At 33.0% G+C, this 121,896-nt stretch overlaps 14 protein-coding genes and 2 long non-coding RNA genes across 28 annotated transcripts in view; 7 read left to right on the top strand and 9 right to left on the bottom strand.

Moving 5' to 3' along the window:
* Positions 1-1,771: 1,771 nt before the first annotated feature.
* LOC118035755 (scopoletin glucosyltransferase) lies at positions 1,772-3,277 on the top strand. Its single transcript, XM_035041380.2, has one exon. It carries the CDS (start codon positions 1,772-1,774, stop codon positions 3,275-3,277), a length of 1,506 nt encoding a protein of 501 aa, XP_034897271.1.
* An 825-nt stretch (positions 3,278-4,102) lies between these two features.
* LOC118035752 (SUMO-conjugating enzyme SCE1) lies at positions 4,103-6,377 on the bottom strand. The gene is made up of 5 exons (XM_035041374.2): positions 6,216-6,377; positions 6,041-6,124; positions 4,843-4,995; positions 4,651-4,764; positions 4,103-4,556 (listed from the first exon to the last, which is right to left on the bottom strand). Exons 1-5 carry the CDS (start codon positions 6,285-6,287, stop codon positions 4,494-4,496), a joined length of 486 nt encoding a protein of 161 aa, XP_034897265.1. The 5' UTR covers positions 6,288-6,377; the 3' UTR covers positions 4,103-4,493.
* Positions 6,378-6,903: 526 nt separating this feature from the next.
* LOC118035753 (uncharacterized) lies at positions 6,904-10,954 on the top strand. 6 transcript variants are annotated; one of them, XR_012169150.1, is made up of 4 exons: positions 6,904-7,146; positions 7,274-7,588; positions 7,743-8,030; positions 10,391-10,954. It is a non-coding gene; the product is annotated as an uncharacterized lncRNA (long non-coding RNA). The 6 variants fall into 6 exon arrangements; XR_012169151.1 differs by adding an exon at positions 8,427-8,531 and having other exon boundaries at positions 6,904-7,588; positions 7,743-8,008; positions 10,526-10,954; XR_012169149.1 differs by having other exon boundaries at positions 6,904-7,588; positions 10,391-10,562; positions 10,727-10,954.
* A 5,826-nt stretch (positions 10,955-16,780) lies between these two features.
* Positions 16,781-28,198, top strand: LOC118035751 (kinesin-like protein KIN-4A). Its single transcript, XM_035041373.2, has 26 exons — positions 16,781-17,340; positions 18,933-19,079; positions 19,180-19,329; positions 19,902-20,155; positions 20,483-20,670; positions 20,747-20,871; positions 21,525-21,561; positions 21,680-21,771; positions 21,881-21,988; positions 22,141-22,254; positions 22,342-22,435; positions 22,625-22,737; positions 23,316-23,414; positions 23,507-23,614; positions 23,715-23,831; positions 23,940-24,020; positions 24,354-24,425; positions 24,809-24,902; positions 25,151-25,182; positions 25,271-25,368; positions 25,455-25,553; positions 25,697-25,918; positions 26,207-26,369; positions 26,953-27,123; positions 27,211-27,522; positions 27,850-28,198. Exons 1-25 carry the CDS (start codon positions 17,164-17,166, stop codon positions 27,421-27,423), a joined length of 3,168 nt encoding a protein of 1,055 aa, XP_034897264.1. The 5' UTR covers positions 16,781-17,163; the 3' UTR covers positions 27,424-27,522; positions 27,850-28,198.
* A 2,566-nt stretch (positions 28,199-30,764) lies between these two features.
* Positions 30,765-33,016, bottom strand: LOC118035750 (uncharacterized). Of its 4 annotated transcripts, none has more exons than XM_073407347.1 (3): positions 32,625-32,766; positions 31,722-32,254; positions 30,765-31,487 (listed from the first exon to the last, which is right to left on the bottom strand). In XM_073407347.1, the coding sequence occupies exon 3, from the start codon at positions 31,479-31,481 to the stop codon at positions 31,122-31,124; it is 360 nt and encodes a 119-aa protein (XP_073263448.1). In that variant the 5' UTR covers positions 31,482-31,487; positions 31,722-32,254; positions 32,625-32,766; the 3' UTR covers positions 30,765-31,121. The 4 variants fall into 4 exon arrangements, with proteins under 4 accessions (XP_073263448.1, XP_034897262.1, XP_034897263.1 ...); XM_035041371.2 differs by having other exon boundaries at positions 31,722-31,987; positions 32,625-32,764; XM_035041372.2 differs by having other exon boundaries at positions 31,722-31,976; positions 32,625-32,764.
* Positions 33,017-39,426: 6,410 nt separating this feature from the next.
* On the bottom strand, positions 39,427-41,347 carry LOC118035749 (probable WRKY transcription factor 7). Of its 2 annotated transcripts, none has more exons than XM_035041366.2 (3): positions 40,355-41,347; positions 40,115-40,243; positions 39,427-39,951 (listed from the first exon to the last, which is right to left on the bottom strand). In XM_035041366.2, the coding sequence occupies exons 1-3, from the start codon at positions 41,137-41,139 to the stop codon at positions 39,789-39,791; spliced, it is 1,077 nt and encodes a 358-aa protein (XP_034897257.1). In that variant the 5' UTR covers positions 41,140-41,347; the 3' UTR covers positions 39,427-39,788. The 2 variants fall into 2 exon arrangements, with proteins under 2 accessions (XP_034897257.1, XP_034897258.1); XM_035041367.2 differs by having other exon boundaries at positions 40,115-40,240.
* A 5,487-nt stretch (positions 41,348-46,834) lies between these two features.
* Positions 46,835-48,663, top strand: LOC118035748 (16 kDa phloem protein 2). The gene is made up of 7 exons (XM_035041365.2): positions 46,835-46,978; positions 47,086-47,190; positions 47,348-47,474; positions 47,582-47,653; positions 47,744-47,789; positions 47,919-48,213; positions 48,424-48,663. Exons 1-7 carry the CDS (start codon positions 46,936-46,938, stop codon positions 48,480-48,482), a joined length of 747 nt encoding a protein of 248 aa, XP_034897256.1. The 5' UTR covers positions 46,835-46,935; the 3' UTR covers positions 48,483-48,663.
* A 6,410-nt stretch (positions 48,664-55,073) lies between these two features.
* On the bottom strand, positions 55,074-57,048 carry LOC118035746 (F-box protein At1g47056). The gene has a single exon (XM_035041364.2). It carries the CDS (start codon positions 56,847-56,849, stop codon positions 55,248-55,250), a length of 1,602 nt encoding a protein of 533 aa, XP_034897255.1. The 5' UTR covers positions 56,850-57,048; the 3' UTR covers positions 55,074-55,247.
* Positions 57,049-61,174: 4,126 nt separating this feature from the next.
* On the top strand, positions 61,175-63,114 carry LOC118035745 (cyclin-D3-3). The gene is made up of 4 exons (XM_035041363.2): positions 61,175-61,875; positions 61,987-62,188; positions 62,291-62,421; positions 62,522-63,114. The coding sequence occupies exons 1-4, from the start codon at positions 61,348-61,350 to the stop codon at positions 62,780-62,782; spliced, it is 1,122 nt and encodes a 373-aa protein (XP_034897254.1). The 5' UTR covers positions 61,175-61,347; the 3' UTR covers positions 62,783-63,114.
* An 8,618-nt stretch (positions 63,115-71,732) lies between these two features.
* On the top strand, positions 71,733-74,413 carry LOC118035744 (probable isoaspartyl peptidase/L-asparaginase 2). The gene is made up of 4 exons (XM_035041362.2): positions 71,733-71,950; positions 73,200-73,433; positions 73,590-73,676; positions 73,756-74,413. The coding sequence occupies exons 1-4, from the start codon at positions 71,789-71,791 to the stop codon at positions 74,257-74,259; spliced, it is 987 nt and encodes a 328-aa protein (XP_034897253.1). The 5' UTR covers positions 71,733-71,788; the 3' UTR covers positions 74,260-74,413.
* Positions 74,414-75,295: 882 nt separating this feature from the next.
* LOC118035742 (uncharacterized) lies at positions 75,296-76,106 on the bottom strand. The gene is made up of 2 exons (XM_035041361.2): positions 75,948-76,106; positions 75,296-75,857 (listed from the first exon to the last, which is right to left on the bottom strand). The coding sequence occupies exons 1-2, from the start codon at positions 75,957-75,959 to the stop codon at positions 75,609-75,611; spliced, it is 261 nt and encodes an 86-aa protein (XP_034897252.1). The 5' UTR covers positions 75,960-76,106; the 3' UTR covers positions 75,296-75,608.
* A 428-nt stretch (positions 76,107-76,534) lies between these two features.
* On the bottom strand, positions 76,535-79,727 carry LOC118035741 (D-3-phosphoglycerate dehydrogenase 3, chloroplastic). Its single transcript, XM_035041359.2, has 5 exons — positions 78,896-79,727; positions 78,045-78,421; positions 77,867-77,977; positions 77,691-77,786; positions 76,535-77,350 (listed from the first exon to the last, which is right to left on the bottom strand). Exons 1-5 carry the CDS (start codon positions 79,434-79,436, stop codon positions 76,679-76,681), a joined length of 1,797 nt encoding a protein of 598 aa, XP_034897250.1. The 5' UTR covers positions 79,437-79,727; the 3' UTR covers positions 76,535-76,678.
* A 12,025-nt stretch (positions 79,728-91,752) lies between these two features.
* LOC118035740 (transcription factor MYB44) lies at positions 91,753-93,091 on the top strand. The gene has a single exon (XM_035041358.2). The coding sequence runs from the start codon at positions 91,891-91,893 to the stop codon at positions 92,806-92,808; it is 918 nt and encodes a 305-aa protein (XP_034897249.1). The 5' UTR covers positions 91,753-91,890; the 3' UTR covers positions 92,809-93,091.
* A 4,564-nt stretch (positions 93,092-97,655) lies between these two features.
* LOC118035739 (uncharacterized) lies at positions 97,656-99,826 on the bottom strand. 3 transcript variants are annotated; one of them, XR_012169032.1, is made up of 4 exons: positions 99,097-99,826; positions 98,854-98,971; positions 98,299-98,766; positions 97,656-98,207 (listed from the first exon to the last, which is right to left on the bottom strand). It is a non-coding gene; the product is annotated as an uncharacterized lncRNA (long non-coding RNA). The 3 variants fall into 3 exon arrangements; XR_004685207.2 differs by having other exon boundaries at positions 97,656-98,599; positions 98,683-98,766; positions 99,097-99,798; XR_004685206.2 differs by having other exon boundaries at positions 97,656-98,766; positions 99,097-99,792.
* A 6,055-nt stretch (positions 99,827-105,881) lies between these two features.
* On the bottom strand, positions 105,882-106,745 carry LOC118035738 (F-box protein GID2). The gene has a single exon (XM_035041356.2). The coding sequence runs from the start codon at positions 106,662-106,664 to the stop codon at positions 106,116-106,118; it is 549 nt and encodes a 182-aa protein (XP_034897247.1). The 5' UTR covers positions 106,665-106,745; the 3' UTR covers positions 105,882-106,115.
* Positions 106,746-119,154: 12,409 nt separating this feature from the next.
* Positions 119,155-121,896, bottom strand: part of LOC118035737 (MFP1 attachment factor 1) — a 3,779-nt gene continuing 1,037 nt past the window's right edge. Inside the window, exons 2-3 of one of the 2 annotated variants that reach the window (XR_004685205.2) lie at positions 120,006-120,168; positions 119,155-119,923 (exon numbers count right to left, since the gene is read on the bottom strand). The gene's annotated coding sequence lies outside the window, so the exon portion shown is untranslated. Of the gene's footprint in view, positions 119,961-120,005; positions 120,169-121,896 lie in introns of both variants that reach the window. The other variant, XM_035041355.2, reaches the window with a different exon arrangement.

Raw genomic sequence — 121,896 nt, 5'->3', positions numbered from 1 at the left:
ACTAGTTAAGATATTTTTATTGTATTTAAACAATTTTCTATGCTATTTTTCAAAGTAGTGAATTTTAAAAGACTTTTTATAAAGCTATCAAGGTTTTTATAATTTTCTTTATAGTTAAGGGTTGCAATATTAAAGTTTGAAAATTCTAGTTTCTTTCTCTATAATTTAGGATTGTGAAACTTTAGAGATTGAGAAATTCTATTTACATTATAGGTTGTATAAATCTTATTCCTTCATTTTTTTTTAATCAAATTAATAGATAGGCTAGTTTTCATTGAAATACACAAGAAAATAGTTGATGAAGAGACATACAAACTAATGGTGCATGATATTTTAAAAAAACCCATGTCATTTGGGTTGTGGCCTAAATATAAACACACCACACAATTTGGGTCGTGGCCCAAAAAGCTATATCCACATATTTTTTTCTCCATCTTTTTTAATGCACCATCCAATACACACACTTGAATATTTTTGGTTATAAGGAGTCAAAATATGACATTGTATACCGTCCATGCACACAAATTGCTTTAAACTTTTATTGATAGACTATTTGCAAATATAAACTTTTATGTAGGGTTGATGTCATATTTTATGCAAATTAAGCATCTCTTTTCTTGACCACTTGTTATTTCTCCCCAACATGTTACTAGCTATCACTAACTTTTCCACCAATGGAGGTATGGACTCTACATCAATGGTGGACATCAATATTTTCACCAATTAATCATTGTGCAAATCTCTATATCTTGAGGTGAGCTAACATGAGCAAGGTTTATAAATATCTTGGGTCAACAAGTAAACCAAAAAGCTTACAAGTTCTCAAACTCGACAATTTCACTCTTCAACAATTCTTGCTTATATTTTCTCGCAAATTCTCTCGTACACCTATTAACTTATGCATTAAAGAGTACTTCATTTAACAAGGGACTTGTTTTTTCAAGTAAACTTTCAATCGTCGATTAAGCCTAACAACTAGTAAGCCTAAACACAAATCCCATATTAAGCTTACACATCTTGGCTTAGGATCACAACTATAGAAAACCTATTGTTTGCATGAGATTTTTACACGACTTTATTATTGGTGTTGTCTATGAGAACCAAACAAAAAGTTATTTTATTCTCATTTCACAGCTTTCACCACTAAATTCTTTTTTATAATTGACGAAACTCCATGACAATAGAGAGTAACTGATGTCCTTGTTATAAGAACTCTAGCTCTCTTAGGTCTCTAATATCTCTTCTATCAGCCATAGATGCTCAATAATGTTGTTGCAACTATGTAACTACTTCTTTGTACCTTTTCTTTTACATAACAATAAGCTTTCATACATGTTCCACGTTAAGTGTGTAAAGACGACTCCAATTCCCTAAAAACATGAGGCAAAATGACATACAAGTGAGCAATGCTCACACTCATACACTCACAATTTGGATCAAACTAAAACTATAAGAACGTAATTTTTTCTTTAGTTTTTCTTGTAATTGTAATATAATTATAACTGTAAGGACCGCAATGCAAGTTCAAAAGAATGAAATATAGTTTAGGCCGAGGACTTCCCTGCTGGTTATACGGAATGTCAAAAAGATTGTCAAAAAATCAGGAACATCAGAATCGGACCTTCCGTGACTATTTCTCGCTCATCCTACAAACAAGCCGAAGCCGGTGACAAACTCACAATCTTTTGAATTCAGCAATTCTCTCAACTACTCAAATCCTTCACTTCCCTTTACCTGTCCGTAGGCAAGGTCTCTCAATTCGTAATCGATCATGGATTCAGAAGAAAAACAAATTCATGTAATGTTCCTTCCCTACCTGGCACCAGGCCACATGATGCCAATGGTGGACATGGCTAGGCTATTAGCCGGAAATGGATTGAAGGTCACCATAATCACCACCACCATGAATGCCGCTCAGTTTCAGAATGCTATTGATCGGGATATCAAATCCGGTCGACAGATTTCGTTGGCAACTCTCCGTTTCCCTAGCATAGAAGCTGGTTTACCTGAAGGCTGCGAAAATTTATCCTCCACAACGACCCCTGAAATGACTTTGAAGCTGTTTCACGGCATAGAATTGCTGCAACCACATATTAAAATGATCTTGCAGAAGCACCGCCCTGACTGCATTGCCTCCGATTATCTCTTCCCATGGACTGTTGATGTTGCCATTGAACTTGGCATACCGAGGCTTGCCTTTAATGGCAGTGGATTCTTCAATCTTTGTGTTGCAAACAGCATTGATTGTCATCGACCTCACAACAATGTCACATCTGAGACAGAACAATTTGTCATCCCAGGCTTGCCAGACAAAGTAACCATTACAAGATCACAACTACCGGATATTGTGAAAGGCGAAAACGAAGTTTTCTCTGCTTTGTTTGATAAACTGAAGGAGTCTGAGAGGAAGAGCTTTGGAGTGTTGATGAATAGCTTTTATGAGTTAGAACCAGCCTATGCTGATCATTTCAGAAAAGTCACGGGAATCAAGGCGTGGCACTTGGGTCCTGTATCTCTGTTCAATAGAAATGCTGCTGATAGACTAGAAAGAGGTGGCGAGACTTCAATACGTAAACATAGCTGCCTGGATTGGCTGGAATCCAAGAAACCAAAGTCCGTTCTCTACATTTGTTTCGGAAGCCTGACCAGATTCAGCAAGACTCAAATATCAGAAATTGCTAGTGCACTTGAAGAGTCGAGGCACTCTTTCATTTGGGCTGTAGGAAAAATCCTGAAATCTGACGACGAAGATAACAACCTGGATCGGCAGCAGGACTGGTGGCTGCCAGAAGAGTATGAAGATAGGTTGAAGAACAGTGGCAAAGGATTGATTATAAAGGGATGGGCCCCGCAGCTGCTAATACTGGAGCACCCAGCAATTGGAGGGTTTTTAACTCACTGCGGCTGGAACTCTATTCTTGAAGGCATTTGTGCCGGTCTGCCCATGGTCACATGGCCAATTTTTGCAGAGCAGTTTTACAATGAGAAGCTCATAACTCAGGTGCTTAAATTAGGAGTGCCAGTTGGCAATGAGACTTGGAAAGTGTGGGCAAATGAGGAATCACCATTGATTAACAGAGACAAAATAGAGAAGGCAGTGAGAACCGTTATGGGTGACACAGATGAGGCAATGGAGATGAGGAAACAAGCAAGTAGACTAGAAGCATTCGCGAAGATGACAATTGAAGAAGGTGGATCTTCTTGTAATGACTTGAAAGCCCTAATTGAGGACATCAGAACGTACAAACACGCAACAGGACGCGGGGAATCAAGGTGAACCACTCAGCCCCTGCAGCAAATAAACAAGGGGATAACCGGTACAATGACTTCCAAGTCATTGTTTGGTCGACTCTTCGCAACGAAAAAGTAAAATGATTCTGATTGCGTAGCACAGTTGTAGAAACCAATGGAATATTGGACACGCTTTAATGTCAAATACAAATAAATTGCAGAATATCGTATGAATATTGGACCACACCTTAATGTCGAAATATGCACAGTAGAATTAAATAGTCCTCTGGTTTAGTCAAACTAAATAAACCAACGTGAAAGCTTCAAGCAATTGTGAATTTCTGATGATAAGCATAAAAGATATTAGACAACATTTTAGAAAGTGTTTAGCATTACATTTTGAAAACATTTTAAAAAACAATTAAATTTTATTTTATTTTTTATTTATTTTAAATTAATATTTTTTTAATATTTTCAAATGATATGTTATTATAAAAATAATTTTTTTAAAATAAAAAATTATTATTTTGATATATTTTTAAAATAAAAAACATTTTAAAAAACAATTATTACCACACTTTCAAACATATTTTTTAATCTATCCAAATGTCACCTCTGGTTAGAACTTGGCAGCTTCGGCATTCTTCTCCCTTTGCCATCCTACAAGACACAAACCACCTCCCACAAACACCATTAAGTCAATTTCCTTCCCTGGTTTCGCATGAACCATTCTTCTCCCTTTGCCATCCTACAAGACACAAACCACCTCCCACAAACACCATTAAGTCAATTTCCTTCCCTGGCTTCGCATGAACCTAATCTATCATCTAAATCAAATTTTATTTAATGATATTGCATGCTTGGAAGTATATTATTCAATATCATACACGCTCTCATATATATAAAAACATAGCATAGCTTACACTTGCTTTAAACAATTCCAGCAACATCAGTCACATTTCCCTAGCAACCCTTTTCCACATATAGTGCTGTTTCGCTGGAGGCATAAATAACAATCTTAATGGGCAATCAAGATAGGTTTGATACTCAACAGTTGTCATGTTTGCTAACTTGCAATGCAGGGAGGAGCATTGTCGCAAAGCATGACGAAAAAACATCCTTAAATACAGAAATGGGAAGCGTAACTATAATTCACAATTAACTAGTACCCATGCTAAATCACTCTGCTACTTAAATCAGGCTTGGACATGTATGATGGGATCTAACTAATAAGTTGCAGGCATGGTGAAGCAACTATTGCATCAGAGCGTAGGTGGGTATAGCTTGGCTTGTTGGCGCACCCTTCTCCGGTACTCAACAGGGTCCTGCAAAGTCAGAGCCCTGTTGCTTAATAAAGAAATTCGATATGGAATGGATCAAATGAAAGCTGATAATAGAGGTATAGAGATAAAAAAAAACCTGGACAAAAAGCTGATAGCCATCAGTTTGTGCAGGATCAGAAGGATTTGGCTGATCAAGCAAATCCTGAATGCCAATTAATATTTGCTTCACAGTAATGGCTGGTCTCCAGCCCTAGAAAAAAGATTGCAGCGTTTAGAAACTCTGTGCTACATAATATGTGACATATGAAAGAGCGAGCCAACTACTTACATAGTCCTCGTTGAGGATAGATAAACACACAGTTCCTGAAGGGTAGACATTAGGGTGGAAGAAACCTTGGGGGAACTTGCACTTTGGAGGTTTGCTTGGGTAGTCCTCACTGAAATGAAGAGTGAGGGGGAAGTAGCCACCCTCCCAATCAGTCTGCATATTAAGGACATTATCATTCAGATGAGATCTTTCAGCAACCACGCCATGCTGACTTTTATGGAAGTGCATATCCAGAACACCTAGAAACTAGAAACAGCTCTTGCTTTCTTTGTAGAAGGGGGTGGAATGATTATGTAATGAGGTCAGCAATGAACATATCAATCTCCAGATGAATCAAACCAACCCCAAACACAACTTAAAAAGGTTAAGATAGAAATCATGACTCAGGTCCTCTCATAAAAAATAAAAAAGCCAATTGATCTGCACAATACAAGAGCTATGACCTAAAAGCATCTCCCACTTCTCAAGTCCCCCCACATTTTCCAATCTTATACAATTTCTCTGAGAATCTTGAAAATAAATTCTAAAGTGGGGCATTGAGTGATGTAATTAATATTCATTTTTCAAACTTAAAAAAAGTAAAAGGTTCAGCAGCCTTAAGCTGCACAGAACTGTCCACGACCAATAGGGACAGTGACATGAATGCCATTTCTACGCTGTAAGTTCAGCCGCTAGGGGCCTTAAAAAGGGAATGAGAAGGAAAACAATAGGACCATCAAGGCATTGCAACTCCTATATGAAGAAACCCATCCCTCGTAAACTAAAAACATAACAAAAATCGAATATTAGATGCTCATATCAAGCCAGAACATGAAAACACTTCATTTAAACCCAAAAGAAATCCTATGGAATGTAGTTTTTGGCGCAGCAACCAAAAAAAAAAAGAGGTTGGCAAAACCTCACATTATTATACCAATTTCCTAAAAAATAAGCCTCCCACCTACCAAATACCTCAGTTGACTTAACACCTTTTATTATTTATCTGTCCCCATTAATATAATCAGAAATCCCAAGTGATTCGAACAATCTCAACTACCCTTGCGATAAACAAGTCTAATTACTATACAAACAAATCAGAATTAAAACTCTGGTGCCATGAATCGAAAATAAATGGTGAATCCCATTAAGATTCACGCCAATTTGATACAAAAAAAAAAAAGCAAGAAAAAGATAAGGAGAGGGAAACAAAATTACAAACCCCGGGTTTGCCAGGTATAATGCACTTCCACATCATCAAATCTAGAGAACCATCTGGAGCATTATCAGGCTTGGCCACAAAACCCTAAACCAAAAAGAAAAAGAAACACAATATAAGACCCAATCGAAGACAGGATAGATGTTAGAGGGGCAAAGATGGAAGAAAGAGAACATACGTGAGGGTGATTCTTACGCCATGCCTTTCTCTCTTCAGCAAGACGACCACGAGCTATGCCTCCTCCTGACATGATCGATCTCTATCTCTGTGCAGAGACTGACTAACTGTTTGATAAATGGCAGTATGTAATTTAGAGTGCTTTTAACGCGACCTGGTTTTTAAATGACCGACCGACAGTTCATTTATAGCTTGCAAAGAAAATGACAGGGGATTTTGTTTCTTTGGTTGACTTTTGGTAGCTGAGTAGGAGGCCGGACGGACTCCTCGTTCATTTTTATTAATATTAGGACTCTAATGGCTGTGGCCCTCTATATTATAAATACGTCCAACCAAACTAAGCCCACATACAATTAAGCTTAGCTTATGTCACTGGGCCTTCCTATTTCCTAATCTCAACAGGCCGACCATCCGTCTCTTTATATTTATTTATATAATTTCGAATCCTTCAGAGCTATGCTATGCTAATCTAATCCTTGATTTGGTTTAGTTACAACACACAGACTAGCAGAAACATGTGCAGAATTGTTTACATCTATAGCATTCAACACCAAATTCAAGAATAATCAAAGATAAACACAGCTTGACCTTTCAAATGTTGGTTTAGGTAACACGGAAGTTTGTTTCTTATTCTATCATTTCTTGCATTGCGAAATGAGAATACTCATTTTAGTGTGTGTGTGTGCTGGGAATTTCATTTTTTATGGATCGACGGGTCTTGGATGATCAGCTGTTGTTGATTGGTGGATCTATCTTCTTTCTTGGGGGTTGACTAGCTCTGTACTATTCTCAAGGCGTGTGAAATTTGCTGGGTGTTTGGTTCTTTCATACATCGGCTTGCTTTGTGATTGGCTAGGTTGTTGCTGTGTTGTTGTTGTGATGGTTTCCAGGCATGGATTTCTTTCATACATGGGTTTGGAATTGACATGCAGGTTGTTGTCATTATCATGATTGTGCATTAAATGCACTCTTCCACTTTGTGTTGGTTTGTCATCAATCATGACTTGGGAGAGCTGCGGTTTTTGGCTTGGACATGACATGTTTTTTTCTCTCATGAAGTTTGGTTGGTGTTTCAAGTTGGTTGGTCTCTCTAGGAACTGTTCATTCCCGATTCTCATGAAACTAGATGCGTTTTTTTCCCTTGCTCATTCTTTAGCACAATTTGTGTTTGTCATTTTAGTCTTATTCTTCAGTATTTTCCTATGCAGCTAGGCTGCACCTTTTTTAAATTCAATTTGTACATGATTTATAGGCACCTCTCTCATTTTGCTTCGAAGTTGGTGTGAGATAGGCTTGGTGTTTTTGAGAGAGGCCTTCCCAACCATTACTCTCAACTCTTCCACTGTCAATTTCTTTCCCAATTGCAGTTCCCTGGTAGGTTTTTGTTGTTTTAACAGTTTGTTTTAATTTCCATCTTTTGTTGTTGCTTTTTTCGCATTGGGTGTGTTTTTAAATTAATGTTTTTGGGTTTTTTTTTTATACTCAGTTGCTCCAAGTTCATCATTTCATTACTGATTTGTTTCTGCAGCTTCTTGCTTTTCAGGAAATATATTTTTCCAGTTGCTGTCTCTCTTCAATCGGTTTTCTGTTTTTTCCTGCTATTTTTCCACATTGTTTTTATCTTTACCTTTGTTTTTGTTTCTTCTCCCTTTTAATGTGCTTTTGGCTCTGTGCTTTTTTTATTTCTGAGTTTTTAGTTGTCTCAGATGGTTCAGCTGGTGACTATTTTTCTAGCAGTGTGTTGCTTAACAGGATTAGTTTGCCTCTGCGTCGGTGCCCTTGGTGACCTATTAGGTTTGCGGATTCTTTATCTTATGTAACTCACTTCACTTTCTTTCACTTGCATCTACTATGTTGCCTTGCTTTGTTTATTTTCCAATATGGATTTTTTTTTTGTTTTCTGCCATTGCGCTAAATTGTTTTGGGTGTATATCGTTCCCTGTGTTGTTTTGTTGCTTCGATTTAAGGATGCGTTGTGTATTTTCTTTCCTCCTTTGTTAAATAGCTTCCTTTTCTGCCTGCGCTGCTTTTCCTTGCAAATTACTTTGCTTTTCCACCCTACATTTTTTTCTGTCATTCTTTTTTGTTTGGCTTCTTATTTATATATTGTTGTCATGGGCTTTGATATTTTTCCTCAAGGTTAATTCTTGGTCGATCTCTCTGGTCGCCTTTTTATGGATATTATCATTGTGTCTTTCTTTCTCTTCCACAGGCCCTTCTTGGTTAGGAGCAAGGTTGTCTTGCTGGTGGTCTCACTCTTTTCAGAAGAGCTTTAACAACTGATTGTGCCTTACTTGGCAAGTTTCTCTTTTTCAAGGTGTTTTAGGAACATCGCCATGTCATCTCTTTGTTTGTTTGGCTTCCCAAATCTTGTTTTTTGGTTTTTTAACAGCCTTTCATACCTTCGTTTCAAGGGTGCTTTTTAAGACCTTACCATTTGTTTCGTGTTGATCTGTTCTTTTTTATGCCATCCTTCTCTTTGCATTGAATTTGGTTTCGAACCTATATTTATTTTTATTTTTGTCATCTCTGTGCATGCTTCTGGTCTGAATTTCTGGTGGCTCCTCACTACTCTATCTATGATTTGTACCATTTGCACTCAACTTGAGTGCTGCAAGGTTTTCTCATTTGGTTTACTGCCTTTTTTGGTAGTTTTCCTTGCATTGATATTGTGTGTTTGCATCCCTTCCTGCTCCCCTTCCCCTACAGTTGATTGGATTACTGTTATGCTCAAGAGATCCTCCTTGATGCATTTGGCTTTTGTCTTGCGTAATAAACCAGCCTTTACACTCTTTTTTAATATAGTTTTTTTTTTTTCTGTCCCTCTGCCTTGCAATTTCCAGCGCTGGGCTGGTTTGGTTTACTTCTTCAATACTATTTGGTTTGGCTTTGCTTCTCTTTTAGAAGCCTTTCCATCATTTTGGTGGCAGCCTCCTTTGACAAATCTTTTTATTCTTTGATTGCCTTTTGTTATACCAGGGATTTAGTCAAGGCTATTAATCTAGTCTATGTGTCCAGTTTTTTTGTTCGAGTTTTGCTTGGTTCTTTTGTTGTGTTGCGTTCTTGGCCAAAAATGGTGAGAGATGAGGATAAAAGAGGGCATGGATCAAAAGAAAATTGGTAGGGTATGTGTGGTCCATTAGATGAATTAAAGCGGCTGTGTAATTAGATTAAAAGGCTATGAGTCTCAACAGGGGTGCAAGGAGAAAAGAAAAACAAGGGGGAGAGGGGGGGGAGAGCAGATGGTTGACACCGGCCCTCTCATTTTCCCTCATTCTCTCACATCGCTTCTGCATAATGTCCCTAGCCTTATTAGACATGGCTGGAAAAGCTATAGCCAGTCCTTTATTCTCTCTTATTTAGTCTCATGTTCAAGAGAGCAAAAAGAAATAAGAGCCGCAGGCTAAAGCAAAAACCTTCTGATAACTCTAAGCTCTTAACGCTGTAAGATTCTCAGTTTTTATCCCTTAGTTTTTTGTGTTGCTTGCATTTACACGCAAACAAGCATTCTAATTTACTGGTTGTGGTCCTGGATTTTATTGTGTTCGGATATTTTTTGCTTTGATGTCGAGGTTGGTCTAACCTGTACAAGGTGACCCCTCCTATGCAGATAATTATTTTTCCTTCCCTGCTTCCCGTCTGGTTTGCTTGATTTTTCTTTTTTTTCTCTAGTCTGTTAGTTGCTTCGTTCCGACTTGAATTGTGTTCCCCCCTTGGCACTTCTTTTGTTCATTTTTTCCTACTGTTTCAAGCATTCAATTAAGTTTCTTCGTGCCTTTTCCCTTTGGTTTACTTCGTTCTGTCTTATGTTTATTTGGTAATGTTTTAGAAGCTTACTTTTTTTTGTTTTTTTGTTGTGCTTATTTCCTCACGTGTGGGTCTGCTGCAAGCAGTCATGCATCTCACCCGCAAACACAGTCCTTTCGCACACCAAAGCTATGATACATTCATCAGCACTTGCTTTGCACAATTGTTTTGTGATGTTCCTGGAATTAGTCATCTCATTTGCTTTGCTTTTTTGATAAAACAATGTTGATTTCAACTACTTTTGCTTGCTTGCGAATTGATTGTACTGTGGCTTTTCCTGTTTTAGCCGCTTCCTTGCTTCTACCCGAAGCCTCAGCATCATCGATACTCAAACCCACCTAAACTTTCCATCTCCTCTGACTTTTGCAGGGGCAAACCCACCACTGCCTTCTTATAGTGTGCATGCTTGCTAGCATTTTTATTTCACCTACAATATTGCTGTGCAACCCATGTTTTTTATAACTCTTTCTTTTTGCTCATGTTGTCCTCATCAACTGCATCCAGGAACCATTGTGCCAGTGGTGGTGGGTGCTAATCGCAGGTGCCCTTTCGGTTTCGTCATCGATTGATGTGACAATTAACACACTTATATTTTTGGATTGGATCTTCTGTTCCTTTTAGCACACTCAAGAATTTGTTTTCCTTTTGCTCCTGAACTCATGCAATGCTTGGTATTAATTGCAATATTTTGTTTTTTTTTTTTAGGTGCAGGAACGTTAAGGACCTTTTACAGTCAGCTATTGAGGTCCGATTATCTTTGTTGGGGTCTCTGTTTTTTTGTTTTTTTTTGCTCGTTTGACCTCCTTCCTTCTCAAAAAAGTCCACGCAGCAATCCCAGCCTTGGCTCCCATTGTGTTTTTCACCTGCACTGCACTCTTTGCCTTCTGTAAAAAATATTTATTAATTAATAGCCACAGTTGCTGCTTTGGTTCATCTTGCTTCCTTCATGAAGGATTAAACCCCTATGCATTTGCTTTGGCGTAATGGTCCTCTTATGCTCATTTTCTGCTCGCTTTTTGCCTAAATTAATTTATTGTTGGCAGCTACATAACTTGCCTAACAACAATTTGCACCCCCAAGTTTTTCCTATCGTTCTTTTCATGTTCACTCGAACTTGATTAAGATAAAATCCATTATAGAGGTTTGAAAACACCCCGCAGCGGAGCGCGGGTCCGTATCTAGTGAGTGGGTGTGTGTCTGTATCAGTTAGGATGTCGATGGTATATCTAAAAAAAAAACCTCCAAGCAAGCATTCATCATTGGATGAAAGAACTGTGTACTAAGAAAACAAAATGACCTCGAATTTTTTTATACATAGAAAATAATTATGTGATTGCCAATGAAAACACGAGAAAAGAAAGAAAAGGCCCATGAGAGCTGGGACACTTCCCATTGGTGGGACTCTCCACATTACAATCATGAACACGTCTGATTTGATGGTGACTGGATGTATATAAATCGAGAGGAGCCAACCCCACTAGAAAACAGGAGATCGACAACACTTGTATATCACCACTTATAGTCCAACTCTAGAAGCAATGACCCCAATGCGCATGATGAACAATAGCAATCTTGCACATGCTGTGTCTCTACAATTCTGAGCTTGTTAGCTTTTGAGTCTATGGATAAAGATAGTCAACAGCTATATGGGTATAGCAGTCTTTACCAAGACGATACACGATGGAAGACAGAATTGAAAGAAGCACACAACCCATAAATATTTGATAATTCGATTGCATATTCCATTTAGATCAGTTGACAAGAAGAGGGCCGCAGTGGTAATTATGCCATATCTATCCTATGCTTGAAGCCTTACAGAGAATATCATGTTGATTGACTACTTGAAAGAACGTGTACTGATCAACAGAACTGCGGGATTGGATTGTAAGATAGTCCACATTGATTTTAATAATGAGCTTAATAATTGTAGTTAATAAAGGGGAGTTGTTACCGAGTCTGACATAAAGATGGTGGAGCTTGGATAAAAAGAAAGAACTAGGAATATAATGCTGTGATGAGATTAAAGGAGCTGAGAGCATGTGATGCAAAGTTCCACATGGGGTAGAATGCAGAAGAAGGAAAAGGAGAGGGGCAGGGGATGGAGGGGTGGGAATAAAGAGATCACAGCCTGCTGCATAAGTAGCTATTCCTCTCTGAAATCCAAGAAGGAAAAGCTACGTACTGCAAAATTGGATAGAATACGACCTCAACTCATCCAATCATTCGGCTCAATTCCCTCATGGCCTGATGAGAATTATGTGTTGGGTTAACACTCTAATTTAAAGAAGGTGTTTTTATGGCCGAAAGTTGATTATCCACTTTAATTATTATATACACATGTTCGTGGACAAGAGAAGGGGAGGAAATTTGCGTTATGGAAGCATGTTGGCTTACATGATTTGTCAGGATAAAAAGATTATCTAAATCTACGAGTGTATATAAGAGGGACCTTGCCACGATTTAATTTATCATGACATTCTTCTACTTGTATAATGCCAGCCATGTAGAGGTGAGGAAAAAAACAAGAGTAAGATTTCGGTCCCTGGCCATTGCTGGCAACATATGAGATATCCTACCTTCAAGTTGGGGAACAAGATTTTGGTGTCTCTATGCAGTACATAGTGAGTGAAGGTTTCTATTGCGATGAAATTGCTGGACTGGATGATTAGCAAGACCGTACCACATATCAGGTCAAGATTGCCTCTCCGTACTGTCAATACGGATCACGCGCCACTACATTGTCTCCAGACATGTCTCGCCGGGGACCAAACAGCCAGTAATCCATGCAGAATACAGAAAACAACAGAATAAGGAGCCGTTTCCATCTACGTTGTAGTCAAAGAGTCATCATTCATTGCTTTAGGGTTCAAACTCTTTCCAGGTCGGCCAGGTTGGCTTAATCGTGGGAGATTAAAAGTAACTTAGTTAGTATTGCTGAACACCAACTGAATTGCCACGACAAGCTTAATCCAGTCAAGTGGGTCCTTTTACTATGTAGTTGTTGTCTGGTCTGCATAGCCAACGGTCGGATGGGGAAAAATCCAATGAACGGAGAGTTAGGTTGGGAAAAGGAACTTAGGGTTAGGATCTTTGCATCAGCTTTTCTTCGTCTCGATTTCACCGTGTTTCTTCCTTGTGAATAAAGCAGCCACGACAAGAACTGCAGAGAGAAATTGATGTCTACACACGAGTTTTCTTAACTTGCAGTCTACCACGCATGGACAGAAATGCATCAAAGCCAAAAGAAAAGAAGAAAAAGGTCTCGTTTAATTATTTTTACGTCCTTATTCCCCTTTTAGATGAGAAATATCTGTCAAGATCTTGATGTTTTTGTTTTTTTTTTTCTTTTCAAGAATTGGTGCTGTTAGTTCTTGCTAGTTACTGCACGAGAAAGGAAAATAAAATGTGATGGTTCAGGCTTGACCCCCATGGAAGGGTTAAGCGCACGCTCTATGATATGGTGAGAAGAACCCATCAATCTCCCCATTAATTCACTGTCTTTCTTCTGGAGATGATCAGTAACGAAAAATAAAAAAGGAAAAGAGTAAAATCAATCCTAAGAAAAAGACTTCAGTCAATAGAAGGCGTAGCTAACCGGAATGGAGGTGACTGTAAGAAAATGCTATTGCTGGGGGTGTTGATTTGACATGGAAAAGAAGAGCTGGTCTGGCATGTTAGAGAGTGCCCACGTAAGAAGGATGGATGATCGTGTAAATTTGCAAAATTCCAAAATTAATCAACTGCCAGAACATCTCTCGAAACATGGGACCAGTAACAAATACTGACCACAGTGTGAAAGGAGTAGGGTCGATTCCTGGTTTACCAAAACAATATTTTATTTAAAAAAAAAAAACAAAAATTATTTTTAATATTAATACATTAAAATAATTCAAAAACATATAAAAAAAATAATTTAAAATAAATTTATTTTTAAAATCTAATAAAATGAAAGCTCAACCGTTCCCCCAAAAGATCCCTAAAATTAAATCTAAAAAGTATAGTGGATAACTAGTTTACTGCTTTGTTTGTTTTTCTAACATGGTCGTGCTTTACAAAAATTATTTTATATATTTTTTAAATTGTTTTGACATGATTATATTAAAAATAAATTTTTAAAAAAATAAAATAAATATATTATTTTGATGTTTTTCAAAGCTATAAATATCTTTAAAAAGTAACTATTACCATAATATCAAATACTATTTATAGGGTTGCAATGCCATGTGATTTAAGTACAAAAAATAAATAAATAAAATTAGACATAACAAATTATTTTGCATTGTTAATAAATTCGGTTTAATAAGTCAATTTTCAACCTCTTAATCCAACCCTTTACCTAACTCGAGTTTAATATTAAGTTGTGTAGGAGTTTTTGATATGACTCAATTAATTTAGCAGGCTTAGAGATAACTTTGGTGATCGGTAAAAAAGCTTGGTAGAAAAAAATCTAGATGATTTTTTTTTAATGTAAAGATATCAACATATTGGATTGATCTGGATTTTGCAACTTCAGCTCACTAAATCCACTATTTAAGTAATGGTTTCACTGAGTTTAAAATTTTGGCTTTTTTAAAATTGATTTTTAATTAATTATACAATAAAAATATATATGCTTGTAAAATTAAATACAAATCAAATTTCAAAATATTTATTTGATGAAGTGATAAGCTACATAAAAAGAACTTTAATAATTTATGAGAACAAATTTAAATTTAAATAGATATTAAATGGTGATTTAAAAAAAAAATGTGGTCAAAATCAATAGATTTAACTGATAAGATATAGCCAAATAAACTTCTATTTTAAAAAAAAGTTCCACAGGAACATAATTTCATTTAAAAAATTAAAATAATATTATTTCATAATCATTAAAACAAATCTGGAAACCAACCATAAGCCCTATAAAGTACACTGGGAGGTTTGGGAGACCAGTAGCTCGCTATGTCTAATACGAGGGTCTCCCTCGCATGTCCCCTCCCATTTACTACTACTGCTATTTACTAGTCTACCACTGCTACTCCTTATTTGTGTTTTTGTGGCAGTGGAGTAGTTTTTATTTGTAGCTATTTTTTTAAAAGTTAATTTGTTTAAAAATATATTAAAATTATTTTTTTTTTTTTTACATTGGTATATCAAAACATTTAAAAAGCATTAAAAAAATTAATATAATATTTTTTCAAATTAAACATATTTTTTAAAATACCAGAATAACAAATAGCAATGAGCTTCTCCACCTCTGCCACAACCACCATCACCGTACACCCACAAACAACAAATGATACCATAAAGTAAGATTTTACAAGTAGTTGGCTAATTAACGTCCATAGCTAACTAGCAAGACAAACCCAGAATTGATCCTTAGAAAATTAATATAGAGTGAAAAAGAAGCACAAAATGGTGCCTTCCTTTCCGGGATGAACAAAAAATCAAAAAATCAATTAAATTAAAAAATTTAAAAAAAATAATTGAAAAAACATAACTATAAAAAAAAACTAATTAAAATTTTGAAAAAATTAACCCAGTTCAATTCGATTTTATAAGTTTAAAACTGAAAAAACAATAACCAAACACAAACTAAAAAAACAAAAAAAAAAACCCAAGTTAAACCAGAAAAAATCAAGACAAACAAAAAAAAACCATGCCAAACAGATTTAAACTGGTTTTTTTCATAAAAAATTAAAACTAAACCAAATCCGATTAGTTTAACTAATTTTGATTTTTTATATAAAAAAAAATTTCAATTTAATTATTTTTTTAATAAAAACCAAACCAACCTCAAACCAAACTTAAAAATCATCACCTTTACTTTCTCCTTATGCAAAACACATCGTCCAGGACCTCGTGTTAAAAACATCTCTCCACGGTGGTAATATGATTCGACATCACGTGGGTTGTGTGCTGTGTTCTCCCTTTTTTTTCTACCATATTTTCGGGGACAATCATGAATCACAAACATCGTTATACGCGCTGTTATTCTTGTTACCAACGTACACTTTGCTAACTTGGCCTCATAAAGAAAATAAATACTCCTTTCTTTATTATTATTTTTTGCTTGTAAAACCTTCAATCCAGGTGTATATATTTAAGGTGTTTAAAAAACTGTAATACAATTGTTTTTTTTCTAAAATATATTAAAATAAATTTTTTATTTTTAATATTAGCATAACAATAATAAAAAAAAATAATTTTTTAAAGAAATTCTGTTCTCGCGCGATCCAAAACTGCTTCTACAATTTGTCAGTGAAAACTGGTTCTGAAATGTGTTTTCCCTTTTTAAGAATTGGTTTGCGAATTCCCCTGAAAAACAAAAAGGGAAAAGGAAAAACTTTGAAGAAATGGAGAGAGAATCCAAGAGGGGTAAAGCAGTAATAGCGAAATGAGAAACGGAGAGGACAAGAACATGAAAGAGAGAAGGTGTGTGAGAGAGAAGTTTGCTATAGAGGGCAAAATAGGAAAGAGTGTCATGACATTTGCCAAAGCAGCCGTAAGGGCTAGTGGGGGCGTGGGAGTTTGTGAAGGCTAAGGAAAATGGCAGTGGTTGGAGTTTGGGAGTTGAGTAGTTTTGTTTTTATATGCGTTTTAAAATTATATTTTATTTTAAAAAATATTAAATTAATAGTTTTTTTTAATTTTTTGTAATAATTTTAATGTATTAATATCGAAAATATATTTTTTATTTTTTATTTATATATTTTTAAATAAAAAGTATTTTTAAAAACATATGTATTATGATATTAAATAAACTATTTCGGCGTGTTTAGTAATGCGGCACCAGCAAAAGAGGACCAGCTGCCATCCCACCGCTTCTAATCTGCCACCGTTTTGCTGCTAATTCCCCAACTACCCCTTCTCTCTCTCTCACTCTCTTTGTAACTAAGCCAAACAAAGCTATCTATTGTACAGAGTACTCTCAAGTCTCAACTCCACCAGCTTCTTCTTTCTATCAACCGCCTACAACTATTTACTGTTGTAGTTATTGTATCACTTTCTTGTCATAAAATTCTCCAATATCTCAGACAATGAGAACTGTTTTTCTTTGATCTTTTCACATACACAATAACCTTTGTAAATTTTCTCCTCTAGCTAAAAAGAATAAAATCTGTGACTTCCTTTTCTTCTTTTTGTTTCTTTCTAATTTCTCAATGGAAGCTCCTTCTTCTCCTTCTTCTTCTCCTTCTCCTTCTCCTTCATCTTCTCCTGCTTCTAACGGAGGAGAGAATTGCTGTGTTAAAGTTTCTCTTCATATAAGACCGCTCATCGCCGATGAGCGAGCTCAAGGCTGTAAAGATTGCGTCACTGTTGTCTCTGGAAAGCCTCAGGTTCGTACAATTCCACTATTACACAATGTGCGGAAGTGTGAGTGAGTAACAAAAACTAAAAAGTAAAAAAGAAGAGGCAATCAAGGCTAGTTTTGGTGAGTCTAATGGGGAGGGTTCCTCTTTCTTAAAAAATTCTTAGAGTTTCGAGATCTGGATCTTAGTGGATGTTTATTGGCAATGGAAGAAGTTTACAGTTTAGGATTATTGTTATGCTTTACTACTTTTCTTCTTCTAAAATTTGGAAATCTGGAAGTATTGCATGTTCGACTTGGAACAGTGTGCTAAGCTACTCTTAGCTATCATAATCTGAGTTGGGATCTGAAGTAAGTCATTTTCTGGCATTTTCATGATTGAGAAATTGTGTTCGGTTGAGTAAAATCTTTTATGATTATCTTAAATTCTGGTACAAAATGTCCCGTTAACATTCCAATTTTGGAATGGCTTGAGCCCTGTTTTGTGTTTGCCTTTTTGGGATATTCTTGTAGAATCTGATATACATACATACATAGAATTGAGTTTTACACGAAATCAGATTGGCTAAAAGGGCTGACATTTCCGAGGCTGAGATTGTGATAAACATTAATTGCAAAGAAATTGTATGTAAAATCGGATTGACTAAACAGACTGAAAGTTGTGAAGTTGAGTTTATGGTGAAAGACAGCAACTACTTTGAATTTTTAACAAAATCGGATTGACACCGTTGAGTTTCGGCATGCATTTCGTCAAAATTTGATTTTTTTTTTCTTGAAATTAATTTTTTTTTAGTGTTTTTGGATGTGGAATTGTCAAAATTAACTTTTAAAAATAAAAAATATTATTTTGTTGATTTTCCGAAATCACTTTGAAAAGCAATTGTTAACACACTCATAAATACCCTTTAAACTGACTGAAAGTTGCGAGGTTAAGTTTATTGTGAAATATATTAACTTCTACGGAATTTATGTTTAGCTTAGTTTTTCTTTGGTTGTTATACAATGGTGATGATAGTGATAAGGTGGCCTGCTTGCTTCGTTAATTCAATCTTTTTTCTTAGTCTTGTTGGTTATTTCTCAATCTGAATAAGGTGTGTCTTCTTTTCAAATCAACTTATAGTATTGTCATGTAATTCTAGTGTAAGACCTGGACAAAGCTTCTCTATCATCAAGGGATCATGAAAAGTTACTGTTCCTTTTCTTTTCAGTTTGGAAATATAAATTGGATTTCCTTAAGGACTGGTCAAAATCTGTCAGCCAGTGTTATACCTGCCATGCAGACTTGTCTCAAGCTCATGTTCAAAGTTGCACTTTCTATTTGCAGTTCAAGTTGACATTTTTATTACCTTCAATGATGAGGAAATATAAAGCCATCAGAATTGCATTCATTTTTTGTGTTGTTTATGATCTGCTATTTAATGGATAATGTAGGTGCCATTTTCCTTTCACTCCTCTTCTCCACGTGACATTGCAGATACATTTGCGTGATATAGTTACAGAACTTTTAAAGTTTCTTTAAGCTCTGCTTTCTGGACACCACAAAATACTAAATATCTTTGGTATCTGATTGTGTTTATTTTTTTTTTCTGATGTTGTATTTTGATCGTGAGGATGTCTCAGGTACAAATAGGCACACATGCATTTACTTTTGATCATGTTTATGGGAGCAGTGGCACTCCTTCGTCTGCTATGTTTGAAGAATGTATTGCCCCATTAGTTGATGGTTTATTCCAAGGATATAATGCGACTGTTCTTGCTTATGGTCAGGTAAAGCTTTATTTTCCATGGAAAATATTCTCAAGTGGAACAAAATTGTTCGTGGAAATGTTGATTTCTTTTCTTGTATTTACTTTTCAATCTGTTGTAGACGGGATCTGGGAAGACATATACAATGGGCACGGGCTTCAAAGATGGTTGCCAAATGGGAATAATTCCTCAAGTCATGAATGTTCTATTCAGCAAGATTGAAACTTTAAAGCATCAAATTGAATTCCAATTACATGTTTCTTTCATTGAGGTTCGTTGAAGCATTTCTTTTCTCCATCTGCCACTCTTAACTCTACGGGTTTGTCATCGATTAGCTCTCTGTTAACTCTCTCTCTCTCCTTCTTCCTCTCTCTCTTTCTCACTCACTCATTCATTGACTATCTTTAAGCTATAGCATTTCACATGAAATATCATGTTCGATTCAAAAATCGATTGCATATCATATTTCTGGCTTGTGGAAAGATAAGTTGCTGAATCCACATCATCTAATAATTTGCTTTTGCAGTTTATGTTGATAGAATGTCCATTAAAAAAACTGCTTGTATATACTTGTAGAAACCTGGTCTAGTTCTAAACATTGTGTTGAATGATTAGACTGCCCCCTCATCTGTTAGTAATTTAACTGAAGATAATGAGATATTAATGCCATATTGTTTATCTAAATCCAGTAACTTTTGATTGGAAGTGCTGTGTGAGTTATATGTATACTCCGCAGTAGTTTTGAAAATATCTTTCTACCACTAGTTTCTAGTATATGTATGCTTCTTAACAAATGTTGGAATTGTGTGGTGGGTATCTAATTGTGAGTTTTTGATGTGAAAGATTCTGAAAGAAGAAGTGCGAGATTTGCTGGATCCCGCCACTTTGAACAAATCAGATACTGCAAATGGGCATGGAGGGAAAGTAAATCTCCCAGGAAAACCACCAATACAAATTCGGGAAACATCAAATGGTGTTATAACACTGGCAGGATCTACAGAAGTGAGTGTGAGTACATTTAAAGAAATGGCCACTTGCCTAGAACAAGGATCTTTGAGCAGGGCAACAGGAAGCACAAATATGAACAATCAATCAAGGTATATTACTGATCTTACTATCAGTATCTCTAAGTATTGATTTCCCTTCATCAAAGTACCATTTGCTTTCTATAATACATTACATCCTCATGGCTTAGCTAACTACAACTTATGGAAAGACTCGTGATGATGATCTTTTCAGATAGAGATGCATAATAGAGTTCAGTATTGTTGTTGAATACCATATGCATGAGCCTATAAAATTTCCAGTTTTTAATTCTGTTTTATCTCCTGGTTTGAAGACTTTGCAAGTAAATTCTTACTTTTGAAGCTGAAGTAGATACCGCTAGCTCTAGTGACACATGATTTTTTTTTTTGTTTATCTAGTCGTTCACATGCCATCTTCACCATCACCCTTGAGCAAATGCGTAAGCTCAATCCAGTTTTCCCTGGTGATAGCAATCCAAATGACAGTATGAATGAAGAGTATCTATGTGCAAAGTTGCATTTAGTAGATCTTGCTGGATCTGAGCGTGCGAAGAGGACTGGTTCAGATGGCATGCGTTTTAAGGAAGGTTGGTGGAATTGCTTGTGACTAAATGTATGTGAATTTTGTTGTAAGGTACATAACTGCTTTATTTTTTTACACAGGAGTTCATATCAATAAGGGCCTTCTTGCACTTGGTAATGTTATCAGTGCACTTGGTGATGATAAAAGGCGAAAAGAAGGTGTTCATGTTCCCTATCGGGACAGTAAATTGACTCGGCTTCTGCAGGTATTACACACTTGAGAGTGAAGAATGGGAACTTTTAACAAGGATTCCTATGTGAAAATAGTCAAGCCAATTCTTTCATATGGTTAATTATCTGCCAGCCACTGAATGCGATGCATATAGCATTTGATTGACTGCTTTGAATGATAAATAATTAACTAATTGAAAAAGACATTTGAAAAATGCACCTAGATCTGTTGAACGTTGGACACCATCAAGCTTGTTTTTCATCTCTGACTCTCAAGACACAATACACTAGCCTTTTTCCTGTAATTTAGTCAATTCAAAATCAATCAGACATATCGACTGGTACTAATTATAAGCCATATAGCATTTGATTGACTGCTTTGAATGATAAATAATTAACTAATTGAAAAAAACATTCGAAATATGCACCTGGATTTGTTGAACGTTGGACACCATCAAGCTTGTTTTTCATCTCTGACTCTCAGACACAATACACTAGCCTTTTTCCTGTAATTTAGTCAATTCGAAATCAATCAGACATGGACTGGTACTAATTATAAGCCATTAGGAAGATGAGCACACCTTTATGGTGTATGGGATGGTTAAGAATGGTCTTCGTGCCTTCTAGTTTGTCCTTTTACTCCGATGCTTCCTATATTTATGTAACTTGGAGTTGTATGTTTTGACAGGACTCCCTTGGTGGTAACAGCAGAACTGTTATGATAGGTACCCACCCAAAACCTAATTCCTCTGTTCTATTTCCCTTCAAATCCTTGTTACTTGTTATCCGTTGTGTTTTTTTTTTTTAATGTTTCCCAAACATCTAAGTGGTTGCCTTTTATAGCCTGCATTAGTCCAGCTGATATCAATGCTGAGGAAACCCTCAACACCTTAAAGTATGCAAATCGTGCCCGCAACATCCAAAACAAGCCTGTTGTAAGCTTTTCAGAATAACTCTTTCCATTTCTTTTCCACGTGTAGTTAAAGATTGAATGCTTTCATGAAGCATCATGAATGAAACTTTTTTGTCTTCATGTGTTGATAGGTTAACAGAGACCCAATGTCCAGTGAGATGCTAAAGATGCGCCAACAACTTGAGTATTTGCAGGCGGAACTTTTTGCCCGAGGAGGATGCTCTTCCGATGAAGTTCAGGTATTAGATTATGCAAACATGTACCTGAGATGTTCTGTCAATCACACTTATGTATTGTTCATGTGCTAAGGAGAGCATTGGTTGGTCCTTTCTTTGTACACAATCTACTCTGCAAGAGTTTTGTGTAAGTTTCCTAATAACCATTCATGTAGGTTCTTAAGGAAAGGATTGCTTGGCTTGAAGCTGCCAATGAGGACCTTTGTCGCGAACTTCATGATTACCGCAGCAGATGCACTGCTGTGGAGCAGCGTGAAACAGACGCTCAAGTAAGTGACAGTACTCCTTTTTGGAATGGAATGATTTTTCTCGCCTTTCATAAATACACAGCATGAATATAGAGCTTCATCTTTCAGGATGGCAGTATCTGTTCTGTGAAAACTGATGGGCTCAAAAGGAGCTTGCATAGTATAGAGTCTCCAGATTATCAAATGGGTGAAACAATTTCTGGTGAGCTCCACTAGATCATCAGTTGCTATCATGGATTTCCTTTATTTTTTCCAGTTGTGGCAATTATTTCACAGCCTTTTCATCTGCCTTTTTTCCACATCCCTTTCTTCTCTTATTTTGGTAAATAAACAGAAGGTTTGTTTCGTTTGTAGCAGTGTTAACGGTATTAATAACTCCAACTTTAAGCAGGTGACTCCAGGGATATTGATGAAGAAGTAGCGAAAGAGTGGGAGCACACACTTTTGCAGAATACAATGGACAAAGAATTGCACGAACTGAACAGACGTTTGGAGGAGAAAGAGGTGGGTCTTTTATGTGTATAATAGTGATAATGCATATAATTTCTGGATCATGCATCTCCCACACAAGATTCTACAATCATACTGCTGGATGAGTTTTTCTGTATATTTTTACAGGACATGACTGAAAATTTACGAACAAATTTTAAGCACTTGTTAAGTTCACTCAATTTATTTAAAAAAAAAAAAACTGAGGGGAATTCTATAAGGTGATTTTGACTGTATCAAGTAGAACCAGAAGTCTCTGAAGCTGGAAAATTGTACTTTATACATTTTCAAATTTATAAATTATGTTTTCTCAAGTACATATTCAAATTGGCAGTTTTTGTTTCTATTAAAATACTCCATTTATAAATATAGTCATCGATATTCATAAATGTAACTGTTCAGTGATCTGTTTCTCATTTTGCCCATTTCTTTCCATTAAAGCACTCCATTCAAAGATAGAGAAATCGTAATTCATAAGCGTATCTTTTAAGTAATCTGCTTCATATTTTGCTTATAATGCATCCGCTAACTGAATCCTTAAATAATCTAAGTAACTTGATCTTGTATATGATGTTTTTCTTTAATCTGAGCAGTCAGAGATGAAGCTTTTTGGAGGGGTTGACACTGCGGCTCTCAAGCAACACTTTGGCAAGAAAATCATGGAATTAGAGGATGAAAAAAGAGCCGTGCAGGTTGAAAATAACTCAACAAATTTCTATAGCTTATTATTTAAGAGTAAGAGAGTGATTTGTCCATTATTTTCCATTTCTTCTTTTGACTTCAGCAAGAGAGGGACCGTCTGCTGGCTGAAATTGAAAATCTTTCTGCTGGTTCTGATGGGCAAAAAATGCAAGATATCCATGCCCAGAAATTAAAAACTCTTGAGGCACAGGTGATAATGTTATATTACAAATTCCATTTAATTTTCTTTCTGAGGAAAGAGACTCATAACAATGTTAAAGTTAAACAATCTTTACCATCAATGCTGCCAGATTCTGGATCTTAAGAAGAAAGAAGAGAACCAAGTTCAGCTTTTAAAGCAAAAACAAAAAAGTGATGAAGCAGCAAAGCGGTTACAAGATGAAATTCAATCTATAAAGGCACAAAAGGTGAATAAGGTTATCTTGCAAGATCTCACATGTTTTTTAGTTTTTACAGTCTATTTCTACTTTACATTGCAAACATTTCTTTTATTTCCTTCTCTTTCGAGAATACAGGTTCAGTTGCAACATAGGATCAAACAAGAGGCAGAGCAATTTCGACAGTGGAAGGCCTCTCGAGAAAAGGAACTGCTGCAGGTATTTCCCTTTTTGTCCTGTTCAAGTATCTGAAAATCTCTATTCCACCTATTCTTCTGTGCTTTCTATTTAGTTATGCCTACTTCTGGGATGTGATGCAAAAAGGAAATAAATTTGGTAAGAATTGGATTTCATTGCAACTCATAAAATCTTCTCATTTGTATATGAGATTGAAGCTTCTTATCAAACTATGATGCCAAGATAAACTTTGTTTGACTATCATAAATATACTTTAATAGATGCAAACTCTCATTTAATGTTTGCTGTTTTATTAATTGATAATACTGTTCATCTCCTTATCCCCCTCTTATGATAATGAGTTTGCTTGTGTAGTTACGGAAGGAAGGTAGAAGAAATGAATATGAAAGGCATAAGCTACAAGCTATAAACCAGCGCCAGAAAATGGTGAGCTCAATCAACATTATTATTTAATTCACCGTGAACTTCAAAGAGCTTAATGTATTATGTGGAGACAAACTTTAATTCTATAAAGCTCCAACCTCCCATCCCCATCTGTTGGTTATGCTTTTTGTAATGGATCATATTGTTCTGTATGACAAATTCTTGACTCTGGATTATATCACTAGTATTTGGTATATTTTCTGCCTTTCCAAAGGCATCGCTGCTTGGATAAATGTTTCAGTTCTTTTGGTTGTCACTAGCACTGCTTGTTGTTGCTGTTGGTATAAGTGAAAGCAACGGCATGCACAATCATTGGTTTCTTGTAACTGTCTCTAAATTAGGTGTAATATAAATAATTTGTATCATAACAATCTTCTTTACTTCAGGTTCTTCAAAGAAAGACAGAAGAGGCTGCAATGGCCACCAAAAGGTTAAAAGAGCTGCTTGAAGCTCGAAAATCTTCTGCACGAGACAACTCAGGTATGCTTGTTAATTTTAAATATATTGTCCTCGAGGCTTGTGATGTTTAACCCCATTGTTTTTGGTAAACAATAGCTTCTACAATATAAGGTATTCAAAATGAACATTTTCTTTTCCGACCATGGCATATGCATCCAGTGGTTAATTCTTAAGCTGGTAGATCTATTTTATTATTGAAAACATGGGGTATTTATGTAGTGTTTGTTTCTTTTGTACATCACATTACTAATGGTATTACCATCATGCAGCTATCTCCAATGGAAATGGAGCAAATGGTCAGGTGATTGTCTTGACTTCCTCTTTGCAAGTTATGTTTGTCTAATTATTCTTATGATGCATTTTCATTCAATTTAAGTTTGCATATCCAGAGCAATGAAAAATCCTTGCAACGTTGGCTTGATCATGAGCTAGAGGTCATGGTAAATGTGCATGAAGTTCGCTTTGAATATGAGAAGCAAAGCCAAGTGTATGAACTTAATTCTATATTTGGTAATTCCATCTGTTTTATAACATACTATTGTAGTTTTGTTTTGATTATACTGCAATCTACAGGCGAGCTGCACTTGCAGAAGAGTTGGCGGTGTTGAAGCAAGTAGATGAGTTTGCTTCAAAAGGATTAAGTCCTCCACGAGGAAAGAATGGATTTGCTAGGTATAAGCTATGTAATTTAATTAGTTTTTACTTCTGCTTTTCCCGTTGCCAGTGATTGATAAATTAGGCAGCATCAAGGATGTTAAAGAGCAATACTTCAAATCAACATCATAATATCTTAACATGTCTTTCCTGCTTTTCAGGGCATCTTCTATGTCACCAAATGCGAGAACGGCCAGAATATCATCACTTGAAAACATGTTGAGCATAACATCTAATTCACTTGTAGCAATGGCTTCACAACTTTCAGAAGCAGAAGAGCGAGAGCGTGCATTTACCAGTCGTGGACGTTGGAATCAGCTTCGTTCAATGGGAGATGCAAAGAATTTGCTCCAGTATATGTTTAATTCTCTGGGAGATGCAAGGTACTTGCTTTGAACCATGGATGTTTAAAGTTAGAGCACGAGTGGCCAATAAAGGAAATTTTTTCACCATAAAAGAAAAAAAAGGAAATAGTATTAAAACTATCAAGTTTCTGTCTATTATATTTTATCGCCAAGCATATAGGATCCACAGCATGCAAACATTCAACTTGTCTAACTTCAACACAAAACATGCTTCATCTAAATTCCCATCATTTGAATCAGTTTAAATGTTCTTTAATTGCAATGATTGGTAAAATATATGCTCACCTAGTTGCGTGTTCTCAACAGGTGTCAACTATGGGAGAAGGAAATGGAAATGAAAGAAATGAAAGAACAATTCAAAGAACTTGTAGGTCTATTGCAACAAAGTGAAGCACAAAGAAAAGAATTTGAGAAGGAGCTAAAATTGAGAGAGCATGCACTTGCAGTTGCTTTGGCTACTGCAGCCACTGTAAGATTATGTCACTTTGTAAAATTATTCTTCTCATGCGTGAAATAACAGTTTTTAGAATTCCTGAAGATAAATCTGAACATGTTAGATCCATGATTCAAGGCAAGACAGAACTGAAGTTAAATTGAAGTGGTCTGGCTCATATGTTTATCATCTTATTATGGTCCAGTAATATTAGAGGTTGTTAATTTTATTGACTTTGTAGGGAAAGTTTGGAGCTTTGAAATCTACCTTTGTTTGATTTTAGATTAGATTGATGAAGATTGCAAGAACACATGAATCTTCTAAGCACTTCTTATAGGCTGGCCCCTTAATACTTTAGCTAAAAAATTCTTAGAACTATGTCTAATTTCTTTTTGAACAAAAATTTGTACAAAGAATAGTAAATATGGATTCAAGGAGAGGGAATCCCAATACAACAGTAGAAGTTTGGGCTGTTGTGAGTGTGTATTCTTCTATATATCTATGAAGCTATTATGACTCGTGAGCGTGCCATGGTTTCTTTAGCCTTGAACTGAAAAAAGTGCATGTTCCATATTATTATCATTCTTAGTTTAGACTATGACTGCCTTCAATTCTACAGGCTGGACAAGAACAGAGGAACTCCCACAATTCACTGAAACACTCGAATGATGACATGAGTGGTCCACTGTCTCCAGTGTCTGTGCCAGCACAGAAACAGCTAAAATATACGCCAGGAATTGCTAATGGTTCAGTCAGAGAGACAGCAGCATTCATTGATCAGACTAGAAAGGTTAGTCTGCTTCTTCTCCTCCTTCCATTTTAGGCATGAATCTGTGTTGTTGCTTGACTAAGAAAATGGGTTTTATTGTTAGTGTAGATGGTTCCGCTTGGGCAGTTATCAATGAGAAAATTAGCAGTTGTAGGACAAGGTGGGAAGTTATGGAGGTGGAAGAGAAGTCATCACCAGTGGCTTTTACAATTCAAATGGAAGTGGCAGAAACCATGGAGACTGTCAGAACTGATCAGGCATAGTGATGAAACAGTTATGAGGGCAAAGCCTCGCCTTCAGGTTCTGCCACGTAAAGTATGATGTTCAGTTGTCACCAGATTATTCCTTCCTGTTACACATCTTTGACCTATAAGCCTGGTCCCAACACACAGCACAGAAAGAACCTATAGATGCATGGAGGTAATTCTTTTGTGCGACGACACCTTTTAACAATCCATTTTATCTACTACTTGAATCTATTATTGCAATTTGCATCATGAAATGAGAGTTGGAATGCTTCTAAACAGGATATTTCAAGACGTCGTTTGGGAAAGTATTCTTGCTCAAAACATCCTTTCACTTGTAGTAGCTAGATTAATGGAAATTTCTTTTTGGAAAACAACAGCTCATTGAAATTACATTATATGCCTTGTTGGTCAATTTAGTTCCTGAGAATATGACAGGATAGCTTTAGGGTAGCAAGGCCAAGTTTTATGGATAGTGATTATGCCCTTTTACTGCATGCAGCGTGCTGGAAGTGGCTGTTGAAGAGATATGCTTATAGCAATGTGGTGGATGAGTTGATTTTGAAAGGCAATCTTCGGAATTTTTTTTTTCTTTTTTTTTCCCCTGTGGTCTCCCCATTCGGAGCATCTTGTAAAGCAGTATTGATGCGGCCGATTGTTGACCAAAATATTTACTACAAGTGCTGACACCTGTGATGGTGGGGTGAGTTGCAAGATGATGGGTAAAAGAACATCTTGCTCCAGGTGTCAGTAATGTTTTGATATTCTGTCAATAACAACTCTTTAAAGGGAAGAAATCTCTCTCCAGAAGTCACAGAAATGTATAATAAAGGTCCTTTTGATTTATTTTAGTAATTGTAAGTTCTTGCTAAATGTGTTCCAATGTTTATTTTGTATAATCTCAATATTCTGTTGAAAGGATTGAAGGCTGTAGCGTTCAGTCACCCGACAGAAAAAATACTGTTTAGTGAATTTCTTGTACATTCACTTTTTGGCAGTGATTGTATCTAAAAGAATTTGAGTGGTTTTGTCCAAAGAGGAGGGATCATACTGCACGCACTTACTCTTGTTGAGATCAGTAGAACGCCTTAATTATCGCTCACTGTTCATCTTGACCGTCATTGATTTTCTTTTCTTTCCTTCGCATTTTTTTTTTCACTTCCCTTTGCTTGGCTATGCACACCCATCTCTTTCGTTTTGAACGAATCTAGAAATCAACTCTGCATGATACTTCCTGCCATCCTTGAACAAGCTAAATTAATTACCTGTTTGGGCTATGTTTGAATAGAGTTCGAGTAAATTTTGATTTTTTTTTTAATTTCAAATTAATGTTTCTATTATTATGTTAAATGTAATAGGTAATTTTTAAATTTTTTTTTTTTTAAGATTTCTAGATAAAAAGTATTTGGAAAAGCAATTTCAACTGCATTGAACTATCTATATAAAATTTTACATGTTTTGGGATATGTTTGGGATTATAATAGCGTGGTGGTTTAAAGTCTTTTTTGTTTAAAATAAAATTTTATTATTTTTTAAAAATTATTTTTGATATTAATATATTAAAAGAATTTAAAAACTAAAATTTAAAAACATGGTTTGTACCGTGTTTTCGGTTTAATGGCTGTATTCTAAGTGCAATGCATGGTTTCTTGGTTTGGTAACCTCTTACTCTGGTCAGGGCTGAAAGAGCCGGCATTTGTAAAAATCACCCCGTTTAGAATTCCGGCCTCTGGAGGTTTCTAAAAATATCAATCCATCTTTATTTTTCATCAAAACATTATTAACAAAACATTAAAAAGGCATGATTGCTTTACTGTAGAGAAAGACATTATTGCACTGTTCACACTCACATGTTCATTATGTTTTTTGTTTTTGTCATCAAACTTTTATTTTGGATGATTTTATTTTATTTGAAGGTCAATTACATATGATTTCTTAGCTAAAAGTAAAATTGAAAAATAAAAAACCTAAGTGAAAAAGATGTCCAAAATGAATGGCATGTCTAGAGTTTTGTGTGGAAAAAAAAAAAACTTTAACTCAATTTTTACAAATAATACAATTTAGGTTATTTTAAATTTTGAAAATTCAATTTTGGTCTAAATTTTTTTTTTTTTTATTTTCTACTCCTTGGTTTGAAAAAGAAGAGAGATTGCATCGTCGAATTTCAACAATCGAGAGTCAGTGATTGCACCAATTCTAGCCATGAAAAATGTAGATATTGGATTCAACGGGTTTTATCTAATGAGAGGATTTTAACTTGACTATCATTTAATCTTAAAATTACATGAGAAAATAGATCTAGTATCAGGGAGTTTTTAGGTTTCGCGTTGATTTTTATTTTTTGAACCAATTTTTGAGTTATTTGAAGGCATAAAAAAATTTATTTAGGTTTTTGGATGGTTTTCTAGGTGTTTTTAGATTAAAAAAAAAAGGTTAAAAACCCACCACCTCGATTTTCAAGAACCATTTAGTCACCAAATTTTGGGCCTAAAAATAAGTTGTTTGCAGGCTTAGACAACAAGTCGTCTAATTATATAGACGACATATCATCCACTTAAACAAACAATCTATCGTCTTATTTGTACTTTTCTAAGAAAAATAAGGGTGGACGACACAAAATTCGCCCTCTATTATTTGAAAAAAAAAAATAAAGGGTTGGTTTGTGAGGAAGACCTCTTTACAAGGGCTTGGCGGGCAAGGTACGACATTTTTTCAACCTGGGAGTGTTGGTTGGCCCACACGCATGACTTGTTTGTTGTTTTTCATGTGTTCTTTATAATTATTAAACCCACCCTAGAATAACAGTTCGAAAACATGCTAGATGGGTTGAACATGAAAAATAATTTATTTTCTTATATATAAAAGATCAAAATGACATTGTTCTTTGTTTTTACTCGAAAACATGCTAGATGGGTTGAACATGAAAAATAATTTATTTTTTTATATATAAAAGATCAAAATGATATTGTTCTTTGTTTTTTAAATTTAATGGGCTTTGAATCAGAATTTGACAGAGTCAAGAATCGAAATGAGCTTTTGAGGGGGTTATATTAGGTCAATTACTTTTTTATTTTTATTTAAACCTTACCTGTCTCAGGTCTTGAGTTGACTAGGTTACAGGTCATCTCGGTGGGTCAATTTGTGTTTTATAGCCATTGTATCTTCAACCCTTAAACTTGAAAAAAGAATATTATTTAATCCTTGTTTTGATATTTTGAAGTATTTTTTTGGCGTAAAAAAAGGTCTCTTCTTTATCAAACTTTAAAAACTTTGGCAAGTTTTTTATTTTAGCACCATGAGCTACCCATGTTTTGTTTTTTTGGAATTTTTTTTTTTTATTGTTGTGTATAAACAAATCACGTGCTAAGCACCATGATTTGATAGTTAAGCACCATGAAGATTACAGGATACACTCTATTGATCGAATCGTCGTCGTCATTTCTTTGATGGTTTAACAACTAAATAGTAAAAGCCTTCTGCAAGAAGTTTTACAATGGTACATTTCTTTTCAGTCTAAACCAAAACCGGACCTCTGTATCTCAAGTCAAGCATTTGATGTTTTGGTTGGAAATGATAACTTCGGGCATATAAGAAGAAATCTCATCGAGTAAAGCAACCATGCAGTTCAGTGCAGTAAATAAGGAAAGCAGTGTGCTAATCATGCATGTCGGGGAGCACTGCATCACAATACAGGAAAGTGGTGTGCTAATCAAGCATGTCAAGCAGCACTGCATCAAGGAACAAAAACTCGTTCCACATTCATGAGCTTCAGAGTCAACCACACCAGAATGCATAGTGCTCGTCTTTGCGATAATTACTTACGAGACCACCACATTGAAGGCAGATGAAACTGCTCCCATCTGAGAAAGCATCCAACACAATTTGCGTCCTGCCAGTTTCTGCAAGTATGGAGTTTACATGAACTTCGGGTACAGCTGAAGGTGATTGGTCACCTCCATTAAGTGGTGTTTGGTCATCTTGTAAAGGCTGGGCCTCAGCAATTGCACATTCAGCAAACAAAGAGGCCAGATGATCAACATTAGTGCTCGCTTGCAATCTGTTCAAATACAGCTCACGAGCACGGTGCAAGGATTGAAATACAGCTTGATCCCCACCTTTGGTTTTCATTGCCATGACCACCTGCCCCAAGCATCCAGTAAGCACAAGTTCTAAAATAAACACCTCATTTAAACGGAAAAGGGATATAGTTTTAATGAGAACTTTTCAACCTTTTTCATGTTTGAACTGTGGTGTGTGAGACCACTGTTTGTGTGCGGATGTGTCTGTGCATGCACACAGGAACCTAAATTTATGGCTAATGTATCGCAATAGATAATGATGAACAAACAAGTCTAACATGAATGTTTGAGATACCTAAGCTTGGGAATCAAATGCGATAGCCTCGGAAGTCGGAATAAGTCTATATGTCCTTCATTAATAGATTCACTTGCAAGTTATCCAAATTGAAAAGGAAAAAAAAAAAAAGAAGCAGCAGCAGCTCGAGCTTCCAACAAACAGATGACAAAACTTGTAAATATGACCGAGCTTGGGACGTAACCATAAACATAGTTGAGTAGTTTTGAAGTTATTCTAACTTCCTTGTCACGCCCCTCATCGTTTCAAAGACTCCTGCAAATAAGCTGTTAAATTACATGGATTTTGTACTTTGATTCTCCAACGTCAAAGAAATCAGCATGCTGGACACCCTTAAAAGGAAAAAAAATCAAGCAGAAACCCTAACGAGTGAAAACTACCATCCTAATAATTGTGACTCCCCTTGCCCGCGATTAGAAATGGGCATTTTTTTTCTCACTAAATCCCACCTTTTCTCCCCATTTATCAACTCACAACTTCCCAGATAGACCTTAATCACATTGCAGGCTAACAGATCCCTTCAACTCCCTCAGCTGTATCATTTGGAAGAAAGACACATTAGAATAGGCATGCACTCCTCCTAATAAATGAATTAATTTCTTGATAATAGTAGAAAAATCATAATGCGGAAAAGTGTGAGCGATGGCGAATTGAATGACCCCTCTACAGACAAGCAGGCATAAAAACTGATTAATTAAATTTCTAAAACCTATAAGATTGGTCAATCTTCTAAACATCTGAATGGTAATAATTTTGTCAACAAAAAAAAATTCAAGATAAAAAGAACGCAAAATCTGATACTGACTTCATTAGAAAAAAGAGAGCGAGAGAGAGAGAGGAAGATGATCCAGACAATTGAAATGGTAAATTGAGAATATTTATTTAATTTAAATAATTCATTACCGCTTGGAGAGCTTGAGAAGGGTTGCCTTGATTGATGAGTTGGCGAGCCAATGTGAGCATCTCTCGTACGTTGTTGTCATTTGGGACTTGATGCTGCTGCGCCGCCGTAACGTCAGACATCTCTCTGTCTGCAGTACGATGTTCCATGGCATCAACCATTTCACCACTTTTCTCCAGATTTTTGCTTTTTTTTTTTTTTTCTGTGTGCCAATCTTCTATCCCACTCTGCTATGCTATTTGTCTTCTTTCTAGCAAAATCAAGAGGCAGAAAATATCATAACGGGCATTTTATTTTTGGTGTTCGATTAATCATCGCTGGACGATTCCACCAAATTCTATCCACCCTCCTCCTCCTCTCTCTCTCTTCTTTTCGTGGATTTGCTCTGCTCGGATTGAGCTTGGGCTCATTTTATAGTTTAAACAATTAGATTGGGCTTGAATCATTTTATAGTTTATTATGTCCACATTCTCTTAACTGCTTTATCTTTTAAACAATTAGAGGCAGAAAAAATGCAAAAAGAAGAGAAGCCAAGCAAAATAGAGCCCAACAGAAATGATTCAAGCCCAATCTAATTGTTTAAACTATAAAATGAGCCCAAGCTCAATCCCAGCAGAGCAAATCCATGAAAAGAAGAGAAGAAGAGAGAGAGAGGAGGAGGGTGGATAGAATTTGGTGGAATCGTCCAGCGATGATTAATCAAACACCAAAAACACTCTATTAATTCATTAGTGTTGTGGTACATAATAAACTAGACAGGTTATCCGTACCATATCACAAGCTATCTTTTAACACGCAAATAAAGTTAGGTTAAAGCAATCATTTAACCTAGATCATTAAGAAATAGCAGCTTAAGCAGATGTATTTAGAAGGAAAAAGCAAGACAAAAGAGTCTATGATGTATGATCTAAGAGCATAGGCAAATGTTAAGTAAAACAGTTACATGTACAAGACCAACAATGCCAAGCCATGCAAAGTTACAAAGTATGATACATAAAACATGTGCAAATGCTGGGAGTGGTGCCAAGTTCAAATAAAGATGCTTGGTTTGGCTGCAAGTAAAACCAAAAAAATGTGTTGATACTGCTAATGTGTTTTCTAGCAGCACTTTAAAAAAAAAAAAAAATTGTGAGCTCAAAATTTAATATATATTTAATAAAATAAATTGAAAATTATATATATTATTAAACATTAAAAAGAATTGTTAATATTCACTAAAGACCAATACCCATGGACCTTTTCTAGAAAAACTCAATGGGACTCCTCCAATGAAATGCAATTTATCAATTTTTTTGTTGTTGGAATATAGTCCATCGATAAATTTTGTTTAGTAAAATGGCGAGAATTTTGTTTCAACATTAATTTCAACCCCTTAAGTCTTAATTAACTTCTTTAGTAACCACAAGAATGTTAAATACCTTCATCAAACTAGTCTTCTCGATTGAGGAGCAACCACATACACACTTGGCTATTGGCCAGCATGATCTACTCTTGTTGGCCAAGTGAAGGAGCCTACACAAACTCCCTCTAACATAACAACCTTGGTAAGAAAATCACAAATTATAGTTGGACATTTGTTTCAATCCCTATGCTTGTTAGAAGGGGATACATTTCTTGCTTGCATCCCAAAAGCCACAAATCTAAAAAACCTAATGATTAGTAAGAAATAGGGAAATCGCACTACTTAGGAAATGAAAAAAGTACCAATGGGAAAATGAGATGTTAGGAACATTCTATGAAAAAATAAAAGTTCAGTAAAAGACTAAGTTAACATCACCACACCTTAGTGTTTTTTCGTTCTTTAGTATCCTCTGACTTCACATCAATTAGCTTAAGTTCTTCTTTGGATAGGACAATATTCACTTATAAACCTGTGGTAATAAACGACTTAGTGATCTCAATGGCTATAGCTTTGAAATTACTTAAATGAGTCTTGTTATTGTCATGGGCGGCGTTGCATCCTTCAAGATTCTTTATCATAAAAGCCTCAACATTTTTGTTTATTGATTGTATATTCCAAACTTTTTTTTTTTTTAGCAATAGCAAAAAACTTTAGTCAATTTAGGGGACTTAGAATCTACATGATTCGTATATTACTCCCCCTTCTGCATCATTAAGAGTCCATCCAAAAAACTAGAATATTTTAAATGGCTGACACAATCTTCACTCGACTTAGATATCCTATGTCTAATGATCCTAGTTGCCTGTCAAAATCAGGATATTTGAAATGATTGACACTATCTTGCCTTAGCTTAGATATCTCATGTCTAAAATATGTTCCTAATTGCTTGTCAAAATCCTTATGTTGTTTATTATTATCTATGTGGAAAAAGAACTAAATCAAGAACAATACAAGGCTATCAATTTCTCCAGAGAATATGTTTGCATAATAAATAAAAACCTAAAAGATTATTTGATTTGCAAAGTGTTCTCTTTTTTTTTTTGTCATTTTTTTATCATTTTGCCTCAATTTATTTTTCTTTTAATATTATCCTTTAACATTGTTTTTAATATTAGATTAGTCATAGCAATTTGTTTTTATATTTACATATGGAAGCTTTGCAGTGTCAGGAGAATATTTTGTTGCTTAGTTAATTCTCGATTAAGATTTAATTTTATAGAATTATAATAATTAGAGCATCATGGATCAAATTTGTAACTAGAACAAATATTGAGTCATTTTTGTTCACTAACATCAAGGATGATTTACACCATCAAGGTAAGTTTTTTTTTTTCCCTCGATTTTTTTTTTCTAATTTGATCCTGTCAAATTGACTTTATTTGAGATTTGACTTGGTAGTTTATTTTATTTACCTTGATACAAGGGTTTTGCTATATTGAAGGTGTTTTTCGATGCTTGGTTTTGCAAAATAAAATAAGATTTGGCTGATTTAAAATAGTTAAGTGTCTTGGGACCAAAATTGAAATTTAAACAAATATAGAGATTGTGATAACAGACAAAACAAATAGGTTGGCGCTTGAAATGCATGCGCCAATTGCATGAAGCTTTTGACGTCTTTGGGTGATGCTTGAGGCTTCATATAGCAGCCAAATGTTGTCTTTTGTAATAGTGTTAGAAGTGTCCCGGCATGATCTTTATGGTTGTCAAGTGTGTGTGTATTGTGGCGTGGTGGTTGGGCTTCGATAGAACTTTTTCTTCTCCCCCTAATTTCTCTCTCTTCTCCTCATGTTTCACATTGGCTTGCTAAAATTTAAATGTATCCTATCATTTGTTTTTTGTATCAAATTAGGTCCTTTTTTATTGTTATTTTTTTTATTTTTATCCTTTTTTATTGTTTTTTTTCCTTCAATTTCATTCATCATCATTTTGTTTTATTTAATTTTTTTATATCAAATTTAGCCCTCATTCTTCATTATTTTATTTTATTTTATTTTTTTTATATCAAATTTAGCCCTCATTCTTTTGATTCTCATTTGGTTTTATTTTAATCCTTTTTCTCAATTTAGTTTTGTCCCTTAACATTTGGTTTTAATTTATTTTTATATCAAATTTGATCCTTATTCTTTTGATTTCTATTTATTTTATTGTGAATCCTTTTCTTATTTAATTTTTTCCAATTTTATCCCTTAGCTAGCATTTGGTTAATTGAGAATTTTTCTTCTTGATTTTTTAGGTTTTGCTTTCTACGGGGTTATTCATAGGCCTATAACCGCAATCACGGCTACTAAAGATTAACCAAGGTTAACTTTAGCCTTTTAAGTTTTTTTTTTTAATTTGACTTATTTTTTTTTATTTTTATCCTTCGGTATTTGATTGGTTATCAATTGGTCTTTGTGCTTTTTTTCACTTTTTTTATAGGGTTATCCCGATCTTTTATCTTAGGTCGTTGACATAGAAGGTTAACCTGAGTTGATTAGGGTCTTTTTTTCATTGCTTTTTTTAATTATTATTTTTTTTATTTTTGCCCTTTAACAATGGGTTGTTTGATAATTGAGTTTCATAGTTTTATTTAATTTTATTTTGACGGGATTACCTGATATTACGACCAGGTTCCAAATTTGACATGATAACCAGGATAGGCTTGGGTCATGTTTTTTACCTTTTAAATTTATTTTTTCTTTCAATTTTATCTTTAACATTTGATTTTCTAGAAATTAAGTTTTGAGTTTTTTCTTTTTATCATGCTCATTTATTTTTTATTTTATTATCAAATAAGATTATGAAGAACCTTTTAAGAATATTTAGAGAGTATCTTTTAATGGTATTAACAAACATTTATTTTTGAGTAGATCATTATAAAAAAAAAATCTATTTATTTATAGTCGTTGTATTTCTTTATTCATGTTATTAAATCAACCGAGTTTATTAAACACCGTTGAATTTATAGCTAGAATATCAATTTTATTTTTAATTTTTTAAAAGTATTTGTCTCCTGAAAATTTTTCTTTTTGTTGAAAAAAATTTAGCTCGGATGGGACATAACCTAACTACCTATCCACTCCGTATGTTATCTTAAGAAGTGAGGTCCAATGTAGTGGCTTTGTTCTCTTTGATTTCGAATATGCACAGTTATTCAATATTTTACCTAACACCCCGATCAAAGAACGATGCAATTCATAAACTAATGCAGTGGTTCTTCTATTTCTTCTTATATTTTTTATGGAGTCAATTCTATCCTTACAGAAATTTCAAGTGTTTAATCTAGCATTCCAATGAGTTTTATGAGACAAAGTGACTAGAAATAGTCATGTGAATAATTTGTTTTAAAAAAATGAATTTTCCAAGGTTAAGGCGTTAATATATCCTTATATATAAGATTTTTTTTTTTTGTAATTTGTCTTTATATTTCTAATTTAGCCGATTTTATTCTTGAGTAGATGTTGTCTTTAATATATTCTTATAGCAAGGTTTTTAGGCCAACCCATTGGAATTAGTTTGTGATATATACTAGAAACTTAACTTGTATCCAAGCGTCAACTTGTGATCACGTGAGTAATTCTGATGAAAATTTGTCCAAATAATAGATTTGAAACAATTAAAAATTAAAAAAATATATCTTCATATATATAAGAAACATGTTGAGTCATTAATCCTATATTATAACAAGGATATTAAAAAAAAAATCAAGTGCAATCCATGTGACTAATTCTAATTATTTTGATTGAAAAACACATTGAAATGAAAGATTAAACAATTAAACTTTATTTAAATATAAAACAAGCTAAGTTATAACATAAGAATAGGTCTTAAAGTCACCTCATTATATAAAAATAAAACAAGACATTATTTTCATAATTAATTGCTTTTCTGTTGATAATATCATACCCCAAACTTTTAATATCACCTTTCCACTTCAAGGAACACATCATTGATTTACGAATATAAGTTAGAAAGATATGCTCAACTTATCAACATTTCATATAAATAAGTTCAAAAAATCACATAAAAATTTATATCCGAAACAAAAAACAATTTTATGTGATTAAATGTGAGAGCCAAGTGAATAATAACATTATATTAGAACGTATTTAGAAATATAGTTGTTGTTGTTTTTTATATTTTTTATTTAAAAAATATATTAAAATAATATTTTTTTATTTTAAAAAATTATTTTTGATATCAACACATTAAAATGATTTAATGAATACTAAAAAAAAAATTAATTTAAAATAAATAAAAATATATATTTTTAAAATAAAAAATTAATGGGATAGGAGGTTTTCAAAACCTTGAAAAACTAAAGATGGTGGAGAACAATAATCAGTACCCCCACCTGGCCACTTTGACTTTGCATTATTTTACGTGGGTCACTTAAATGAATTCTCCAAAAGTCGTCCACGCTACTCTACGGTAGCAATGTTTCGATTAGAACAAAAAAATAATAATAATAATAACATGACAGAAAATGTTCTTGCTGTATAAAAACTATTTTATACTATCACTAAATTTATCCCGAAAAACAACCTGCTAGTAAAAAAAAATATAAGGATAAAAATTTTAAAAAATAAGATTTAAAAGAAAAAAAAACATCTTAACTTAACTATTAAAAAAATAAATTTTTTTTTAACATGAAATTAAAAAAAATAAAAAAGAACTTTACTAAAGCTCCACAAAGCAGGCAAAATCTTTTAACAGATAAACGTAATGTTTTTAAAGAGAAAACAATTAAAGAGAAATAAGTTAAACCAGTTTTTTAATATTTTTGAATTATTTTGATGTCAAAAATAAATTTTAAAAAATAAAAAATAAAAATTATTTTAATATTTAATATATTAATTTAAAAAACAACCTCAATAGTACTCTCAATTAAACCTAAGAATTTTGTTTACAAACATAATAAAAATTGAAGACACATTTGGTCGTATAAATTATAAAAATTTAATTGATTATGCTGCTCTTACCGACACAAGTTGTTAAAAAAAATTGAAAAAAAAAAAAAAAAAAACTAAAGGATCGTGTGCAAATGCAACCTTTTAAAACGTTGCTAATCCTATCCGCAAAAACCCTTGAAATTTCTTTAATGAATTGCAATGACGAGATCAATGCGGGCCTTCGATTGTTTGAAATGATACTCAGTAATTAAAGAGTTACGTAAAACCCATAAACACAACCCTTTAATTTAGTTTTTCTTTTTTAAGATTGCGTAAATCCCTTCGATGCGATCCTTCAAATATCTTATTAGAGTTGCGCTGATCCATCAGCAAATTTTGTTATTGTTACACTTTCTCCCCTCTGCTTGGTTTGCAAATTTCTTTCTTTTTCTTATGATAAGGACCCCTTCTTTTCCCATCGACTAGCCCTCATTTTCACCCATAAAAAAATGCACATAACATGATTCGAGATTGGAACAATATTAGGTGGGAAGCCTTGCAAGATCCACCAAGTAACCACGTATATAAAAATTATTAAAAAAAATCTAGAAACCAGTATGAGACCCTAAAGAAAATTAAAAAAAAAAAAATCAATCACCCACTACTTGCATGATTCAACTCCCACCAAATCCACTCTTTCCACCCTTTTCATCTCTAATTCAACCAGATGCAAGAGACAAAGGAATCCTCTGCATTTCTTTTCTGCTTAGGCGGCTAATAGCCCAACACACCTCTACTAGCCTTGTCCGTTTGACTATCTGAGCCCTGCTGTCTTGCACGGGTGTGGATGATGAACTGGGGAAGAGCCTTTCTCAGCCGATTGATTAGTTGACTTAAGATGATTCAAGGACGAGAGGAGCGGGTGCATCATCGAATGGATGAGAGTGATTGTGTTCCCCTTCATAGGTCACAGTAAGCATCATGGAGTCATCTAGAGCTCTCTCCACATGTTTGCGTGCTGGACATCCTCTCACGCTGCTGCACTTGTAATATCCCCTAACAAATTGAAACAATGGCAATTAAGAGTGAGTTTTTGGTCTAGCCCAGATGTATCGAAAGATAAATCGGAACCTAGAAACAACATTGAAGGACCAACAATACTTGAAATGTATTAAAAATCGAGGAAAATCAATGGAAACCAGGAGAGCAAAAACGATACCTTGGATGAGGAGAGCCTTTTATGGGCTTTTGACCATACTTTCTCCAGGAATAATCATCAGGTGGAATATCAGACATCTTATTGCTAATTGCAGGAACTCTGACCACTCTTTTAGCCCTTGATTTTCTGCTGAATTAATGAAAACACGGTTAGGAAAATGAAATCAACACCATTTCAAACAATCTCACACAAATTTACCGAATGAGAATTGATTTTAAGAGTTTACAGAAAAAGACAAACCTTTTCTTGGAGCAATGGCAGCGACCAGAAGAAGAGCCACACTTGAGAGCAGCATCATCCACGGAGTTGCACTTTCTCTTAAGAGAAGAAGAGGACAAAGGGGGTTTACCAGCAGAAGGTTGGGTAAAATGAAACCCAGAAGACAAAGAACGCTGGAAGCTATCAGTTTCCCCTGTAAGAGAAGACATGAAAGAAGTGGCAGAAGAAATTGATGGCGAATTAGAGAAATTGATTGTAGTAGGAATTTCATTCCGATCTGACAACCCTTTTTTTGTAACCAGAAGAGGGCTCTTTTGCTGCTGATTGTTAGGTAAAGGAGGGAGACGATGGATTGGGGTCGGTTGATAAACTCTAAAAGCAGAGGCTTGCTCTGTTGGCTGCGAATTAATTGCTCGAACAGATGGTCCAGGCTCTTGAACTTGCCTTTTTTCTTGTTGCGATTCTGGTTCTCCTCGTATTTGTTGTCGATTAGGGGGGATATCAGGAGCTCTTCTAAATCGAGCGTGGCCAGTTCTTGTGGTGCGACCCAGTAAAGAGATGACCTTTTTGAAGTTGTTCACCGCCATATCAGTAACTGTCATGATATTATCCGTGCCAAGATTGGAACTTGAAGAGGCTGCAGATAACTCTTGGTAGTGTTGCTGTTCCAGTTGATTTTGTTTGAGCAATTTTATGACTTCCTCGACGCTTTGTATCCCGGAAGCTGCCGCTTCCCTCACGGCATTCTCTTGCATTTTTGTAGCAAAACAATCACCAGAATACCCCATCATAAGCTCCACAGCCATGTCTTTCACAGCATCCGAGACTGTATCTCTCTTTTTCTCTATAGATTGATTGACCGATATATAAAAAAGAGGAGAGGGATAAAGAGATATTATTATCACTCCATTATAGATATAGATACACAAATAGAATGGATTCAGTTCAACGGAAGTTTGAATTAGAAACAAGAATCGAACATTAAAGAAGGAAAGAAAAAGCAAAAGAGAGACGTGAGAGAAGATGATAAGATAAAAGGAAAGAGATTTTCTTTTATTACTTTCAGGTCAAACCTCGCGGCATCGAGGGTCCCTTCTGCTTACCTTGCCGTCAAACTCACTACCTAATGGGTTTCCACCACGTGGAAGGTTTTTTCAGGATATTGACCGCCTCTTTAAACGTGGGTCCCGGTAACGGGATTGAAACTGGTTGGAGGAAATGATGAAAGATAGAGAGATAAGGTCAAAATGTTTTGTTTTTTATGAGCCGTTGGATTGATGACGCGGTAAAATCGGGGAGGGAGGGAGAGTAGGGGGGTTTTGTGTTGGTGACAGTAAGGTAGAGTTGACCTTTAACAGCTTTTAATACAAAAGTCGTAAGTATGTAACAGTGAAGAGTTAGGTGGGACCAAGAAGGTTCCTCTTTAACAGAACACAAGAAGCTGCGTCAAAATCTCTACCTTCAAGTCACATGGGATTCTTTTCTTTTTCTTTCTTTTCTTTTGGCGCTTTTGAAGTATAATACTCCTCCGGTCCGCTCACCATTAGATATGATTAACCTAACAGTACTTGTTCTTCCACCGTTGATCAACATCTTCCAACATTTTTGAACATCAGATCTTCAACTGGAAATCCCGCTTAGGACCCACATAAATTACAATTAAGATTAAATTAAATAAAACAGAATAGTGTTTCATTACGCATCATTCTGTTGACGCAACAAAACGTTATTCATGTGGTGCGCTTTTTTACATTATAATCCTTGTAGTTCTTAAAATTTATATTTCTGTCATCACACTTTATTTTCTTATATTTCAGTCCCTAAAAGTTAAATACTTGCTTTGAAGTGTGGTCAAAATTGTGTTTCAAAGTACTTTTCATTTAGAAATATATAAAATAAAAAAATTTATTTTTAACATCGGCACATAAAAACGATCCAAAAAACACTAAAAAAATTAATTTGAAGCAAAAATATTTTTTTGAAAAATAGCGATATTGCAGTTCAATCGCAACGCCAAATATTTTCTAAGAAAGGAAAAAAAGATATTGAGAAGGAAAAAGAGAGAGAATGTTGAGAAGGAAAAAAATGAGAGAAAGTTTTCTATTTGCCAACACGTCAACATAAAAAATACTAGTCTTTGTATTAATGATTCATATTGAAAAAAAGAGTTCAATATAAGAGGTTTGGGCATTAAATAATGCTAGAAAAAAAATAGAATTTAGAAAATATTTTTTTATTTGATTTGATTTTGAATTTTTAAATTGTTTAGATTGTGTTTTGAAGTTGAAAATTGGATTACAAGAGTATTATGAAGTATTTTTAGTGAAAACAATTGAAGTTTGAATTTTAGAAGTCAAGGAAATTTGGCTTGGCAATTTATTTTAAAAAACCAGGTACAAACTTAGCCTTGCAAATCGAGCCATACACGGGTCATCCTTTGAAGTCCAGGGCAGTCAGGCTTCATTATTTTGTCCCTTCTTTGATTTTCTTTTTATTTAATCATTTTTTTTTCACATTCTAAAATAAAATAATTATTACTGTATTTTAAAGAACATAAAATGACACGATGATATTGTAATTTTTATATAAGATAATAGACTTTCTATGGTAATATTGACAATTGCTTTATGAATAATTATATATAAATCTAACATGCATTTTTTTTTTTTAATTTGTCATGAATGTTCAATCCTCTCAAATTTATTTTTTATTTTATTTTCACATGTGATCGTATAAAAATTATTAAAACATGTTTTTTTATTCAAAATTGCTTTCAAATCATTAAAAGTTTTTATTAAAAAAACAATACTATGAATAAAAGATACATGTTTTTATATATAAAAAAAAAAAGAATAAGGAAAGAGATTTTTAACTAGAGAAAATTTTATAAAGACTCGCAACTATATATTAAAGATGTGTTATCTCCTATTTTACCATTAAAATAATATGGTGTTCATGTATCATGATGGGCTTCTTATATAAATAAAGTAAATTTGATTATGCTAATATAAATTAAAATAAAATTATCAAATTTTTTTTATGATACATCTTCCATATATTCATAAATTAAAACACAAATGCACATGTTAAAGTGGTTAACAAGACTAGTTTATCAAGACTAGTTTATCGAAAACTTAAAGCACTTTCATGTTGATCATGCACCTTTGATGGATATGATAGAGATGTTTTTGAAGGATGTGAATTCTTATTTGTCACATCGTTAGGAGATTAGCCAAAGCATAAGTGATGCACAAAAAGAAGAGAAAATCACTACTTATAAAGATCACATATTTTTATAAAATTGCACATGGCCATCAATCAAATAAAATTCATATATGAGTAGATTTCAAGATTGCAACAACAAAAAACAATGTTGCCATCCCTGAATGACTTGATTTGTGATTAGTAACAAAAGACATATGATAAAATTAAGTCCAAGAAGGAAGAACTTTTAAAGTTAAAAGAATCTAAGGTCCGAAGTATTGCAAGAGGTAGACCAAACTAGGTAGTATTTAGAGTGAACTTTGCTTAAAATGACAATCACAAGATGGACAAAGATTGTGTAGTTACCTTTCATTTATTGTTGTTTAATTCTTTTATTCATTTTATATTCAGAAATGAACATCTGGTTTAAGAAAATATTTTGTTTTCTCTTTTTTATATATTTTTTTAAGATTTTTTTTAGTTATTTCTTTTTGGACCTCGAATTGGACTTGAAAGTATTTTAATACCAAGAATATAGAAGAAAACAAGAATTATTTATATATATCCATTCACGATTTATACTTTTGCGAGCCAAAACTAGTAAAATAAAACATGATTTATTCTTGATTTGATTTGATTTTTTTTTCATGATTGAATTTAGGACGAAACCTAATCTACCTACATACCTTTATAAATGTAGGATCAATCCATGATATCATTCAAAGCGGATTTTTTTTATTTCATTCGTAGTTTATACTCTTGCAAGCCAAGAAAATTACTTTTTTTTAATATCTAATAGTTTATGTTCATGTAATATGGAGCTTGATAGTATTTTAGGAATAGAATTGCTTTAGAAACTTCCTTTTGATAGGTCCAATTCGTAGATTATCTTTGTCAACAATCTTGTATAACTCATTATTTTTCCTATTCTTCAAAAGTTTCTGAAGTTAGAGTTGGTTTATCAATAAATAACTCATATAAGTTTGAGTTTGTAATTTGTAATTTGATGCTTCATCAATGATGATATGGTTTGCAGATACAATCTTTAATTTTGAAGATTAAGTCTCTACCTTTGTTAGAGTCTTTTCACCTTTTTAAAGCTTTTATTTCCTTGATCATAATTTACTTGATCTTCCTGACTTACTCCTCTTCTATGACTCTAATTTTCTTTTCATCACTTTAAAGCCTAATATGGAGAAAACATAAGCCTTTTTGTCTCGAACTCTGTAGTTGGGTGGAAATGGTTTGATCACCCAGTCTTTCAAATGCTGAAACACGTGAATCCTCGCCTAGTCTTTAAAATTATAAAATAATAAGACATTGAAATACATGAATTTTATTTATTGTCTTGATATGGAAGACAGGGTTCTTGGGTATCATCTTCATTGTATTTGAAGACATGGATCATAATAGGGTTTGTTGCAACATTCTACACCTTAATATTTAGAGGTTCACAAGGTCAATATCCTATTCTAAATTTTGATTATTGGACCAATCTTCCTTTATGTATAATCTTTCATGTTTCTTTAGATAGTCTTATACCTATAAAAATGTCATTTGCTTCATACTTCTTTACTTGTATCTTATCTTTTGAATTGGAATTAGGTATGTTTTCTAGCTTCAACTCTTTATATTTTTAGAAGTAGAATATAATATTTATTTAATGTGATTCTTCAATAAAAAAAAATTTTACGACCATAACACATTTGACTTCATCATCACAACTATATTAAAAACGTTGATGGAACCACACCATTCTCATGTAAGCAAGTTCTTCCCAAGAGTAAGTCATAATAAGTCCTTGCCTCAATAATATAACAAAGTGTTGAAGAGTTCATCTCTCCAGTCTCAGTCTTAATATGAATCTTTCCAATAATACGTTGTCTTTTTTGGTTAAAACCTTGGATAATTATCCTATTTTTGGATATTTCATCTAGAGATATGCCAATATTCTTCATCATATTAACCTGCATAATGTTAACTATCTATCCATCATCAATTAAGGTGCGTCTTATTCCTTGATCTCAAACTTGTTTGCTTACATAAAGTTGTTTTTTATATGATTTTACTCCAAGTTGTAAGTCTTCATTTGATAATGAATTTATTGTTAAACGATTAACATTGGTTACATCATTAATCTTTAAGAATAACTTTTCTTTAAACTTTTTAGGGCCAAGAAAAACTTGAGCGAGAGAAGAGCAGCAGGAAATAATTTTTTGAATTGTGTATTTTTTTTATTAGAATTATTTTTTTAATGTTTTTGAATTATTTTGATGTACTGATATCAAAAATAATTTTTTTTAAAAAAAATTATTTTAATATATTTTTAAATAAAAAATATTTTAAAAAATAATTTCTAACATATTTAATCACACCATCTTTAGATCCGAAGTCAACCATGAGTAATATTAAATATCAATAATATTTTTTAGCTTTGAGCCTCTGATACCCGATAAACAGCGAGAGTATTTTTCGTGAGGGGCACGAGGAAAGCCGAAAGTATGGATGAATCGTGGCCCGATATAAATCATTTAAACATATAGAAAGACTACAAGGCCCGTCTTTCCAAAAATCTGTTTTAACCTTCTGAATTAAAAGTCCGGACTGATTTCCAAAAGTCAAAACGTAGAAACAGGCAAATTGCATCATTCAGCTCCAAGTATTGCAATTAGAGCTGACAGATTCTCATTCAGAAAACGTGGAAACAGGCAAATTGCAATACCAGACTGATTTCCAAAAGTCAAAACGTAGAAACAGGCAAATTGCATCACCAAACTAATTTCCAAAAGTCAAAGGATTGATTAAAAGAAAAGGGGAGAAGTTGCTAAATAGAGCTGGGACTACGGAGCCCTTGTCTCTACGGGGAGTGGAGGGTTGTCAGGAAGTGAGTTTTGATTTTTTTTTATTAAATTTTTTTAAAAAATATATTATTTTTTTCTGTATTTTTATGTTATATATCAATAATAAATTTTAAAAATTAAAAAATATATTATTTTAATATTTTTTCAAGCAAAAAAACATTTTTAAAATCTTATTACTAATTGATATTATACTTTTAGTGAGCTTATCATTGTCAACTGTCGAAATAAAGAAACAGCACCACCATTTCTTCCATGTTACTGTGGTTAAATCCACCGATTGCTTGTTAAAAAACCAAATCAGACTAAAATTTGCAAAATTCTGCGAAGACTTTCACAATAATGATTGTTTACAGAAGGGGAATTTATCGCAACTAACGAAGATCCCTTGTTGTGATTGAGCAGTGAAATCGTCGACTAAAAAGTCTACGTCAACTCTTCCCATATCACCAGCCTCTCTTCCTACAGCTATAAACAGCTGCTAATTCTGTATTGATTCAATATCGCTAAATAACCAGCCTCATTCCCGTCTAAGTAGCCATGGCGATCTGTGGAATCCAAGGCTTTCCTCTTGAGGTCACTGGTACGATTACCTGCCTAGCTCAGACTCGTTAAGTGTCAATCGATCATTTTGAGACTGGCAAGTGACCATCGTAATCATCTCTCTGTGCATAATGTCTTTCTTTGCAGTCGTTGCTTGTTACAATTTGGACGACAAGGAATGGATATCAAGACAAGACCCGTATGTTAGTGTCGAGTATGGAAACGCCAAGTACCGAACCAGAACGTGCACAGGTGCCTTTATCTCCTGAATTTAGCTTTCATGTATAAATAATACATGCCAAGCCACTTAGTTTTTAATCTCAAGAATCTTCCTTCATGTTTGCTCTTTCTTGTTTTCCGGCGTGAGTTAATTATTGCATTACTTGTAAGTTTTGATTCTCTGAATCAGATGGAGGCAGGAACCCCGCTTTTCAAGAAAAGTTCATTTTCACACTTGTTGAAGGCCTCCGGGAATTGAGCGTTGTGGTTTGGAACAGCCACACCCTCTCTGCTGATGAGCATATTGGCACCGGAAGGTACGTAATTTGTTGTTAGCCCTCAAGAAGTGGTGAGGAAAAAGAAATTGAAATGTTTAGGATCTTACTGATCACTTCGCTGTATTCCGGGAACCTGCTTAATGTAGAATCCAGCTCCATAAAGCCCTTTCCCAAGGTTTTGATGATGCTTCCTGGCCCATACAGAGCAAAACTGGCAGGTTAAACATGAGCTCACATAACCTTCTGTCGTTAATTCTGACTCTTGTTAGTATTATTCTTGAATTTCTGATGCATTCTCTCCAATGCAGGCATTCTGGGGAAGTTCGGCTAATGTTACACTACTCATATCCCAACGTATTTTCAATCCCAAAAATTACTTTGCTTCTCTTGCAAATTAATAGATCAATATATTCATATGCATGATAGAGAACTAGTTTGCCAACAAATTAACAAAAAATGGTTTCTTTTGTTGGAGCACCACAGCAACATAAAGGGAAAATGACTCCATCAGATTTAGGATCAAAATATGCATCGCCACCACTGAACCAGGTTCTGCCATACCCTTCCATGCCACCAGCACCCGCTGCTCTTTACCCTCCTACAACTACCTACTCCTCCCCTTCTCCGTACATGGGGTACTCTCCTAACGCTGCGAGCTATCCGCCACCCCCTCACATTCCTCCTCCAGCTGGCTACCCTCCGCAACCGTGTTTTCCTGCAGCCTACCCTCCCCAAGAATATCCACCTGCTCCTCAGCCCTCAACGTACTATCCTACAGGTAAATTAACGCTTCCTTGCTGGTTATATATCAGGCTTTCAAATAAGGAAAGAAAACGTTGCTCAGATGATTAATATACTTGTCAGGTTTGAAATTCTCAAAATCTTACACCCGGAGTCCTCACCTTCCTCAATTCCAAAGTTCTTTATATTTATTAATGGTTCTCATGTAGTCTATTAAGTGGTGTTTTTTTTTTTCACTTGATGGCAGGTGCATCCGGGGTTTATCCACCACCACCACCAGGAATATATCCACCGCCGCCGTACTGAGCTTTTTATTGGATTTCTTTTTTGGGTTAAACAGATAATCTGCAGAAGGAAATAAAATTATTTCTCTAGTAAATAAATTTACTCGACTTGGAGCGCAATTTCCACCGTCCCTTTTCTTTTTTGCAAAAATGTGATTGCTTTAATATACATGATCAATAAATTAGTTCTCCTTCAGTGTCTATTTCTTCTTCTTCTTCTTCAACTCTTGCTCTCGATCTGCTGCTTTTATCATACATAACAAGCCATCTTCTTTGAGTTATCTAGTATATATTGCCTCTCTAATGAGATCAATGTCGGTTCGGGTTGGTTGCAACTAAAATTTGTATCAAACCGCCTTCATTTATTGTCAGATTTCACCCTTTTTTATTTATAAGGTTGGTTTGGCTATGATATGATAATATTAGCAATTTTAGGCGTCACGTTAGTCTTGTGATGCGCCAATTATACGTGGAGTTGTAAGAAAATGTTTCAAGGTGTTTGAAAGGGCGGTAATAATTATTTTTTAAAATATTATTTTATTTAAAAATATATTAAAATAATATTTTTTATTTTTTAAAAAAATATATTTTTTAAAAATACAAAAATTAAATAAGAGGATGTGAGTTTTCTTACCTCGATCCAAAATATCTGTTTTCAATTGGCATATTTATTTATCTGTTTTCATATCTATTGGCATATTTGTTTTTAATTAATCTTATTTGTTTTTGTATTTTAAAAATGTTTTAAAAAAAATTAAAATTTTTTATTTTTTATTTTAAATTAATAATTTTTAATATTTTTAGATCATTTTAATATATTAATATTAAAAATAATTTTTTAAAAAATAATAACAAGTCACAGTAGAATAGCTTTTGATGCTGTAAAGATAGCTAGAGATGGCAGCATGTAATTTATGCAACTCTTTTCTGTTTTTTTTTTTAGCTTTACAGGTGGTTTATTTAGCACCATAACCAAAACTTAAATAAAATGAAATAAAAAGGTATTTCGCCCATCAAGGCCCAGGCTTTTAGCCCATAGCCTAGCTATAATGATATTGGACTGTTTGCGCAGCAATGATGATATGTATTTATTTGTGTTGTGTTTTGTAAAGAGGTCAAACAGGCTCTAATTAAGGTAAATGACAAACTACACATGCTAACAACCGCAACCTCTTGACAAAATAATTAAATCATATGAAATTATTTGGTGTGCTAATTTTTTAGATTTTTACATCCGAGTGTTTTATTTATTTATTTATTTAAGGGTGTGATTTTTATTAGATTTCGTCAAATAAATTATAATACAAACATAAAATCAGAACACGACATACTGATATGCATTTTAATGTGCATAAACATTTTATTTTATAATATAATATATAATAAATCAATAACCTATTATTTTTGTTTTTCAATAATCTCTTAACTTAATGTATTTTATTTTATTGGGTTAATTACGTTGAACCTCTTATAGTTTATTCTCTTTCTTTTTTTTTTTGCCCTCATTTTTTTAAAAAGCTACACTTTATATTCTAAATCAACTTAAATTTTTAAATTAGATAAAATAATCAAATTATCCTCATATATGATACATGTAAAGTTAAACCAAAAAACATATTGAAAACTCGGGTGCACACAACAACAATTCACCTCACATCATATGATAAATCCACGAACACAAAGCAAAAACACAACAACCACAACTTTAAACCCAATTGACACTAACAAAAGAAAATTTTCAAAAAAAAAAAAAACAAAAGGCACAAAATTTCCACTGGTGTTGATTTATATTTTTCGGGTACTCCAATTTTCTTCATCAATCTTGCTAATTTTTATTGGATACGGAGAGCGAAATTCCCACTGGTATGGTGAAAATATATTAAGCAGTAATAGATTAATGAAATATCACAAGGATTGACCCCTATGCTAGGAGGCCCTGGTGTTGATTCTTGAAATCCCAAGTTCCTGACTTGAACATTTTTTACTAATCTACATAACCCTCCCTTTCTGAGCTCCAAAAGATCAATTATCATAACCAACAGAACCTACATCCTGTGCTTCAACTCCTACTGCCACCTACTTTTACTTTGGAAAATAAGCCCAAGAATAAGGAAGAAAAAAACAGGAGCAAAATAGTCCCACTAGATTTCAAAATCAGAAAATAGACTCCAATCAATCTCTTTCTTGTATGTAAGAAATATAAAAATCAATCTCTAATTAAAAAATAATTTGTCAGGATTGTTCAAGTCAATGTGCAACAGCCATCTAATTGATTTGGAGTTATAATTTAGATTGGAAAATGTGTGATTTTATGGTGGAGCTGGTGAGAAAGATGAAGACGACTGCTTGGTTGAATTAGGTTGTTGAGGGGGTGTGATACGTTGCTAGAATTTCTTGGTGGATTTGGGATTGAATATGTTGTTGTTTATTAAGGCTTTTTGTGCAATTGAAAGGAAAAGTAATAAAAAAAAAAGATGAAGAAAATAACCTAATGACTTCAATTATTATTATTTTTTTATTCACATGAGGTGTTCAAGTCAGTTTGTCACATCTCGACTAATTTTACGGATCTTAAAGTTAATGATTAAGTAAATCTCTAGTTGTATTAATATTAGCAACCATAAAACTTGAACTTGAAGACCACATGAAAAAGAGCTTCAATTATTTCTTGTGGAGAGAGTTAGTCAGGTGGCTAGGGTTTTTTTAGTTTAATGAAAAAGTTGTAATATTATAAGAGCTTTTTAGTTATTATATTATAAATAATTTAATTTTTTTATTGATTTTTTTTAACTGTAAAGTATTATAAATTTATAAATTTTATAATATAAAATATAATTTCTAAAATAACACGTAAAGCAAAAGAATGAAAAAACTATTGGAGGCCGAGTACAAACCCTATTTTTTTTTATTATTGTTATTGTTTTTATACATATGGACCACAACACAGTAGCATAATACCCATCCTCTGTCAAATAACATTTTACCAAAAGCCAAACCAAGAAAGAGAATAAAGTAAATTTAAGACTATTTAAAATTATGATAGTGGTAATAGTTTAAATTATTTTATTTTATAAAATATTAAAATAAATTTATTTTTATTTTTAAAAATTATTTTTGATATCAACATATAAAAAAAAAAAAAAAAAAAATTAGTTATACTGTGTTTTCAAACATACTTGAAGAGGAAACAGCTCACACGAGCTCTGCTTCGATATAGGATTAAAAATTTAAAACGATGCCTTGAGGGGGGCATTATTAAAATAAAGGAGTAGAGACATATACAATCATGATTAAAATAGACGAAAATACAACTTCATGATTTATGCAATGGTGCACAAGAGTTCTCCTAGCCTACCAGTTATGTTGGCCTCTGGTGATATATATATATATATATATAGCCAGCGGTTGAGCTAGCCCAAACGGCTAGAATGCCATGCTGACACTGATACTAGACGACACCCAACAATCCAACATCCAGTTAGTCTAATCTTACCATGTATTTTTTTCGAGTTTTCAAGAGTCTAACACGTAAACTTTTGATGTATAATTTATATTTTATATACGTACACAACTTTTTATGTGCATATAATGGGCATCTTTTACACTAAGGACACTAATCATGACTAGCATTTTCACTAAACACGACATGACAACCAACGGTCACTATAGCTAGCCAATGACTTTTCTTAAACGAAGAGCACAAATAACATTGACAAACACTTCTTTGTCTTCTAATGGACCTTACAAAGCCAGTTCAGGCAACCTATCTGTTGTCCAAGTTGTAGGCCAGCATTAGACCATACAGGTCACTCTCATGCCATACAAGTTCAAGGCCGCCATACAAAGCAAGAGCTACTTTTAGTACAAGCTCTTTACACAGGATGGTTTTTCAGGAACAACTCAGGCTAGAGACAAAAGTTCAAGCCCGTCATTTCACCAGCTCAGCCAAGATGCAACCATAAAAAATCAATATTCTATGGTTTTTCCACACCTTCATCATGCTTCTTCTGCCCATAAATTCAAAAAGGAGGAATTTTATGCCTGCACTAGGAAAAAAGGATGGAAATTAAACTCTGATTATGGTTCTAGTTCTACAACACGAGGAAAAAAAAAAAAAAAAAGGAAATTAGGCTAGTGAACACGGTTTTAAATTGTGGATTCAATCAAACAGGATATCCCAGGAGCTAACCATTACAGTTTTGTGGCATATAAAATATCTTGCACTCGTACATAACAATTATTTTTTAATTGGATAATATAATGTTACGTTAGCAACGACCGCCACATAACCACCTCCATACCAGTATTTGTCTCTATCCGTGCTTTTAAAAAGTTTTTATTTTTTTATAATTTTATTTTTTAAAAAAAATTATATTATTTTAATAAAAAAAATTAAAAAAAAGCTTAAAAAAACTTGCCATTTCGACCTCGAGATCTACCAAGTGCAAGCTTTTCCATCGCTTCATGAGTATTTGCGCTAGGTTTTTAAAACCATGATTGTGAATAACATAATATCGATATGTTTGAATTTGGAATTATAATAGTAATGAGAGTTTAAAATATTTTTTATTTAAAAATATATTAAAATAAAAAAAATTAAATTATTATTTTTAATATCAACACATCAAAATAATTTAAAACTATAAAAAAATAAAATTATTTTAAATAAAAAACAAAACAAATTAAAATTTTAAAAATTATAGTTTTCTCCGTGATTTCAATCACTTCCTACCGTTCTTTCCTAAGGGCGGCAGGCTTTCTCAAATGTTTATCCAATGAAATCAAATTTCTTTTCATCCCCGAAAGAGTTTCTTCCAGATCAAGTAAAAAACATCAATAGTTGGAGGCAAAGAGGAATCAAGTCTCTCTGAAGACTCGATTCTTTAAAAGTGCCCGCGCGTGAGCCTAATAAAGTAAGCGCCTTCAAACTGCCATTGCCCGTTTACATTTAACACCAACAGCTCCCAAACTGGTACCATCCGAGAGAACACGTTTGCTTCTGATGTGTAGGTCTCGCCTTGAAAGATATGGTTGGTTTTCTGCACGGGAGAAAACACAATTTTTTTAAAAAAAATAATAACAACAATGAATGGCATGGCATGGCATGTCTTTGCAGACCGTTTCCAGTAAGATAAATGAAGTCAGCTGTCACTCCCAATCAATACAGGAAGCTATACCTTGACTTCCATGTAAGAACTAACCAGTTCCCTGAAAGATATTCCATCCTGTGGCGTGCAATGACCACTGTCTGCAAGTCTACGGATGCATAACTTTGTTTCTCTTGCTGATTGCTTTAATCACCCCCACAAACAAGAAAGTGAGTCTTTCGATTCCTATGCCTCGCAAAAATAACAAATCAATCTGAGAATACAAAACACATTCCTTCATTTTAATGGATTAATTTACCGCACCTCTAAACAATAATAGAATAATCTATGCGGCACTTAGATTTACAATTACTCACCAAACCATGGAAGAAATGGTTTCAAATGCAAAACATCTCGGTGAAAAAAACAATAAGAACTGAAGCACACTGTACCTATTGGTTGAGTGAAATGCCATCGTGCAGCCAAAGAAGCCTAGCACTTCTACATTGCTGAAATAGCTGTCACAGCAGAGAAATAGCAAATCGAGCAATTGTAGTGTTTTGCCGATTGAGCGAACAAATATGATGAGGTCAGCACAGAGCTTGCTTGCACCATATGCTCGAAGTGTAAAGATCCTCGCACTACACTGCATGCAAGAAGCTGAAGGGTCAAGGCCTATTTGGGTTATAGATCCCAGCAAATGCATTGTTAGTCTAGTGTTACTGTGTTAGTGTGGGGGTTGTGTGTGCATTTGTTATACTACACTAGTAACACCTGTAACTAATCCTACCAAGTAACTAATTAGTCGACACTGCCTTCGAGAAACTAAAGGATCAAAGACTATCTGGGAAATAAATTCCAACAAATATACAGTGTTAGGGTGTCAATCTGTGTGTTTTAGAGAGAAGTTTCATAAAACAAAAGTAAATTACCAATTATGACAGACTCACTTCCTGAGAGATTTCATAAAACAAAGGTAAATTACCAATTACTACAGATTCTCTTCCTGATCTCCCATTCAATGAGCAAGGCACGCGAGAATCTGATGGTAGACAAAACAGTATTTTGGAGATTTATAGACTGCATAATGATTGATCCAGCATCAAGACAATCTGGCGTAACTCACGGCAATCAGCTTTTCATTGAGTCATTGCCATATATATTAAATAAATGATAGAAATCTGTCACTTCAAGAATCAGACTTGGACTTGCATGATGCAGCTTATGCAGCAATTGTAAATGTATAACTAGGTGAACAGAGACTAGTAGACAACAAAATAGTAAGTGTATAACTAGGCACAACCTAGATCGTATTAACAAACCAAACAGTTAATTTTCAACAAACAATAGTAAAATGCAAAGATGTATTTCCCAAGACTAAAACCTTAAGAATCTTCTCGTGTACCATCTTCTCAGAGAAGATACAAGTTGTATAAAGAGGAACAATCACAAATGTAAACTAGAAGCGTGTTATACAGCTCACAGCATAAAAAACACAAAGGCGAAGCGAGCAGCAATCCAAGAAATAAGAAAACGACAACTTTTTTTATAGAATGTTCAATAGGAAAGGCAATAAACAGCACACAAAATCAAATTAATTACATGAAAGGCAGAATCAGGTAATACAATCCAAACTAATCCAAACTGACCAAGGACAATAAAAGTTTTTCAATAGTTCAAATTTCAGGTTCACCGTCTCATTATCCTCGAGAACTGCTATTACCACTCAACCATCCTCTAAATGTGCAAGCCGCGAAACTTTTCCCATTCCAAAGCCCTAGTCTTGACTTGAAAGAAGTTGATCGTCCAGTACTTCTCGGTGCAATGCTAGGCAGCGGCATTTGATTAGGGACTGAATGAAACTCGCCTCCATTTTCCTGCACCCCACCATCACTAGCACTGGCATCCTGATGCTCAGGTTCCCCACTATCCAAATTGACCGCCAAAGATCCCCTCTTCATTCTCAACAAATCAGCACACTCATAAGTAACTGCTCTGCACTTCTTCACCTTCACTTTAACCAAATTCGGGCACCCATTTGCAAGCGCTTCCAATCCATGATCCGATACAGGACAACTCTTAATACAGAGCTTTTTCAATGCCACACATTTGGCTGCAATACAAGAAATCTCCACGTCACCAACAGTATCACTCCCACACAATGCTAGCCGCTCTAGATTCTGACAATTTGAAGCTAACAATTCTAAACTAATCTGTGTAGGATTCACCCCGATCAGCACCAACTCTTGCAAATTAAGACAATACTTGGCAACTGCCATTAACCCATCATCACCGATCCGATGTGCCTTCCAACCATCAATATGAAGCTTTCTTAGTAACCTACATCGCTCCGCAATGGAAACAAGTCCAATATCAGTACACTCCGGGGTTTTAACTAGATGCAAAATCTCTAAATTCAAACAATTAGAGATGGCTACAAGGCCAGTATCGCTAACTTGGAGCCTCTCTAAATGGACCTCAACCATACCAGTAACCCGATCCGCAATAACTTGAAGAAGCTTATCCCAATCGCCAGAGCATCTAAAAAGCTTCAAAGTTTTCAAATTCTTTGACCCGATTATAAGCGGGCCAAAACACTGTCCATTGTAAAGTTCCTTTAAGCAAATCGTTTTAAGTGAAGCCGCAGCTAAACCCGGTCCAATCGGCTCAGCCGTCGCGCCATCCGTAATTCCTCGAAGCCGTTTTACCGATAAATCCTCCAACGACGCGCAATTATCTAGGATCGCGTTCATTCCTTTTGCTCCGAAAGTGCAAGATCCACACGATAACTTCTTCAATGCTTTACAATTTTTAGCGAAAGCTGCCATGCCTGCGTCTGTGAGTTCTCTACATGCGCGGAGCTTGAGGCGCGTGAGGTTACGGCAACGAATAGATATTGCAACTAGCGCTTCGTCACCGATGCTAACGGATCTACGGTCACATTTGAGAGCGAGCTTAGTTACAGCGTCGAAGCGAGAGAAGAGAGATGTTACAAAAGGAAGGAGATCTGATTGGGCGTTGAGAGAGAGTCGGTGACGGCTCTGTCCTTCGATTCTTAACCATCGCCGACAAACTAAAGAGCACCGTTTCCGGTCGCCGGAACTAAGTGACTGGAAAACACAAGCTAAGCATTCATCAGGAAGATCTGAGATGTAGTCAGGTGCTTCCACGAGCACGTATTCGGTTTGTTCTTCTACTTGCATCGGAATGATGGGGACAGTGAATTTGGATTTTGAGCGCTGGCTGCTGAGATTTGAGTCTCGACGGCTTGTGATTAAAGCCGTCGAAGTTGTCTGGCCCATTCACGGTGACTGATTGATTGAACTGTGTAGATTTGCAGCTTCAGCTTAGGAGAGAGGAGCACACTTCTCTCTCGTGGTGTTTGATTGGCCTTTTTCTTTTTTTCGCCTATTTTCAAAGACGGAACTGAAAATGGATTTCATTCGGTTTTATGGAATAGTCTCCTCTTTTGTTGAGTTTACGTGTAGTGGATGAGTTCTCATTTGTTTACCCTGCACTCTTCTTCCTGACCTGGTAAGATTTGCATCTTTCCATCGTGTGATTTTGATCTCTGCAGATGACGTTAGAAAGGGCTCCGTGATGTGCAAGGGAGGTTTATGATGGGAAATAAGGTCGCCCGCTTGGAATCTTTTGCAATCATTATTTTTTGTATAAACAATATTTATCTGTCCATTTCTTCCACGAAATCTGATGGCAACCACCGTCCTTGTTAACGTTTATTTATTTATTTATTTAAAGTAATAATTGATTTCACCAAAGCTAATGATTTTTCATCCTTCAATTTCTCTCTCTTTTTTTTTTTTTTAGTGCTGCGGCTTGTTTTGGGAAATATTTAAAATTTGAATCTTCAAACATTTTATTGGTTTTTCGAAATGATATTTAAATTCCAAAATCAAAAAAACAAAAACAAGAAGAAGATTATATTTTAGTTGAAACTTGGGAAATTATTTATTTTGGATTTCAGAAACCAGTATTTTGCTGTATACGGCGGGACAATGAAATGATGAGAGAGAAATCAGCAGCGGTGCATGAAAGCACCTGCAGAAGCAATTTCTGTTGCCTTTCTCGAAAGTAGGTTGAATTTATTCCCATCTAATTAAATAAATTATAAATGATTTATTTCAATAAATATAAAAAAAGTATTAACAATAAATAAAAATTAAGCTAGAAAAAAATAAGAGATTTATAATATATTTCATCTGTAATGTAGTCATCTAAGTTATATTTTCATAACTTTATTTCTTTTGATAAATTTTTTATTTAATTAAAAGATTATATGTGCCTATAAAGTATAAAAAAAGTTGATAACAATGACTAAAAACTATAAAAAAATTGTTAACAATAACTAAAAAAATAAAAAATAAATGTAAATTAAAGATATTTGATCTTGCAATAAAGACCATCAACCAATTGTGTCTAATAACTTTATTTTTTATAATAAATTCTCTATTTAATCAGACAAAAATATAATTAGTGCTATATTGGAGAAAAATTTTGTTGGAACACCAAAAAAAAAATGCTTAGATATCGCTAACATGTTTCTTTTAAAAAAAAAATTAACCATGAATTCAAAATGACGGCATACATGAATATATTATATTTATGGTCAATAGGGTTTATTTTTATTCGATTGAAAAGTTCAATCTTTCATAATTTAAAAAAATACGTGGAAAAGCTAAATTCTCAACCAACTCAATATTGAAAAAATAAATTCGATAAAGATAATTTTAAAAAAACAACATGTGGGGGAAACACACAAAAAAAAACCATGCAAGGGAACCACTGTAGTAATCCATAGTTTTTTTTTTTTTTTTGAAAAAAAGATACAAAGCTCAGTTCTCAACCAGCTCAATATATAAAAAAAAAACCGACAAAGGCTATTTAAAAAAAAAAAAAGAAGTCAATTTTGGGTAAAAGAAATGAAAAAAAAACATGTAAAAAAAAAAAAAAAAGCGAAAAAAAACAACACGTGGGGAAAGCTATAGTGTTTTAAAAAAAAAAATAAAAAAACTAAATTTTCAACTAGCTCAATAGTAAAAAAATAAAATCAACAAAAATAATTCTGAAAAAAAAAAGAAATATGTAAAAAATGACAATTTTGAAAAAAAAAAATGAAAAAAAAAAAAACATGTGGAGAAAGCTAAAGCTAGATTATCAGCTAGCTCAATATTGAAAAAATAAATTTGATAAAGATAATTTAAAAAAAAACAAGTGAGGAAATACTATAGCAATCCATATTGTTTTTTTTTTTTCAAAAAAAAACTACAAAGTTAAATTTTCAACTAACTTAATATAAAATAAAATAAAATCTACAAAGGCCATTTTGAAAAAAAAAAAAAAAATAAAAAAAAAAAAAAAAAAAAAAGAAAACAATGCATGAGAATATTATAGTAATCCACAATGTTTTAAAGAAAAAAAAACTACATAGTTAAATTTTCAACCAGCTTAGTATTAAAAAAAAAAAAAAAAAAAAAAAAAAAAAAAAAAAAAAAAAAAAAAAAAAAAAAAAAACTACAGCGACGGCTACAGTGAAAGCATCACGCGTTTTAGAGTTCTTTAATTTTTTTAAATGGTGTTTTATATATATTTTTTAATTTTTGAATTATTTTAATATAATAATATAAAAATAATTATTATATTAGTGATGGAGATCCCACAAACAGCAAGCAGGGCCCAATAAATTTTCAAACCTTGGGCCCAGGAAAAAAGCGCTGTACAGGTGTCACGTATCGAGTAATTGTGTTGCATGGCCCATATCATTAACAAAAACCTAAAAGGCTACGCTGAAATACTGTAGTACGTTAGGAGATATACTGTTCGTTCGAATAATGTTTTTCTTTTTAGTTTCTAGAATTTTTTAATAATTGGTCTCTGAATATTTTTCTTCTTCTTATTCGGTCTTTCAAAACTGCTATGATTTATGACTGGTCTTGCTAATTCTGTTTTTTCTTGCCAGCATATGAGAATTTCAAAGTATCAAGTAAATATTATGTTGTTAGTTTAATACTTGTTTTAGTAAAATAAAATTTTATTTTATTAATTTTAAGTATTTAAAATTTTAAAAAAATATCAGTCTTTTATATTTTTTTTATTAATATCAAAGATTGATTTATAAAGTCAAAAAAGATTCATGTCTTTTATTAATTTTAGTTCTTTAACTTTTTTTTTTTAAAAAAAACAATGCTCCCTTTATATTAGATTTATTTGAGATTTGATTTTATTGTTTATTTTGGTCGCTTTGATTTCAAGAATCTCACAACATTGAAGGAAATTTTTTGTGCTTGGTTTTGAAAAATAAAATAAATTTTGACTTTTTTAGAATAATTAAGTGTTTAGAGACCAAAGCAAATATAGAAACTAGGTTAAATGGGTAGGGAAAATTGGTTGACACGTGTCCCTCTATGGCAAAACATCAGCTTTTGCAATGGTGTTGTAATCACTGCATCATGCTTTCCCTAAACTTATTTTTTTCTTCTCTCATTTCCCTCTCCTACTATCAGGACGCATGTTGACATGCTAAAATTAAAAGTTGTTCTATGATTTTATTTTTATATTAGGTTTGATTTTTATTTTTTTAAATATATTTTTTGTTTTGGATTATTTTTAATTTTTTTTATTAATTTCATCCATTAATATTTTAATTTAAGTCAAATTTAGTTTTTATTTTCTTATTGTTATTTTTTTTTATTTTTTTTTTTTGAATTTCATCCACCAACATTTAATTGATTGTGAAATTGATTTTGTGATTTTTTTGGATTTTTCTTCTATGAGATTAGTTTTTATCTCATAATCCGAGTCACAAGTTTTAAAGATTAGCTCGAGGTGACTATGATTTTTTTTTATGTTTTTTTTTTATTTCATCATTTAATATTAAATTAATCGAGAATCATGCTTCATGCTTGTTTTTACTTTTCTGTTTTGTGTGGTTATCTCAATCTTATGTTTTGAATTTTAGGCTTGGTGGTCTAACTTGAGTTTTTTTTTGTTGTTTTTTTAATGAATTTTTTTTATATTTTGTCTTTCAACATTGAGTTAATTTAAAAATTAACTTTGTAGTTTTATTCAATTTGTTTTCTATAAAATCAGCATGGTCTCATTACTAGGTTGCAGATTTAGCAAGGTGTTTTTGGTGGACTCAAGTTATTTTTTTATATTTTTTTAATTTTTTTTTAATTTCATTTCTTAACATTTAATTCGTTGAAAAATAATTTTTTTTTTTTGCTATTTACATGGTTGTTACAATATTATTTAATTTTTGATTTGGATCATAAAGGCCTTTTAAAAATATTGAAAGGATATATATATTTTTTATTTATTATTGTCAAGTGTTTAATTTTTAATTCAATCATTGTCAATTTTTTCTTGTTAAGTTTGATTTATTTACTGTTATTGCTTGTTTAAATTATATTATTAAGTTATCTGAATTTATTTAACCCAACAGTTTTGAATTTCTTTTCCCTTTTAAAAAACACAAGTATTGTGCAATTTTTTTTATATTATAAAAATTTAACCCGATTTACAGCTGAACATCCAATCAAGATCAAGTGCAGGAATAGACAATAGATAATAAGATAAAGACCCACCGACCCGCTCGAAACCCACAAATAAAACACAACCTTCGGATCACTGGCTAGTCCCCTCCCTTTTTGCTCTTTCCTTCCTTCACCTCGAAAGAGGGAGAGAGAGATGGCTCCAGCTAGCTGTTCTGCTCTCTCTGCAAAATTCATCTCTCTCTCTTCTTATCTACAATGAATCAAGATCTATACCCCTTCTTCCTGGATGAAGATGGCATCGAGGTATAATCCAGAAATAAGTGAGCAACAACAATATCAGCAAAACCCTACATTTCTTTATGATGGTCTTTATTGTTCCGAAGAGAATTGGGAGAAAGAAGTTAGAGAAGACTATTTTCAAGATGAAGTGAAAGGAGAGAGTTTTTATAGTATTGATAACAATAAACGAAACACTTTTCCAGTCTTCGTACAGCAGGACTTAAGCTGGGAAGAGGAGGAACTTTCCTCTTTGTTTGCCAAGGAGGAGCAAAATCAGCTGTACAAAATTTTAGAAATCAACCCATCTTTAGCCACGGCTCGCTGTGAGGTTGTAGAGTGGATTCTAAAGGTCAATGTACACTACTCGTTCTCTGCTGTAACTGCAATCTTGGCCGTGAACTATCTTGATAGGTTTTTACTCAGTGTCCACCTTGAGAAGGATAAGCCATGGATGGCCCAACTTGCAGCCGTGGCTTGTCTCTCACTTGCTGCCAAAGTGGAGGAGACCCAAGTGCCCCTTTTATTGGATTTTCAGGTAGATATGTGTATTTGGCTTGGTATAAACTTATTGCCTCATTTGATAAATGCTTGTGATTAATATGTTTGCTTGATTTTCTCATAAATGTGTGATGTTTGGCTTGTTTAGGTGGAGGAAAGTAAATATGTGTTTGAGGCCAAAACTATCCAGAGAATGGAGATTCTGGTTCTTTCTACTCTTAAATGGAAGATGAATCCAATAACCCCGATATCATTTATTGACTACATCACTAGAAGGCTCGGCCTAAAAGACTATCTTTGTTTGGAATTTCTAAAGAGGTGTGAGCGCATATTACTCTCTGTCGTGCCAGGCAAGTTGTCAAAATCTTTCCTTTACCTCATCCATGGTATGGCCTCTCATTTAATTTCTCTCGTTTTTTTTTACTTACGTTATGTTTCTTGAATATATGCAGATTCTAGGTCTATGCTTTATGTCCCTTCAGTAATGGCTACTGCCGCAATGCTATATATTATTGATGGTGTAGAACCCAGTCTTGCAGCAGAATACCAAAGCCAGCTTTTGGGCATTCTTGGAATCGATAAAGTTAGTAGGTTTACTCTCGCTTCATTGACTTCCATTCTTTTGAATCAGAAAATGCCATTGTATATGCACTTTTGTACTGAATCTCGATTATGTCAAACAGGACAAGGTAGAGGATTGTAGCAAGCTCGTAATGGAATTGGCTCCCGGAGACCATTTTAAGTTTTCAAGCAAACGCAAGTATAGTTCAATTCCAGGCAGTCCAAACGGGGTGATTGACGTGTCTTTTAGCTCAGACAGCTCGAATTATTCATGGTCTGTGGTGTCATCGGTGTCTTCATCACCAGAACCTCTGTCCAAGAAGACCAGGGCACTGCAGAGTCTAAATGATGCAACCACAGATTTTCTCAGCCTTCCTCGCTAGTGCCTTAAGATTCCTCCTTTTCCCTAATGGACTATCTTTTGTTCCATTAATTACTGTTACGCTTTTTCTATGTTTAAGTTAACTTGCCTGCCACCTCTGCTTTTCTAGCCCAGGTCGATGCATAGAGCGGTGAAATATGAATTGATTCTTGGGATTTGGAAGCAGAGATAGTTGGCATTTTATCCGGAAATGAACAACAGGAAAAAAAAAAAAAAAAAAACAGAGATGACGAGGAAGAGTTCTTGTAGTAATATGACCTCTTTCCCCCCAGTTTATTAGGTCCTTTAATTTTCTCATATTCTATAAATAAAATATCTCCTAGAGTGACCTTATTCATTAATTGGTCACTTATTATAAGTAAATCAAAATGTTGCAGGGTAATCCACTCTACAAAATGCACTATGTATCTTCTCCATCGCACTGTAAAGTGACTGTTCATAATATTTTATTTTAATTTCATCTTTATCTAAATGTCTATTCTACAAATATTTTGATCTATATTTATCTTTAATTTTTATTTATTAATAAATATAATTTTTAATTTATTTGATTATATGTGTATATACATATTAAGTTTTTTAATTTTCACTTGAAATTTTTATATATAAAAAAGTAAGTAAAAAAAACTAGAATATTTATTTTCTTAAGAAAAAATTTCAATCGACGGCTAGACACGGTTAAAAAGCTAGTTTCATTTCTGCATAGAGAAATAAATACGTAGATCAACAACAGTAAATTTCAGTACTGTCTACACCTTGTTGGATGAAAAAGAGAAGAATCATGGAGGGAAGATGAACAACACCAAATCCAGGAGGGGGGAATGGAAAATTGAAAACATACATTACAATGGATTTTGTTGCATGTGAAGATAGGAACATGTTGTCGGCCACTGGAATATCAGGGATTTCATTTTTTGTGATTTATTTGTAATATTTTGGGGTTTGACCTCGTCGGAAGAGCTCAGTTTTCCAACGACTAGTGTTGGGTATGTTACCCACTAAATAAATCAGACAGACAGAGGAGGCTAGTCTTGCAGCTGTAACAACACCGTCCGTTCAGCTTTTTCTTATTATAAGCACTTTCTCCTATGCGTAGACCTCTATACTTGCTCTTAAACAACTCTTTCTTTTTACGTAGAGGTTAAAAGCTTTCATTTTCATTCCTAATCTATTTATAAAAAATATTGAATATATATACGAGTGCTCAATTTCATGTCAGTAATACCCAGCGATCACCAGGAGTTACCTTGTTCACATGCTTGACATTCGCTTTTCCTGGGCTTATTCTTGCTTGTCAGTTTTTTTTAAAAAAAATTATTGATGAAATAACAATGGCGAAAAAAAATGGGTGAAATAACATAGTTTTTTTATATATATATATATATATATGTTATAATTGAAAAACATGACATTTATAGTTTGTTATTATTAAGAGGAATGAGATCTTTTTTTATTTTGAAGTTATCTGCTTTTTCAGGAGAGAGATGAAAAAAAAACATTGCTACACATAAATTTTGATTTTTACACCATTAATATCATATAAAAGACTTGACAAAATAATTTTAATGACAAAAAAAATATCAATAATGACTTACAAGCTATCTTTGGATGACAAGTGTGGCACTATCATGGTTACCATTAGTGACTTTCCTTAATGTTTTTAAAATCGTCTCATTAAAATATTTTTAATGGTATCAGTGATGTTGTAATCGGAGTTTCAATGTATTTTTAAGATCTATTTTTTAATTTTTTTCTCTTTCCTCTCTCCTAATGTGCAGCTCATTTCATAATTTTTTTAGCAGTCATTATTCTGAATAACGATAAATTATGAATGTCGTGTTTTCAAATCACGACATGTATAAACTGTACTTCTTACCAATTCTATTTTAATTTGTGTCATTTTGTCACATATTTTTTTAAATGTGCTAATTTCTTTTTTAAAAAAATTCATTTTCCTAAGTGTTTTGACACATGACAACAATATTGATTAAGGGAGTGTTTGGTATTGTGGTAATATTTATGATTATGATTTAAAAAATAAGTTTTAAAAAAGTTATAAATTATAATTTTTTTCTAACCAAGATGTCAAATAGTTTTTGATGAAATATATATAAAATTATGATGTATCGATTAACCAAATACTTTTAAAACTGTATTTAAGGTAAAACACATCTTTAACTAGATCTCATTACTCTACCAAACGAATCCTAAATGCAATTTGTCCAGGGGAGACTAAAGACTTGTGGGTGTATATGCCAATTTGAATTCTGACGCAAAAGCTTTGAGTTTTTTAATGATCCACTTTTGAACATAAAGAAGCCTGAAGAATCCAATCTAACGGGGCAAAGTCAAAGGACGAGCAGAGCTAACTGCCCTTTGATAAGGATATAAATGGACATCAATATTATCTCTTACGAGCTGAAACTTCAAGTACAAATGTATTTTATGTATATGAATTGTACAATGCTAGAAAAGCTCGATCAGTGTTTGGATCCTTGAGGCAATTGAGTCGGCAAGTGTAATGTATTTCACTGTCTTCTACACTTCTTCGAGTCATTTTTCCCAGAATGAAGAACGCCGAGCAGATGTATCAGAACTCCAGGAATAAAGAATTTTGATACAAGCCATCACCTTTCAGTCAAGAAGGCTTGCATGTGCTTTCTACCACTTTAAACTAAAGGGAATAATGACTTTTGGCTTTATTCTCAATCCTAATTAACACAGCTCTCTAGATTTATTACTGAATTGCTTAACCAGCTACTAAACTCACTGAATTATTGAGTCCAGGTCTTTAAATCTACAGTGAATGTAGGAGCTACTATATAGCCTGCAAATTTTTTAGCCATTCTCGGTCTTCTGGCTCGAACATGCCATGGACAGGTGTGGTTTTCGTTAATGGCGATAGTTAGAAAAACTTGCCCTAAATTAATGAAGCATGTCACGCTCGTATGTTTTTCCATGTTTATCTCTCTGCGTGTTCTAATCTTTTTGGAGGATTTATCATTGAAATGGGGAACATTTCAAGATGGAGTAGGTTATATGCAACAATAAATTGCTCAAATTAATGGCCCACGCACGCAGTTATTATTATTATTATTTGTTTCTAACTATGCAGCCAACTTGGGGTCTGGGGGGGGAGGGGGGGATGAAGAAAAAGAAGAGCATAAAAGAGAGTAATAAGTCGCATTAACCAAATAAAGAAGCCATGAGGGAAGATTAAAAGGGGATTTAGATGCAATTAGATCCAATAAAAACTCAAGCACTGAAAGGGGAAAGGTTGAAAAGCAGGGGAATGTTGAAATTGGGGCCAAAATCTTTTGATTTTGTCTGTGATGTCTTTGTAGGTGCTTTGTTATTTGCTTTTGATAGTTAGAAGCAATGGACTGTGTTGTATTTCATGTCGAAAAGGAAAAGAAGGAAAAAGACAGCGATAAGATATGGATTGATGATCATAAAATAGAGAGCTGATAATTGGTTCCAGTGAATCTCCTCTTTTCTGTCTTTTATGGACACCATCTTTGAACTTCTCAATGCTTTCAGCCGCACCCTTTTGACTCAGTGAGCACTGATATCTTCAACCTTTACTTTTTCTATATTAGACAGACACACCAGCCTAATCTGGTGCAGCTCGCGTCTACAGTACACTTTCGAAATAGTCACCTGCCCAGGCATGTGTGTTTGCAGCATGTTGAAACGGAGATAGATAGGAGAAGAGGGTTATTTGGGTCAATTAAAGTACAAAAATGTTAAGATTAAAGTATGCTGATCGATCAGGGTTAAATCAGTTTTCTTATCTTTTTAGCACAATGAAAACACTTAGATTCCGTTTGTTTGCTAAAAAAGTAGTTTCCTTTTTAAAAAATAAATTTTAGGGAAAGTGAATTCTGAGAAAATATTTTTCGATGTTTGGTAGTGTAATGAAAAATGAGTTGGAAAACACTTTCCAGTGTTTGGTTATGTCATGGAAAATGAGCTGGAAAATAACTTATTAATATTTTTATTTTTCTTAAGTTTATTAAAATAATGAGGAACAAATCTTACAAATTAAAAAGTTGAATGAGAATGAAATTGAAAAAAATATAATTTCATAAATTATCTCAAATAAAATAAATAATAATCAAAATAATAGAGATCAAATCTAAAAAATTAAAAAAAAAATGAAAGATGAAGAAATTAAAATAATAATAATCAACATTTCATAAATTATTTCAAATAAAATAAGTAACAATCAAAAGAATGAGGACCAAATTTGATAGATAAAAAAATTTCAATAAAAATATGATAAGGAAAAAGAAAATAGCAATTATAAAAATAAGGACCAAAGTTAATATAAAAATAAAATTTTAAGAGATGAAATTGAAAAATAAATATTTAAAACAAATAAAAATATATATATATATAGCAATTAAAAGTTTGAGGATCAAATTTGATATAATCAGCAAATAATGATATTTCTAAATTTTTCACAACTTTCGGAAAGTGTTTTCCCCCCAAATTTTTCAGGAAAACACTTTCCTGAAAACCAAGCAAAATTGTTCTTTTACTGGAAAGTGTTTTCCATTGATCAACTTTTCTACTGGCAAACAAACACAAAAAAGTTTGGAAAATGATTTCCCGGAAACCACTTTCCGGAAAACAAACACAGCTAAAGGGAAAACACTTTCCTGAAAATCAAGTTAAATTTTTCTTTGACTGAAATTGACTGGAACGTATTTTCCGTTGACCGACTTTCCTAATGATAAACAAACACGATAAAGTTTGGAAAATGATTTTCCGGAAACTACTTTCCAGAAAACAAACATGGCCTTAATTACCTTTATAAAGCAACAATTTTTAGCCTCAAGTTGTGGGCTTCTAAGCCTTTTCGTCTTATTTTCAAAACAATTAATGACTAACTTGCTTTTAAAAGCAAAGAATACTAAATTTATTGTTTTTTTTTCATCTTTTCAATATAGTTTTTTATTTTTTTTTTATTATCATATTGATAGATGAATGATTTGCTAATTTTTTTTAATTTTTTAATATAGGATAGTTATATATAACCTACATCTACATAAATTATTTCTTAATTTTTCAATATAAAATAAAATTACTACACTTCACACATTTCTTTTTATAGCATATATGGATAGCTATATATGGCTACAACCACATGCATTTTTTTTTTTTAATTTTTCAATGTGAAATAACTATACTAAACTAAACTTCACATTTTTTTTTATAACTTACTTTCACTTGGATTGTTTTTTAATTTTTTGATTTGGAATAACTATATATAGCATATGTTCACATGGATTATTTCTTAACCTTTCAATGTGGGATAACTATAATATACTCCACTTCATATTTTTTTATAGCTTACATTCATATTTATTGTTTTTTAATTTTTCAACATGAGATAACTATATATGAACAAATCCATGTAAATTATTTTCTTTTAACTTTTTAATGTGGGATTACTATATTAAACTTCAATTTTCTTTATAGCCTACATCCATATATATTGTTTTAAAACTTTTCTATATAATATATTAAAACTTCAAATGTATATCTTTTTATTTTTTTAATTTAACTTGAATCAAACTATATAACTTAATACGTCCATATGATCTGGAACATGTCAATTTCATACCAAGTTTAACAACTATATGGCCTGAATATATATTTTTTATATTAGAAAAATCTTACAGAATTCTCGATGTAGCACTCAACACCTATTTAGAACGTGTTTAGCAGTGTAGTAGCGGTTGCTTTTCAAATAACTTTTCGTGCTAAAATACATGTCAATAATGTTTTTTTATTTTTTAAAAATTATTTTTGACATCAGCACATCAAAACAATTCAAAAAGTACAAACCACATTCAATTTTAACAAAAAATAAAAAATCAAATTTGGAGGAATGCGGTTTCCAGGCGTTCCCAAACGCTGCCTTAGTTATCTTGTATTGCTTGCGAGATCCATGGCAGATTGATTCGACGGGTGAAGCTTCGAAGTTCGGATTCAAAATGGAGCAATTGAGCTCATCATTGCTAGCAAAGTCTCCAGAGTGCTTATTAAAAAGAAGAGAGATTGAAACATGTTTTTTTTAATGTTAAAATAAATTACTCACAATTATGTGTATTGAATGCATATCTGTGTCAATAGGAGACGAATGAAGAAAGCTTGCATTTATGATGGAAAAAGATAACATGGAAAACTTCAAAAGAAAAGCCATAAAGAGCCAGTGAAGGACAGCAGAATTTTAATGGGACAAGTGGTCCTGAGGTGGGGTTGTTGATGGGCCTCTCCTTCTTTTGTGTAGCGATTGCTGTTGGATCTAACATTAGCTAATCGAGTCAGTGCCGAATGACTTTTAGGCCTCAGGTGTCCCTTTTGTGGGCTTAGCGAAAGGGACACCGCTACATTTTAGGCGTTACTGGGCTGTTTATTTTTATATTTTAAAAATATTTTTTAAAAGATTTATTTTTGTTTTATTTTTTTAATATATTTTCAAGTAAAAAATATTTTAAAAAATAACTTTTATTATATTTTTAAATATATATATATATAAAAACAAATTGCCGCTACCAACCCTGAGATACCAAGATCTGGCTCTGGTTCTAATTGGCAGCCTAGAATGTCCAGCCTGTCAAATTTTCAGAGATTGGAATCTTGTTCTTTGATCTTTAGGCGGGTGATAAGCAGATAAAGTATTCTAGTTACATTTCAACTAGTGAATGTGGGGGGATGCTTTTTAACTAGCCTAAGGACATTCATGAGCTAGATAAAAAAATAAATATTTTTTTTATTTAGGAAATATATTAAAATAATATATTTTTTTATTTTTTAAAAATTATTTTTAAGATGAACACATTAAAATAATTTAAAAATATAAAAAAATATAATAAAAAAATATTTTTTTTATAAAATTACAGGTTGAACCGTTTTTCTAAACATTCACTAGCTAGATAGATAAATGAAGCCGTACACGTTAGAAAAGAAGAATCTTGCACGCAGCTGGATTTGCAAGATGGAAGCAAATTGGGTCAGGGCCCAATTAAATATCTCAGCCCGCCTCAACGCCCGGAACATGAGATAGGCTCACTTTACTATCATTACGGTTTAGCCGACTTGTGGCGCAAACTTCTTGAATGGGCCTGAATAACGGCGGACTGCTTTTTAAATGAAACTTTTTGTTGTGCGCTTAGCCACCGGTTAGGAGTCAGAGTAGTCAGAGCTCGCCCGCAACTTATTAGATGTACCAGCCAATGATGACTTTAGCCCAGATTGGTTAATTGAATAATAAAAAAACAACGACACCTAAATGTGCTCAAAGTATTCCCAAACTGAGGATAAACATGGTGGACATGACACTATTTTTTTTTTAATCCTTTTAATATTTTCTATTACAGTATTTTTCAAATTCGTTATTCTATATTGTGCTAGTTTATAATTGGTTTTTATATTTTATTTCATGTTATTGTTAATGAGGTTGTATTGTTAAAACTTTTATTAGTGATTGATTTTATTTAAAAAAATCAATTAAAAAAAATTAAAATTAAAAAAAAAAATACAACTATATTTGATATATAAATAACTTAAATTTAAATGTTGAGAGATAAAATTAAAAATAAAATAAAATTAATAAAAAAGATTAAAAAAAAATAAAAAAATACCAAATTCAATATAAAAAATAAATGATACCAAATAATGAGAAGTGAAATTAAAGAAAAAATAACAATAATAAAAAAAATAACAATAAAAAAATAAAAATCAAATTGAAAACAAAAAACAAATTAGATGACACCTTTATATTTTAACAAAAAAAAAAAATGAAGAAGAAAATAGTCAACTAAAGCCCAATCATTATGTTGTTGTGTGCACGCAACAACAACAACTAAAAAGGGATGATGAGGCACTTTCAATGTCACTCTACAAGGTGGTGTTTAGACATGGATCGACGTCATATGTGCCGCTAAAAAGGCATAAATATCATACACGTCAATAATTTTTTTTTTATTTTGATATTATTTATATTAATTAAAAGACCAAGTCATCATCTTGTCAACTTATTTATTAAAAAAAAAAAATTAAATAGACAAAAGATTAGTATATTTTTTACATTTTGCCCTTTAAACTAAAAAAGAATGAAGTGCCCGTTCGACTTTTAATTTTTTTTTCTTTTTCTTTTTAGGGTTATATAATCACTAAACTATGCATTTTAAAGGTTTTAAATCCGAATTACCCCCCCCCCCCATAAATCTCATAATGATAATCGAATCCCAAAAGAAAAATATCATTTTACCAGGTTCAATGATTTTTTATTAAAAGAGTAAAAATAATATAATCACTAAACTATGATTTTTTCAAACGAGAATTATTCATGTGCAATAGATATTATTCCTACTAGAAAAAACTATTCTGATTCTACTTAATAAAATCTAGCTGTAGAATCTAGCTTTACCAAGAAGTGTATAATAATTTTGCTTGCTTGTAAAATTCTGTTCTCTTCCAAGTGCGTCGGTTCAGGTTTTATTTAAATTAAAAATTTTCCAACCACCAATTTACGGTATTGCCCCTGTGAATTATTTTAACTTGCACTAAATTTACTGTAAAGATTGGTTATTACTACGAGCAGACATTATAAGATAGTCAATACTTGAGGGCTTAGCTGCTGTGGTCAACTGCAAGTTTCAATCTCTGCGAATTCGAACTTTAAAGAGTAACCCCCGTGGTGTTTTACCTGTTCATATATAAAAAAAAAAAAAAAAAAAAAAGATAGTCACTTCAGTTTTTTTTTTTTGTAATAATTACGAGTAGAGTGGGCTTGATTTGTCTACGATCTTGCCCTCTATCTATTTAGATTCGATATGAGTCGGGACTCAGGTGGGCAAGGACAGAATAGAACAATACATAGTAAGGTTTCAGGTGTACGAGGAGTCCGCGAAACGCCTATATATACTGAGACCACGAGCTCTCATTGCACACACAAATAACACGCGCCTCCGAGTGAACAAGAGCGAGAAGAATGGGAGGGTGGGCTATAGCGGTGCATGGAGGCGCTGGTGTCGACCCAAATCTCCCGCAAGAGAGACAAGAGGAGGCCAAAAAACTCCTCGCTCGCTGCCTTGATCTTGGCATCTCTGCCCTTCGCTCTAATCTCCCCGCTATCGATGTTGGCGAACTTGTTGTACGTTTTCCCTCCCTTTCCATTATTAATTTCTTACAAGAAGTTTTGTTTTTGTTTTCAACTGTCGTGAACAAGAAAAAAAAAAACTGCACATCAATCCCAGATTTTTCTTGGTGTATAAACATGCGCGGAATTGATATAAACAAATGTTTATGATTTGCACTCGAATTGATACCATTTTTATTCTACATTAGTCTGTGGTTTTTCTTTTTTGGCATGTGTTCACGGACCAACCTTTTCCAGATTCTTGACTGGACAAAGTAATTTTGGGGCAAATTAGCACAAAAAAAACTAACAAATTAAAAAACAACAAAAAGTTTCAGCAAAATCACAAACTTTGGACGTAGTGGTTCTAAATTGAGATCTTTAATTAAATTTTATGTTTTTAAATTATAATATCAATTAAATTTAGAATTAACCGATCGATTCATATTGTAATTGTCAATTAAATCAATCAACTTGATTTACTGATATAAGCAAAAACTAAAAACAACAACAAACCAAAAACACTAGATTTTTTATGAGCAAAAAAAAACAACAAATATGATTTTTAAATTTACAAGTTTATTCTTTCTAAATAATAATAATAATGAAGCATGTGTCTTTATGAGGATTTGTAAAGTTTTAAATAAATCAAAAAACCCTACTCTTAACAAGTAAACAAAAAAATCCAAAAATAATAAGAAAACAATCATAAAATCTGAAACAATGCATGAAGTCTAAAAATAATAATAAAAATTACAAAACTACTAAAACTAGGGCTATGGTGTGGGATTTTCAAAATCTTATATCTATTGATCTATAAATGTATATGTGAGACAATCTATATAATTTGTTTAAGTCAAATTCTCATCTAGTTGTAGCAAATTTATCTAACTATTTAAAATTACTCGTTATTCGCAAATCTAACTATATTATTAATACTGTGTAAACAATAATTTTTTAAAATTTTAATTGGAATTTGTTTTTTAAGTGCGGACAAAAATATATTTTTACACATAAAATATATTTAAAAAAAAATGTTCATAAAATCATTTTTTTTTGGTATGAAACGGTTAACTGGTTTATATAACTAGATCAACCAGCCCATTAATTGAACTAAAGGATTGACAGTGAGGTTACATGATAGGTTATGTTGCATAAAAAAAACAACATATTTAAAAATTATTATTTTTAAAAATAAATGATTAAGAACATGGCTAGTGAATGATTAAGAGTTGAAAGAATCCTGTTTTTTTTGTTGTTACAGGTGAGAGAATTGGAAACGGATCCTCTGTTTAATTCTGGGCGTGGATCTGCTTTAACAGAGAACGGAACAGTGGAGATGGAAGCCAGCATAATGGACGGGCCAAAGAGAAGATGCGGTGCCGTATCCGGTTTAACAACAGTGAAAAACCCAATCTCTCTCGCAAGACTTGTGATGGAGAAATCTCCTCATTCCTATCTTGCTTTTTCTGGCGCTGAGGAATTTGCCAGGCAACAGGTACCCCCCGCCTCCTTAACTCGTACCATTGGAATATTATATAAGCAATTCGCTCCTTTACTACTCCAAGAAAGGGTGAATAAAAAAGATAATTAATGCATTTAATTACGAAAAACATGATGATTAAGTGGACTGCTTATAAGTGGCTTTGTTTAGGGTGTTGAGACGGTGGACAATGGCTATTTTATAACGGAGGAAAACCTGGGGATGTTGAAGTTAGCAAAAGAAGCCAACTCCATCCTGGTATGTTGTATCCCTACGATGCTTTTCATTTGATGCGGTGGGCCCATTAATTGACTCTTTTCCTGCTGTCCCAAACCAGTTTGATTACAGGATCCCAGCCGTTGGATTGGAAAGCTGCAGTGTGGGCCCCCCTGATGACAATCTCTTGGCAATGAACGGACTCCCAATCAGCCTGTATGCGCCAGAAACAGTGGGGTGCGTGGTGGTGGACAGCCAAGGGAGGTGTGCTGCAGCCACGTCAACAGGTGGGCTCATGAACAAAATGGCAGGTCGTATTGGTGACTCGCCCCTGATCGGTGCTGGGACCTACGCTTGTGATCTTTGTGGGGTCTCTTGCACAGGAGAAGGAGAGGCCATCATACGTGGGACACTAGCGCGCGATGTAGCGGCGGTGATGGAGTACAAGGGATTGAGCCTGCAAGAAGCAGTGGATTTTGTTGTGAATGAGAGGCTTGATGAAGGGCGAGCTGGTTTGATAGCAGTATCCAGAAACGGGGAGGTGGCGTGTCGTTTTAACACCAACGCTATGTTTAGGGGATTTGCCACTGAAGATGGTTTCACGGAAGTCGGTATCTGGGACTGAACTTTTTGCCGTGAACTTGGTGTTGCTGTATTTTGCTTTTGACAAAGGGATGCTTTTATGCCACCCAACGTCGCGTGGCCGTCAAGTCGGAGCACAATCTTATTCCATGTTACTATCAAACTTTATGCTATTAGAAATAAAACTGAATGCTTAATTAGCGTTTAAAGTCTCTGTTTAAATTCGTGATCAATTAATTCCTTTGAAGAACTTTCTTGATGAGCAGCAGTACTCGAATTGCCCGCGACAAGGAAAGAATTTCTCGAGAAAAATAAGGAATTTCGTGATAAGTATGTGTGAAATTTTCAAGAAAGGTAAGACAACACGTGTCTAAAAAATGTTTTCTCTAACTAGCTGTAACCTAGCCTAAGTGCGTGTTTTGTAGATATTTTTGTTACTTATCACATGAAAAAAAAAAAATCACAACCAATTTTTTTTTTAATAATAAATGTTATTTGCGGCTTTTATATCACATTTAATATCTACATCACCCGAGTAGAGAAAATATTTCCAACTCAATCAAGAAATATTTATAGAGAAAAAATTTAATCTCAATTAATATAATTATACAATAATTAACATAACATAAAATTTTATTAAAATCAAATTAATTAAATCTAAATTATTTATTTATAATTCTCATAATTTAACTATATCTAATAATTACTTTACAATTTAAATAGACCTACATATCTAATAATCATTTAGCAATCATAAATAAATTTGAAACCTAAAGCACTCATAAACCTAAAATATCATCCTAAATCTTCATAACTTAAAAATGAGTTTGTAATATCCATATAGTGATGATGACTAATTTCATCCTAACTTATAGATAAACTTGTAATACTTGTGGATATTAATTCCCATCCTAACTTGTTAAATTTAAAAACAAGGACATCTAATACAAGTTTTATCCAAGTTAAGTTTATGTTATTAAAACTATATTTATTTTTATAGTTTCAATTATATTTTTTAAAATTTTTTATAAAAAAACTAATTTTTTTTTCAAATACTAATATAAAAAACATATCTATCATAATCTCAAACACACAACATAATTTTACTCTCTTGACCATGCACTTCATCATCAAAAGAAAGCACAAACTAGCACCGTTCTAGTGCCGTTAAATTTCCCCCAATTTATCAGCAAATAGCTCAAAACTCTACCATGAGGTTCATGCAAAGATTTTTCTACATAATGTTTTTTTTCCGAACGGGATACTTCAAAATATCTGCATAAAAAGATTCCGAAGTACGGATTAAGATCCCAATTAAGAAACATGACTATTTCTTAAATTTCATTTTCTACATTTATTTCACACACATACAGAAAGATGGTGATATCATGATCATTTGGTGGTGTTATCTTTGCCACGACCGCCCATGATGGCATCCTTGGCAGACTTGAAGGTGTTAGTCACTGCAGCAGCTGCACTAGACAAAATTCCACCTCCACTGCCAGAATCCCTCGTGTTGCGCTTAAGATGAACCACCCCCACTTTCTCATCGGTGGGTTCGCCTTGCCCCGCTGATGTCCGGTGATCGACAGTCTCCACCTTGGTTTCAGCTTCACCTTCTTCGTTTATCCTTTCAGTCCCCTGCTAAATACAATGAAATTAACAATATATAAGTCAAATAAACCATTCGATAATTCAAGTTAGATCTTGGAAAATGGACTCATTTGGTACCTGTGTCTTCATGTTGTGGGAGTTTCAGATATGTTTTTTTTGCTACAGAGTTTCAGATATGTTTGAAGCAACTATATATAATCTTATCCTGCTTTTGCTCCTTCCAGATATTTATGATCCCGTGAGCATATATAATACTCTCCATTTCACCTAACAGCATGAGGTACGGACACGTGTTCCAAGCGTTGGCTCACACTGCTTCTTCATGGCTGAAAAAGGTAGACACGCGGCTTGTTGTAGTTTCCTGGCAAACCACTCAGTAAGGGCCGGCGCAAAAACAAAATTTGAATTTTTTTTAATATATTTTTAAGTAAAAAAAAATTGTTAGTTAATGTAGAGCATAGTTTATCAAAGAAAAAATAATTTACTTAGTAAATAACTTATATTTTTTTTATAGTATCTTGTTTATAATTGTATTTTAAGTTTTTATTTTGTGGAAAATAAAATAACATGTTTTTTATTTACAAAGATCTATTTTTTTTATTTATCTTGTATACAAAAATTTATCTCACATGTAAATTAATTTACAGCTGAGACAAACATCTGAAGTGCCGAAGAGATATGAAAGACTAGACTATCGGAACGCATGAGCAAGCATGGAAATTGATTAAAAAATGACCACTCGTTTAGGGGGGGGAAACAACAAAAACAAAATCAAACTTGGCCTATTGGCATTGATTTCTTCAATGTTGGGCATGAAATACACTTCAAGAATGACGGAATTGTGCGCCCTACAACTTAAGAAACACAAATTCTTCAATTGCTGGTATCTCCCCAATCTTCTTTAGCGCTTCCTTGTTGGGTTCTTTGTCCACACCAATGATCATTACTGCTTGTTTTCGTGGAGCGATTCTGCCAACGCTCATGAAACTCACATTTATATTCTCCTCACCAAGGATATTCCCCACGCTGCCGATCATACCTGGTTGATCAACCTGCCTGCAAAGTATGAGGCTGCCTTCCATGCTTACATCAACACTAAATGAACCTACCTTGGTGAGGTGGGGCTTCCTGTCTTTCACTCTTCCCTCAACTTTAATCTCACCAGAGTCAGAAATTGCAGTGGCAAATTTAGATTCTACATTGGCAATTTGGACCTGGATGAACTCAAGTGGATTCTCAGGTGAACCATCCAACAGAAAGCGCTCTTCTGTTATCCTCAGTCCTCTCTGCTTAGCAGTGAAGTCAGCATTTACCAAGTTAATAAAAACACTGGTGATAGGCTCAATCAGACCCTTGGTAATCATTGCACGAAGAAGCCGAGTGTCGAGATCATCTGGACCTCTGGCAGAAGCATAAGTCACCTTTACTGATTGTACACCACTTCCACCGGCAACCAGTTGCACCGCCAGTCTGCCAAGCTTTTCTGACAGAGTGACAAACGGTGCAAGTTCTGTTAGAACCTGTAAAGAGCAAAAATAATCAGAGGAGAAAAAATTCAGACCCTCCGCCTTACACACTAAGTAAATAAACATGAGCAAAGGGAACAAGTCCTCGACACCATGATCAAAAGCAGAGAGGTCGCAATCCTTCAACTAATAATATACTAGGTAAATAAACATGAGCAAAGGGAACAAGTCCTCTACACCATGATCAAAAGCAGAGAGGTCACAATCCTTCAACTAATAATATCATATCCATGAACATCGCATAAAAATGGTGGAAAGCTAAGACTTGAGGTATTTCCAATTTGATTAATCAAAGACATGCATAAAATATCCGAGGTTTGAAAGAAAGGATAACCTCAGCAGGAACCATTGGCGCGTTTACCGCAGTTGCAGCAAGCTCCCCTCTTAAAGCTCCAATAACAGCTTCTGCTACTTCAATGGCTACCCCTTCCTGGTTAAATCTCATAACCATTATGCAAGATGATGAAAATGAGATGTAAACCAGAAGCCTAAATAGATGGTCATGCATACTTGAGCTTCTGTAGTGCTAGCACCAAGATGAGGAGTCACTGTCACGTTTTCATGCAGCACCAACCTGCTGTCTTTTGGAGGGGGCTCTTCTGTAAAGACATCAAGTGCTGCCTGCACGAATGAGGACTTGGTGAAGAAAACAGGAATAATGCAATGAGGACTTGGTGAAGAAAACAACCTGAGCAACAATCCCAGAATCCAGAGCTCTAACTAGAGCTTCCTCGTCGATCACTCCTCCACGAGCAACATTGACAATTCTAACTCCTTTCTTCATCCGGGAGAAAGCCTGATCGTTGAAGATTTTGGATGTAGCAGGGGTAAGAGGCATGTGTAGGGAGATGAAATCTGCTATCGATATAGCTTCTTCGAAAGTCAACAAATCCACACCTATAGCGCGGGCACGGTCTGCAGGGGCATAAGGATCATGTGCAATCACATGCATGCCAAGACCTTTGGCACGCCGAGCAACCTCTGAACCAACCTTTCCAAACCCTATGACAGCAAGCGTCTTCCCCACAAGTGAAACCCCAATATATTTGCTTCTTTGCCACTTGCCTGGACAGATACAATAAATTAACAAGTTATTTTATTAACATGATTAATGTTCATGCAAAAGGAGTCATTACCATGGAATTTGAAAAATTGGTTGATACAGAGACATGATAAGCTATTGTTTGGAAATTACTCAACTATTGAGGAAGGATATGGCCAAAACCACAATCAATTTGCTAAATCTGAACAATTTTGAGCATATCAGAAAGCAAGATTTGATGGATGCCAATTCTCTAGAAAAAAAATATATCAAATCACATTATCCTCCAAATTTTCACTAACCATGCAGTAAGGTTTAAATAAGCAAATCCACATTAACCATTATAACAGAAACAAATTGAACAAAGAATTGAGACAACATACCAAAGAACAAAATTCAACCTACAATGGTAAAGCAAGCCACCTGCTCGAATAAATGACTAAATGAAGTATGAAAAAATCATAATCATAATCAAATAAAAATAATAATTTACAAACCAGCTTTAATAGAGGCATCAGCTTGAGCAATATTCCTGGCCATAGCAGTAAGCAAAGCAATCCCATGCTCAGCAGCCGCAATCGTATTAGCCGTCGGCGCGTTAACCACCAAACACCCATGTTCCGTGGCAGCCGACAAGTCAACATTATCAATACCAACGCCAGCCCGACCCACAACCTTAAGTCTGCCGCCTGAACGTTCAAAAACCTCGCGGGTGACCTTAGTCCCACTTCTCACAATCAACGCATCACAAAGTGAAATCTTAGTACATAACTCCTCAGGGCTGAGGTTGTAAGAGCAGTCAACATTCGCAAATGTCTTTAGTAGCTCGAGACCAGCTTTTCCGAGTTTTTCGGCGACGAGAACTGTGGGCTTGGGGTCAGCCAATACAGTGGCAAAGACGACGAATCTATATGCTTTTCTATTTTGGCGGCGGGTACAGTTGGCTGTTGTGAAAGGTGAGGGAAAAGAGTGTTTCCATGAGAGAGATGTCGGTTTTGTGGGAGTAAACACCAAGTTTAAAGAAGATGTAGTCACCATTTAAGGCCCTCTTTGCCTCGGCCTGCTGTCTGTGTAGGAGTCGTGAAATCAAATGAGTGTTGGATTCACGTTGACGCTTCACAGTAGTACAAGTGTTTGTGAAGTGGAGGGGAATCGAGTCTGAGTTTGATGGATGGGTATATGCAATAGCGGCTATTGATTGGCTAGGGTCTTTGAAGCTGACAAGTGATCAAAAAGAGAAGATTGGATTGGTAGGCAACCACGACCCACTATTTGTGTATTTGATTAGCTTTTGCCCTATAAAAGTAGATTGAAATCCATGAATCTTGTTGTGATTCGTTTGATTTACTGTTTTTAAAAGGATTCAATGTTTCTTTAAGCTTGGAAATAACTTTATAAAAATTTTTAGAATATTTTTAAATTTAAATAAATTAAATTTGAGATTTTTGGAGTCTAAAAACTCCAGCCACAACTTTGTTGCCACCAAAGGTGGTCTGAATTCATTAACTTTTTGTCAAAATAATACACACACACACACATGAATGAGAAAAGACATTTTCACTAAAAAGTATATTTTTCCTATTTCTTTAACATAAAAAAAAAATATATTTTTCATAAACATTTTTAAAAGTATCTATGACTGGACATTTCTTACATTTTGTGCTTGATAATATTGAACTTTTTCGAAATTTTTAATCATTGGATGTTCTCAAAATGTTAAGGATGTTTTCAAAATTTATCTTACTTCTTAACATTTTGAAAACTTTGTTTTGTTCAAAGAATATTAATTTTATATTCTTAAACATTTCCAGAATTGTGATTTTTTAGAAAAAGAACTAATATTTTTATTTCTTGAATTGTTTTTTTTTATAAATTCTAATCGTTGACAAAAAAAAATTCAAATAACAATTGAAATTTGATAGTTTTTTTCACAAGGTTTTATTTACCAAATAGATATAAACACAAGGGAGATCCAATGAGATTAGATTGGTTGGAAAAGAAAAAAAAAATGAATTATAGCTATTTCTTAATAAAGTAGCGCTTGGTTGAGCAGCAAGATGAGGAGGACGGGCCTTTAGAAACAAGATGGTACGAAATGAAGCGTGAGGGGCATGAATGCTTTGTGTTTGGTTTGGTCGACATGATAGATATTTCTGTCTCTGCCTCCACTTGATTCTATAGGATAAGGCAGAATAAATTGCAATAAGATAATATCTAGTTTACCCCTTATACAGAGTTTGGTGCATGCTATGCTTGGGATATAAATTTAAAAATATTTTTTTAGTTTTCACTGCATTATACATATTTTATATGTTTTTTATTTTTTTTAAAAAAAAAATTCTATCAAAATTTATTGTGATGAGAATAATCAATTTGTTATTAGATTTATGTCTGTTTCAGTAATTGCTATGTATTGAAAATATTTTTTTAGTTTTCACTGTATTATACATATTTTATATGTTTTTTATTTCTCTAAAAAAATCTATTAAAATTTATTGTGATGGAACAATTAGATTGCTACCTTTCAGTAATTATTATGTAAGGAAAAATCTTGTTCTAAGACTTTTTATTTATCTATGTCATTAACTTATTAATTCATATTATCTTTCTTTTATTTTATTTAAAACACTCATTAATTATAATGTTGATGATTTATTTTATTAAATTTTAATATAATATAATTTTTTGATTAGAATTATCAATATATAATTAATTAATAAAAATATTATAATTTTACTATTTGAATTTATATTATATTTTTCATTTTATATTAATAAAATATTTTTAACAAACTGAAGGGTCTCCTTTTACCTTGGGACAATGATGGAAACAATGTCGTGGGGTCATGGCCTCTTGGAACAATAGGAGAAATCATCAACTTACTCTCTCCGAGCATTAGAATTCAACTAACACCATCTCCCTCCTCTATGTAGTTCTGGGTTGTCCCAACATTAAAAGCCCATGCTACTAACAACGAATAATTAGCTAGCTTCGTACTCAAATGTCACGAATCTCCAGTTTTTTGCACACTACAGCATCCAAATCAAAATATAGAACATAAATAATTCTTCAACTGCAGCAGATAAAAAATTTGGAGGAGGAGACACGTGTAGGCTCATGTTCAAAATGGACAAAAATTCATCTCGGTTTAACTGGTCTCATGCGGCCCATTAAGATTTTGTCTTTGTGGGCTAGAGCTTTAACTTGGGGATAAGGTTGGGCGGGCTCACCTACGTCTAAAATACATTATCAAAGACAAGATAGAAAGAGGTCAGTGAAATGAGTCCAAACTCGAACGCATAATTCCGGTTTCTTCAATTTAACAATCAAATCCCTTCTGGTGTTAGTAAGTCAATGGACAGACTCGGAAAACTTGAGGTTCGCAGTTCGTTTTATTTCTCGAATCAATCATGGAGTCATTTCTGCTGCTAAACAAAGACAACAGAACCCTATCAGAGAAAGAAACTGAAAAAATTATTGAGGCCAAATTTGGACGGACATCCCAGCAAGCACAAACATGCCTCGCCTTACTGTAGATGGTTTTATCTCGAACGGGCCCACCTATCAAATTATTGGCCGCTCTTTGACCCCCAATGTCCGTAGCCATCATGGGAGCAAGTGGCTCCAGTCCAAGCCCTCTTGACCTGATTCAAAATTGTCTAGTTTCTAAAGCCGAGACGCAACATAATTCTAGAAGATGTATAGTTGCGAAACTGCATATCTGGTGGGCACCCAGAAGACTTTTGTTGATTTCAGTAGATCATTCGCTTGCTTGAACTACTGAATTATAGCTAAATGTTTGATTAGTAAAACCCAGGATGAACACAAGGTTAGTTGTAATCCATTCCTAAATGGGACCCTCACCTCTTCTAATTGGATTAGAACTTGAAGCACGATAACCACGAGCTATCACTCGTAATCATTCTCGACCTTTCTCTTTGTCCTTGTATTTCGATTTTTCTCGAGTGGTCATTCGGAGAAATTAATGATGCAAAATGCTAGCTTAGTTCAGCATAGAAGCCAATATTTAGATTTGTTAAATGCAAAAAAATTCAGAGAGTTTCAAAGGGCAGGCATGAGATTCTATGACAGCGAATGCTGGAGTCTAGATGTCAAGACGGGGCGGTGAAAAGTGGACGCAACGTCATTGAATTGAAAGATCTCCCTCTGCACCGGTGGGTTGTTGTCGGCTAGAGAATGATGGCCCGTGATCACAAAGAGTCAAATGACGTCGCGATGAAATTGAGAGTCAATGTCGACCACGTAGTAGAGGCTGTCTCTCTACATTGCTAACTACCCGATCGGAGGTCTAGAGATTTTATGGATACCCAGTTGCGTGAATTGCAAATCAAAGGGCATGTTTATCTCAAAAAATTGTTGCTTTCCGAACCATCTATGAAATGGAAGAGAATCATTCAACAGCTAAAAAGCATCGAGGGATAAGCTTGATTTGGACAGCTTTGTAATTCTAAACTGAGTTTCGATGTTAACCCCCAAGTATTTCATTCTCTCCGAAAAAAAGAAGAGGCTAAACACTCGCAGAACAGAACTCCGATTAAACCTCAATAATCACAGACAAAACCAGGCACTTCATGGTGGTCTTGTACATTTTGACCACCTGAACCACCAACTACTATAAAATTAGAAAACATCGATGGAGTGTTTCGACGGCGTTTAGGAAAAACTTATGTTGGTATTTTAATTGCTGATAGAATTTTGAATGAAAACCTGTCGTTCGTAAATTTCTTGTCAAGGATTGTCATTTCATCAACAATCTCAATACTGATTTATTGTTGACGGATTATTCACGCTTAAAAAAATCAGATTTTACTGTTTATTATCCGTCAAAACTCGTTACCAATAATGGAGTAACTCAATAAAAATCAACTAACTTATTAATTTAAAATACATCATCTTTACTAGTAACGGCGCAACTCGATAAAGATCAACCAACACATCAATTTGAAAGACATCATCTCCTTCAATTATTGCATCATTACCATCTTCAATAACCTATGCACGACTTGTAGATTTGATTGGTTATTTTTTGAAAAAATCAAATCTATTATGATCTGATCCTTTCTAAATGAATAAATGTATATATAATACATTTGTTGGTATTGTTTGGTAAAAACAAAAACTTCATTGATATTGTGAAGTCTACCTTTTTTATTTATTTCAATCAAATCATTATGAAAATCTATTTTAATTTCTCTATCGATATCATATTAATAGCATTTGAATAAAAATATTATATCTTGAGACCTATGATGTCACACAGTTCCAATAATCCATTATAGTTTATAATAATAATCAACTTTAAACTTATTGGAAGTTGAATTTTTTATAAAAACCTCATTATTCTAGATCTTTCTACACTCACCATATTGTTTAATATGAAAGATATATTTATTGGCGAAACACGATTAGAAGAATAGGAATTTCAATCTACCAATTTTGATTTTTATATTGAACACCTGGTAAAAGTTAATAACCATTAATAGACAAAGAAAAAAAATATGATTAAAGTTAATAATTATTAATGGTCGAAGAAAAAAAATTGTAAAACACTTAAATATATAAACAAACAACAAATACTATAAGTTTTTTTTTTAAAAAAAATAAATTAACTTAAAATATAAATAGAAAAAAAAAATGACTTTACTAACTTGGTGATGTGAAATTAGACAAAAAAAACAAAATTAAACCAAGAGATAGAAGCTGAAGCTATTAACATATGCCAGTCGACGTCATTGGTTTAGGTGGCTGGATTTGTAAGGGGGCTGCTCGAATTCTAAGAGATTTGAAAGGGAGCTAGTGGTGAGTTTTTTAAGAAATGAATATGAAGAAACAAGGGAAGAGAGAACTATAAGGTTTTAATATATTTAAATTTATTGATGGAAATCTTGTTGGCAATTATGTTTACATTATTGACGTGTCAGTTTATAGACAGAATTTCCATGCTTCCATCATAATATTATACTGAAATTATAGAATTGTTGTAGAAATTTAAAACCGATTTAATAATAATAATAAGATATACTATTATCGTAGTATTAAAATAGCTAACCAGTCATGGTATTTCAAATCTTTTCTTGAAACTAGAATTGTTTCAATGAAATGTAAATATATCAGTTAGTCCACGCGCATGATTTATCGAGGCTATATCTTTTCCAGTAATGTCATATCATCACAGAAGTACAGTGGACAGGTGGACATGGACATAGGACAATCCAGAGAGAGAGAGGGAGGGGCTTGTAATTTCGAAGTTAAAAAACGAGAAGTAGTAAAACAAACAGTTAGAGGGAGAACAAACCGTACGAATAAAACAACACCACACGCTGACAATGCAGACGTGATACGCATCGTACGATGGATGCATGCAGCGGAAAATCATGGTTGGAGGACCCCACCCGACGCCCCTTTACGAATCCCAAGAGTTTGATTCTCTTGGAACTCGGGTTTTCATTTAAGTGTGTTATAGCTGGCATGCTATTGACGTGGCAACAGATTTTCAAATGCTTGCACTGAGGTCCGTTACAGTGTTTGTTTAATTTAGTCTCATGTGCAACGTCACACAAAACCGACAAAACTAACCCCTACCCCACTCTCCTAAGTCCTAACAGATCAAGCGTGGCACTGTCAGCCATCAGCTGTCGGACGTTTAGTCATCATCGATTTGTCTACGTGTCCGTGCTAGGTTCCACACGATTTAACTGCCCGGCTGAGAAGAAGAAATGTAGACCTCTCAGTGTTCTGGGCGGCACCCCCAATAATTCATACATATATTAAGCAAACGGTGATTTTAATTTTTATATTTTAAAAGTATTTTTTTATTTTAAATTATTTTTTTATATTTTTAGATTATTTGGATGCACTATATCAAAAATAATTTTAAAAAAAATAAAAAATATTATTTTAAAATAAAAAATATTTTAAAAACAATCACCATCACATTCTCAGCACCCATAAAACTGGTGAACTTAACTGGACAGCAATTAAGGTAGCAAATTCTCTTTATAACCACCCTGCTTTAATATTTGTTTTTATCTAACATATAAATTGTTCGGGTTTTGAATATTGAATGGTAAAGACATATATTAGTTTTCCTGGGGGCTAAATCCTGGGTTATTTTTCTTCTCCCACGTGCACAATCCTCCGGGACCTTTTTCTCCTCAGCGTCTTGTGGATTCAAACGAGGCACGAAGCCCCTTGCTTTAAATTATAGAAACAAATTTATTTTTTTCTCTTGGTCTATTTGGATTCGTTGGTTTGCCTTTTGGGCACTGTCAGTGGAAGCTTTGCTTTACCTTTTTTTCTTTTTCTTTTTTGCACCCTTAATAATCTTTTTAAATCCAATGGCTATACTTAAATCATGAGCTCGAACGGGAGGAAACATCCTCCCTCGTTCCAAACCACGTGCCTTGCCAAATGGCAATCTCAGATCCCTTAATCATTCCTTAATTGCCTGATTAATCCGTAATTATCTGTACTTTGAAGGAAGCGTGCGCTTTCCCACGTACACTGACACTTCCAACAAATGTCTCATAAAAAAACTGTAGCATAAATGGCACAATTGTAGGAATCCAAGGCATTATAGTTGTTGCAAAAAGGCTAGCCTTAAGCATGCCAGCCGTTGGGACCATGTCTCTGCTCAATGGTTATCCTCACCACATGGACCAGAGCCATTGCTAGTAGTGCTGGTGGACATAATAGCATTGTAGGTTTGTTGGTCTACGATAGTGCCTCCAAGAACATGAAACCAGATATTTCCTGGCTACTTACGTAGCCAAAATTTGTTTCCAACAGTGAGCTATCAAATTCACCGAATCTTTTGTTTTTACATGTTGAAACACGATACATTTTCGAACGGATGGTGGCCGTTGTGTTGACGGATAAAAGTTAACGGGTAATCAGTTAATCTTATACTTCTTGTAATATCATTTATTTTTTCTATTTAAAGTGGTTGGTGCCTAACGTTTGATAAATCAATATGACAAGTAGTTGATACATCTAAAAAATTGTATTTAATAAATTTAAAGATTATGGAATGTTTAATTTAGATTAAATGTTCAAAATAAAGAAAAAGACTCTAAGATTAAGCTTGTAGTGAAGAATAAAGATTCAAAACCTCAAATTTTAAGGACACATGAAATATTTATAACCTACGAGTCTTGTACTTTGTGATAAGAGAAGGGGCTAGAGTATAATTTTACTCTTGTAGTATTAATAAGAAATAAATATCTCTTACATAAGTATTAATATGACAAAAATATAGTAGGCCATTAAAGAACTCTTATACATTATCACTTGCATAACATTAATAATGATGAAAATACGGTAGGTCTTCAAAAGATTTTTATATATTTAAGATTGTAATGAGAGTAAGATTTAAAATGTAAAACTCATTAAAATTAGGTTCTTCTCCAAAATCAAGCCCGTAAGCGTTGAACTCTTCTTATAAGTTGAGCCCGTGAAAGCTAGTTTTCTCAAAGACAAAGTTCATAAAATTAGATCTTCCTCAAGGCTAAGCTCGTGAGTATTTAACTCTTTTTCAAGCTTGAGCTCACTTAAGCTAAACTTAGACACGTTGCTTGAGATCATGATTTTTTAAGGATTTTTTTAAAGGGTTAGGTTCATTGAATTTGAGTTTATAACTATTGATTAATGTATCATTTAGTATAAGTGTTGTATTAAATTGATATTAAACACAAAAAAATTATGATAAAAAAACTATTAGAAAATTATGATTTTAAAATAAGGCTTATTTGGAGGTCTCCACGGGTATTCAACTATACATATGTATTTTGGAAGTTTTCTTGTTAATTTTTTTAATATTTAGGATTACTCTTGTATTAATTTATTAAAGATGGACATTAAACTAGCAATATGAGATAGAATCTTGTTTAAATTAAATATGGAAGAAATTAAAAAAATAATGCTAACAATTAATGTCTCGTTTAGGACGGGTCCCCCATTTTATGTAGATAATAGCCTCATAGAATAAGTTTTTTTTTTACTAGAACAATAAAAACAAATTACATATTTGAAAGATAAAACCGAAAAGAATTTCAATCCGAAACAATTTCACCCAGAATAATTTTTACTTTTTCAGAATAAAATATGATATATTATAAAATACACTAATAAAGGGATAAGATATCAAATTATAAGGATTAAAAACATAACTGGATTTTATAGCAGCCCTTGAACTAGGACTAGTTTCCATTAAACTGGGCCTTTATTCTTGCAAAGAAAAACTTAAAAGGCTAATACCTCTTATATTTGTTAGAAAATGAATTTCATATTAAAAAAAACATTTTAAAAAAATTGAAATACTTTTCAATATCTGATTGTATAAAAAAAAGGCATATTTTTTTTAATGTTTGATTATTTTGTAAGAAACTAGATGAAAAATATTATTTTAAGTTATTGCCTTTTTTAAAAATACCACCTCCTATCATGTACTTTTTTAAAACTAGATGAAAAAATATCTTTTTTTATTGTTATATCCTGTTTTTATAAAATATTTTTTTAATAAAAACTTAAAAGATGCCGAAAAAATAGTGTTCCTCCATACACAAAAGACCATGGATTGAAAATAATGTGTTTATTTTTTTTCTTTTGACTCTTTTTTTTTTTGTTTTTTATTTTCTTTCTCAATATGATCCTTCTAAATTTAGTTTATTTAGGGTTCGAATTGGCAATTTATTTCAATCAAACTCTGCAAAGTTTATTTAGTTTTTCTCAATATATATTTTTTATAGTAACATCAAACGCGTAAAATAATTTTTATTAATATATATAAATATTTTTATATTTAAAATACAAAATACTATACCTCTTTAATTAGTTTTTTAATACTTTATAAGAATCGTTCTCTCCGTATTTAAAATGAAAAAAAAATACTTCTGAAGCTATTTTTTTTAATGAAAATGAATTTTGTTTAACAGATTTCGAAAATGCATCCATATATAGAAAAATAAAAACAAAATATTCTTTAAAAGAACTCCAAGGCGAAGATCTTAAAAATGGTGCTTATTGGGTAACACGTGCATCGTACTCATTCGAAGTAGGAAGTCATGTGGAAGTACGGTTAAAGGACAGGGTTAGGTAAGAGGAGGGTTTGTGTGGGAAACGAGAGTGGTTAATGGCAGGGGGGGTCAGGAGTGCAGGTTTAAACAGCTGTCTCCCTCAAAACGACTGGATGCTGAAGAGAAGCACACCCGCTCTTTTCCCCTCTCTTTCCGCTTTTAATGTTTTTTTTATTGTTTTAATGTTATGATATTAAGAATAAATTTTATAAAATAAATAAATATTATTTAAATATATTTTTTATCAAAAATATTTTTAAAAAATAATAGCTACAGGTGAAACACTACGTTATCTTTTAGACCTAATAATTGCTTTTGTTGATGTGCTGTATCCTTCTATAAAAGGAGGACAATGTCGTTCTCATACCTGTATTGTTACTCTCCTCCGTTCTATTTTTTTACCTGTTATTTCTCCTTGTAATAAAGCTTCGAAAGGAGTGACGGGATAGTGGACTGTAAACTTTTTACTATAAGTACCAATGTTGTATTAAAAAACTTTATTCAAGGATTACTTTTTATATGCGCTTCTTAACTTCAAGTAAGATTCGTGAATTATTTTTATGTGGTGTTTATTATAGGTTACAAAAATAGAGGTGAAGTATTACAAGAATAATTATTATTAGAGTAATCCTTAAAAACTTGGTTCTCAGGGATGTCTGGTGTTTTCATAAACTTAAAGGTTAAATATTAGCGAAAAAAAAAAGAATTTTAATTATTAGTAATTATATAAAAACAAATATCAATAAAAAAGAGTGATTTTTTTAAAAAATTCGTTTTTCATTAATATCCTCTCTATTTAATTTTTTTTTTTTGTTTTGTTTAACTATTTGTCAAATAGAGAGCAAAAAACCTTCTTGTAGCCATGATCCTATTTGTTTGCTGAAAAATAGTTTTATTTTGAAAAGTGAATTTCAGAAAAATAAATTATTTTTTGATATTTGGTAGTGTAATGAAAAATAAGTTGAAAAAATACTTCCCAGTATTTGACTATGTCATGGAAAATGAGCTGAAAAATAACTTATTTATGTTTGATTTTTTTCAAATTTATTAAAATAATAAAGAACAAATCTTACAAATCAAAAAGTTGAATGAAAATAAAATTGAAAAAATATAGTTTCATAAATTATCTCAAATAAAATAAATAATAATTAAAATAATAGAGATCAAATCTAAAAAATAAAAAAATTGAAAGATGAAGAAATTAAAATAATAATAATTAACATTTCATAAATTATTTTTTTTAAAAAATAAAAATCAAAAGAATGAGGATCAAATTTGATAGATAAAAAATTTCAATTAAAAAATGACAAGTAAAAATCAAATAACAGTTATAAAAATAAAAACTAAAATTAATATAAAAATTAAATTCTAAGGGATGAAATTGAAAAGAAAATATTCAAAAGAAAATATATATAACAATCAAAAGTGTGGGGATTAAATTGGATATAATCAACAAATAATATGACATTTCTAAATTTTTCACAACTTTCAGAAAATATTTTCTGTCCAAAATAAAAGAAAAACACTTTCCTGAAAACTAAGTTAAATTTTACTTTAACTGTAAAGAATTTTTTTGAAAAATAATAAATAAATACAGAAAAATTTAAAAAATAATTTTTTAAAAATCAGTTTTTAAATAACAAACACAATTATTAATAAATAATAGAAAAAGGCCAAGATTTTGATACACAGGAGAGGCGGTATCCGCCTCGTATTCACAGTTTAAAATTCAAAATGTAGCAACTAGGAAGCTACATAGAGGAGAGAGAACAAAAAAGTATTAAACGAACGACTTAACGCAAGGAAGTAAAGGACGGTGCAGTCAGTTTTGGCAGTTCAGTAAGGAGAGGAGCGTGACCGACACGTGGTAATGGTGGGGGAGTAGGCCGTTAGGAGGGTGGGAAATAGTAATGCTTTTTTTTTTTTCAAGTTAATAATAATATTTAAAAATCAAAATATTATTTTAAAATAAAAAAAATACTTTTAAAAAATAATTATTAAATAAATTCTAAGAAAGTATGTTTAAAAGTAATTTAATTTTTTTTCAAAATAATATTGTTTGAAAAATATATTTAAAAAATATTTTTAATAATATTATATTGAAAAATAAAAAAAATTAAATTTTTAAAAAAATCAAAAAGATTTTTAAAAATCGTGATCAGATTGTAAAGACAAACGGATAGTACCGTTCGTCCCCCGATTCTGCTTCCAAACTTTTGTCGTTTTACGTGCCAGCTCATCACTTCCGAGCGTCCTTTTCACCCCTACCCATTTCAAATCAATTTAAAACAAAATCCTTTCACGTAAATGCTCTCCAGCCTGGCTCGGTCAAAGTCACCCAACCCCCCCCCCCCCTCCCCGCTTCATTTGCCTTTTTTTTTTTTTTTTCTTAATTATTTTTTTTTAAATGTTCTTTTATCATATGATGAGATAAGAATCCCATTCATATCTCCCCTCTCTCGGGTCTCTATCTTAACCCCCACGTTTCCTTCTTGTTTGTTTTTTCCCTTAAGTTTAACCCCTCTTTGTGTAACTTCCAAAACAGTCGCTTATCTGGGTAGCTTCATAACTAATTTTTAAAACTTATTTTTAGTATTTATATATCAAAACTTTTAATAACATAAAAATAAATTAATTTTAAATAAAAAATTAATATTTTTGACAAATAATATCCTAGTTACTGTACCAAACAAGGTCAAAGTATTACGAGTCTATTTAGTATTGTAATATTAATATTTTTTAAAGTAATTTTCATTAAAAAATATAATGATTTTTTTTTTATTTTTAAAAATTAATTTTTAATATTATCACATCAAAATAACTTTAAAAAATAAAAAAATAATTTTAAAATATTAAATTTATTAAAAATATTTTTAAAATACAATTACAAACAATCACCTCCATTCCAGCTCATAACTAAAAAAAAAAAAACAATTACAATTTTAAAATTTGAATTTCAGTTCCTTTAACGGGTTTTTCTCTCTCTCCCTCCCTCTCTCCATTATATCTGTGTGTGAACTTCACGAGCCGTATAATGCAAACAGTAGATAAGCCAGTTATTTCTTTTTTGAGTGGAAGTGCGTGATAACAATACGTGTAAGTTAGAGAAACGAAGTGACGACGCGTGTTAGTTTGACAGCTGTTTATTAGTAACTGCCTTGCCAGGAAGAATCCCCACTGTTTAACGGCTATGACCGGTCATTATAACCGGCTTAACCAGTCATCCTTGCCCCTCACATATATACACCTCTCCCTACCACTTCCACCATGTTCTTTCATATAAACCAAGGTGAGGCTCCGCCTCCACCACTTCACAAGAAAAAAAAATCCTCTATTTATCAGCTTAATTTTCTCTATTCAGTTTAAATTTAGGATTTAATTTATCCCTAAATCAATCTATGGCTTCTACAAGAAAAGATGTGGATCGGATTAAAGGTCCGTGGAGCCCTGAAGAAGATGAGGCGTTACAGAGATTAGTCCAAACCTATGGACCAAGAAACTGGTCTCTAATAAGCAAATCAATCCCTGGTCGATCTGGAAAATCATGTAGGTTGCGATGGTGCAACCAGCTATCCCCTGAGGTCGAGCACAGACCTTTCAGTGCTGAAGAGGATGACGCAATCATCAGGGCCCATGCTCGTTTCGGCAACAAATGGGCCACCATCGCTCGCCTCCTCAATGGACGCACCGATAACGCTATCAAAAACCACTGGAACTCAACCCTCAAGAGAAAATGTTCCGCTATGTCCGATGACTTAAACGACGACGCACACCAACAGCCTCTTAAAAGATCCGCAAGTCTCGGGGCTGGTTCGGGTCTATACTTGAACCCGAGTAGCCCTTCAGGATCCGATTTGAGCGATTCAAGTGTACCCGGTGTGAACTCATCTCCGGTTTACAGACCACTGGCTAGAACTGCCTCTCTCGTTCCACCAAGTTTGTCCATTGATGTGTCCTCTCCAACTGCAGATCCCCCAACTTCACTGTGCCTGTCTCTGCCTGGATCCAATACTTGTGAGACTCCGGGATCCGGATCCCGATCGCGTCCTGTTAACCAGACGCAAACACCTGTTGCACCTCCACCCGCTGCAGTTACTGCGCAGCAACAGCAGCAAATTCCAGCAGCGCAACAAAATGTTGAATTTGGATATGAGAAACAGTTTTTCAGTTCCGAGTTTTTGGCAGTTATGCAAGACATGATAAGGGAGGAAGTGAGGAGTTATATGTCCGGGATTAAGCAAAATGGGCTTTGTTTTGGAACAGAGGCTATAAGGAGCGCTGTCGTTAAGCGAATTGGGATTAGCAGAATCGAGTAGCCAAACAGAGGGAAGAGAAGTATTTTGTTAGTGATGATCATGATCATCGGGATGATCGTGATGATGCAGCTGAGCTGACTCGTCGAGAATCGGAGACCATGAAAGAGGAGGAAAAAAAAAAGAAGAAACAATCTGTTTTTTTTTTTTTTTTTTTGAGTTTCTTTAATCGTCGCTTTATACTGGAGTAGTAATTTTGGTGGTGTACAGGGCAGTTTCCTTCACCAGAGAAGAGAATCTCAGTGAATTTGGATATAAATATATAAATTGATCTTGCTGTGGACCATCTTCAATGTTAAATTTAAGGGGCAAAAGAATGAAAGAAAACTGAGATTTAAATGAATCTCTGATAATAAATTTTAGGACAATTTCAGCTAAAAGTGAAAGCTGGTCTGCACTTTACGGTGATGAAAGGCAAAAGAATTAAAATGAATTACTGAAATTAAAAATCTTTAGGATATATTCAACTGAAAGGGGAAGCTGGTGTAGTGATGGACCAGAAAGGACACTACCATTTCTGTTTCGCATTCAAACAATAATTAAATCATAGTCTTTCCTTCTTGTTTGGAAGGGGGGAAGAGAAGTAGAACACTCTTTGATGGAATGATTTTGGTTTATAGCCGGCGCAAGTTTTTTTTTGTATTCTGGAGATGAAAAATGAGAAATTGTACTCTATCTTGAGCTCATTTTAAGCCATGTGCAAAGACTGGAAAATCCATTTTTCGCTTTGGCTCTCATGCTTTTCAAATGATAAAATTTTGTCCCTTCAGGTTTAAAAAATCTTGATTATGGTTTAAATTTGTTTACCTTGTTTTTTCAATCCCTTTAAGAGAAGAGAGAGAATGTCATCAAATTTTAACAATATTTACAAAATTATTATTAACATCAATTTCGATCATAAAAATATTTTTCTCGAAAAATTGTCCTAAAATATTTTTTGACACTATTCATCCAAGATGGCATATCAAAGCTCAAGAAGCCTTTTGAGTTCATGTTAATTTTGGATTTTTGAATGGATTTTTGAGTTATTTAAAATTATAAATAAATTTATTAATGTTTTTATGGTGTTTTTAATCATGTATTAGTCAAAAATCAAAATTTTAAGCACAAATTATCCAAGACTTAATTTTTTTTATGATCATTCCAACGTTGAAAATTAGATCAGCAAACGATGTGCTATATGTGGCGCTTCTTCTTTTTTTCGGCTAGGCTTCTTTTTATGGGCTAACACATAGGCCCGCACATACACCTTGTTTTTGTTTTTTCGTTCCTCCCTATTTTACACATTAATTGATTCAAATAGATTGATAAAAAACTAAACTTTTTTTTTTATTAATACCATTAAGATTCCAATTTTTTTTAATTAAATTATAGTTCTTTTTTATTTAACTTGAAAAAATTAAGTCGATCTTTGTTTTTTTCAATCCAATGTTATTTGTCTGTTTTGTTTTAAAGTTGTTAATTCCATTCTAGTTGTTGTTCTATTTTTTTTTTTAAATGATAAATTTTAATTTCAGACCATTTCAGCATTATATTCTGGTATCTTATAATGTGTTTGTGTTTATAATTAAAAATATTAATTTAATATACGTGATTCTACTTCAATCTAAAAATAAATTAATTTAAATTATGCAATTAAAAAAACTTAAAGCATCTGAACATATTTTAATTTTCTACTAGTATTTAATAATTTTAGGAAAAAAAAAAAAGAATCTGTAAAACTTGGGTTGAATGGAGGTATTAAGAGTGAGAGGCTCGTTTTGTCATTAAATCTAGGGCAGTAAGAGTAATAACTTTGTTTGGGAGCGAACTAGTCTTTATTATTTATGGCTAGTTAGCTATTCATTACGTGACTGGAATTTTCTAGTTTGCTACTCATTCAATGACGTCGTGGAATTTATATATATATTTATTTTGAAAACAAATATGTAATTCATCAAAATAACACACAATATTTTAAATATACATACACACACATTCACAATGGACATTCATATGCAAAACACATCATGTTAGAAAATTAAACACACAAGAAAATTAAACATCTATACACAAATAACATTAGTGTATAAAATTATCAGTACAGACACAAAATCAAATATGTAAAAATAACCCAAAATAACAAATTTAATATTCAATAACATGTTAAAATAATAATAAAAAATTCATTGAGGATTCAAAATTAACCTTCCTTGTGGCTCAAGTTGATCAAAGCAGTTGGAATCGAACAGAGAAACTTCTAGATTTGAGGGGACAATACGGTCATATGGATCCAAGCATGGGCGGAGGCATGACAAAGGTTGGGGTGGGCTTTAGCCTAGGTTAAGATTTTATCAATATTTTTTAACTAGTTTTATGTAAAAAAATTTTATAATTCTCAATTAAATTATCAAAAAATTCTTAAAATTTGCGTAAAGCCTTCTAATATGATGCTTTAACTTGAGTTAAAATTTTAGATTTTTTGAAGAAATTTAAAAATTTGATGAAAAATCACAATTTAATTAGTTTTATGTTATTGGACGTAATTTTCAATTCGACCATCAAATCGAGTTGAAATTTTACGAGGGATCTTAAAATATATTGAATAAAATCTAGTTAAGAGTTTAGGATGAACGGAGCTTGATAGTGCTAACAAAAAAAAAGAATCGTCAAATAAAAGCAAAATACTCATTAAGAGTAAAATGGTTATTTGCCATTAAAAAATAAAAGAAATCAGCTTCTCCTTCCTTTTATATGTTGCCGACTGAGTAGAAGCAGAATAGAAGAAGAAAGAAAAAGCGAGAGAGAAATAGATAAAAGTAAGGGAAAAACATAAAAAAATTCCAAGGAAAAAAAAAAAGTGAGAGAATAACTTTGTAAACTTACAAAGTCCAACTTATAAAACACTAATCTATGGAAGAATCAAGTGAAGGAAGAAGGAAATAAAATAGGAAAAAAATTTAATTACTTTGTTTTCCAATTAACATGAGATTGTTATTTTATCCCGGTTGAGGGGTTGTTATAATATCGATTCAGATTCGATTATAGATAAATTATATTCCACAAAACATCGAAGAATGTAACTTTAATAGTGAGTTTATTTTTATTTTTATTTTAATTTTATGTACTTTCAAATTTATTTTTTAATATTTTGGATAGTGTATTTGAATTAAAATTTTATTATTAATTTCAAAAATTTATATACATAAGTTAATAATTGATCTTAAAAAATATTTATATATTTATTTAATAGCACAAGATAAAAAAATTTGCTTGCTCCGCGCTTGGATCCAAGCATCAATAATATTACTTATGCATGGATTCGTATGTCACCTTTGTTAAGTTGCATTTTGGAGCAAATCAGTAGTGTTTCCCATGCCTTGTCGCTTCTGCATCGACGATGAAGTCAACCACCACTCAAGGAGAAAGATCTGGGAACGATATGATCAAGATTTCTTCTCCTCTCTTTTCTCTTGTCATTTTTAGTCTTCTTGTTTCCTTTTTAGGTGGATATTGTTGTTGTGGAAGAGATGAAGAGAGGCTGTGACTTAGGTTGATTGATCAATATAGGAGGTTGTTGTTGTGTGGAGGAGATGTTGATTTTAGGTTTCCGCCGGGTCTTTTCATATTAGAGAAGCTAACGGTCTGATTAATGATGCTGTGGTGGCTACTATTTTGTCGTTGGTGTCTAGTAGAAGAAGATTAAAATTCAGCAAACAGGAAGGGAGGTGGAGATTATTTTTAAAGAGAGAATGGCATTATTCTTTCTTTCTTTTTTCGTTTTCTTTCTCTCACAAGTCTTTCTCTTTTTTCCCAACATGCTATATCTTTTCTCTTTTTCTTTCACTTTTTTTTTTTTCCTCTTAAATCTTTTCTCTCCCCCAATGGTGGCTAGGTTTCTCTAGCTCTTATCCATTTTCTTTAAAAATATCTTCTCTATTTACAATCAATTTATTTTATTATTTTCTCTCAATTACTAGGGGATCAAGTAACCAAACTTCACTATGATCCTTTTTTTGTTATTTGCGTTTTACCCACCATTCTTCCCTTTTGATTTATTTTTTCATTTTATCTGTTAGGTTTTTTTTTTTTTTAAAAAAATATCCCAACAAAATAAAACTAGTTCAAAATTACAAAACGGGTGTGGGAATGATTGATTTATATTGAAGAACCATTCAAGACAGCGCAATTATATCAAGTGATCGATTCATGAAAATCTCAAATTAGACTTTGGGTTTTCCAAGGCTATGTTTTAGGTTACAAGTGTTTGAGCTTTATTGTGGGATTTGTTTTAGGCTTCATAATATATGCAAGACGAGTTTTTTTTTATCGAAATAATTAACATTTTGATATTTAAGTTAATAAATTATATGAGAGAAATAATGTGTAAAAAAATAAAAAAATAAAAAATATATTTGTGGATGTTATGTGTTTTAGACAAAAGCACTCTTGTTTATGGCCCATAAAGAGCAAACTCTCCTAACTCCATCAATTTTTTTTAATAGTAATAAGGCATCTAAAAGAAATACTAAGGTATTCATTCGCAATACTGTATTCGGCAAATAAATTTGCCTAGAAATTTCTAATTTCTTTTTATGAAGTCAAATTCAATAAATCCAAGTTTGTCATTTTTACCTTCCATTATTTTACCTATTTTTCTTTACAGTTCCACCACCTGTTATAAGTAGTTGATCTGATGGTTATGAATATTTACTTCTCGTTTCAATTTTTCAAGTTTAAATATTAAACCAACACCTTGATGAATTTATTCTATGTATTCTTAAAATCATCATAACAGTTTTTTGGTTGATGAGCAGAGAAATAAAGCATTTAAGACCACCAATCATTCAAAGCACACAGAGGGAACTGATCCGAATCTTTTTTTTTTTTTTTTGTTAAATACAATATCCCAAGGACAGAGATAATTGGGCCAGCGCTCCAAATGGATTGGTGCAGCGGACTTGGACAGACAGAGTAATTTGGTCATCGTTGTTCCCTGATTTAACTCCTCGTAGCAGCAGCATATGAGCTGCCGCACGGGTCCAGTTAGCCTCGGGCACTCCAGGAGACGGTGGCCTGGGATAAGAAAAGGACAGTTTAAAAATTAACAAGACTGCAGAATGTGCAGGCTTCATGATTTCCCACGGTTTTCCCCGGTTGCAGAGAGCGTGGCATTGTCTAGCGCACCTTAACATATCTTCCTCTCGTTAACATACTAATCGAAATGATAGAAAACGCGCAGATAAGTCTGGTGATCATAGCTCTATTTGATGATGTATTTTGTACAAATTGACATCCTTTAGCCCCCAATCTAGTGTTCTTGTTTGTCGGTGCTTCCTTCAGAATCTTCTGGGGCATGGTTTGTAGAAAGATAAAAAGCACTCTGATTCTTCTGTAGAAAATGTATCATCGCGGTGGAATGCCTGAAGTATGCAATATAGATGGAAAAAGAAAAACAAGAAAATGAAGTGCTATAGATACCCAATTATCTCAAGTATAATACCAGAAACATACACATAGGCCAGAGCAAACTGTCTCCTGAATTCTACAAGCTGTTCCAATGAAGTTCAACACTTGGAATTACTCACAACATTAAACTGAGTTAATTTTTTTGAAACTATTATTTGGACTTAATTTCGGTGGTAATCGGGATTAATAATTGCCACAAAACAGAAAAAGATGACTAGCTCAGGATTCATGTTTTTCAGCAAGTATTGAAGATTAAAAGAAAAAAGTATTGCGGACATCGTGGTGCACAAAGTCCAAGCCAGACTTCTCATCCATCTATCTTATGCTCCTGAGATCATCTACTATCCTGGGCAACTCAAACACAAATAAAGGTGGTAATTACAGAACACAAGTCCATCCAAAAGAGCTACTTAGATGGGGAGTTCCTACCTCAGAAAGTCAACTAATTTTCTGTGCAACTCTGTCGGTGTCTCCTCTTGGTTTTTGTGTGGGCCAATAATTCAGGCAACTTAACTGAAAATGCCGCAAAGAGAATAGTGGCACCATAAGTTGAGATGGATCGCAAGTGTAAGAATCTGCATTTCCAATAAAAGTCATTACCACTGCGCTTCGCTTCTCAAGGCTTGTGTACAGAAAGATGTTTCAAGTACCGGTATGAACACCATGAAGCCTCCTATCAAAACCAGCGTTGCATAGAATTGGATGCTACATCTATTGCCTGAAGACAAGATCATAGCTCACTGATTTAAATATTATGGACAAAGGAAACAGGACTCTGTTTTCAGAGCTCTTTTTTTTTAAAAAAGAACAGTATTTTTTTCCCACAGCTAAGAGAAAACATACCAAAGAGGCGTGACAGATGCTCAGCGCCATATACCATTGAGGGAGAAACATCGTCTGCAATTGCATCAGCATACTGTTGGCGCTCACTTTTATACAGAAGCATCACTGGCTAGGCTTTGTCAAAGTAAAAACATAAACCTTTCATAATTTCAGTGGTTGATTCCAAAATCCTACACCCACCATATCATGGAACATCAACAATCAGATTAAAGTATACTAGAACAATCCTGAGAGGTGCAGATTAACTGTTCAGATTCTAGGTTTGTTCTTTAGAAATCATCAGAGTTACTAGAAGCTTACATGATCGTTAATTTTAAAATCCATAGAATTAATTGAAATATGTGCAAGTTAACTCGAACACCCACGTTAACAACAATTAAAAAAAAAGAGAGTATAGTAGAACTTAAGGGTACTTCAGTTATTGGCAACCAAAATTCTACAAAGCTCTTTGTATATTTGCATTTGATACTACATCAATGCAGGCAAGGAGCACCTGCTTAAGACCCAATATGGGCAGACGTGACAGAGAAACAAATCTACTACGCTGTAAACCATCCCTCTCGCTCGCTGCCGAGAGAGATAATGAATAAATCTACTACACTGACAGTGCCTTGCTGCGCTAGATTGAGGGAGATGAAGATAAAACAACACCAACTTGATGAAATGATCGATTTGGGTTGGATTTTCGTTCACAAAATGAGAGAAAATGAAACAGAGAGAAGCTAAGAGAAAATTATTAGTTTCACATTAAGACGTGCATACATATTATATTTTTTATTAGTTTATAAATGAACGATGATCAGTCGGCAGACCAAGTTAATCTCTACGCCATAGCTTGAATATTATTAAAGGAGAAAAGGATTTTTTTTCCTTAACAAGGTGGGTTATGACTTCAATAATATTTTCTTATCAAAGATAACCCATCCAAAATTGGAATAATCAAGGGGGACAAATATGTTAGCAAGCAGAAATTTAAGGAGGACTAATACCTAAATCATACACAGACAACAACCATCAAGCGTTGTCGTTTCTTGGAGTCTGGTTGAAGTGTTGGTTTTGACTGTCAAAGCTTTGAACACCGACAAGCAGGACAAAACAGAACGGAAGGAAGCAGCCAAGTTTGGTTGTCGTCCACAGCACTTTGAAGCAGTCCTACCGTCTTGAATTTGTTCATATCCAGTTTTCAAGCTCTTCAGGCACTATTTTCTTTGCTTTTTATTATATAAATACATAGCCACCATTCATGCATAGGAAACAGAGACCTGTCCCTCTCTGGCACAATCCATTTCTAGTAGAAGTACGTCTATTAATTCAACTGCATAATTATGATTTATAGCATTAACGGACGATAACTCACACTGGACCTGTGTGTGCTGGTTCTGGATATATAGGTATAGGATGGCCTAACATCTCATACTGTGCCAAGGTGCAGTTCAGCTGCTTGAATGAAACCCCTCTTTGTTTTACGACAGACAAATGCATTCCTTAAAATTGTTTCTCCCAATTAATATATTTTAGGTGTTTTTTAATGATTTTAACTATCAACTCTCTGTGCAAGATCAGGAAAAAGGTATCCTCTCGGTTTGGTGCAACCTGATTAAAGACCAAGTCATTCCTTACTAACCATATAGACCACACAAAGTTTTGTACAGAACCAAAAACCAAACTTTCCTTTGCATCTTGCCGAAAGCAAAGAATCTCCAGGACTGAAGTGAGCCATCAACATCCTTTGAAAGAGCTGCCCCACCAACGCATAATACATGACCAAACTCTACAACTGTGTAGGAGCAAGTGATTACTACAATAATTCCAAGATTTGAAAGAAAATCTGTAGCTGGAAGTTTACCAAAGGACACAAACCAAACAAAAGCTTCAACCGTCAGTGGAACTGGAGAATTCCAAACATATGAAGCTATTGGATTACTACCTTTTAAAAGCACTGAATCCATCAGCTTTCTGCATGAGCTAACCGACAATTGTCCTGAGCTATCATAAGTCCAAATCAATCTGTCCTTCTAATTAATGCAACAGATGTAACAAGCGCAACCATGGGAAGAAGTTAAGGGAGATTTAATGGAAGGGATTGCTAGCCTGTACTGGCATAGTCCTAATAAATACGGTTAAATGAGGTCCCTTTTCAACTTACTTATAAAAACACTATGGATCACCGAGCAACATTTTCGATATGATCTGATGTTCAATGGCCGATCGTAAACTCGTTGATTATGGTTGGGCAAATTAAACTGTGCTCGTAGAAGAGAGAATATTGAAGAAAGCTTCATTACCAATTAAAGATTAAAAAAATCATTGGAAATTCATAATGAGACACTAACAAGACAAGATATAATTGTTCTGTCTTGAATGGTTCTTCAATATATATCAGATCACGGAGCTCTGAAAAGGAATGATTAGTACCTCTAGATAAGTTACATTTTACATTTACATCTGAAAAATAAATGACCGAAACGAATGAATGAATTGCTATATTACTCGCATGCTACATAGATTGAAAAAATCATTGATGCAAAGCAAGACTGGCTCAATATTATATCAGTGCCCGTCTCCAGGACTAGGACCACCATGTGTTTCTCTAGAGTGGACAATCTTGAACGCATGGCCCCTCTCTCCTTCGCTTGGGCCGCTGTTTTTAATTCCTTCAATGTTCATCTCGTCAGAGAATATTGTACCAATCCTATTGTTTATAGAGCCATGTGACTCTACCACACCGAGAGGACGAGCTTCTGAGATGATCAGAAGCAGAGAGCATACAAAGAGAGGCCCGAATAAGAAGATTGAAGACGTGGAAAGTCTTGCCATTATTGGACGGTGTCGTCAAGATAATTCTTGCTGTTGACAAATTAAGTTTGTAAGTTTTATTCACAGAAACGTTTTTTTGCAAGTAGAGCTGATTAACTTGGTGGTGTCTTATTTATAGGGACTGCCAAGTCTGCAACAGAAGACCTTGCAATTTGACCAGGGAAAGGAGAGGAAAAGCCCCCGGAAAGTGGTGCATTCCAGAGCATTTTAGTTTTGCCGTCACCTGCGCTTTACCATTTTCCTGAAAGGAGGGACTATATACGTCAGTCAATACGTCCTGGGAGAATCAATATACTGTTCTATAACTGCAAGAGGAAAAACATAAAAAGATGTAAGCTCTCGAAGAAACTTTTGACCGCGATCGATTTTTACCTCTCTCTGTTGCTTTCTAGTAGCAGAAGCCGGAAGGGTCTGCGTCAGTGCCTTCGTAAAAAATAAAAGGCAGCATAAGTGCGCCCCGGACCAAGTCCATTTACAGGTGCAGGTGGAATACAAATCATGAATTATTTCATCATCAATTACTGCAAGGCATGTATACGTAGTCAACCAGCTCTAAAATCTCAAATCAATTACCACATCTCAAATCAGTTAGCAAGTAAAAAAATATAAAATATAAAGATAATCAATTCCACAAGAGTATATATAAAATTATGTGGTTCAGCAATTTAGATATACTCCCCAATTGACGATTAGAGAAATTCACTATAAAAAATAAAAAAACTATAAGGTGTCACACAAAAATTCTCCTATAAATTTTTTTAAAAGTAACTCGAAACTCATGATTTCTCTTTCTTGATTAGCTAGCAAAGTATAATGAATATAAAGTACTACACAAAAAAAATCAAATCCAAGCAATGCTTAAATTTGACTGCAGAGATAGACTTTATTAACATATCTATATGGTTCTCAGTTGTAGTAATCTTCTTCACTAATATAAGACCATGCGACATAATTTCTAGAATGAAGTGATATTTGACATTAATATGTTTAGTTTTTTTATAGTGGATTCATTTCTTGACCAGATAAATAACACCATACCTATCACAATACATAACTATTAACTCATATGATAAATCAAGATTACCAATCAAACCTTTTACCATAAAGCTTCTTTTATTACCTTTGGTGATGTCATATACTCAATCTTTATTGTAAACAATGCAATAGTAGATTGCAAAATTATTTTTCAACTAATAACATACCATAAGAGAGTGAAAACATAAACCATTATTTATATTTTTCTATCCAAATCACTAGCGTAATCTAAATCTACAAAGTCTTCAACACCACCTCTAATGTTATTAGCATTGTCATGTATCAAAACAATATTTGTAGTACCTCTAAGATAACAAAATATCTTTTCATCGTTTGCTAGTGAACTTTAACAAGTTTCCTATAAATCTATTAACTACACTAATATCATGTGAAATATCTGGACAAATGCAAACCATATAATATATAATGCTTCTAAATGCATTAGTATATAGAACACCTAACATGTGTCCCTTCTCCTTCTAGTTTTTGGTACCAAGGCTAAAAATAACCTGAAATGAGATGTAAAAGGAATGCTTTCCTGCTTGCAGTCTTACATACTAAAATGTTTAAGTATTTTCTTTGGATATTTTATTTGAGACAAGTATAACTTGTCATCTATGTAGTTATTATTGTTTGTTCTAAATTATTAAGTTGTTACTTGATTTTGATAAATGCATACATATTTTATTTATACCAAACTTGAAAAGAAAATAATATTTATGTGGGAGCTGGGAGTTCAAACTTAATTGCCAAATCCTATTATAAATCCAACACCCTCATTGTTGGGTTGCTGTGGTAATTTGTTATGATTGACGTAAATGTTTAGGGTTAATGATATGGAGTTAGAGGTTATTTAGGGCTTGGACTTAAGGTTTGTATCTAGTGTTAATTTAAAGTTTGGTATATGTCATGCTTTTTAATTGTAATATTTTTAGATATGACAACCACGATATATATCAAACTTTATGATTTTATAAAAAAAAAAATACTTTTTTTAAAAGGGTGCTAATAAGCAAAAATATCTAAAAAATTAGCGGCTGTGCAAGAGGATAGAAAAGCAAAAGATTAAAGAATAGGTTTGGAGACAAGTTCGAGTTCATCGAGGAATCATTTTATTGTCAAATCAAGTCACCCAAGGATCTTGCATGTATAGTTACAACTTTTAAATCGACGAAGTTTATGTGTACAATATGTTCCCAAAAAAGCTTTCATTTAATAAAATGGAAGAATTGATTATTTTCAATTCGTTAGTATACATGTAGAAAACCTGTAACCCCTCGGACAGGGATCTTGGCTCCAGCAGCCACGGGGCAAAAAACCTAGCCGTGAAGATGACAAAATTAAGATTAAACAGAAACTTTAACTGTGATCTCCCAACTCGGAGGTATACACAGGTCCAAAATGTAGAAGATTACCGGAACATCTTTAGGAGTGCGGCTTTGTACAAATATAATTTACGTGGATCGCCCAGGATCTTAGGAACACATTGATAGACAAAAACTGTTCAAGAAGATGTCCAAATCCTATAATTGAATAATGTTCATATTTTATAGATGAATTTCTGATGGAAGATTGAACTGTGCCGAGCTTGTTTTCTACTCCAATAACTCTTGAAATTGCTTTTGAAATCTCATACCGTTTTTTAAACTTTTTTGAGGCATTTAAAACCTTTCTTTTTAGATTTTATAAAATTTGCCAAAATAAAACTATAGGATTTTACAATTTAATTGTGTTTTATCTTGTATTAGAGTCCTACACGTGTGTTAATAATACTCAACAAACTCAACCACCACTTTTATGTCTCTTTTTAATGAGTACATGAGAATGTTGCGTGAGAATGATTATTTTTTAAAATATATTTTATTTAAAAATATATTAAAATAATATTTATTTATTTATTAAAAAATTTAAAATTTAAAATTTTACCCACCATCCAAATACAATATCCACCAAAAAGGGTTGAGTGTTGATTGGAAATATAGAAATCAATGTTTGAATATGTTTTTTTATTTAAAAATATATTAAAATAATATTATTTATTTTTTATATTTTGTTTCTCTGTGCATCCATATTTTTATTATGTCTATATTTTTTACCACATAACTTTAAAATATATTAAAATAATATATTTTTTAATTTTTTAAAATTTATTTTAAATATCTATACATAAAAACCAAAAAATATAACAAAATTAATTCGAAAAATAAAAGTAAAACAACAGTTCAACCTCCTCGCCACTACGGCAAAATTGACAGAAAACAGGGCAAGTGGCAGCCTTTAATTACAACTGTGCCCCACTCATTTTGGCCCTGTTTTTTGTTTTTAAAGTAGTTTTTATGATTATAATTTTTTAAAAAAATATAATTAGATGTAATTAATTTAATTAAGATTTATATTTGATAAAAATTATAATTAAAATTTATGGTTAGTAAAAAAATATGTATAAAATATTTGATTACAGTTATGTTTTAAAGTGTAATTGTGGTTGTTTTTCAAAATGCTTCTTATTTTAAAATATATTAAAAAATTATTTTTAAAAAAATTAGCGGATTAAATTAATATAAAAATATTAAAAAAAATATTAATTTAAAAAAAAAAAATTAAATTTTTTTTTAAAATATTTTTAAAACACAAAAATAAATGACATTTTATAAAATTCAATTAAAAAAATATATAAAAACTATTTTCAAACTTAATTTTTTAATAGGCACATGAAAATTAAAGGTAAACAAACGGACCCTAAGCATGTTCCTGCCATGATAACCCTTCCTTAACCACCCCTTTACTAAAAGGAGATAACGAATAGATAAAAACAAATTCACTTTCTTCATCAAATTTTATTTTTCCATGGAATTCAAACACAGATTTGTAGCTCTTGCAAACTCAAATAAAAGTATAATCACAATTGTGATTGCTCAATTGGACATAAAAGCTAGCAAAAATGCGAAACAGCAATTACTTGAGTACATTAAGGTTTACATATTACAGATCAAAATAGTAAAACCAAGATAAAATACAACAAGAAACAAACCAAAGCCAAAAAGACGAAGGAAATGAAAAACCCAAACCAAATTTAGACAAAAACAAGGAAAAAAAATATATATAAATCCCAGATTAAGATTTAACAAGACATTCTCTTATATAAATTACATAATAATAACTCTAATTCATCTCCCTCTGTTGCTAAAATTCATCTTCTCATAATACCGAATTGAAAGCAAAGACAAAGACAGATGCACCTCATCCTTCCCCCACCTAGCCGGTGGCTTATTTCCAATAATAGGCGAGAACGGATTCCAGGCAGAAGAAGAAGTTGAAGCAGAGCCTGCGGAATTTGACTGTGGCTTTGATAGAGGCCAGAGGTACTGAGAGTGAAGTCGACGAAACCCACCAAGAGCTAAAACAACAGATCTCAGTTGTTGATTACCACAACCCATGTTACCCCAGTGTCTTGTACAGATCAGCTCCCATAACCTCTCATCCTGTACTGTCCGGTGCCACTGCTTGCTCACACACGCTGCACTACCCAAAGTCCTCGCGTCCACGTGCTTCAACACCTCAAAAAGTAAATTCTCGTCTAAATTCCTAAACCCAGATCCTGTATTGGCCGCAGATTCTATTTCTTCCTTGTTTTCGTCTTCTTGGTACCTCTTCTTCTTCATTTTTATGTCAATTTTGTTTTGGTTTCCGGGATCGGTGTCAAGTGGGCGCTTCATGGAGAAAGGGAGGGGGGGGGGATAGAGAGAGGGAGGGGGATGGGTGTTAGATAAAGGAAATAACGAGGGGAGATGGGGTAGAGATGGGTGGGAAAGGGGCCTTGGTGGTTATCGAAGAGGACAACAAGGTGAATTGATGCTGTTTTCTTTTCTTTTTTAATATTTGTGTACACGTAATTGACGAATTTGTCCTGGTTTGTATTTTTGTTTTATTTTAGTAAAACCTTTTCGATGTTTCGGTGTTTTTTGTTTGTTAATTTCTTTTTATTTATTATTATTCTTTTCAAGGGTTTTATTTTATAAACCAGCTAACTTAGTTGTTTTATGCAGCGTTTGATTTCATAGTTGTACCGTGTTTTAAATTTTTATTTTATTTTTTTAATTTTATACTAATTTTTTTATATTTTTAGATTGTTTTGATGTAATGATTTTAAAAATAAATTTTATAAAATATAAAATATTATTTTAATATATTTTAAAATAAAAATTATTTTAAAAAACAATTTTTATCATAATTACAATATATTATATTGTGTTTTTTTTTTTTTTTACCTTAATTTGCGTTGTACGTAGGATCATGAGTCAACCATGAAAGCCTGAAGAAGGAATCTAACGAAGGAAATGGGGTTCAGGAGAACGAAATCAGGGTGTTTTAAGTCATTTTAGTCTTTTTATTTATAAAAAAATTAGATTGAAGTCGTTTTTGTCACGGTGTAACCATGACTTGCCTAACAACCATGCTGAATCATCAGTTAATTTTGAATTAAATTTCTCTTTTAAATTTTGAGGAATCCCCTTTTTTCATTTTCACAATTAAAATGAGCAAATCCTAAGTTATATAATCTTTGCTTTATGAGAATCTATCCTCTGTTCTATACGAAAATATCTTCGAGTGAGAAATAAAACCGCCCTATAATATATGGTTGACTTGTGATTTCTTTAATTTTATTAATAACATAAAGCCTTTAATAAAAATAAAAAATAATTAAAAAAATAATGAAAGAAAATTACATTTATAGAAAATAAATAATATATATAATTTTAGTATTTATTTTTGTGGTTGAAACGTGTTTTATAAAAATTTAAATTAATTTTTATATATTTTTAGATTTTTTATTGTGTTATTAAAAATAAATTTTTTAAAAAATAATAAAATATTATTTTTAAATAAAATATATTTTAAAAAATAACTATTACTTATTTTTAGAACATTGAAAATAATTTCCAGTGAATTCTTGAAAAAAAAATAAAACCAGCCTTGTAAAATAATTAAATCAGCTTTGTTATCTCCAGAACTTAAGAGCCCATATCTGAATTTGATCAAACCAGCCTTGTCGTCTTCTTCTTTGCTCCATATTCTCTCTCATGGGATTGTTGCTAGATGAGAAACTCGAGCAAGAGTGTTAGAAGGGAAAGCATATTGCTTTTTAAAAAAGGGTTCTACAGATGACAATCTTGAATGGTCTTGAGGTTGAAATGGATTGTTGGGTATCGATTTCCAAAAATCGGAAAAATCTCCATCGACAAAGCCTCACCAGCCACCTCCATCAAAGCCATCATATTCCTAATGAACACATGTGAGTTAACTCGCCCCCTTTCCCAACTCATTCACGCTGCAGATCTGAAAGCTCCATCTTCGCCTTTTGAATACGTGATTCGGAACCCCAACGCTGCTGTACCTTGTGGATTAAAAGTAAAGATAACGAGGGTTGATTTTTTCTTGTCTTCTTCTTTCAGAATTCACTTGAAGTTGTTTTAATGGAAATGGTACAGGGGTTTAATGCCGGAGAATGTTCAAGGAAGAAGAAGATTACATTATTATATGTTTTTTTATGTTGTGATTGTCTTCAATTTTCCTTTTTTTTTTTTTCCCTATTCAATGTTATCTCTTGTTGAAAAAAGATGAGAATACATTGTGAGTCAACCACGTTAAAAGATGCCCGTCGCGTCATTAAAAAGGTTATTAAATTCCTTCAATGACATGATTAATAGAAAAAATGTATTAAATAAATTGACAGGATTAAGGAATTCATTCAATCAACAATTAAAATAATATAAGAATTTGATTGTGTAATTTATCACAGTAATGGACGATATGTTAACTTCACAACCATGTAGCTGATGACTGGTTATAAGAGTTTGGGAGTTGAATTAAAAAGTTTATTTTTCATGTGATTTTAAATTTAAATTTTATAATTGTTAATATAATAGTTAATAAAAACTTATATAATCATTAATTTTAAAGTTTATAAGATTAATAAAGATATATCTAAACTAACTTGAATATTTACATTAATTAAAAAAAAAACTTGTGGCTTACTCCAGCTAATTTTCAACTCACACTGCAAATTAAGGTATGTTCTATTGCATATGATATCTTGACAATCCGTCTAGTATTTTAGTATTTAACAACTTAACAAATTTTTCTATGATTAAAAAATATATTTTAAGTTTAATTTTAATGATAAAAATATTTATTATATTCCTATAATAAAATTTTCTAAATTAATATATATGTGTTCACTTATTAAAAGTAAAAAACTTCAAGAAAAACTAGAATAGTAATTTGAGGTTAGGTTTAGCAACATAGTGTAATTTTATTTTTTAAAAGGTAAGCGCAAGATTCAAAAGAATACTAAATAATAAGTTGAGATTTGTCCCATTTTCCTTTTATTATGCAATTTGTATCTTTATTGTTTTTTAAGCAAAGTTTTGACTTTACAAGCACAGAAGTTTTTAAAAGATTTTACCATACTTGATCAATTCTTCAATAAAAACATAACCTTATAGTTTCTTTTAAAAACCACAAAGTTTCAATTTTTTGGAAGTAAAACCCTTTTAAGGATTACACAACTCACAAGTTAACTCTTTGATTAAAATAAAACATTTTTTTTATTAATATATTTCTTCAGAAAAAAAAGTTTTATTTATTATAATTATTTTTATAATAAAAAACTCAACTTCTTAGAAACAGAACCCTTTACAAAATTATACCATCCACAAGTTGATTATTTAATGAAAACAAAATTTTTTTTATTTGAACGTTCTTTTGTTTTAGTGAAAACAAAGCTTGTATTTTAGATTATAAAATTCAATTTCACAATGTTAAAATCCTTTTAAAATTTATATAATTCATAAGTTCACAAAGATTAATAAATATTGAGAAATAAAATCCATATAATTACTAGCTTGGTCCCATAAATTTATTTATATATAAAAAATATAATCAAATACTAACTGTGAATTAATCAAAGCAAAATATAACAAGCACATTTATAAATATTCATGAATCTATAAACAACACATACGTTATAAATTATTCTAAAAATAAATGAATCACGCATGTGCGTGGGGTCACTAGGGTCGGCTAGAACTGGACTGAAGCTGCTGGAATGAAGGAAGACAATGGTATCGCGTGGGATGAAACTTGAGTGGATGAGCTGTGGCGCGTGCATATCACGCGTGGGTTTCACGGCTGCCATGATTTTTTTAGCTAGTTTTTTTATTTATTTATTTTTCCAGCTGAGGGAGAGGGAATTTAGATGTCTAGGGTATTTTTTTTTTTTTTCTCTTTTTGGTTTTTTTCTTATCTTTTTTTTTTTTTGTGTATCCCTATTCATATTTTCCGAGCCTTTAAAAAATAATATTAAAATATTTTATATTATTTTTCTTCTTGATTGTATTAAAAATTAACCAATTTTTTTGCTTAATCGTGTAGAATCTTCCTATAATTTTTTAATTTTGTTTAATTCTTTTATTTATTTATTCTTCATTTGCATGATTAGTTATAGGTCACTTTAGTCCCCTTTTTTACTTTCTCATTTCAGTCCCTCAAATTTTATTTTATTTTATTTTTTATTATTTTTATCTATCTTGTCTAAAATAAATAAATGAAAATAACAAAAAAATTTTGAATTTCATTGAAAATGTATTTCTTGGAAAATCTGAAAACACATGGAAAAAATTGAGATAAAAAATGAGTTATGAAATATAATGCAAACTAGTGATATTACTCATGTGCTGTCACAAAGAATATTTTAAAACTTATTTTTTATTTAATTATATAATAACAAAAATAAACATCAGTAAAAAAATCTTTTCTTGTTTATGTAATCTTTTTATTATTCTTAACTATAGAAAACAACATTAATATTTTTTTCTTGCAAAAGCTATAATGATTTGAGTCAAAAATACTAATTTAAATAAGTTTTAGAAACTAAATTCTAAGTTTTGGCATTTCAATGATGCTTGATTTTCCTGAAGATATTTAAACTTCTCTATCAAGTCTAAATGACAATTGATAAAATTGATGTTATTTTAGCCTTTCAACTTCAATTTGGAATATTACTCACATTATAATTTGGAATATTACTCGCATCAAAGTAGAAGTTCTTAAGAATAGCTAAGCTTCTCCCCACTTAACCGTGTGAATGGTTCTTGAAGTTGTGATTCATACGTTGATATGCATGTATACAGACGTTGCTGGAGCAAAGCACAATTCTCATAAGCATGAAATTAATAATCATATTTAACCTGATGTTCTTCTCGCAAAGCACTAAAATAGAAAAAATCTGAAACTGGTTCGTCTACCTGCAAATGGACCAAACCCACTGAATACCTTTCTGTATTCTCCCAGCACAAGAAGTCGATATAATGAACAAAAACTATATTTGATGAATTTCTAGGCTTTATCAAAGCAATCACAAACAGAGTATAGTATCACTACGTGGTTCAACTTCTCTAGTGTAATGCATAATGAGACAGAAAGACCATACGTTCTGCAGGCAGCTGGACGGAAAAAGGGAATAAAACATAGAGACGATTAGCTGAACATGAACTTGGTAATTAAGGAGCTATTAATAAGTGACCAACTCCTCTGTGACTGGGGCCGGAGTATTCTTGAGACAGGTGTTCAGTCCCTCTCGGACCGGGACTAGCATCAGCTGGAGCTGTCTTGAATGCATTGATTGAACCACGAGAAAGAAGATGACGCCCAGGAGTTCTAGAGCTCGCCACGTTCATGAAACAGGAGAGGACGAGGAGGAATGTGATAACAGAGACAGAGAACTTAATCAGGGAATATGAGATGCAACGAGAAGGATGCTTCATTTCTGTTGCTCAGGTTGTTTGCTAGCAGAAGAAAAAAGAAATGGTTGGGGTCTAAATAGGAGAATGAACAAGAGGAAAACTCATGGACTGTTAGCGAAATAACCAGTGCATAAATACTTCAGTTCGTTTGAGAAATTCCAACATATATCAAATCTCTAGTTGTTGATCCAAATGAAAAAAAAAAAAAAAAAAAGGTCTTGAAGAAGTACCGTTTTTCAGCACAATATGCGATTCCTGATTATGACAACTAGTCAACAAAGTTAATATCTATACTGTAAAAAAGCTCTTACTACAGTCAAATTGATTAATTTATAAAGTAAGGTCAGTGTTCCTTAAACATAACATTCCCTTTTAAATTCAAAAACTTAGACCCATGATAAGAGAAAAAATTCAGTTAATGGTTTTATTTTCTTTCTTTAATATATTGTAACAAAGTTTAATTTCTCCGTCCTCCATTATAAAAGAGTGTTTAAGAATGGCATACAAGCCATATTTTTTAAAATTTTAAATTTTGAATTTTTTTTATGTTTTCATATCATTTTGATGTGTTGATGTCAAAAATAATTTTTATTTTAATACATTTATAAGTGAAAAGCTATTTGAACCGCCACCACTATTATAATCTCAAACAGACCCTAAAGCATAAAAATTTATAAAAATATCGATTTAGAATAATGTTTCGACTTGAATTTTTAAATTTTTTTATTTTAAATTAAATTTTTTTAATTTTTTTAATGTGTTGATAGCAAAAATAAATTATTTTAATGAAAAAAAATACTTTAAAAATATAATCATCACCGTTCCAAATATCTCCACGATTAAGGCAACCACTAGGGAAAAAAAAATATATTCCTAACACAAGAATAACACTCCAGGTTCTACCTGTCGAACATAATCTTAATAATTCATTAATTTACAAACTCATTGGATAAGCTCGAGATGCCATAAATTCTTTGGTGATTTTAGATAAAGATCACGTAAGACTTCATAGATATGGTTTCAATATAATATTGCACGTTTTCTGCTCATGTATATATATTTTTTTTTTATCTGTAAGACGAATCAAGGCTATAATAATAATAATAATATGGAATGTGAGAAAGCTCTGTGTTTACCAAATCCGCCATGGGATTCTCTTGAGAAATGAAATAATCCATCTTCCTCTAGTCCGTGAACGAGGAGAGGTTCTGGTTCAGTGATGTCAACGCCCATTCCCTAGCTAGTTTAGCTAAATCGAAACACAAATCCTCAGTTGGCAACCTGGCAATTGCCGGCTTTTTCTCCCCCTGCCGGATTACTCCAAGATCGCTTCAAATTTTGCAGGAATTATTGTCGGTCACGCACCCTAAAAATGATGGCGGTATTATCTTAAATATGGATCTGCAATTTGTAATTTTTTTTTATTTTTTTTTGGGCTCAGCTCATGATTCATAATGTGTTGACATCGAGTTCTGAAACAATTATTAAGAATCTCCATGGCACACGCTATACACCAGTTTAATAATGCCACAAGAGGACAAGAAGAAAATCTTGTGATAGTAAGATTCACAGATGGCCAAATACTGCTTCTTAGCCTTGAGTGGTTTGGTTGCAATTAACGTATCCGTCAAAGTATTCGACGTAGACTGCCTGCAGATATTTCAGACAGAAATACAATCAAAACATTAATTATGCAATGTCTATGGATACATGTGAATAAAGCGGACCGGATTCATATTTTTTAAAATAATTTTTATTTAGAAATATATTATATTATTTTATTTTATTGTAAAAAATTATTTTTAATATCAAAATAATTTAAAAACATAAAAAATTTTTAAAAAAAAATCTGAATTTTTAAGGCTTCGAGTTATTGTACACCAGTATTTCCCTTGAAATTAACTCGTCAAACACCGCCATGTGTAAGTGTTAAAGGGCTTCGAGTTAGTCCTCCATTCTCCACTGCCGTAGAGAAGCAGGATAAATTGCTACTTTATTCCATACATACATGAAATGTCTTAAAGGATACAAAAAAGAAAGGTAAACTAATTAATGATTTTATAAAAATATAAAACAGTATTGAGTGCAAAATTCAAACGGTAGACTCGGTCTCGTTTTGATAACAACATTACAATTATTGAGTCCAATTCCATGGGTAAATAATAGGAAATTAAGAATTTAATCCCCTCAAGTGGTCTACCGCATTTTTAAAAGCAAGTGGTTTGAAAGGGAATGTTGAAAACTTTGAGCATAAGCATGCCTTTCTTTGACATTACTACCAAAAATAAAAAAAAAAGTTTCCAGCGGGGGCATCTAGAATGTTTTTAAGTTTAAAAAAATGAATTTTTTAAAATTAATATTTTTTAATAATTTTAAATTATTTTGATGTGTTAATATTAAAAATAATTTTTAAAAATAAAAAAATTATTTTAATATAATTTTTTTAAAAAAACACTACCAAACTACCTATTAGGGTAGTACTATCTCGGCAATTCAGCATCCATATCCCTACGAATTGGATCCGCTTCCTACAGAAGTGGAGGTTTGAAATCGTTTTTTCTCTGTCTGCAAAGGCATGAATCAATTCGGACACTAAAAGCATTGACAATATACTTGGTCCGACAATGTACGGATATAGTGAATATAATTGTCAATAATTTATATTTTATATTTCAAAATCTTTTAATTTAAATAATAGGGAATTAAAATAGCGTGTTTTGTTGCCTAATCATTTACGAGCATGCGGTCCAGCAAGTTCTCGTGCCCCCTCCCGTGGCTTTTAGACCACTCCCCTGGCGACGCACCGTTTTGTAGTCGGAGTTTAAAAAACTTTCAAGGACCGTCCTTTAACAGCGACACATGCCCGATTATCCCCGATTATTCTTTCTTTGTAAAGTTGGAGAAAAAAAAAATCAGACCCGAATTTAAACACCACCGCGTTCTACAGATGAGAACACACGCTTTTGATTTCAGATATGTGTGAAACCAAACCATGCAAAAAGCACTATATTGTATGACACACACACATGTAACGCAGTGAACCTTCTTGCAGTCTTCTTCAAGACTTTTCAAGTAATTTATGTCCTTGAGCTTGAATAAATGTACAGAGTCAAATTGAGACAGCACAGGCATTTTCAAAGTAAAAGCTCAACGTCCCTCCAGCCCGTCCCTACTAGCTCTCAACCAAATGCTTGTCCTGCATAAAACCACAAAACAGATGGAAAGAGTGGCGTATGCCAGGTCAAATAACCCTGTAATGGTCCCACTGGACTCACAAGAGCCTCGCCGTCCTTAACAAGCATATGCTGCTATAAATCTGTGCATCAACTGCACATATAAAGCCCGGCAACAACAAACTACAAATAAACTAGTTTAGCCTGTGAGAGATATCAGTGCTCGTCGGAAATTCAAACGACCTTCTGTGAGAGATCGATATCAAACCAAATTAAAGATATGGAGATCTCAACGAAAACACGGGGCTCAGAAATGAGCCTTTGGTTTGTGTTAGGCCTCATAATATTAGTGGTGTCGACAGAGATGACAGCCGTCCATTGCAGGCCCCTTCGTTCAACAAACAGCACTGTCATTGCCGCAGGTTGCCAGCAAGTAGACGGAACTCGGGGATTAATGGGCATGGCTTCGTTTGTTGTATCTTCAAACAACCCCAGCAGTCGTCCTTCAGTGAGAAGCTTGATGTTTAAAATGGCATCTGGACCTAGCAAAAGAGGCCCTGGCCATTAACACTCATATTTCATGACTCATTCTGTACCTTCCCTGTTGTTTCATGTTCTTATAAGTTTATTGATTTTTTTGACAGGATTCTGCAACTCTGTGTCCCGGCAAACTTTGCAGAACAGTACATATAATTTGTAGTGCTCTTTAAAGGATACAATTTGGCCTGTAATTCTACTTCTTCTTCAAACTATGAAAAGCAAATCTATGCATGTAATCAACCGGGCATCTATTAAATCTCAGAAGCACAGTCCTTAATGTTATCTCCTAAAATTCATTGATGAAAAAATATGATAAAATTTCCTGTGAGTAATGAGTTTGTTTCTTACAAGTTCGGACACCAATGTTATCCCGATACCTCCAGAGAAGTTGACGAGCTTTATTCTCTTTCTCGCACAATTCTGTAAATAATATCACCTAGTCAAAAGAGAATTCTGATAGAACGGAGACAAATACCATGCCGGCAATTAATACCGACTCCATTTGCAATAAAATAATATTTTTCTATTAGAATAATTAATGAATTTAATTCTAAGTTATTAGGTTATCCAGAAAAATAGTAATAATAACATGACATTTTTCTCGGGTTATGATGAATTGTTCTTTAATATAAGAGTTTTTTCATTTACACAGATGCACTGGATATTTTGTTTTTCTCCCTTGATTATTATACGGTGTCGTACGAGTCAAAATATCGTATGACTAATGCTTATATATTAGGATATTATTTGGCCAAAACAAGATGGCCCCTTTTATTTATTATTATCTTACAAGATACAATGCAAGATTTCATGTTATACAACCAGAGTTTTAAGACTGAAAAATTAAAAGAGAGATCAAGTTATGGGCACACATGACATAACTGATGAGAAAGCAGAAAAAAACTTCATAAAAGAAATTTCTGGGTTTCAAACAGAATGAAGCTTGAGGACATTGAGAACAAACTTTGCTTGTTCGTTGCGTAGAAACAGCTGTTTCCTTCTTGGATGAGCTATGGTTCTGCTTCACAGTTTTGAGATATCGAAATACCTCAGGCTTGGAATAGAATCTGAACCTAATTGGTGGATCAACATAACACTGCAGCAGAAAAATGCAGTCACATACCATCTTAAAGGTATGATGAGTAAATTAACTTTATTATGGAGTTATCTTACGGAGATGATAAGTTTGAAGTCGTTGAAACAGAACCTTCAAAGTTGGCATGGTTCCCAAATGAAGCAGAAGCATATGAATTCTATAATTACTTTGCTGAAGTAATGGGTTTTAGAGTGCGTAAAGATAAATTTCGCCATGAAATTGATGGGACAACTAGACAAGGATAATTTGTGTGATCAAAACAAGGCCAAAGGAGATTGAATGGCCCAACATATGTGCGGAAAATCAATTGTTTGGAAACAAGAGCAAATTGTGTTGCTGGAATTACTTTCACTTCTGATCACACCCATGAGCTTGCACCTGTAGAACTTACATGGCATGCAAGCATCCCATGGACATGTTAGTGAAGCTAAAGCTACTTTGATTGATGAAATGGATGATGGGGGTGTTAAATCAAGTATATATGGTTATTTAACTGAGCAGGTAGGTGGTATGCAAAATGTTAGTTTTTTGAAGGATTGTGAAAAACATTATTAGCGTGATAAGATGAAGAAGAAGAAGAAGAAGAAACTCTTCATGCTGGTGATGGACAAAATGTGTTGAACATTTTAAACGCATGCAAGCTGAAGACCCGTCTTTTTTTATGCAATACAATTGGATGACGACAATCGCTAACCAAGCTTTTGTTTGGAGAGATGCTAGATCGAAGGTGGATCGTTTACATTAACAAAACACTAATGCTTGTGAATAAATTACTCTAACAATACCCTAAGAAAATATTCAGTGTAATAGAGTTGAGTTTTTTTCTTCTTTCGTTTTTTTTTTTTTTAAATTTTATTCTTTATTATTTTAAAAATTATGTTTTATAATTTTTTTTTGTTAAGTTATATACATGTTCATGGATTTAGTTTTATTTTTTTAATTTCAACATTTAATATTAGATCAATTAAAAGTGAGCTTCATTATTTTTTATTTATTTATTTTCGATGAATTTATTCTGATCTCATCATTTAGTTTATGAATTTAATAGGCTAACTCGAGTTAACTTAGATTGTTTTTTTACGGTCCATTTTTTTTAATTGATTTTTTTCGATTTTATTTTTTAACATTAAGTTAGTTGGGAATTAAACTTTATAATTTTTTTTTATTTGCATTCTATAGACTTATCCTAATCTCATGACCTGAATCATGAGTTTAGTAGAACGACCCAAATTGACCATGTTTACTTTATTTGTCCTTCTTTAATTGAATATTTTTTTTTAATTAGGCTTCATATTTTTTTTCGATTTGTTCTTTATGAGACTATCGCAATCTCATAACTTGATCACATGTTTGGCAAGTTGACTCGGTTTTTTTTTTTATCCTTTTTTAATTGAATTTCTTTTTTTAATTTCACCTTCCAACAACTCAATCTTCTTCTTCTTCTATTTTTTTTTTATCTCAATTTTGTCATTCAATATTAGGTTGTTTTGGAATTAGAGTTCAATTTTTTAAAAAAATTTGATTTCTATAAAGTTATTTCGATCTCATAACTCAGGTTGCAAGTTTAACAAGTTAAATCTTCATCGATTTTTTTTTTTTTTCGGTCCTTTTTTTAATTGGTATTTTTTTCGATTTCATCCTTCAATAATGGATTGGATGAAAACTGGGCTTTGTAATTTATTTTTTTATGAGTTTATCTTGATCTCATGATTTAGGTTGTAAATTTTGCAAGTTAACTCAAGTTGACTCGAGAAGATTTTTATCCTTTTTTTTTTAATTTAATATTGTTTTTCAATTTTATCATTTGATATTTAATTGATTAAAAATATATTTTCATAATTTATTTTGATTTATTTTCTATAAGATTATTACATGTTAAAAAAGAATAGACCTTTTATAAATTGTTTTTTGCTTTTAAGTACATATTTATTTTTATTTTTTTAAAAGAGACATTTAGCATGGGGAGACATTGCATATATGCGCGTTTAGAACGGCATTGAATGATCCCAAGTTCACAACAATTACGCAAGGCTAATTTAGCCTCAAAACACTCTGTACTTTCAATCAGCAGTAATTAGTCCAATACTCATTTCCTCTTGATGTTAATGCTCATGAATTAGAAGACGGAAGGCAAGGCTTTCAATCTTAATTTTGCTTGAACCTTTGTTGATTCATTATTGGTGACTCAGATCTAATCTTGCATACTTATGTGCATTATTTTTTAACAGGGTCCTGCAATTTTTTCAAAAGAAAGATCCTATACTGCAAAGTTATGCATTCCAGAACCAGACAGCTTGTAGATCATGCACTGGACATACATAACTTCGGAAACCACTGCGGTACTCAGCCTTAACACAACATCATCAATTAGAAGCAGAAAAGCTCATTTGGTTCCTTAACAAGAAGTCAAACTGAAAACTCCAACTTTCATAATGAACACAGGCCATGGGAAAAAATGTGAACGAGCAACCAAACTACTAGCACAAGAAACCCAAAATAATAATGGGCCAAACACATTACAGTGAGGATAAGCAAGAAACGCTCAAAAAACAAGGATCTTTCCAGAGAAAAAAGAAAAAAAAAAACATAATCATTTTGATTTCAGTTCATATGCAGAATACTTAAAATCCAGATCAGAAACAACCATTACATCAACAATCATCATCACAAACTTTTAGAACCCAAAAACCAAATCCTCTCCAAGATTAAACGAGCTAAGAAGTGACATCCATGGAAAAATCACCAAGATCTTGAAGTAGAGATGTAGAAGCAGATTACGCCAACCAAAAGCTTGAGCTCTCCAATCAGTGGTTGCTACGCCATGGTTTGTGGAGATAGAAACAGGGTCTCTCTTTTGGCCAATGAGCAGCTGGTGCAAGATTTAGGGGAGATCAGAGGTTATTTTTCTCAAATGGAGTGGGTTTGTAACGGTCAAATGAGAAGAAGATTTCTCCCTGGTGTGAGAAGCTACAAATTGTAACTTTTTGTTGTACGTGGTTCAAAACTTAGTTTTCAGCGGGTGAGATGCAAATCGCAGTTGTTTTTTGTAAGCAGACGGGATATTTCTGTGGTTGGGGCAAAACACAGCCCCAACCACAATGCCAAACGGGTTGATATGTATAATAATATGAAGAGGACAAGTCAATCCGAAACCTAAGAAACACATTTCAGTTATTCCATGATAGCTTTCTTAAGCATCATAAACAATTGTAATGATCCAAACCCATAGTAAAGGCAGGGTTGAGAGACAAGGAATGTAATGATAAAAGCACGTTTGAGGGGTTCACAAAACCACCGTGTAGATATCCCTCGCCTTGAAAACGACAGGAACTCATTCACATCCAACATGGCATGCTCAAACACTGCACTTCAAGCCTTCAGAGTCAAAATATTATCAACCTAATAGGCACATACACCAAGGATTAATATTGGTAGAGAATTAACCTTTCGCCTAAACTTCATCCTCCTAAAACCAAAGCAGCGAGGCACTGGAGGTGCATTTCAACTCATGAACTCAGTTATCATATATTTACTATGACACGTATCATGAGCATAATCAACAGGATCAAAAAGTAATCCACCATTCAAAGGACAAAAACCTTTTTCACTGACCAAGAAACAGCAGAACAGAGTAAGTAAAGTGGAGATGCGGGTCATCATTGATTACAGTAGAACACCAATACATGCATAAACAGAAATATAAACCAAACAAGAAATATTTGCTTAAGAGAGTACGCCAGGAGGATCCAGTCAAAACAAAAATACATATATGAAAAACATAAATTAATATGTCAGATGAAGAAGTGGAAGTCGCAGAACCATGAGATAGGCTTTTTTTTATTGTACTGCAGCCATACTAAATGATTTAAATTACAGAAAACACAACGAAAAATGGCTGCCTTTTGTGCTGCAGTGATATTATTGGTGGCACATTTAAGATCTAACCATTTTCAAAATTGAAAACTGCCTCACAACAGCCAAACAGAAAGATCATTATAAAGTGCAGAAAAAAATGGAGAGGAGAACACTTTCCATTCACTAAGCATAATACAGGAACAATTATAAATATAGGAACTAAGTTGAAACTTCAATCAACCAGAAAAGATGATAGAAAGCATTATTAATATAAAATTGTCTACGATTGAAACTTCCACCAGTTCCACTTTCCAAAGAACAATTATTTTAAAAAACACCCAGCACAAAGACTTCATATCCACACCCCTCCATGAAAGCTTGCAATCTAGAAATTAGAGAAACAAAAGGATCTGAGGTGTCCGGGTTGTAATTGAAGACTCGGCATGTGTATTAGGCTATAGCCTATATTACACAACATCATCCCATGAGAATTGCGTGTAATAAACGGTTGACTTAACAATGTCTTCCCACTCATAAGGAAAGGAATTGTTTTTCTTTTAGACATCTCACAACACCAATGATTGTACGAAGAAATATTACAAGAATCTGTAGATTCACAAGATGTGATGAGGTACATTCTCATTTAATAGATGATCCTCCCAACACTGGATGATGGAAGACATCCTTGGCTCACAACAATCATTTAATAGAGATTGACACTTTTTAATATTTTGGATTTTTGAGATTTTTTATCAATAAATTCTAGTAGTGTGATTCGTTAAGCTTGACTATGTACTTAATATACGAAAAAGATCTTATCTTTGATGGTCCCAGCTAGAAAGTTTCAATAAGTTTTTTCTAACCTATAGACTACTTACTACTTGGAATACCATCATTCACCATTATTATAAAGTGTTTTGTCAAACTTACTTTTGATATAATAAATTATAATCCTGATTTTAGTTTTTGGTATTATTGTGCTATAATAATAATAATAATAATATATTTATTTAGTTTATATCACCAATAAAATCACTCTCTTTTATAAAAAAAAAAAAAAAAAAGGATGGAAAATTTCGTTCTTTTCAAACATTAAAATTCCATTCCTAAACTCAAAAGTTTATGACTTTCATTTATGACAAGATAAACATTGATATTCAAAATTGTGGGGGAATTACTGAGCATGTATATGAAATTTTAAGAAAAGGGAAGTTTTTCCCCTTTGCCTATCATGTTGTCTGAAAAAGAGAAAACATCAATCTGCAGATGGACGATGCATTATATATCATTTTATATCGCTTCACTGAATTCTTCAAAAATGGTACTCTAAGACTCTAAGTTCAATCTCCATGACCCAGCCATTTTTCTTTCTTCCCATTTCACAACGTGTTCAATTTTTCACTGCTCTGCCGCAATCTAGCATAGTGATTTTATTTCTAACAGATTCTATAAAATGCTGCAATTGAAATTCTATATGGGT

This window comes from Populus alba, chromosome 2 (genome assembly GCF_005239225.2).
Source record: "Populus alba chromosome 2, ASM523922v2, whole genome shotgun sequence".
NCBI classification, from domain to species: Eukaryota; Viridiplantae; Streptophyta; class Magnoliopsida; order Malpighiales; family Salicaceae; genus Populus; species Populus alba.
Note: the sequence above shows the minus strand (reverse complement) of the source record. Positions and strands in the feature narration are given on the sequence as shown.

Bases quoted from the DNA above. Each gene is read 5' to 3' on its own strand.
- LOC118035755 (XM_035041380.2), top strand. From the start codon at position 1,772: ATGGATTCAGAAGAAAAACAAATTCATGTAATGTTCCTTCCCTACCTG.
- LOC118035752 (XM_035041374.2), bottom strand. From the start codon at position 6,287: ATGTCAGGAGGAGGCATAGCTCGTGGTCGTCTTGCTGAAGAGAGAAAG. The intron at 4,996-6,040 runs GTTTGTAATTTT...CTTAATATGCAG, and splicing joins TTATACCTGGCAAACCCGGG to ACTGATTGGGAGGGTGGCTA. The intron at 4,765-4,842 runs GTAAGTAGTTGG...TCTTTTTTCTAG, and splicing joins CTATCCTCAACGAGGACTAT to GGCTGGAGACCAGCCATTAC.
- LOC118035751 (XM_035041373.2), top strand. From the start codon at position 17,164: ATGGAAGCTCCTTCTTCTCCTTCTTCTTCTCCTTCTCCTTCTCCTTCA. The intron at 22,436-22,624 runs GTGAGCTCCACT...AACTTTAAGCAG, and splicing joins AATGGGTGAAACAATTTCTG to GTGACTCCAGGGATATTGAT. The intron at 25,369-25,454 runs GTATGAACTTAA...TGCAATCTACAG, and splicing joins TATGAGAAGCAAAGCCAAGT to GCGAGCTGCACTTGCAGAAG.
- LOC118035750 (XM_035041368.2), bottom strand. From the start codon at position 32,783: ATGGTTGATGCCATGGAACATCGTACTGCAGACAGAGAGATGTCTGAC. The intron at 31,488-32,624 runs GTAATGAATTAT...TGCTTGGGGCAG, and splicing joins CTTCTCAAGCTCTCCAAGCG to GTGGTCATGGCAATGAAAAC.
- LOC118035749 (XM_035041366.2), bottom strand. From the start codon at position 41,139: ATGGCTGTGGAGCTTATGATGGGGTATTCTGGTGATTGTTTTGCTACA. The intron at 40,244-40,354 runs GTTTGTCTTTTT...TCATTAATTCAG, and splicing joins TGCCATTGCTCCAAGAAAAG to CAGAAAATCAAGGGCTAAAA. The intron at 39,952-40,114 runs GTATCGTTTTTG...TCAATTTGTTAG, and splicing joins AAAGGCTCTCCTCATCCAAG to GGGATATTACAAGTGCAGCA.
- LOC118035748 (XM_035041365.2), top strand. From the start codon at position 46,936: ATGGCGATCTGTGGAATCCAAGGCTTTCCTCTTGAGGTCACTG. The intron at 47,654-47,743 runs GTTAAACATGAG...TCTCCAATGCAG, and splicing joins ATACAGAGCAAAACTGGCAG to GCATTCTGGGGAAGTTCGGC. The intron at 47,790-47,918 runs GTATTTTCAATC...GGAGCACCACAG, and splicing joins TACACTACTCATATCCCAAC to CAACATAAAGGGAAAATGAC.
- LOC118035746 (XM_035041364.2), bottom strand. From the start codon at position 56,849: ATGGGCCAGACAACTTCGACGGCTTTAATCACAAGCCGTCGAGACTCA.
- LOC118035745 (XM_035041363.2), top strand. From the start codon at position 61,348: ATGAAGATGGCATCGAGGTATAATCCAGAAATAAGTGAGCAACAACAA. The intron at 61,876-61,986 runs GTAGATATGTGT...TGGCTTGTTTAG, and splicing joins CCCTTTTATTGGATTTTCAG to GTGGAGGAAAGTAAATATGT. The intron at 62,189-62,290 runs GCAAGTTGTCAA...GAATATATGCAG, and splicing joins ATTACTCTCTGTCGTGCCAG to ATTCTAGGTCTATGCTTTAT.
- LOC118035744 (XM_035041362.2), top strand. From the start codon at position 71,789: ATGGGAGGGTGGGCTATAGCGGTGCATGGAGGCGCTGGTGTCGACCCA. The intron at 71,951-73,199 runs GTACGTTTTCCC...TTGTTGTTACAG, and splicing joins TCGATGTTGGCGAACTTGTT to GTGAGAGAATTGGAAACGGA. The intron at 73,677-73,755 runs GTATGTTGTATC...GTCCCAAACCAG, and splicing joins AAGAAGCCAACTCCATCCTG to TTTGATTACAGGATCCCAGC.
- LOC118035741 (XM_035041359.2), bottom strand. From the start codon at position 79,436: ATGGTGACTACATCTTCTTTAAACTTGGTGTTTACTCCCACAAAACCG. The intron at 78,422-78,895 runs GTTTGTAAATTA...GTATCTGTCCAG, and splicing joins TGATGCCTCTATTAAAGCTG to GCAAGTGGCAAAGAAGCAAA. The intron at 77,978-78,044 runs GTTGTTTTCTTC...TCATTCGTGCAG, and splicing joins ATTCTGGGATTGTTGCTCAG to GCAGCACTTGATGTCTTTAC.
- LOC118035740 (XM_035041358.2), top strand. From the start codon at position 91,891: ATGGCTTCTACAAGAAAAGATGTGGATCGGATTAAAGGTCCGTGGAGC.
- LOC118035738 (XM_035041356.2), bottom strand. From the start codon at position 106,664: ATGAAGCGCCCACTTGACACCGATCCCGGAAACCAAAACAAAATTGAC.